We start from the raw sequence: 144,179 nt of genomic DNA on the forward strand, positions 1-144,179 counted from the left end.
CAAGTATAATTTGTTATGCAACTCTTACAAATCCTTTCCTGGAAATTTCAAAAAATTTCTGTCAATAATTATAAAAGGTTTACAAAAAATGCCGAGAAAATTTACATTGTTTACTTAATTTTTTTTAATTTTTAAGTAATTTCTAACATAAATCCTTCTTATAGTCTACTAAAATCTAACATAAATTTTTTCTGTTTATGCGGTTAAATCACACAAAATTAATTCTTAAACAATATTATTCAACTATATTATCATTTTTAAGGGTAAGAAAGTTCAATTTAAATTCTCAATAAATTATTTTATAGTTTTTATATTTCTTCCTTTTTTTTTTTACTTTTCCAACAAAACTATATTACCACTTTAACCAAATAATTTTGGTTTATTTTTTATTTATTTTTCATTACGATTATATTCTAATGGCACGAAATCTATATTGCATTTATATAATATTAAAATATAATTGTATATCCTTTAAAATATTATCCTTTTTATAGTTCAAGTTCTTTACATGGTATATAACATTTTTAAGAATAAGGTATACTGTATGTGTGCCGTGCATGTTCATTTTTATTTGATTTATTCAATATTATTTTATTTTAATAGTTTTTAAATAACTTTTGATGGTTGAATGAATAAGTTTTTTGATGATTTGTTGATTATATTTTCGTTCATTTTAAATGTAATTTAATATTGGTATTGCAGGGAATAGGAGAAAAGAATAGATATGAAGGATATAAGAGTGTTATTTTCAAAATTATTGTACGTACTTTGTTTAAGTGTATATTATATCATAGTTACAATTTCATTTTCATTATAAAAATTTAGTTCAGTTAAGATACGAGAAAAAAATACTTGAGTCGATTTTTGTTAAATTTGAAATTCTTCGTAATCTAAATTAGTTTCTAAGTTATATGTACAAAATGATGAAGAGTTACGAGTTATTACGAGTTATTTCAGTTGCAAGTCCTACTTTTCATATTTCGTTGGTTCGTTTAATCAAATTTAACTATAAATTGTTGTTAAAACACAATTGAAATTTTATTTTAAACTTTTTCTAATATAAGATCAGAACATTAATTTTTGGGATTCAAAATTAAATTTTAGGATTTGATTAAAAAAATAAAATAAACGAAATCTTTAACATTAAAAGATCATTAATTTAGAATACCCTCTAATCAAAAAATTTTTATTCATACACCTTCATTATGAAAATATTTAATGGAATTTTAAAATAAAAATTTCCTCCAATATTATTCGCGAATTTATTGAACACAAATATGAAAATCCTTGAATTTATTGTACAAAAATTTAATTATAAAGAGAAAGATGAAAATCAATCCTGTAAAATTAAATTTTTAACTAAAAAATCATATTCAGAAATTGGAATTAAGCTAAAACAAAAAAAAGAAACCAAAAATCTATTACAAAAAAAAAAAATTGAAAACCCCAAATGTAATCAATCCTTTCATTCATGATTTCCTTTTTATTAACAACTAAACCGAAAAATAGAATAAAAAAATTATCAACAAAACAAAAATGAATGACATTTTCCCAATTTGATCGTTTTTTATTAACTCATTCTGTCTCCGAAACTCTCCATTTGTTCTCCTTCCTCTCCATATATATGTACTATACTCTAAATCTCTTCCACATTTTGCTTTGTTATAAGAATTTGTCTAACATAAATTACTATATACCTTTTCCTACTACACATTTTTGTTTTTATTTTGTTGAAAAACCCTTCGTCCTCCGATATTTTGAGTCAATCATTAATAACCATGGGACTTAACCTCTATATTTTTTTTATCAACATTTTATTTTTTTTTCTACCTTTATATACCATTTATTTTTTAACTAAAATATTTGTTAACAATTTCCAGGGACAACAAAGAAATAAAAGTTTTAACAGAACACAAGAAAAAAAAAACGTAAAGGACATTTCCGATTTAAATGTTTGCAATTTTCTTTTCTTTTTTCTGTTTGATATTTTATTAATTCCCAATATTACAAGTAGACATGAAAATTGTTAAAAAAAAAATACAAAGAAAGAAATAAACTGCAGAGAAAAAAACGGAAAATTTCTTACAAAACTGTCAGGATATAAATTGAATATTTTGAAAATTTACACAACATGCAAGGAATCTATTGGCACAATACAATAAAAAAAAATGGTATAATGGTAACGAAAGTGAGAAGCACAGTAAAACAAAACAATTGATTTATAATATCAACTCTTTGGTTCTATCAACCTTCTATTACAATAGTTAAGCATTTTGAACTTTCTAATATTAAGTATATAGTAATGTGAATTTTAAGGATTGAAAGGATTTAAATTTTTAATATTTCCTGCAATTTCTCATTTCTTTTTCTGAAATTTTTAGATTAATATCTAACAATTGTTGATTAAAAATACTTTCTTCACGCAGTTATTGGCTAAGTCAATTTTTGAAATTTTTTTTAATATGACACTTGTACAAGTAATAATTCTTGAAACTGTGCTAGCATACACGATTGTTTGGAAATATCAATCAATTAAAGATTTGAAAGACCCGATACTGGTCAGGATTTTTTCTCGTTTCGCGTACTTTTACGGGAAATTTAAAAAATGATGAAGTGATTTTTTTTTAATGCTATCCCTACAGATAATAAGTTTATGTTTGTACAAATACATGAATTTAGCTTTGTCACAAATAATGTGATTTAAAGACCCTTAACGAATAAATACAAAAAAAAGACTTCTGAATTTTGACTCGTGTTACCAAACATTGCAAAAATATTGAGAAAATTTAATTCGTTCAAAATTCAAATTCATTTAGATTTGTCTAAAACAATTTAGACTTTATTGTGCGGTCCACTAAAGCTTTCAATTTGAAGGAGATTTTATGTTGCTGGATGGATTAAATTATTTATCAATGAATTAATAATTGTTGTTAAAATTAAAAATAGTAGAATTCTCTTGAATCAGAAAATTTTTAAAATCATTCAATAATTATAATCGTAGTTTCCATTGTTCAAACGCTCTATAGAGTCTACAGAAAAATTAAAACATACCTAGAATTAGTTTTATTCTATAGATATGTTTTCATCTTTCCGAATAAAACTAATTCTAGGTACGTTTTCATTTTTCTCTAAAAATTTATTTGAATTGAAGTCTGAAAACTATTTTCTATAATATTTCCTATTGGACTATGTTATTTAATTTTTCATACATTTTTTCCAGCTAAACTTTCTTTTGTCATTGATTCTTTCCACATATACATAAGTACAAAATAATATGTACTTACATACAAATAAGCAATGTCAGATTTTATTTGTCCTCAAGGCATAATATACCATTTACAGACTTCGTACACTGTATTTTTAAAGTCAAATGACTTATTTTCTACAGAACAATGCAAATTCAAAAGGGAAAAAAAAACAAATTGAAGTAGAAAACAATAAGGGTTTTTCCTGTTTCCACTCTTTTTGTTTTAAATTAAGGACAAAATAAAATTCTAAAATAAAAACTGCCAGTTGACCTTTACGCCATTCATTTATTACATACTATATGTTTTTGAACATATGTAAGTATTTGTTAAAGTTAAAAAAAAAATATGTACTTATGTAGAGAAAAATTCATCCTTTTTATGCAAAAATAATGTTAAAATGAATACAGGAATGTGTTAAGAATTTTAACTTTTCACCTCACTTTTGAATTATATATTTTAAAGAGAATACAAAAATTATGCAAAAACAAAACAAAAAGGATTTTTAAAAATTGAAAAGGGTTCCTTCCTTTCTCGTCAACAAAATACTATATTTTGTGCCTAGAGAATTATTAGTCGATTTACAAAAAACTAAAAGCAAAAGTGGAGAAAAATAAGAGAAAAAGGACAAAAAAAATGGAAAGAATATTAAAGGAATTAGGGATTAAAAATAATAAAAAAAATTAAACAAATTTTTTTGTTTTACATTTTTACAAACAACAAAATTCTGAATCCTTCACTTTTTTTTAATAAAAATCATAAATAATTTAAGAAATCAAAAGAGGAATTTGATAAAATTGAATAATTAGAATAAATGTAAAATATTGCATACTTTTAGGTGTTGAGATTTTTTTTTATTTTAGTACATTTACTTCTTATTCTGTTAAAATATGAATTAACAGAATTCTTTTTTGTATTCGGAACTTTAGCTTTTAGAAGCAATCTGAACTTTATTTTATAAAAAATAAAATTTTAATTTTTAATCTGATGATTTACTGCCGGAAAAATATTCTTGCCAAGCTTTTAACTTATTTTTTGTAAATAGAATTTTGAATTCTCTATGATTAAAATTTTAAGTATTCAAAAGATGATTAAAATCAACCAATTTTCTGGTAAGAGATTAATCAAAAAAAAAAGGTCACAACTATAAAATTTTTTCTTAAACATTCAGTATTACTGTAGAGTAATGTTGGCTTCTACTTATTTGTTCTATCTTGAATGAAATCTTTAATATCTTAATTGATTTTTTAAATAACTGAAATGAAATTTTTAATATCTTAATTGATTTTTTAAATAACTGGTAATAAATTTATTTTGTATTAAAATTTTTTTATAATTTTGTAAATTCTAATATTTTAGCACAAAATATTAGAATTTACAAAATTCTTCGCGCAAATTGCAACTCAAATAGTCCATAACTTTCAATTTATGGTTGGTTTTTCGTGAACTGTGACATACTTTTACGATACAATGAATGAATGAAATTAAAGATGTAATTAAGTTTGAACGAAATTAAAACAAAAATAATTAACACATAATTCACCAATCATTCCATTTTCAAATCATTGTAGCTTTGGGGACAGATTTCCTTTTGTTTGTTCATATACCATAGTAGCCCTTTTTCTCGAAAATTATATTTTGTCATATAGGACAAATAAGTACCAGATCGACAATTGGTAATTTGGCTAGATTTTTCAGAACATTTACAATCAAATAATAATTTTATACTGATTAATATTATTTATATTAAAATTATATTTTGAAATTAAATCTGTGGTTCTATAAAACAACTACCTAAGTGGTAAATAACGAAATGTAAATGAAAAAATTCAATTGAGAGAAATGATCATGCATAATGGCACGAGTTTTTTTGTATCGTCTTATTAAAGACAAGTTGATTTAGTTTGCAGTTGACTTTCCTAATTTGTCTTCTAATTTTGAACTTTTGATTTCACTGTTAAAAAAAAAGAGGCTGCGTTTCATCTTTTAATTTTGAAATTACGTGAAATAAGAATTTGTAATAATATTGTGGAATACAGTTTTCCTTTGTAACCACAGATACATAATATTAATTTAAATTTAAATCATTTTTTCCCAAGGTCCCCTGAATGTCATGAATTTTATGTCAATGGGAAACCCATAATATTTATCAGATATATTTTTTTTTTTTTCTTAATGAAACTGTGAAATTCATGACCCTACAACAGTAAATTAATAATTTAATCACTTTATTTTTTTTGAAAATTGATAATAAAATCTACATTTGATTAGGACAAGACTTTTATGTCTTAATACAGTAAAATTAAATTCATTTTGTCAAAATTAACGTGATTTAATATTACCGAATTCAAATAAATATTTTAGTTTCAATCAAAATTTTCAATTGAACAGATGAAATTGTGCTACAAAATGATTTTTAAAATCATATTATTAATGTTAATTGCTATTGTGATCGAAATAAACGCAAGAGTTCGATTTGAAGATTTAGAAAATAAAGAAGAAAGTAAGTTGATATATCGAAGTCGTGGGTCCAAGAAATATAAGTAAAGTGATTTGCACGTAAAGAATTTATGGTTTTAGTCTTAATTAGAAGCGCTGCAAAAAAATTGTAGAATTGTAAAAAAAAACAGTTTTTATTAATGAAGGGTAAAAATCAAATGTTCTCGATCCTTAACTTATACATAATAATTATATAACAATTCATATGCATGGAAAAAAAAAATATATTCATATTATTCTTTTATATTTATAGTAATTGTAAATCCAAAAAGAGATCAATTCAGATATGTACCTGCTATAAGGTATATACACAAGGATTGTTTTGAATTTTGGGTAAGAGCTCCAAGTGCTATACAAATTTCTCTTAGTAATGCTCCTCAATATATTGATCCTAAAATTAATATTGTACTTGGTGATCATTCGAATATGAAATCTGCAATATATATAAATGGAACGTAAGTATATACAAATATACAAATTTATAAAATTTTAATACATATTTTAATATTTATTAATATTTTTAGTAATTTTTGGCTAAGCTCTACACCAAATATTTTGGATACACGTGAATATCGTTCTTTTTGGATAAAATGGTCTATAAAAGGCAAGATTTGGGTTGGTAAAGGAGATGAAATTATGCCATTCATGGTATTTGAAAGTCCGGAGCAATTCTATCCAATAAATTTCATTGGAATTGCATCAATAGATTCTGAGGCATCCTTTGTTGTTAATGAGGGTAATTTTTGTAAAAATGTGAATAAATGTCTTGAAGGAGGTATTGTAACGAAATTACCTAAAGAATAACACAAGTAATAAGTTTTGTGTATATAAAAATAAAAAATGTTCACATTAAATTTGTATAAACATAGCTAGTTTTTGTATTGTTCAATCACGCGCTTTGCTGTTACAAGTAAATCATAAGATAACACCATCAAATATTATTATATAATGTTGCATACCTACAGGAGGAATTTAAAAGTAATACGTGGTTTTCAAAAAATTTATACAAGTTTCAATTTTTAATTGCGGTTTGCTATTTAATCTTCTTAAGATATGGTATACTTTTATGTAAAAAAAAGAGAATTAAAACATTCTGGCTGTTACAGAAAGATGATAAAACTTATAGCTTTAAGATAAAGAAGGGATGTAAAAAAAGAAGGTGAAAGATTGGGACGGGTGATATGATTCCTTTTTTTCCAGAAAAATAAATAATTTACCGATATCTATCAGCATATACTGTAAGAATTTGAGACTTGGCCCAGCTTTCATGTATAAGAGAAAAATTAATCAAAAATTTGTTAAAAACAGGTTTGCGATAAACGATTTAATTTGTAATATAAAATTTTAGAATTAAATTAGGTCGAATAAATAATTCTGTTATTCTTCATTTGTAGAATTTAAGAGTTGCTTTGATTAGGATTTGAAGAACTGGAGGAATACGTAAAAATTTTGTTCAACAGACAGAGAACAAACAGGGGCAAAATATGTTTGACTGAAGGCACATGTTTTCCTTAATTTTTTTTTTATGGAAAAGTGCCAAAAATTATTTTTTTTTTATGTACAATTAAACATCCAATTATATGAAATTTATTTAAATTCACTTTTAAGAACAAAAAAGTCCTTTAACAAAAATTACAAGAAAATTTTCTTTTTTTTTTTTGCTAATGAAAACCAATTAAATTTGCAAGAAGTTTTAAATTATTCATTAACATTTTTGATTTCATTCTTGTTTGTTTTCTTTAATATTATGAAAGAAATATTCTCATTCTTCTGAAGTCTTCTTCTATTCCCTGCGATCCTTGCTTATTTTTTATACAATGAATTTTCCTTTCTTTTTTGTTTTTATATGAATTTCATTTAATTTGGTTGCTCTAAAACAATTAAATTTTAAATACTATGGTAGCTGAAAACTGCAAATAATGTAGTCATGTTTAAATGGTAATTTGAAAAAACAAAAATAAAAACGAAGAGGAAAAGTAAAAAAGGATAATTAGAAAACATTTAGTAATACAAAAAAATTTTTTTTTTGTTTTCAAATTAAAAACTTAAAAACAATTGAAAATAAATGAGCAGCAGCAGCAGCATAGCAGCAAGGCAAGCAGTAAATTTTAGGCTATACAGAGTTTTCAGTTAGCGGAATAAAAGGAAAATAGAAACAAAATTAAAATAGCATCCGGACAATAACCTCAACAATAAGAAAAATAACAACATTAATGAAATAAAATAATTCTTGATTCGAATTAAGAGCATATTATAATTATAAGGAATGGACATAGAACGAGGAGAATCTCATTATAAAACCAGAAATTGCATTGAAAATTAAATAAGGAAATGAGGAAAGAGAAAAGAAAAAAACTATAAATGTTTAAGCTTCATTAACAATGTGTTCAACTGGTCGTATCTGGTATAATTAAAACAGAATTTTTATTTCAATCGGATGCTACGTATTCATTTTAAGAAATGGAGACATTTTTTTTTATTCTTTTTAATAGTTATAGGGACTAATCAAGGTTTCAGATTTATTAAAGGAATAAGTTTTTTTTAAATTTTGTTTTTTAGTCACAAAGTTTGTTTGAAAAATCGAGGCTGAAGCACGAATCCGGATATGTTATAATTTGGAACCTGAAACAACATGGATAGAGTTTTTTGAATTATTAGTATATTATGAAGCCAACATTGATGGCATGTTTCACAGTGAAACCATTATTATTATCCACCAGTACATTTACGCAACAAAGTTTTCCTCTTTGTAATTTATATAGTACAGACAAGAATACACCAAAACTTGACTGTTAAGCAAAGTGTGTTCAGAAGACAAATTATATAATCCGATAAATAAACTTGGAGTGAGGTGAATTTAAAAGGCAAATTATATAATTCGGAGTCATATCGAAAGGTAGCAAACATGAACATCTAACTTTTCTTTCCGATAGCCGATCTCTCATCTTGTATATAAATTTAAGTAATAAAGTTTTAGAATATTGGTATAATTCTATAAGGATTTATAGGTAATTTATAAGTTGATTGTACCTGAAATCGGTAACAGCTCCATAACATAGTCTTGTTTGACCTCACTAAATTTAAAAATTGATTTTATTTATAAACCACAATTCTTTAGAAAAATATCTGTTAATATAAAATATAGAAATACTAGGAAACATGCGAAAGGGAAATAGAGAAACACGTAGCTACTGTGACGAGAAGTAGGAGGAGACGATAACTCAACTCATTTACTCATGTTTAGTTTTGACATGAGAAAAGCGAAGTTTCCTTGACCTACTGACCCTAGGAAAGTAAATTCCAAGGGCCTTATCTAGTGGTTTATAAAGAACTTGGGTGGGTTTAATAAGGAGATTATGAAATACAACAGTATAGCAAAGGGTTTATCTAGTCTAACTGTATCCTACGATAAACGCATCAACTCAATTTAACCTAACTTAAGTGGAAATATTTAACAATTATTCTAATTCAAAAGCAAGTTTTTATATATTTGGTAAAAAATTATTTCGAAATTTTAAGAATTCGATTAAATTATTTGCAAGAAAAATGTTTAAATTTTTTAATAGGCGTGACCAAGAGATGTCAAAATAGGTCTGAAAATTAAAATAAAAATTTGACCTAATTTTTTTTATCAAAATACAATAAAATAGCTTTAAAATTAATTATTGTATTAAAATACATAATCTCATTTCTAATTTATTTTCATGGAAAATTTTATAATAAAAAGTCAAAAAAGGAAACAGCAGGATCTGTTTCCTTGCATCACATTATATAATACACCACATAATACCAATTTATTATTGTATTTCATTGTTTTTTTTTTAAAGTAATTTTTTTTGACGATTTTCTATAAGATTTTATTTTTCATTTTTCAACAACAATTATTATTGGAACTGGATAAAATAAATGAAAGGAAACCAATTTAATTGTATCCTGCTATCATTATCGCTTTCATATAAATTGGTTTATTTGATTACATTTTCGTTTTTGTTCTTATTTTTCATTTTTATCAATGTTTTTGGGTAGACTAATACAAAAATGTTCAATGTCCTTCTACATGATACATAAATGTAAAAATATAGATAATATTCTTAATAATAAAGTCGATAACAGTATCGAAAATATATAGTATAGTTAAAACATTAATAACATATCGAATTTATAGTAGAAAATGAAGAAAATAAGGAAATCGAAGGGGAAAAGCAATAAGAATGGAAGAGAACAACAAAAATTTATTTTCATTATCAGCACTTTGAAAAATTCTCTCTTTTTCTTTGTACAATTTGAAATCACAAATGGAAGATGTTAACATTCCTTTTTTTTTTTTTGTTGTGGTGGTGTTAATGGCTTGTGTTATTTTGATAATCATTAAACTTAAACTATATTATAAGGATAAAAATAAGGATAAGAAATACAAATATAATATGAATGTAGATAGAAGAGTCATTTTATATAATAGACAGACAAATGCAGATAGTAACGATAGTAATGATAATAATATAGATAGTAAAGAGCAGTTTATATAATATAATATAAGTATATTTTTTGGGGGCGCAAAAATTCTTGTATAATCTAATAGTGTGGGTTGAAACATTTCATTGAGTATTTTTTTTTCTCTTGAACAAGAAAGATGATTGTTACTGAGTGAATATAGCTGGGATACGTTTCCTAGATATTTCATATAGGTAGGTATATAATAAGTATTAAAATAATGATTCAACTTGCTATATTATTGTCCCCAGTTCTATTATAATTTCTTAATGTTTTATTATGTTGTTGATGTTCTTGTATAATATGAGTACAAGTATCCTTATATGTGCTCAATAATAATAAAATAACATTTGAATTTTTTTGGACTTTTTTTTTCAAGAAATGTTATCTTTAGAAAGAAGTGTTATTTGGGGTTATATGTTAGTGTTATATAGGGGGCAGTATTGTTATAATAATGTATAAAATATAATATTATAAATCTTTAAAGTATCTCGTTTTATTGGAGAATAGGAAAACATATATGATAAGATGATGCACCAGTTTACAATATTTTAAAGAACATCTGTTGATATTTTTAATGTTAATACATTTCTACTGAAGGCATTTGTGGAAATATTACCAAACAGTAAGTGTAAAAATTAAATTATTTTGGCATTTAAATTAATAATGTGGTACTGATTTTAAATTTAATGTGTTTGAAACATAGAGGAAAATATAGATAAAATTGTCTTTGAATTTTTTACATTTTTCCAAGAAATAGAATTGAAATTGTTAAACTTTGAATCAGTAAAATAATATAAATGTTGTTGCTTACGATATTACACCTCGGAAACATTATATTTTTCTTGTATCATGCTCTTTTCCATATAGTTTAACCGCATTCATACGAATCTTTATTGCTCTCATAGTTTTAATGGCTCTTTTTTATCTAGAATAGTTTATAATAAATAATTCTAAATCTTTTTCATAATCTGTTCGTCTTTGCTGCTTTCCGGTTGTTATTTAAGCATTTTTATTTTTGTTGTAGCATTTAACTATCGCTCATTTTCAGAATTTGTGACTATTTTGTGCATTCTAAGACTTTGATTTTTTAGTACTATATTCACAAATAATTCCTGATTTCCACTTTTGTTATTCTATGAAAATACTGCCTCTAAAGCCATTTCAAAGGTATCCATTCAAAATCACATTGTCGTACTTCTTTTTATACCTAAAATAAATAAAATTAAATTACATTATGTTAAATAATTTTACAGCAAAGTGTTAAAAGCGCAAAATTTCCTTTAAAATAATTTAATTTAATTAATTTTATTTGTGCTATATGAGTGTTATATCTAAATAAATGCTTATTAAAAATTATACTCCCCCCTTTGTGTTAAAAAAAAATATTTTTAAAAAATTTCAATTTATTTAATTATAAAGGAAATTTCAATCTCCATTAAATTTAAATAAATTGATTACCATAGGTATATAAAACAAAAGCAAATATAAAAGAAAAATCGTTAACTTAAATACCGGAAAGTATCGATATTTTCTTTTGTTCTTGTTGTTCTTATTTACAAATCCTCTAAAATTACGTGTAGAACACGTCACAGTTCTCCATTATAAAATATGTACACATATATACATAAAATGATAAAGATTAAGGATCAATAAAAGGATAAATATATAATTTGAAATAAAAGAGGAAAGTATATAAATGAAATAGAAAAAAAAAACATAAATTATTACGCAGCCATTTCAAAAAATTGTTGGATTTTTTCTTTTTTTAAATTTAATCTTGATAGACTCCTTGCTTGTCTTCTTTTTCCGGTATGAAACTCCTTATAAATTGCGTTTAGTAGAAGCTTCAACTAACAAAATTGTTTATTTTATTTAACCAATATGTGCAGAATTTTTTATGTTTTCTTAAATTTTTTTTGTTTTTGTTTCATTTTTATACTTCTTACTATTTCATCGTACTTATCATCCTTAATTCTACACTTTATTATATACAATAGACTATCATTTTCATCCTTAAATTTACAAAACGAAAAAAAAACAAAAATGACTGACTTCATTTTGCCTTTTTAGACCTTTTATTTTATTTTTAGTAACTGAAGAGAGATAAATCTTAAGATAGAAAATCTTTTGAATATAAAATTAAGAATGTAAAAAAAAAGGATAAAGCCAACTTGCAAAGTCATCTCAGTGTATTTGTGTACGTTTGACGAAAAAAAAAAACGTAAAATCATAAAAGTTTTTTCAATTGCAAACACCCAAATAAAAAATTTATAAACCATTTTTATATGATTTTTGTTTAAAAATATGTGGATTTTCTATTTTTTTTAAATATTCTCAATTCTGTTTAAATGTTATAATAAAATAGAATACTAAAATTTAAAACGATATGAGAACTAAATTTTATGTTAACCACATGGAAAGAGAGAAAGGAATTAAAAAAATAACAAGAAGAAAATTAAATTAAATTAAAGTTTTGAAATTTTCGAAAATTTTAAGAGAAAATTAATAAAAAAGAGAAAATTTTAACACATTTTCAAAACTTTTACGCATAACGCATATTAATAATTTTCTCCTTAAAAAAAGAAAAAAGCTTTTTGAGAGAATTCCTGAATACTCTTTCTATATTTTCTTACTATGTATTTTCAAAATTTCCAGTAAACATTAAAAAAAAAATTCTCTTAAATAAAAGTCTCCAAGAGTTCATTAAACTTTTTTAAGATATATAGAGAGAAAGGCAAAGAGAGATAAAAAATGTTAAAATTTCTTGCATTGCATGACTACATATAAGAACAATATTGAAAATTGGAATGGTGTAAAAAATTGTTGCTCTTTCTCACCTTTAAAATATTTTAACATTATTATAAATGTGGTTAAATTATGTATTATTCTTTTGTTTTGTTCGTCTTATTAAAAACAACGACATCGAAAATAGAATGTGCATGCATATACATACATATACATATTATTAATATAAACAAATTTTCAAAAAAAACATACATACATATATAAATATTTTCTTGTAAATTTTGAATGTAATTTACGTATATAAATTTAGAGTGTGTTGCGTTGATAGGATATTGTTCAGCATTGTTATTGATATTATATTTGAACAAGTATTTTAAGAAATACTTATTAATGTTTCTTGATTTAAAAACACGTATTGTTGTAGATTAATTTTCTAATTTTAATAGACAAAGGTTATTCGGTGGATGTAATGTACAATATTTTAAGTTAATTGTCTATTATTTTCTTGTGAATTGGAATAATTTGGACAGTAATAAAGTATTTGATGCGTTAACTCTCGACTGACTGTTAAACAAAAATGTATAAGAAGTAGATTATTTACTTATTTTTGCAGTACAGAATTAGTGCACATTCTATGGTTACACAGTTTAACAAGTTCATTAATATTTATTAAAATTACAAATAATGATTATTTTATTTAAAATTGAAACAAGTCCTTAATCTTAAATCTACTCCTTTCTTTAATGGAAATTATTTTAAAATAATACTTAATTTATATTATTTAATTTATTAACATCACGTTAAGTAAATAAATTTCTCCGAATCAAATTTAAATGGAACACTCTATTATTTTATACAAAAAAAAATTTTTTTTTGACTTTATGTTAATATTGTGTTCTTTCTTTATATTCATGAAATAAAATGGTTACCACGTGCAGTTAATGTACCACTTATACTCTATAATAGTACAACCGTACTTGTGTATATGCGTATATGTGTAAATTTACTTTTATTATCCTTTTACTATTTGTATTAAAACAAAAATTTCATGTAAATCATTTTTCTTTTTCGTATTTTTTTTTTTAATTTTTTTTATTATATTGTGATTCTTGTGCTTTTGTAAGATCTTATTAGTTGACTTTTATATTATGTTGAACAAGGATTACATGAAAACTATAATTTTTAATATTAGCTTAGGGAGTTACAATTTACAATATTACTATACACGTATTTGAATTTACTAAAAATTGAAATAGTATAAAAGTCACTGTAGTATATTTGTACATAGTATTAACTATAGTATAGAATAGGATAATCAAATATTGAAATGAAAATTGTTTTCTTTTTTTCTTTTACGATATTCTTAGTTTTTTGTTTGAAATTGGATGAAAAATTATTTTGCTCAATTAAGTTTTATTACTGCAATATTTGCATATAAAAAATTTTTTACAATTCATTTTGTTACTGACTTTGTTTTTTTTTTTTTTATTTTTATCTTTAGAACACTCAAAGTGAGAAACATTAATCTTAAGGAGGTGTCCTTGTAATATAAGAAAAGACAAAAAAAAAAATTAAGTAAATGTGTAAATACGGATTATTTTAATTGCAAATTATGTAAAATAATAAAATGAAAAGGACTGGTCATGTAAAAGTACTTTATAATTTTTAAGGATACTTTTAGTAGGTTTTAGTTTTTTGTAAATAAAATAAGATGAAGAAAATGAGTTGTTAAGATTTAAGTAATTCAAGAAGGGTCAAGTATTAAACATTGTTGAGGTTTCTTAGAATAAATTCGAGTGAATGATTTTAATTTAAATAATGCTCTAAAATAATTTAAAATTACCTAATTTTGAAGTCATTTGCAACATTCTTTAAATATTAAAATCTATATCCTTTGTATGCAAATACAGCTTTCATATAAGGTCATACTTCCATAATATAATTAATTTAATTTAACAAAATTTATCATTGCAGTTTGAATTATTTTGAAATACTATCAAAATTTAAAAATATTGCAATCGTATTTATCCGGTTACATCCGGTAAGCTTCAAACCGTTAAAGGATTCTTGTCTAAAATAGAAAAAAAAACATAGAATTAGTAATCAAATTTTTTTATTAATCTACTAAAAATATTCTATGAATGGTATAAAATTTGTTTTTCGAAAAAAAAAATTGTAGCAGTTTGAAATTTTTACAAACCAAAGACTCTTTATATTAAAAAAAATCCAAAAAAATATCTGATGAATAGCTTCGAAATTCGAATAAATTAAAAATATCCTGGAAAATTTTTATAGAGTTTTCTTTGAATTTGAAACAGAAAAATTCACAAAATTATTCCCAAATTTCTGAAATTTCTAAATTTATATAAAAATTAAAATTTTCTTACAAAATAAAAATTCCGAATTCCCGAACCTTTATTTATGAGAAATTTCTTAAAAGTAACTAGAAAAATATTCAGAAAGAATTTTGGGAAATTTTTTTTATAAACAAATAAAAATGTACCTATAAATAACTTAAAAATTTGTTCTAAAACAATTTGCACAAAATATAGTAAAAAAAATCCAAATTTTAAATATCCAAAATTTACTACCATTACGTCATAATTATGGGAAATTTTTGTTTATGCTAAGCTAGTAACAAAATCAAAACAACAAGAAATATAAATAAAGTTCATTGACAAGGGCGATTCTGTTTTTCTTTTCATGTTATTGCCACCATTAGTTTTGTCTCTTATGCAGAATATACTATTAATAACTATATATGAAATATATTTGTCAGTTATATATAAAAAAGAGAATATTTAATTTTAACCGATTCAAAGAAAAATATACAAATATCCCTTTTACCGTTACCGTTATACCTAAAGTAGATAAATGTGTGTGTACAACTAACTATATAATTATATGAGGTGAATTTTACCGGTGTAAGAAACATGAATGGTAAAAATTTCAAAATTTATTTCACTGTACTTTTGTATTTCTTCCTGTTAACATATTATAAGCAAAGAGGACAATTTAATTTTTTTACCGTTTTAAAAATAAATAACTGTAAATATACCAACTTTATTGTCACACACATATATTTGAGTAAATTACACCTGTTTCTTATTTTTTTTTTTAAGTAAATTATTTGTTTGCATATCAAGGCGGCAAGGACTGGATTATTACATTATTTTGAATTGACTCTAAAAAAAAAAATGTATAACAATAAAAACATAATGAAGAAAAAATTGAGAAAATAAAAATAATATTAACAGTTATTTCTGGCGTGAATAGCGTGTTTACTTAATATAAAATTATATAAAATCATTTTCACTGTTAAATAGTAGAAAAAAGTAAGAAAAAATAAAGGCAAAAATTCCTGATATTATGAGAAAAACAAATGATAAGGATATTATATAAAGTAATTTCTGTTTTACTGATTACGTTGGAAAAAAAAAACAAGATTTTAAAATTTCTTTTAAAAATACAGCCTTAAAAAAAATAAATAATTTTTTAATAGTCATGTTTAAAAATAATGAAAAAGGATTATAAAGGATTATATGTTACGTAATTATTTTTATTGTGAATGGGTTGAAAAATAAAGATTTCAAATTTGAAAAATTTATTTAAAAAAAAAAATATTTTATACATGTAATTAAATTGAGATTAGAATAAATTTTATGGCATTTATATCACAAAAAAAAAACTGATTAAACACTTTTCTTATTAATAAATAAAATTAAAATAAATTGTTTTTTACTATAAATTTTTACTTTTTTCTGATATAATTGAAAAATTATTCAAAAAATTCAAGGAATTAATTTAAATGTAAAAAAATAAATCTGTCTTATTGTAGTTAAAAGTGGGAATAGTGCAGGAAGAAAAGTTTTGGTTTTATTAAATTTATTTCTCTTGATGAAATTTCATTCGAAGAAGAGAATTTGTAGTTTTATGGTAGTTGTATGGTATTGGACAACAAGAATATAACGAATTGAAAATCGTACGATAGTTAAATTGCATAACAATCACGAGAATAAAGAGCTTTGCTTATTGTAGAAATTGCTATTATAGAGAATGCTATAGTGAGTACTTTAAGCAACATTACAAATTAATAATATTTCCTGGCACTTCCTGTCTACTGAAGTTAATAGTACTTTAATATCTTTGTTGTCATTAAACTTTAAGAAATGTTTCTGTTGTTCTGTTATTATGTCATACAGGAGTAGGATTTATTGAATTATTTTTAATAAAATTTTGTATTGAACATGGTTAGTTCACTGATAAATTGTTAAGTAGTATAGATAAATAATTCAAAATTCAAATTTTCTTTTCCTTGGAAGAAGACTCCTTGAAACGACAGCAAATTGTAATCTGGAAATAATTGAAAAAAAAAAACACATTATTTTTAATTTCATAAAGAGGCAATGCAATATTAAACTACAAAAATTGGTCAAAATTTAATTTGTGAATTATTTCAATATCGGTTTCTTTTTTTTTTACAGAATTTTACTTTAATATTAAAAGACAAATAAAAAAGAATTAAAAATGAAATTAAATTCTCTGTTTTTACTTTGTCATTTTTCATATATAAAGAATAATTTTTTGCAATTTTTTTTTGGACTTTTTAAATAAAAAAAATTTCAAATACAATAAATTTTTCATGTAAATGGAAATGAGATGATAATATAAAAAGCCAAGGTATATATTTTATTATATAAACAGTATAATGTACACTAACATTCTTAATACATTTCATATACTCTTCATTTATTTACATTGCAAGATAAATAAGTTTTGTTAAAATTAATTGTTAATAAGGAAGCACATTTTCAGTTAACGATTAAAATCTTTTAATGCTTTTGGTATATGAAATAAAGTGGAAAATTTCAATGTTATTCTGGTTTATTTTAATTACAGAAAGCAAAAGGTAATAACCATTATTTGTTATTTTTAACATCTGTTTTGTTTTAATGTTTTAATGTTTTGCTTATCTCTTTAGTCAATTTGCAATTAGGGCTTCTCTTTGCAATTTGAAATTGAATTCTAAAGAATTTGGTTAATGTAAAAATATTCAGTCGGATTTTTTATTTGGGCATCATTTTTAAAACAATTTCTAAAATTGCGAATTATTAATTAAAGTTCAACCTAGTTCAATGTATACAATTGCAAGATAATTTGTTTACTCAGCCAATTTGCATTCAAGTATATTTAAATATTCAAAATTGTGGGTAAATTTCTCTTTATCATCTTAAACGACTTATATAAGGTATAGTAGCACATTTTTTTTATTACTTAACAAATATATTGAAAATAAACTCAAAAAATAGGATTGTCAGGATTTTTATATTTGTATAAATAAAAAATGAATTAAATTTATTATTATTATTCTGCAGTTATTGTTATTTTTTATTTTATTTATACATAATATACATATACTTAAATTGAACGGAAGAGGAAATATTTACGGAAATCATTAACAGAAGTAAAAAAAAAATATATATATATATAAAAGTATCAAACAAATATAAAATAACAATAAATCCAATAAATAACATTAAAAATAAAGGAAAAAAAAAAACAATGAAAAAGGAAATAAGAAAAGGATATAAATTTTATTTAATTTGTTAAGATTATCTGAAAACATAATATCCTTTAACTAATTTTAAATATTTAATATTTTATAAATTACTATTTCTCTTTCTTATATATTATGTCCTTTTAATCGATATGGAATAAATCGAAATGAAAGATAAATTTCGAAATTATTTGGAAATCAATTTTGAATTTAATGAGATTTCTTTTTTCTGAAATGGACAATTATTAAGTTTAATATAATCAATATGGAAAAATAAAAATTTAATTAGAATATCTAAAGGTATTTTAGAGATTTGATAAAAATTCAGGGACGAAATGATAAAATTAGTAATTTTACTGTAATATTGTTGAGTTCTTTAGATTTCTCTAATAAGAATTTGGTTGTAAAGACAAAAAACCTAGAAATACAAATTGAGAAGTCCATAGCGAGGTTTTCTGATTTTCACAAGCTTTCAAAGCAGTAGAATCTTGCCTTTCTCATAACTCATAGTTTCTGTGCTCCTTCATATTACCAACTAAGCCAAGATTTCTGTTTAAATTTTGAAAATCTTCAATTGGGGAGTTTTATTATTTCATGAGCTACAACAGAACACCAAATTAGAAAATATTAAAAAATGAGTACATTAAAATATTAGTTGAAAATCTAAATTTATAAATTTTATAAGTTTTAAAAAAATTATCAAAATAATAAAATACATAGACAAATTTTATTGATTTGAAGTTCAAAGATGAAAGAATTTTTGATTTATAGCAAATAATCTGGCAAATTATGCATGATTTTTTTTTGTAAAATAAAAAAATGAAAAAAAAATTATTAAATTTCTTATTCAAATCAAAAGATCAAAATAGGAACAATTTCATATATAATTTCGTGAAAATAGAAAAATTTGAAGTGCCAAAATGTCTACAATATTGATAAGGTCTTTAAATTTTCTTAGAAAAATAAATTTTGTGTTCTTATGAAAAGTGAAAGTATCAAAAGAACAATTTTTATTTTTCTTTTGTGTGTGTTTGTCTCCGTTGTAAATGCTTTAAATGCCTTAAATTCTTTGATCTTAAAAAAAAATATATTTTTTTGGAATATATTTTATTGAAAAATAAAAATTTAATATTTATTGTTCTCGAAATAACCTAAGAATCTATTCGCATTTTTATTCTTAAAAAGTTAAAAAGAAAATATCAGAGGATTTTTGTTCCGCTTTAATTTTATGTTTTATGTTTTTTTTTGCTCTTTTGTAAGGATTTGTAAGGGTATTTGCTCTTTTTAATGTTCTTCTTTTTCAATTTTGGTTTAAATATTTATTAGCTTTTTAAGTATATTATACATATGAATATATAAGCAGCGTACATACATACATAAAAAAAAAACAATAATTTCCAATTCAAAATTTTTTTTACTAAATGTACAGATTGGTGTACGAACAAAGTTTTAAGGTTTTAAAAAATGATTAAAAATTTTGTGACTTGAGCTTCACAGACATAATTGTTTCAAACTAGCTAGCCGATCTCAGAAAGAAGCAGGTGGTATGTGTTTTACTTTAATTGTTCTAATGCTTTACGATACACGATAATTATTCGTTTTTTGGTTTCGTGCGTATACAAATACTTCAGAAGAATTCAGGACTCTTGAGCTACCTGCATTTGAAGCCAAATGTGAGAAGCATAAATTTTCCAAAAAACGCAAATTAAATTGTTGCATGAAACTGTTGTGGATATTGTAGCGACTGTCGTGCGCAATTGAATCGGTGGATAGAACTGTATTTAACACGTTTTCTTAGAAATTCTTTTCCGAAAGGTTTGATTTTCTAACATCTCAAGGAACAAAAGTCATAGATCTCGCCGAAACCTTTCCATAAATTCCCCGTATGACGATATTTGCTACTTTTCTATTTTGTTTGATATTTGCCGACTAACAGGGTTTGGGAGGGCTTGAAAAAATCGATTTTTTGCTATATCTTCCGAGTCTACAGGCTTTTCAATACAATTTTTCTAAAAACCATTGTGTCTTTATTGCAAAGCCGGAACTGTTTGTTTACTAACTTTACAAATTCAAACTTGAAGGATAACGCAAATAATTTACTAGTAAATCGGGCTAAATTCAGGCTTATGTTATTTTTAAATAAACTTCACTATCGCAATTCTATATCTTCCCTATATTTAATTAATTAATATGTCATTCATAAACTAACTTATATCCCTAAACATCCTGTTATATATACACATTTTTCTATATTGATTTTATTTGATAAATTTAATATACTTATTTAGAGTTTATTATAAAAGAAATATGATATAACATTAAATGAAAATAGGATTTTATATTATTGATTTGTTGTTGTTCTCTTTTTTTTTGTTTGTTTTTGTTTCTTTATAATATTATATATGCTTCTTTATATTCGATTCAATTTCTTTTTAAAAGGAACTTATATAAGAAGAATCTTATTATTATTATTGTTATTGCTATTATTTTGTGAGAACAAATCCTTATTAGGCTGAAACAATTTACTCTGTTCTATATTATATGAAAATACCCGTATATGTAAACAATATTATTAAAACTTATAATATTATTATTATGTTTTATATAACAAGTATATATTGTTAAATAAATATAGGTATTGGATATACATACATGTAAGAATCTCATTTATGTACATAATTATGTGTCTGACTCTATATATGTATATTGTGTGCATAATATTTTCCGAAAATAATTTATTTTTTCTTTTCAGTCACCGCCTCATATTTATACATCTTTTCTGAGTATTTTTCCCTACATATAAGAATAACAAACAAATTTTGATGATAAGAATATTTGTTCAGTCTTTTTGTGAATTTGGTTTTAAGGCAAAATTCAGTCAATATTATTATTAACCACTATAATATTCTTAAAAAATATTATTATTATAAATGTAAATTTATTTCGAGATTTTTTTTATGATATACACATGCATGTAGACAGAAATCTACTCCTACAAATTTTGATTAGATAAAATTTTTAAGACTATAATATAATGAAAGAGTATAATAAATTAAGAATTGATTTAAAAATATTTTTATAATAATTCAATTAACTTAATAAATGTTTTGAATTGATTTTAATTTATTTTTAATAATATTATTATTATGATATAAAATTTTAATATTTGCAATAAAATATTAATGAATCTGTATGGTTCACACTAGACGGACTAGAAAATATAAGTGTTGGTCCTAAAAGTATGCAATATTTTACAACGGAAAAAGAAATATAAAACATTTGTAAGTTTTTAAATAATTTTTTGGGCTGAATTATAAGAAATTAATTTTTAAGCGAATCTTTAATAACTTGAATGAAGAGAATGTAGTCAAACTACTAAAACTATACATATGCAAAATTTTGAAGCACATTTTCTGATTAAACCTATATAAGAGATACTATCGTTTTCGAGCAAATTTTTCAAAAGTTAAATAAGGCATGAGTAACATTCTATTCACAAAGAAAAAAAATTTATAATTTTCTGGCTTAACTATAATAGAAAAACCATTTTTAAGCGAATCTCGATTCATAAAATATTAAAAATCAAAATCTATTCTATCACAGAATAACTTCATTTCCACAGTAAAATTTCCAATGAATGCCACGAACACGCATTTGTAATTTTTCTTTTGTTTGAATAAGTTTAATCATAAAATAATAATAATAGCCTCCGTATTCTTTTAAAATTTAATCCTTTAATATCCTTTAAAGATTTTTTAAAATAAATTAATAGTTATAATTTTTTTTTTGCTATATTTTCTTCTTACGAAACATTTTTTTCATAAGAATCTAAATATACTTAAATATTCTTATTAAATCAATTAATTTAATTGAAAAATTCTGTTATATGTTGAGTTCAGTATAATATTCAATGAAGGATTAAAGGATAAACGTTAAAGAATAAATTGATAAAGGATTAAATTGAATTCAATTTAATAAGAAAATTTTCTGCTTTATTTCTACCTATATTATGTTCATATAATAAATTTAAGAAATTATTTTCATTCGATATAATTTTTCTGTATATATTGGATCCTTAACAAGTTTAATAATAATTTCTTATATTTTATAATATTAAGTTTGTGGAATATTTATTTTTTAATTTTGAAAATATACATAACAGTACCTGTTAAACTTTTTCATTTTAAAGGTAAGGCGATAGTTGAAAATGTAGTAAATTTATAAATAAAAGAAAATTTAATTGGAACATCTTGAGTACAGTGAAAGGAATTTTTATATTCAAAGTGGAATAAAATGAAAAAAATAAGGATAATGAGAATTATATCAAAGTAGAAAGCAAAATTTTTAAGAAATGCATTGAAGCAAGCTTAGAGGCAGTAAAATAATATTATATTTCCGATGTTGATTGAAAATAATATTAGTCCTATATAAATATTATATACAGACTTATTACTAAGGAAAAGTTTCTCAATTATAATATATCGTTACCTTAATTATTAATCTACGCTGAGTATCAACATTATAGCACGAACTAGTTCCCCCACATTATAATGCAAGTGTCGTCGAAAAAATTTTAATATTTTAAATAAATTTTATATTAATGTTGATTTTTCAAAAATTTTTAAAAATTTCTTTTCTTAAATATACTGAGCTGGAGGTAACTATATAGGCCTGAAGACAGATTCCATAGCTCTTTTGCTATTAATTTTTTAAGTCTATAAAGACTATGGTTGATTATTTCAATACCGTTTGAAAAAAAGTAATGTGGTCAATTCCTATGTTGGACTGGAAACTATCTTGAGAATTAACAATTTTCAATTAAATTTTTTATTATGTTGCGTTTCATATTGTCGTTGTGCTTAGCCGTCTCACTGACTGCTTAACAGTTGCATTAACCATTCTCCAAGAATTCCTACAAACATACAAATTTTGGATTTAGTTTACAAAATTTTCATTGTAAATTTTCTCAAATACATTCAAAAACTTTCAGTTCCGTTCAAAAACAAAAAAAAAAGAACTTTAGCAAAACTACAGAAACCGTTTTGATTTTTATTTAATGCTTTACTTTTTTTGTCCTGTTTTCAAATCACGTTTATATCGGGGATATGAAACGTGTTCTAAATACAAAATGATTTTTAAACAAGTTTTTTATTTTACTACATTTTTCCTTTTTTACATTTTTCGATTTCTAAACTTCACACTAAAAAATTAAATTACTATAAAATTTAATTGAATGATGGTTTTTTATTCGGTTGAAATTGCAATTCGCTTAAAGTGCATAATATTAAAAAAAAAAAAAATCGAAAATACGATGAAATTTAAGTTTTGAAAATATATTTTTCATATAAAAAGCGATGAAAATCTCAAACATATTATTATTGAGATTGCAAGGATACCATGTTTACTATTTATATAGTTAACTATATTATCCTTTTATATTAATTGAAAGAAGAAACAAAATAATAAAACTATTGGTTTCATTTTCCCCGGCTTCCAATTGAATATTGATCAAAAATTACAATTAAAAATCTCTAAAACTTTTTCATTTTTCAAAAGTTTATGGTATTCGCCACCATATATGCACAGGGACACATAAAAACCATATATGCACATAAAAAAAAATGTTTCAAAAAAGAATAAATTTTCATTTTCAAATAATAATTCTAAAATTGATTAAATATTTGGAAGAGTATCCTTTATTTTTGTTGCGTTTTATTTGAATTTGGTGCTCCTCTTTGAAAATAATGCTGATACAGTTGTTTACTTTTCTTTATATTTTCTAATAAATTTTTTAGTTTTTTAGAAGAGTTGCTATTCTGATGGTCCGAAGTTGTATATTCCTAGACTACATATATGTTTATATAGATCGGCAAGGAAAGTAAATAAAATATTTTCAATGCACTTTATTTGATTTGAAGGTGTTATTTTTTTTTTTTTTTTTGCTGTTGTTTGATGATCCTTTTTCTGCCTTCCTACAAATATTTTACTATGTATATTCATACAAATCTAATAAAAACTTTAATATTTACTCTATTTTTAGATATAGTTAGGCTCTGGTGAGAAATTCGCATCAATCAATCACATAAATTTAAATGAATGAAATCTATAATGTTTAAATTTTACATGGCTATTGAACAACTTTTTCAATAAACATTTTTTAAAAATAAAGTATAAGTAGTAAGAATTATTTTTATACATATATAAATGAATTTCATGATTAATTGAAAATGTCTGGATTTAATTTTGATATTGATGTTCTTGTATGTTATGTACATGTACATTTAATTTTGGAATTAATATAAATACACACTTGACATACACTTGAATATATAGAATATTTCGTTTCAGCAAGAACTATGTCCAATATTTCCAAAATAGGAAACAAGTTAATAATTCAGAAAGACTCAATATGTTTATAGAAGAAAAAAATTTAAAATTTTCCAGACTAAATCATTTATTATATTAGAGCATATGTGTATAGAAAAATATTCGATAGAAATGCTAATGCTGGACTAAATCACATTCAAAGAGTACAATTTTGTATTTTTGTATTGAATATTATAATAAGCTCATTTTTGTGTCACTTGCATATTGCATATTGTCTATCTACTAAACTTATTTTTGTAAGCGAAAAATGTTGTACTCTAAGATATAATTACTCTAAGATTAAAGAATATAACGTTTTAAATCCTTTACAATCCATTAATTTTCTAAAGATTATTTACTTATCTGCAAAAAAAATTGTCATCAACTTTAAAAGTACATTTAAGGAAATTATATATAATACATTATCTATATAATAATACATTATCTCTGAACTACCTATACAATTCACTCACATAATAAATACGAGTTCAAATAATACTACATATTTTCACGTGCACAAATATAGAGTATAAAATAGAAAATCAAATTTTCGATGTAATACTTATAAAATCTTTTTGATGCTGTAAAATTTGACATAACTGTTATCATTATTATTATTTTTAACTATTGTATTACTACAATAAACTAAAAGAAATGGCACATATACCACCATAATTTTTGTTTTATATGTATTATGCCATACCAATAAGTATATTATGTACATAATATACACACGTATGTGCATTTAAAATAATAACATGAAAATTTTGTTAATGAATTCCCATGTGGTAAGGATAAACAGAAAAAAAAAAAAAAGAAACGTTTGTTGATTTCAAGGGGCAGCAAAAAGAATTAAAGAAAAACAAAATTAATTCCTGCTTATACTGTTTATACATTTTGTATATTGGGTGGGCTATTTAAGAATTTATTATAAGGAACAAAATAACGGGTATATAATTCAGAAATTCTGTATAAGTAAGGCCCAGAAATCAATCAGTGGTGTAAGTCAGTAAATGTTAGTTTTGTGATAAATCCTGTTAACTAGATTACTGCAGCCGTTAGGCCTTACTGTAATACCTCGCCCAGAATCAGAGCCACCGTCAAGTACGTAAAAAAGCGGTAAATCTACCGTAGCAAGGTGTTCTGCAGGGTTGACAACTGTAGAACCTCTCCTATAAGTGAATCAATCACGAGAAAGAGACGACTAAGCACGTGCTATATAGCTGTGATGCGTTTTATAACGATAATTAGACGAAATCTGTACAGTCTGTCCACCAATAGTTGCAGCTGTCCGCTCTAATCTAAATGACGCGCGAAAAAGCCAACTGTCATCCGAACCTGCCTGCTATTGAAACCCAGGGTCCCTTTAGTTTCCAGAAAGCGCGGAATGAGCGATCTTGTTCTTGATAGACCACAGAAAGACTCGACAAAACGAAGTCAAATATCCGCTTTCTTGTTACCATGCAAACCCAAGTCTCTCCTTTTTTTTTTGTAAGTATAAGGCAACAAATTAATGTATTTTAACCTGCTTAAAACGGAATCAAGTACATTGATGCCTCCTTACAAAATACACCTGTTCAATAAGAAAACATAATATATGGATTATCCCACTCTTTACATATTTTAATAATATCATACATAATATACTCATATGACGTATTCAAAATTTGATATAGAAGAACATAAATTTTAGGCGACATTCAAACAACTTGATAGTACATGTATAAAATAAAAATTCAATGTAAAATTTTTAAGAATTATTCTGCTGTGCTTATTGTTAATGGGTTAGAAATTCCAGACTATAATGCTGGTATTATCAAAAAGATAAAAAAAAATAATAAAAAAACAAAAATAATAATTTCCTTTTCTATATTTTATTTTTATATACCTCATATGTATATATTAAGTGCCCCATGCATATAAGGGAAGAGATTGAGTAATGAGGTTTTGTTTATGACTAGACGACAAAATTAATGACCGAACTTAAATACAAAATATTTTTTATAAAATATATTTTTGATCTCTTCAATTTGGAGTATGTGGGTTTATCTACTTTTTGCTATTGTCCTTTTTTTTTATAGTTAAGTGTTTGCGTAACGGTAAGCAAACAAAAAAAAAACTTTTTATTTTTACGCAAAATAAAACTAATCCTTAATAAAGGATCATTAAATTAACTATTTTTCTAGGTACTCGTATATTATAACAGACTATATTACTATAACAATTACAGGCTTATTTTAGGGTAAAAAATTAAATTGTATTTATTTTAATTAGAAGAAATTTTTTTTCCTATAACTACATGCTTTTAAAATAGAATTTTTATGTAGACCATTAAAGGATATTCTAATGTCTGGATTCTATTTCATTAACAAATTTATTTAAATATATAATATGGATAAACTGAGATATGTATGTGAAAATTATTTTCGCCAATTTTACACCAGCTTTCCTTAAACTATTTTATTAGAATTTTTATGTTTGAATTTAATTTCTTAATGAATTTACAGTAGTTTATAATTACAGTAATATATTTACAGTAATATTAATTCTAATTTTCTATTTAGTTTGTTTTTTAGTTATAAAATTACAGTACAAAATTAAGCGGAAAATATGCGGATCAGAGAAGAAAACAATTTATCTCAAGTGTATTGGATTTGCGTTATTTATCAATAAATTTTAATGCTCCTTAAAGTAATTTATAAAAATAATTTCGGGTATAAATTCCTACATTTTTTTTTAAACTTAAATATCCTTTATCATTAAATTCTTAACAGAACTTAAATTATAATTACAGGATTTATAAAATTATCATTTTAGTGCCCGAAATCACATTTAATGAAGTTAATTAATGTTTTTCTTTTAATTCTTATTATTTTTATTTTCTAAATAATAAGTAAAAATGTAACTGCAGGTGTCTCTTGTTAACATTAAATTATTATTATATAATATGTTTTATACCACCTGTCATTTATAAAAAACAAGAAACTTTATATTAAATTTACTTTATTATCCAGAACGAAAAATAAGAAAAAAAAAAAAAAAAAACAAAAATTCATTAAATCTTCCATATAAACCTCTTCCGCCCTTCCTTCTCCTTCCAACCCAAAAATTAAACTAATTTCTAAGTAATGTTAAGAGATAAACCCCCCCCCCCCCCTCTTTTCAGTTTCTTTCTTAAAATATTATGTAAAAATGTTATAAACTTTTACATTGTCATGTAAATTAGTTTACATATGCATCGCATACCCCACTTATATATATTCAGGATATATTCAGGAATTCCTCCACCAATCCTACTTACTATACTATTCTAATATTATTCGTGTATACTCTATAAACAGATTAATGATATTTTTGTATCCCCATGCGGTATATAGTCTCAGTCATCACAAACAACACATATGTATGTAGTACTGAAAGAGAAACATAAAAAATTATAAATAATTGTAATCCTCAAACTCATATAACATTATTCTTAATCCTATGATATATGTTAATGTAAATGTGCTCATATATTTTTGTAAAAATTATTATATAGGAACACATTGGGAAACCAAAAAAACAAAAAAAAAACCAAAGCTATGGAAAAACTATTATACACTTGGGATAAAGTTCATTTTTTTTCCGTGTTTTTTTCCTCAACTTTTCATTTCATTCAATATTTTTACATTAAATATTTTTGGTATGTGAAAAATCTCATTGGGAGTGTTAAAAAACATAAAAAAAAAATTAAAGTAGAAAAAAACTGTTAAAATAGGAAAATCGCACTTAATTCAATGACTCATCATCAGAATAATGGGAAATAAACGGTTATGTTATACATTTAGAATCAAAATTTAATAGGCATTTCTTTGCTCTTGTACTCGTGTACAAATTTATTTGTACTGTGAGTATTCTAATATAGCGGGGGGTGAAATTTTAATTATATTTGACATGGTATTTGTTTAACACCTTACAATAATTTTATTTTTAGAATTTTGATTTAACAAAATACAAATTGCATTGCAAAAAATTATCATTAATTTCTTATTGTATTTTTCTTTAAAGTTGAAAAACAAAGCATATTGTTCTAATAAATATATGTACGTGCATATATTATGTGGGTGTTGAAAATTAATTTTTCCCAAAAGGATATTTTGTAAAAAAAAAAGAATTTCAGAGTATTGCTGATAAGCAATTTTATACTGGAATTTTTTTTAATTGAAAATTTTCGATTTAAATTATAGACATTTGAATGTATGCGATTTATGTAATATAAAGGAGAGATTCTACTGAGTTTTTAAATACGAAATTTTTAATGTGTATAAGATTTCAAGCTGTATTACGATAATGCACATTTGCTTCCCTTAACTTGCATAATTGCGACGATATTATTTTAAAAATTAATTCAAAATATGATATTTTTGTAAGCTCAAATCACGGAAGATCTACAAATATGAAAAATTTGGAAAATTTCAAAATAATTTGAAGCATACCTATTTTTATTTTTATATTTTTAATGAATGTTCCACATTTAAAAATCAACATAAAAAATAAAAACAAAATTTTTGAAATGGGTATTTTACGGTTTCTTACATTTCAAATCAATCTTTACTCTCTCATTCATATAATATATATATATAAACACATATCCTCCAGCCATAATAGTGATTTGATTTTAATGGAGAGAAGAAACATATGTTCGGTCCATTATAAAGGATCCTTTTTATGAGTTCATTTTCTACGTTAAAATAAGAAAAATAAACAAAAAAAAAATACAAAGTTCTCAATTTTTTCCTCTTTTCCTTCTTATTTTTTTTTAAGTTTTTGTCAAGGACTTCATGATTGTTGCTCTTTATTTTCAAATTTTAATAAATCCTCTTTTAAAAAAAATACCTACATTTTTACTTATATATTATGTAAAAGGTGCCTTAAAGCCTTAAAGCCTTGAGTTGTTTTTTTGTCTTATTAAAAAAAAAATAATTTTTATTAAATACTCTTAAACATTGTTTTTTATTTCTCTTTTAATTTTTTGCACAGTATTCAACTTTCAATTGAATTTTTATTTAAGTTTGAGCTTTAGAATGAAAAAAAAGGACATTTCTCTATTATCGTAATACATTTTCATGAAATTGTTTAATCTTTTGGAAATATCAAAAGTGAAATTTATTTTAGAAACAGTAAAGGAAAAAAAAGGTCTCCTAAGAAAAAGTTCTACAAAAAATAAAAAAACAAAAAACAAAGTCTCCTTAATTCACGGTTTAAGAATCTTTTTTTATCATTTTTTTTTCCTTAAATAAATGATTTGTAAACGTTTCAAATTTTCTTTTTTTGTATTTTTTTTGAACAAACCATCAGCATTTCTTCAGCATTCTCATCATCATCGCGTCACAAAATGTGTGCTTTTAATATTAAATTTATGTTGTGGAATGATATGTTTTTAATGTAAAAATAATTTTTTTTCGAGCTAACAAAAATGAAAAATTTATTTTTAAAAAATTTTAAATTTTTTTTGTTTATTTTGAATCAAAATTGGATGTCTTTCTATATAATATGAAATTGTATAATTATTTCAAGCAGATGCAATGATTGCATTTATAATATTATTGCAATTTTGTATTCAGACAGAATGCTGATGGATTATCTTTTTATTTATATTTTGCTATTTGAAATTTATATATTATTTCCAGAAGGTAAAAAGTCGTTGTAACTTCACTATTAATATCAAATGAATTTTCACTTGGATGCAACTTATTCATTTGATTTGAATTAGTTTAATATTTTAAGTGTCAGCAGTGAAATAATAAAAAAATTAGGATAATGTTTATAATTTATACTTTATTTTTCCAAAGTGAGAGCTTAAATTATCATATATTCTTTAAATAATTAAGTTATGAAGGAAACGATTACATTATTAGTGAACATTTTAACATAGTAAGACTGTGACAATGTAAATATTACAAAGAGTCTATTAGAGAGTCAAGGCTTTATGGGTCCAGTAAGCACATATTTTATGGGTTTATTTCTACCAATTGTAAATAATTCTTATGATTAGATAGCTTTAAGATATTTAAATTGAAATTAAATTAATATTAAAGAAATTTGAATGTCCAGTTGATGCGAAAACACTTAGCATGGTCAAGAAATTTTTAGTACTCGTGTAGTTGATAATCATGGTATTTTTATTACCCTTGCCAACGTGATGACCTAAAATTGAGCTCTCCCGAATCGAAAGAATAAAAAATTTTAAGATTATAATTAAAAAAATTAATATTAAAATTCCTATCACATTAAGATTAAATATTTAGATTTAAATTATACTAAAATACATTCCAGTGTTTAACGATGTTACCTATTTTAACTGGAAAACAATTACAAAAACAAAAAGCAATTAAAAATAACACATAAAATTCATTTAATCCATGTGGAGTCGTTTATTAGATACTCTACTCTTATTGTCTATAATACTCTTATTGCATCAATATACCTCAAATATTCTTTTTCCTCTTTTTAATTACAAAATTATATCTTAATTGTTTATCTTTAGAATAAAAAAAAGGGGACCTACTCTATATTATTTCTGAATTTTGCATAAAAATCCCTAAAGTTATCATGACAAAATATTTTGTATCTGAATTTATTCAATATTAATTTTAAATACTTTTCCTAATTTTATTTTTTTTAATATTCCATTGTTAGATTATTGATCCTATAATTCTATCTGTAATACTCGAACAATAGGGGACACTTTTAAACTGAACTTACATTAATAGAAACCACTTCATCCTTTTTGTTCGGTTTTGGGAAAATTTTCTGTTATGATTTTTACTTTAGAAAAAAAAATTTTTTAATTCAAAGTATAAATAATCCTTTCCTTTCTTTTGCTGCACGGAGAAATTACAAAAATATAAATACAAAAAAAAAAAACTAAAATCATGAAGAGTCCTTGAAATGAAGTCCTTTTTTTTTTATTTGTTGAAAAATTATTTTTATTTTTATTTGTGTCATGTCTTTTAACAATGTTTTCTATTTTTATTTTTCTATTTTAACAATACCAAAAAATATTGAAAAAAGGGACACCTATTGTTAAGATTGTTAAAGATTTTTAAGTTGTAGTATGTTTGTGTGCAGATTTGAACAACTTAACTTATCTATATTATATACATACATAATATACATATATTTTTTGGTTGATGGTCATTAAAGTGGAACGAAGGCACTTTAGATAAGAAATTATGGATGAAAATAAAAGAAAATATTTTTCAAAAGATTTTAATGTATAGAGAAGAGAAAAAAAAAGGATATAAAGTAGAGAAACTGAGGTGGATATTAAAAAAGTATTTTCAATGAAATTCAGAGATTTCTGATTATGTCATGCGATTATGAAAAAAAAAAAAAATTATACAATGCCGAGCCCTAAAATGATCTTTTCAATTTTTTGTTTTTTTAAAAATTTATATTCAAATAATTGCACACTTTAAGTAGCTTCAATTACTTAAGATAATTGAAAAAAAAAATAATATGTAAATAAAAATATAATAAAGTTGACATCAATTTACTTTTCTCGATCAGATCTTATTGCATTTATAATAGAACGGGTATCAAATTTAACTACTGCAATGTGATTTGTGTTTTATGATCATGATTCAAATGCACGATCTATGAAACAACAGATCATTAAAAAGTTTATTTGCAACAGACACAATCAAAGATTATATAGAATAGTCCCTTTAGAATAAAGATAATTTTTAAAATCAGAGAATTAAAATATTTTTTTATTAAACATTCTATATTACAACCTCACATTTTTAAGAAGAAACAAAAAGAAAAGCAAATTATCATAGTATTATTGTTTAAGAATAGGACCGCAAGCTACCCGTATTTTTGTTGCTGTTTCTGCACAGTGAGCTGCCAACGAATTAAATTTTCATTTTTTATTACAAAGAAGAAAAATTTTCACCAGGATTTCGTGTTTACTACTATCAATTTTAATCTTTAAAGTACATTCTTTTTTAAATATTGAAGAAAATGCTATAAAAAAAAATTCAAAAAACAGAATCCTTTTCTATATAATTTTTGTTACTATTATTTTATTGTGATGAATCCTTTTTTGGGCGACATTTTGTGTGGTAGGTTGATAATAACAATGAGAGATGGCAATGAAATTGTTTTTTTTTTTTTTTTTTTGATTGTTCTAAATTTAATGTAATAGCAATAGAAAGAAATTACAAGTTGAATAAATGTAGGGAACCTTTTTTTTTTCCTTTAGATTTTTATTCTATTCAAGATAAGATAAGATAAAAATGATGAGAAAAATTGTTTTTCTTCTTCTTTTCATTTTCTTTGTTTTGTCTCAGTGTGGATTATTGTTTCCTTTTTGTATTGAAAAATCTTTTTTATTTGTTTGTAAATTGACTTTTTTTTTGTTTTATTTTATCACTTTCGTTTCGTTTTTTTTTTAAGGATATTTATGTAGAAAATATTTTTATATAAATATCACACCAAGTTCTTCATGAATATTAGAAAAGAAAAATGTGCCTTTTTATCTGATGTCTGGTTATATAAAATGGATTATAAATTTCTTTTTTTTTTTGTGGGAGAGGCTAAAGAACTTTTTAAAGGATAAAATATACGAGTAAACAAGTAAAGTAGAAAAAAAAAAACAAATAGTCCAAAGAATTAACTGTGAAATTATTAATTGAAAAATTTTTTGGGGAAAAATATAAAGTTTTCTATTATATAAAGTAAAATTTTTATTAAATGTTTTTTGGAGATTTAAAATAAAGGTGCTAAGGGTTAGGAACCTATATTTTTGAAAGTAATTAAATTACAAAAGTTATAATAGAAGAAGGTAGGGAAGGTAAGGCACCAATGTAAAAATATTAATATAATATCAATAAATTTAAAGAAAAAGTTGTTTTACGAATACCTTTTGCACTTTCAGGATATTAATTTCCAACTTTTAATTACAATTTATTGTGTTGCAAGCACGGGTTGGTGAAATATGGGTTGAATTCAGACAAATCTAGTTAAATATTTTTTACAATCTTCTTTTTGTACACATTTAAATTCTCTATGATTTTAGGATCAATCTTTAAATATATACATTCCTAATCCTAAATTTTCTTTTTATATTTTCTATATAATTCTTCAAGAATCTTTGAAATTCTTTTAACTTAATTCAATAAATTCTTGAGTTCCAATACTGTAATACTTGAGTTCTAGAAAGCATAAAATTATTAATAACTAAATTATGCAAAATTCAAGAATAAATTCAAGAGAACATTAATATATTACCTTCACTTTTAGTTGCTATGAATTTCCTAACAGCATTAGCAATATTCTCTTTTTGCAACAACTTGAATATACAAAAGAATATTATTCATATTTACTAATTTTAATTTATTATAAAAATCAAAGACTAAACTGCTTTTAAGGAGTAACCATAAATTTCATTTGATTCAAAGATTGATAATTTATTGAACTTGTCAATAAATCTTAATGATATCAAATATTTCGTTCAAGTACCAAAACATATAAGAGCTTTAAATTATCTATAATGTACCAAGTCTATATTACACTTCATAATACTATCACCAATAAAATTTTCTTTTAATAATAATTCATTATGCTCTTCTATATAAAGAAAGATCCTTTTTTCAAAGTGATTATGAGCATGTACACCATAACATAGCTACATTATACCAACATGCTTATATATTGCTTGACAATTTATTGAATAATTCTCAATTACACTCTCGCAAAGAATCCTCAATTTCTTTTTAATACTATTTTATATTTTATGATGCCAACAAGCGAAAATTTATTCAAAAATCATTCATTCAATAAATATGCCTATATATTTATTTTGTCTACTTAAAGATATATGAGAAAATATTCAAGCAAAAGAGATTGATGAACTTTTCATTAAATGTGATGAGATATGTGTAAGTATGTATAATCTAGATCAGATAAAGAAAAAGATGAACATTAAGATGAATTCAACTACATTAAAATAGGGAGTAGAAAAAAAATATATTCATAATAATATATAAATATATTGGATCCCCTTAAAAATCACTTTTAAAAAATTATAATTGGAAGGATAAATGGTCTATATAGAATTATAATAAACTACGATTTATCCTAGAAAATTTAAATTGTGGAAAAAGGCAGAGTATTGGAGGACATAATGGGTTTTGGGATCTGTGTGTTGATTTCTTTTTGTGTTCATTATCATACGTATATTTTAGTATCCTTGATCTAATATCATACACAATATTATATAAAAATTTATATTGAAGGTATATAACTTTGTCGCAAAATATTATGTTTATCTCATTAATCATCATAATGTTGGGAGTAAAAAACTAACCAAACTATTGTATGTAATTTCTCTGCATATTCTCAAAAACAAAAAAAAAGATAAATTTGATGTCAAATTTATTTCAAATTCTATGAATTAGCTTAGCAGGAGTTCGTAATTTTTGTTTTCATTTTTAGAAATCATTACATTAATCATTTACTATGCATTCTCATAGGGGTGAATTTATTAAATTAATAAAAGAATCTAAGGTAAAACAACACTTATGCTCATAATGTATAAACCATTTTAATTTTTTCGGAATAGAAAATGGTTGGGTTTTACCTGTTATAAATAGTAACTCTAATTAATTTTTTGAGGGAGACTATAAATGTAAATCTGCAATAATATGTTAGATAATATATAGAGAACATTACTGTAAATGTATAATATAGAAAAAAGAATATATAAGAGAAATAGAAAAAAGGAAATATTTTAAAGTAAAACAAGTCTGCTTTTGTGAAAAAATTGTTTATTGACACTAAAGGTTAATTGAGTAGTATGAGAAACTATAAAAATATTTCCCAAATTTAATAAAAACCAGATGTTTGTGTACAGATAAAATTTACGGTACTAATGATTAATATAAGGTGCAAGATTTTGCCTATTTTCATTTGATATTACTTGAGAATTCTAATTTTAGAATACCTTACAGGAAAAATATAATTTTTGGTGGAAACTTAAAGAATTTACGACTTAAATTTATAAACATTATAAATTGCAAGAATCATCAAGAAATTACACAAATTAACGATTATATAAAATTATAATAAATTAAATTTTTAATATCGCTTATTTAAAACTATCGCATTTTTTTTAATAATCTTTAAAATGTGTTACAGCTTATATGCATTTTCGAATAAAAAGGACAATTTAAATAATTAAAAACATTATAATTACTCTTTAGAAATCAATAATCGACACTGTAACAGGACAAAAAAAGAAATTCTTTACCGATTATAAAAACTTTTTACAAACTTTTTCTATTTAACAAATTCACAACTTTATAATTGAGTTAATAAATTTCTGTTAAAAAACAAAATAGTAAAGCAAACAAAAAATATCATCAATAACTTTTCTCAATAGTTTTGTAATTTACACTTAACAAGTTTTACTTATTATTTATATTAGATTTGTTGAGATTTTTCAAGTTCAATAATTATTACAATATCAAAGTAAGGAAAACTATAAGGACAAAAGTTAATTGCAATTTTATAAATTTTATTTTAAAAATTCTATAGTGAAAAATATGATTTCGACTTGAAAAGTTATCCAGCAAAAGGAATTTCAAAGCAAAACTTTTTAATAAAATCCTTAAAAATCCTTCAAATCCTTCAAAGTATAAAGATTTTTTCTTTCTCTTTAAATATGCATTGTTTAATAATTTATAATAGTGTAACAGTTAAGGATATAAAAAAAAAATATAATAAATATTCTTAAAAAGGTGAAATAAAAATTTCACTTGAAAACTTTACAAAAATAACTTTTCTTTTTATTTGTTTTGGCCTCTTTGAATATTTTATATGTACATGCTACTTGAATCTATTATAATTGAATATATATTTTTAGGGGCTTGAATTCTCAAGAGAGAATTGAATAACAAGTGATATTATTTTATGAGAAGTTTTCTTTCCACACTGTTTTTTTCTATGTTTTTTTTTCCTTAAGAAAAATTCAATTCAAATGTATAGTAAAAAATTAATAATATTTGAGATGAAGAATGTAGAATAGTTTTATATTATAGAAATCGATTTATAATTGACAGCTTCTGAAAACATTATTAAAGAATTCATGTTAGACAACTAGACACGACTAGTGTGTACCTTTTTTTTTGTTTTCATTCTTGCAAAATTCTTATGAATTATTAGAATGGACAAAGATGCTAAGAAATGAATGAACGAGAAAAAGAAAACCTAGGAAATTATAATTTTGCCCTTATCAATGTCATCGATGATATTTCTCTAGAGGAAAACTCTAAAGTGAAAAATATGTTAAGGAAAAAGAAGTGATTAGAAGTGTAAAGTGTTTTAAAAAGGAAAAATTTTCAAGTTTCTGTTCCATATCCCAGGGTTTCCTATTAAAATTAACTTCATAAAATCGATAGTTAATAAAAATGTCATCGACAATATATGATGGAAAGTTTTTCTCTTCTTTTTTTTGTTTTTTCCTCTAATATCTAAAGGATATTTACTTTAATGTTAGGTTTTTGATTTTACAAATCTTATTAAACGTATGTACGTGAGTTGGTTCATAAATTTTTAAGAGAATTGAATATCGAACAATTAAAATAGAACTGAATGATAATTTTTCTTGCGGAAAATTTACGAAATTTAATATGTTTTCATACCTGTAATTTACAATGGCTTATATCCTTGGATTGAACATTTTATACAAAATGAAATCTTGTTTTACTTCCATTATATCTTTCTGTTTTTTTCAGCTATGTAATTAATCTGTTTCTTCGCACTTCATTTTACATCTATTTCGTTCCAAACTATTTTGATTTTGATCTTCAGTTTGACCTATAGCTGTAGTTCGTACAATTTTTTGTTTGTTATTGGTTTCTTTATGTAAAATCATTATTTTCTCTTGTACGCCAAGTTGAATACAAATAAAGTTGAAATATCATTACTTCGGTTTTAATGCATATTGTATTGGGATTCTGAATATTTGGAATACATAATTGTATTTAATTGTATCTATATTGAGGAGTATGGTCATTCAATCTTCTTTTTCTTTTCAATATTATTAAAATATTAAAAACTAATAAACTTTTTCACCATCTAATGTAAATAATGCTCATGATTTCTTAAAATAATTTCCTCCACCTCCATCATTGACTTCTGTATAGTCTACTCTCACAGATATTTAGACATTCTACAATAAAAAAAAAAAAATATTAAAAAATAAGTAAGTTAGGACTAAAAGTTAATGTTTCCATAAGTAAGGAAAAAAAAAATCCCATCCTTATTTCCTCATATTTTTTTAGTTTTTGGTTTTTTTGAATACCACAACATAAGTTGATAAAATTGATTTGAAATTACGGTATCAAATTTTGGGGCCAAAAGAATATTGTTTTATTTTTTCTGTCTCAAATATCATTCGAAAATTCTCCGTAGTCAGACATTAAAATTCTTTATTTTAGGTTCTGCTATACATCCTGAAATTAAAAAAAAATATATATGTATATCAAAACAAAAAAAAAAAAGGAAGAGAAAATTTGTTTTCTTCTGTGATGACAGATCACCTCACCTGGTATAAAGTTAAAAAGAATAAACGTCACAAATTTAGGTAACCAAGAAAAGATTTATGTTCATAAATTACAGGTGATTTAAAAATTCCTTTTTTTTTTGAATTGTTGGTTTTAAATTTTTTTTTTCTTTTTATATGTCTCTGTAGGCCTTTCTGAAAAAAAGAAAAAAAAAGTATGATTTTTAGTATGAAATATCCTTTTTAAAGTTAAAACATTGAATGTAAGGATAATAAAGAAGGTTAACTTTCTCCAGCCAGAAAAATAATTTAAGAGTGTTTTGTGACTTTTTATGATTTTCATGAACATTTTTGGGCTATAAATTGTTTGTTTTTTCATTATAGGAATGTGGGCAAGAACTGGAAATATTAATATGTAGGATACTTTATTCTTTCTTCATTTTTCCAAGGATTTAAATTAAAACTTTGTCCTTCAATATGAAAAAAAAAAGCAGAGGGAATTTTTTAATGAAATTTTTATTGATTTTGATGTTTTTTTTTTTTGTTTTTAATACGAAGGTGAGTGACATTTTTTGGATTTGATTTATGACTTAAATTAAGTTTTTAAACTCTCAATATAAGTTTAAAAGTGCAATTTATACACATATTGAATAAAATTTATACATGTGCATCGGTATTGTTTGTTTTATCCGTAAAAAATTTGAAAAGTTTAATTTTTTGAATGTGGACGAATATAAGATTTATTTGAGTTTAGAAACTTTGGTAAGGACTAATGATTTTTGGTTTTAGACAAATTTAATTGGTTGTCTCTCTTTCGCATTTAAAGTAGGAACTGGTATTTGTTAAAACAGTAAAGAGCGAATAGTAGTAATTTACAAGTGCATCAGTACTAGAGTTGATTGCGTTATAGTATTAACATAATTTGTAATTTAATTTAGATTTTAATGGTTTAAGTAAATTAAACAAAATTTATGAAATATAATCAGATTTTTTCATTTTCTTAGTAAAATGATGAATTTTTCTAACCATTAATACTAATCTAGGTTAATTAGTCCGGAATAATTTGCTTACTTATGAAATCCAAATTAGAATTTTTAGGTTCTAAATAACTTTACTAAAATTCTATTTCATTTAATATTTAAGAGGTTCTCTGAAACTATTGAGACCCTTAATTTTTCTACATAAAAACTTTCAATATTTTAGATTTCATACTCTTTTGAGTTGCCAGACAAAAATGCCATTCAAATTCAAGTGTAGAAAAAGATGAAAATAGTCCTTTTTATAAACTTTCAGTAAAAATATAAGTTGGTTGAAATTACCATATTTAAAGTGAATGCACTAAAAAATATTCTTTAACTATGCAACAACTTAAATTTTGAATTGGAAATTAGTAATACAAATTCAAATTTAAAAAAAAATTGCACAAAAATCTTTTAATCCAATTTCCTTTTTTTATCTAAAATATGCAACAAATTTTTTACTAGTTTAAAAAGTTACATTACAATAATACCTTTAAGGAATAAGCTAACCAACATAATTGTAGCATATTTGCACTCTAATAACTCTTGACACATATGACAATTTTTTTTAATGTTTTTGAATCCGTTTTTCCCATTTTTTTTATAAGGTAAAAATAAACTATAGATTTTTGTTACCTTATAGGTATAAAACCTCGACACTCTTCAACATCAAAGTTTAACTAGAAAAAAAAAATGGTAAAAAACAAAACGAAGAAAAGCTTAAAGTGTAAATTTATTCAAGAGAAACCAGAAAAAACTGAAAGAGAAAAAATTGAAGTGGACTTCAAAAAATGAAAAAAAAAGTGCAGCATATAAACTGACACCTGTTGAAATTTTTTTAAATTCCTATAGATAAAAATTTTATTATAAGGATAAAATATAATTTTATTACAATTTTTCGTTTATTTTTTTTTCAGAGTCAGAATAAATTTGGTAAGGTATGAGAATCGTTTTAAAATGTCATATTATTTTCGATACTTGTGTATATGCGAATCCTATAGAAAGTGCTTTATATGAAAAAGTTAAGAATGTCCTTAAACAATAAATTTAAATATTAGATATATATATATGAGGGTACGAATGCTTATAATTCTAAAAAAATAAAATGTAGTGTCAGCTAATGAGTCGAAGTCATAAAATTTGTGTAGTAATTTTAAAATATTTAAAAAGGAAAATTTGTTGAAAGGTAAGAGAATTGCTAAGAGAAGGCTTCTAATCCGAAGTTTACTTTAAAATGCTTCCTCTAGATTTTAAAATAATCAATTTCAATATAATAATTTTAAAATTTGAACCATTTAGTAGTATGAACCACCATTGAACTAGTTTGAACGAATAGCGTTGTAAGCATGTAAAATAGCAAGGTTGTTTTCTGAATTTTGATTCCTAAAATAAATAAATATATTCTAATTACTAATTTACATGAAAGAAAATACACATTTAATGAATTAGCATTTGCAAAAAAAAAGAAGCCCAAATACCTTATGGTAGAAAATGTTCTGTTCTCCTTTAGATTTGGCCAATGTTCTCACATAAACAACAGGTTTGCATTTGTTTAATTTCAATACTATTCGGCCCACTCCACTGATTATTCTTAGCAAGCCTTTTTTAACAAAGTGTATCCAAATGTGAGTTATGTGTGCTGACTGATTCTTTGTAAATGACATCCTGAAATAATTAATGATAATTATAGTTTTGGTATAAATAAATGAATAGAAATTTTATATTGATGCTATTAAAATTACATTTACGATATTCAAAACTGTTTCTCAAAATTTTCATTTATTTTTTATTCCCTCAAAAAAATTCTTATTTTAGCTTTAAGGTTGACGTTCACAATTTTTTTTCGCAAATATATTCATTGAAAAAAATTTTATTACCTATCATAATTTATTTAAGAATCCTTTTTTTTGCTGTTTTTCCATTTTGTAAATTGAGAATGAAATGACTTTGATGGTATGGTGTAGCCATTGGGGTTTTAATTTAAATTTTTAAACAATTTCAAAGATGATTTTTTTTTTAACCAAACAAAACCAAACCAAAATCAAATCTCAGAAATGAAACAAATTTATCATTCCAATTCACTTATTTTAGTCCTTTTATTTGATATCTGATCAGATACGGTTTAATTGTGTTGTGGTTGCCAACAACACAAAGTAATTATCAAAAAAAAAAAACGAATCACTAAAAAAAACAGATGAGAAAAATAATAAAAATTAAAATCAGTAAAAGTAAAGAAAAAATCAGGCGAAGAGCAGCGAAACATGAATAACATGAAAAACAGAAACGGAAATGTGGTTTCCTTGTTCTCTTTAGGGCTAATATAAAACCAGAAGTTTGAGACAAATTTTTCCATTTCATGTTTAATTAGATAGGCTCTTTTACATATGAATATTCACACATTATATACAGTAAAGAGTCCAGTATAAAAAGGATATGACAAAATGATATCATTGTCCTATTATATGTTTTTTCTCTTACCAAGAGAATTAAAATTCTATATATAATACTTTGTTTGTTTTTCTTCTTAAATTTTTATATTTTCGACATTATCTTGCTCTGTCAAAGATGAAAGGATATTTTTTTATATCATTTAACAGTATTTACAAACAGAAGAGAAATGACACAAAATCGAAATTGATCCAAAAGAGATGGAGGAATTGATAATATTAATAGAAATAATTTTATGTTCCTTTAATTACTACAAAACTAATGGCACAAAAACAAATGTATGTCTATTGGAAGTCATGTATATACGTACATATGTATGTGCTTTGAAATTAGTTAGAAATAAAATATAAAAAAAAATTTTAAAAATTCTTTCTTAATAAAAGTTAGGAAAAAGTAAAGAAACTTAGAAGAAATGACAAATCAGTGCCAATTTTTGAAATACAAATTTTTAATTTTTTCATTGCATTGCATAAATAATAAAGCAATCATGACACTAAAATAATTTCTAGATGTTGGACCTTATTAACCGATTTGAGAGAAGAGTTTTTGTTTTTCTACTTTTTAATTTTAATTTTTTTTCTAATCGTAGAATCTTAATCCTTTGATATTTGCCAAGTCTCTACAGAGGTTATTGACAAATTGCAAAATTCATTTACAAATTGGAAAATCGTTTTGTAAAATAAGAAGGAAGACAATAAATCCTTAAATTCGACAACATTATAAGATGATAATATATGCTATTATGTATAGTACCATTTACATACAATCATATATAAAGTTTAGTTTAATTTTGTTCGAAAACTAATGAAATTTATATTTCATAGCATTTGAGTGATTTTAAGCTAAAATGAAGCAGAAAATTTTCTATATATGTATATGCATTTCCACTTTATTGAAAATATTCTAAAAAAATAATACTTAATATTGCAAAAAAGCATTATTTTTTTAATTAATATTTAAATTAAACTCAAAAATTATATTAAATTGAATTAAATTGAATTGTCGCTTATAACTTCTATAGATGTATTGCGTGTATGCCGAAATTTAAGTATGGTAAAAGAATAATGCTATCACAATTTGTAGTTTCTTCTTAAATAAAAATTCAACAATTATTTAATAAATAATAAATTTTACATAAAATATCAAGAAAATCAAGTTTTTAGATTTTTAATTACATATGAACATTTTATTTAATAATTCGGAATTGTATAGAATGATGTAAAATTTTATAGTTAGATTGATAGGTTGATGAATGGTATTGTTATTTACATACACGAGTTGAGTTGCGCCATCTTATAGCTAGTAGGAAATATTATAATATTATTGAACTAAAATTGTTGAATAAAACAAAAAAGGTAAAACAGGATATAAAAATTTGAACTGCACTTCTGATAATGTATGCAGGTAATTTGTATTTATAAATTGAATTATGGACTTTAAATAAGAATTAATTTTTTTTTTCAAATTTCACATTACAAGCTCTTTGAAAAGAGATGGCGTAGTTTGGTTATTACAATAAATTTATAGAGAAATCCTGCAGGAATGTAAAAATTCAACAATAAATTCTTTGTACTATTCAGTTCTTTCTTTTCCTTCAACATTTCACTTCCACAGATTTTAATTTTTGTTGAATTTTGATTTCACCAACATTGAAATAATTAATGTGGTTTGAAACTCTGATTTAACAACAAAAAATATTAAATGAAAATTGTTTATAAACATTTAGGATGTTGTATAAATTTTAAATATTGTAAAATGTAAAATTAGTACAAATAAATATTACAAAAATTAAATTATAAAATTAATTTAAATATTATACATGTATGAAAAATATTATTTTATTTTTAAACTATTTCTCCATGATAGATTCAATGATATTAAATTGTAATAATACAAATTATGCTTTTGAACTAACACAAATTTAACAAACACATTGTTCGTATAAAAATTGTATTTGAAATAGAAAGCTGGGTGAAGAATATTTCCTCAAAAAATCGAACAGTTATTGATAAAGCAGCTATTACCAATTAAATTTCACTGATTTAGCTTCACAGTAGTATCTAGAAAAGTTTCACTTATTTAAAGACTAATTAAGTATTATGCAAACTTCATCATTTCAAGTTTTTTAAAATTTTTTCACTTCATTATAAAAAGTATGAAAAATAATTGTTATAACTTCCCACTACAACAAGATAATATTCTTTTCCGGGAAAAATTTTTAAATTTATATCATAAAAGATTATTTAAATATCAATTAAAGCAAGGAAAGAGTAAAAAATATTTAAAACATGATGATGGGTGTTATGATGTATATAAGTAAGACTTATAAATATGTAATAATTATTATTATTTAATGTTAATGAAATGCTATATATAATTCAAATATCGTAACATATTTTTGATAAAATGTCATAACTTGCATTAAATACTTCCTTTATCAATGCTTATTTCTGTCTATAATGTAATATTTTTTTAAAATCCTTGAAAAATTAAATTAATATTTAGTTGTATGTATAGTTATTATTGAAAAATTTTATCCTTTTGTGTTTGTGATATCATGCTAAATTGTTATTTTTTTTTGCTACAATTTAAACGATATTATGCGCATTTCGATTGTACACAATATTCTTAATAGTTCATTGAATCCCGCATGAAAAATAAAATTATTTTTTTTTTTTTTTGTGTTTTTCCACCAGATTTCCGTAAAGGAGAAATTTTTATATTAATGTAAATGTATATTTGTAATGTACGCACCTATAAAGGATATTTTTCCATTTGTTTATAATTTTACCATATTGTAAAAACCACAATTATTTACACGTCTCTCTCGTTTCTCTTCTTTTTTTTTTTGCTTTTTGTTGCCATTTTATTTTTTTTTGTTATTCTTTTATTTAATTTACCCGTTCTTAAAAGAACTTTCACTTCTGTTGTGTGCGAAAACATGCAGTGTTTGCAAGTATGAGTTTGTATATTTTAAAACCAATTTCAAATTGTTTTATACTTTTTCTGCAATTCCAATTTATAATTACCATTTCGTAAGGAAAACAGCAACAAAATAAAAAAAACGATTCAGAATTTTCCTAAAATGAAAAAAAAAGATTAAAAAAATTTTTATTTTGAATTTGTTTTTTTTTATTCTTTATATTTAAGAATTGAAATGAAAAGTTTTTTCATTCTCTCATAAATTCGATATTAAACTGAACCAGACTGCAAATACACCTACCCGCTTTTTATGAAAAGAAAGAAACAAGGGATTTAATAAGAATACCAGAACGCATTTTCTGCATTCGACCGGTCTATTAAACTTTTAACTTCCGATCAACAAAATGAATTCATACAAAATATTGCTTTTTTTTTTTTGAACAGAATAACTGAGAAGAACATTTACAATGATTATAAAATGTAGAAAAGAGAGTGTATCCGGAGCAATAATGCTATGTAGAAGAAATAAAAATGAATGTACCAAAATGTATGTAAACGTATTAGCACTATATATATATACATATGTATAAATTTTACTATGGTTTGATTGTGTGAATGTGTCCTTTAAAGACTTAACGTATATAGAAAGGGTTCTTTATTTTGTATTTTAAGGGGGATTCAAATACGATCAAATCTTATGGGTAATGTACCACCACTAAGGTATGTACAAAAGTATGATGTATTATTTTCATATTCAAAAAGAAGAAAAATATGAGAGCATATTGGGGTGGGAAAAGAATATTGTATGGAAAATGTTTTAAAATAAAATTGAAAAATGAAAATAAAAAAAAAATAACAAATCTCATACTCGTAAGAATTTCTCACACTTTTCTTTTTCTTTTTATTTTATTACATAAGAGGACTATAACAAAATATTGTAACAAATTTTTACTTCATGTTGTGAACTAAAATTTATTTTATTTAATACAATAGTTAAAGAGTAAAACTATGGTGGTACATATAGTAAAATAAATATGTTATATTTTTATGTAATTGTATAACCTTAAAAATTGTTATTGTAATGCTACATTTAAAATAGTATTTTTGCTCCTTATATGTGCACACTCAGAAAAAAAAATATTTATATTGAATATTTTAAAATGATTTAAGAAAATAATATAAGAGAAAAAAAGAGTGGAAATTATACAAATGTATTTATAGAATTCCTGTTATAGTCATGTCACAGGTTATACGTACAGATTCGCATCGACATTGTAAGGAAAATATTGAGAATTTACACTCAATGAAGCATAAAAATTAAACGTACACTGTACAAAGTTCTATAACAGCCCTATTATGTCAGAACGAGCAAAGATGGAACAGTAATTCAAAAGGGTTAGTTATTTAAAATTTTCAGTTCTCTAAGGTCATCTCACACTGTAAAGCACCTATATTTTGAAGATTACATAAGGCTAATTAGGTATCGAGAGTTTTAATAAATATTTTAAATACCAGTTTATTTAATCTGGAAATCTTTAAAATTATTCACAAAAATTCTTACATAAAAAATTTCATTTAAAATCAAATAAATTTTTTCTTTCTATGTTTTTTTAAGTGAATTTTAAACTTTAACATTTTTATTGAATATTTCCTATACAGGATAATATTTTTTCCTCCTACAATATTTTCGCTATAGTAACATTAAAACATTTAAAATAAAACTCTCATACTACTTTAATTATTTCAGTTAAAATAATTACAAAAAAAAAAAAAAAAACTTTATTATTGTCAATTCGTATTGGAATGGAACGTTTCAAATTCAATGAAAATATTCGTAAAAATGTACGTATATCGGATCCCGATTATTTTAAAATAAATATATAGAGTATATGTATACAAAAAATAGAGTTCAAAAAATATAGTTACTGTACGTAGTTTTATTGTGATCACGAAAAACGTATAGTATTTATGCCTCAATAGATTTCATTAAATGACAACTTCCGATATTTTATACGAGATGCAAACCATTTCGAAAAGGGATAAAATAGAATTTTTCTTATTTTATTATTCTTGTTTTATTATTATTTCGGTAATTTTTGCTTTTAAATGGTTTTTTCTTTTATTTTTCATTTATATAGACCCACGTCGATGAATATTGTGTTTGTAAATTTGTATATATACAGTAATTCAGGACTCTTCAGGATATGTGCATTATGTTATATTACAAACAAAAAAATAGGACCACAAATATGTCTGAATGAAATGTTATAAACATAGTTTAGGAGTGGTATAAAATGTCACAAACAGAAAAATATGTTTTAGTTAAAAAAGTTGAGTATAAATAGAGAAAATTTTTTTAAAGAGAATTGGAAAAATAAACTCTTTTAATATAAAAAAAGTAACTTATATTTGTTTTAAATTGTGTGTGACTACTGTATGTGGTATAGAAATATATTATTGTATTATTATAGTCAAAACTGAGTACTAATGTACTCATACCTTTGATAAATTTTACGTATTTTTGTGAGTGTTGCTGTATAGAGTTATAGTACAAAAAAAAGGGATTCCTTTTAGACTCGTAAATCATGGTTATTATGATGGCAGGAGTGCGTTTAATAGGAAAAAATTTTTCAATGACAATAACAACGATAATTTACAAAAACTAAATAAAGAAAAATGTGAATAAAAATTGGAAAATAAAAACAGAAAAATAGGAATAGTTAACAGTTATTGTAGTGTAAAATAAATGTTAAAAAAAAGCTGAAAAGAAATTTAAAATTGAATGAGTAAAAGTGTTGTCCACTTAGAAAATTATTTCTTGAAAAACGCACATTGAAATAATTTGAATGAATTTAAACTTTTCCAGGAATTTCGATAAATTTATTAAAAACAAAACAGTAATTTTCAAGAAAATTATGATGGGGTGAAATATTTTCGAACTTGTTCTAGAGGAAAAACAAAATTATTAAAACTAGTTTCAAAGAAATTTTGAATTCAAAACGATTCTTTGAAAATTGTCGCAGTATATTGCCTATATTAAAATAATTTCTATAAATTAACCACTTATAGTTAGTAAAAAATTGCGATCAGACAGCCTTAATTATACTAAAAAGTGAAAATATTTGAATAAAAGTTAATTAATATAGAATTTGTTTCAAAACATTTCTTGCACTGTAATTACCATTTAAATTGATAATTCTTATTCTGGAAAATTTTGTTATCCAATAAATATTAGGTTCGACTTCCAAATCTTAATTGTATATTTTTAAATTTATTACAAAATGAACTGCTTGTGAATCCTCGTAAGTCGAAATATTCTTCTAGCCACCCCTAAAAGTATAAAAAATATTTAATTTTAATTGTAATTTAAATTCAATTCAAATAATTAAAAATAATAATTTAATTAATTTTAATATAAGAATTATATTTAAAACCAAAAATGTTAAAAAATATTTTAATTGAAGATGTCGATGAAAAACATTTTATTTAAACTAATGTTATAGATTGGAAAATATAAGATTTTCCGGATGTACATATGTAAAATATTTCGAAGAATTTTTAGCATTCCGGTTAAAATTTTCCCACAAAAAATTTTCTCTTCCTATTAGACTAAATTCATTTAATTAGTTCGTATTGAGCATAGCCAAAATTTAAGGGATTAAAATATTCAATTTTTGACTTTCGCATATAGATATAATGAAAATATTTGCTTATAATGAATATAGAAAATAATTTTGTCAAAAATGTGATAATAATTAAGTATGTTGTGTGTTTACGCAATATTACGATGTAAAATTGTGATTTTTTCATCACTAATTTACTACATTTTCCCCTTTATTGTACTAAGTATGAATTCTATAAATTTTATATTCATTTTATAACTCATTTTATTGAATATATATAGTACGTAGTAATAAAAATTTTGCCCTTTTATATAAAAATTCAATTTCATATGAACATTTTTTTTTTACCATCAGATTATTTAATTTAATGAAGATAAGTTGAAAGTGCGAATCTAAACATTATATGTAATATTTAGGGTGAATTAAAATTATCATTTATGTGAAAATGTCCAAAATAAAATATCAGTTGCTAAAATATTAATAACCGTAAAGCGTATCAAATTTAATTTACTTTGTTAAATACGCATAACTTTAATGTGTTCAGTGAGAATGTGTGCGCGTATATTTATGTTTGTTTAATTATGTTGCATGTTTATCGAATGCATTAAAAAGAACAAATCAAAATAAGATTTGCTTAGTTCCTTGTTTTTTTTTCTTTCTTAAACTGAGATTTTCTATAATAATTTGAATTTTATATTCATTACTCTATTAAAGTAACATTTCTACACGTTATTATATAATTAATAAGGATGGATTTGTTACCAAATTTTTTCAAAGTCTTTTTTTAAAAATAAAGACACTTTCTGTTTCTCAATGTTCAGTAAATATTACATATTTACCGAAATTTTGATATAATTAATTTGTTAACATCTCTTCTAAGAATCATTATTTTAATTCAATGAGAATGCATTTGCGATGTATATTTGAACTGTTTCTTATCCTTGCTAGTCATAGGCATTGTGTTATTCGAAATAATTTTCAAAAGGAAAAAAGCAATGTGTTACGCAGATGAATTTATCAACATTATATTGCAATATTTACATCAACATTGTATATAGAAACTATAAAGGAAACATCAACATAATATAGCAGAACAACAACAAATTTATCAACATTATTTATAAACATAAAAAGTATTACAACTTTATTTGAAATCTCTCTGTCGCTTTGATAATAGCAACAAAAACAAATACATTACTTTCTATCAATAAATGGATTATGTAGATATTAATATTACTGTCATGACAGCGAAATACACAATATTATGTATTCAACTTCAATTTTCTCTCAATTTATATTCAATTTTTATCTCATATCTTTTGTAATGTATGTAGAATGTAGATACATATTAGATAATGTAATACTTTAAGCAACATAAATACAATACAACAGTTTATTGTGTTTGTGGCTGTCTCTTCGATTTTATCTTGTGGTAACTGGTTATTTTATACGGGTTTTAACAAAATAAATTCACTTTGGCTTATTTATTTATTACTGATCATTTTGAATTAGTTTAGTAATGTTTGCTATTTCAGAGATACAGGATGTTAGATTAAGATTAGATTTGTCTTAATTTATTGCACGTTATTTTTATTATTATTTTATTATTATTTCCTATTTTTATTGTATATACTCGTATTATTTGTAAATTATGAATAAAAATTAGTAGTATTTTGTAGTTCGAAGGATTTCTTGTATGCGTGTTTATTAATTTTATAACAGAACAATCTGCGGGTGCATTTCAAATACTTCAAAAAATTACATTATGAAAAAGAGGTTAAAAATTATTATAATTTCTATACCCAGCTGGTATAATTAATAAATTATTCAATTTATTCATCGTGGGTAGTAGAGTAGCGGTAAATTTGTGAATTCGAATTGGTTGCGTTTCAAAGCCGTAAGGTTGAAATGTAAATATAAAATTTAGGTTTGTATAGAACCGAACCGAAAATTCCATAATCCGCGATTGTTATTTATTTTTGTTTACTTTCTGTTTTTTGTTTTGAATAATATTATTTCGTGACTTTTTTTTTCTTTTTTAATAGATTTTTTACAATCTTATGTAAATAAACATTACTGTTATATGCATATACATACAGACATACTCTTGTATATACACACATTTTTTCAAAACCTAAATTATATTATAAAGTCTGTGAGTAATAATTTTTTTTTTAAGAATAATTTCATTTTAATCATAAATAAGGGAAATTTTTGAACCCTTTTTAATAATTTAAGAAAAAAAAAACAACAACAAACAAAAAAAAAATGAATAAAAACAAAGTTATAAATAAAGTTATAAAATATTATAAATTAAAAGAAAAACAACAAAAAACAAAATAATAATTTTTCAGTTATTCAGAATTTTAAGAAAATTTTTAATGATTTTTCTTCTTTATGAATAAAAAAAAAAATCGTTAAAAACAAAAACAAATCGATGGTAAAGTGCAAAAATATGCTAAGTAACAAATTTTTGGTAATGCGTTTTTTTACACTAATGCTAATTTCGAGCTGGCCCCCTCCTATGTGTGGTATATATTTCAGCGCCGTACGTGTATTAGTGTAGAGGTCACGTTCACTAGGTTTGATTGAAAATTTGAAATGAATTATTTACAAGGTCAAAGTAATAAAAAAAAAGGCTAGAACGTTTATATTACAAAAACTGATATAGGGATGAAACACAAATATGCTAAGTGTACCTCAGTTGGTATTAACAATTTTAACACTACATTAGCAATTTTATGATAATAAGTGCCCGACCATTTGTACAAAAACTAAATTTTTATTTGAAAAAAACTTATTCGAAGTCAAAAACTAATTTAAGTTTTTTATTTAGGAAAAAAAAAACAAAAATAAAAATTCAATTACCGTTATTATATGGAGAATTCATACCTGGGGATGAGTTTGATACCAGGCGGGTCTGCAAATCCTCCATTGCAGAATAACATTACAAGTTGATAATGTAGTTAGCGTATAGAATTGCACCCCAAATCAACTCAAAGTTACATTATTTTGCTAAGATATTTATGCCATTATGTTGTGACACAATAAAAAACGTATTTTTATCATAGAATTTCTAAACTTTCAAAATGCTCCCCTGTAATATTTTAAATTTTGCTACTTAAAATATCTTTGCGCCTCACCATCGAAATTTTAATTTTTCTTTTGTTTTTTTTTTCTGCTTCAAGTTTTCAGCTAATTAGATTCTTCAAATTGAAAAATTATGGATCATTAATAGGTACTTGAAAAATTTTAAGACGTTTCTGCTTCTTTTTTTCTTTAGTATAGCTGTTTTGCTTTATGAAAAGAAGTCATAAATTTGCTTTTAGAATCGTTAAATAATTTATAAGCGATGAAAATGAATAAATTAACTTTTTTTTTTGAAATTTATTGAAATATATATCAAAATTATTTTAAAATTTATGATTAAAGTTAATGAAATTATTAAAAAAAAAAAAAGAAAACTATGGGGTCCTTTTCTTGTGTTTTATACTTTTCTAATGAATCTTTCAACGTCACCATTTTTGATATGAATTTTTCAAGAAAAAAAGCAAAACTTTGTTGTTTGAGTAGATTTTCATTGAGAAATTTTTAATGAAAATGTAAATTTGAATTAAATTCAAATATATATCTATACGTGTACAAAAATCAATTATAAATCTAAGACAACGTCAGAAGCAAAATTTTTAAATAAAAATCAATTTTAAAAATGAATTTTATATGATAACCTTTCATAATTTTTGGCGATCTATTAAAAACATTCATTCAATTTTAATTACCTATATTATTTTGGTTTTAGATTTATGATTATAACACTAAATGAAGTGATGATTTTGATTATATCCAATTGATAAAAAATTTTCATTAAGAATAAGAAATTTTTTTTTAAATAATTAATTCTTTTGTAGGTACTCACAATTCAAGTGAACCTTTGAAAATTGTAGCAAAAATGAAAACTATGAATAAAGAAAAAAATGAAGAGGAATGAAAATTAATGTTTTCTTTTGATAATTACTCAATTGCAATTAGTGAGAACTTTCATTCTAAATTTGGAAGAAAGAATTTATTTTGAATATGCAACTACCACATGGATTTAACAATTGCCTGGTTACCAATATTTTAACAACTTAAAATTTTAAGGAAATTGTTTATCTTCCTCAAAGATTATATCATAAAATTTGTATATAATAAATTAAGTATAATTTTCATATTATTTAAGCTTAAGATTTAACGGAACTAGGGTTAAACTATTATGATGTCCTACCCAGCCAGATAACAATAATTTCAAAATTAAAAAATAATTTCGTTAATATTACTTGATGTTTACATTTACGATAAAATCCACGATTTACTCGTAATTTAAACTTGAGTCCAATGGAAGTCGTATATGTGTGTGTATGGAAACCCTATTTGACATTCAGATTTTGTCTAACGGTAAATAATGAAATGACTCCGTTTTCACTACATTTACTGTTAGATTTTTTAAAAGTAAAATGGCAGCAATTAATTTTTTACGAAAGTAAGAAGCGATCAGCAGATTTTTATTTTGGTAATAACTTTTGTGGCAAATTGTTAAATTCTCATGTAAAGTCTGAGATAAATTTTAGTCTGATATGTAAACAGTCATCAGACTTTGTTGTAGACTTAATCTCAGATATATGTACAATGTTTTAGATTATCATTATCATTGTATCCTCTTCAATTTCGAAATTTTTCAACATCGAAAGTAAAAAATTCAAAATAATTTTCAATTTAAAACTTTTACAATAATAATTGATTCTAGACCATAACTTATATGATATTGAAGTAGAAGTATACCATACTCGATTACGACATGATACAAAAGATATCTGTTTTCTGATAACAATAATTTTAACTTCCTCAAATCGACAGAAAACAAAAACACTTGGTATAACAAAATCAATTTTGAAAAAATCTTTTATTTTTATCAAAAATAAGATTTTTTTTTCTTGGCACCATAACAATATAGACTTTAAGATATCAATCTTTTGATTTGTTGCCAAAAAGTATATGCACACTTTTACTTATGTTGCATATTTATCTTCCCACCACACCCCCCTCCTTGTCGTTTCAGAAAAATAATGTAATTTTTACACTATTCATGTACTTATATGTATAATAGTGTAGCACATCTAATGCTAATGTCCTTTTAAAATTTTTTTTTTTATGTTTTATAATTTTTCATTTTCCTTTAATTTTCTGTTAATATTTTTTCTTTCTTTTTATTTATATAGAGGCTAATAATTAACAAATTATAAGTTAGTGTGACTGACTACCGTTTTTAGAATGTAAAAGGGGGAATGAACAGGAGCATATAAATGGGGAGATGAGAGGTGAATAAATGATAAATATTGTCTGTGTTTGTATACATGATACAGCATGTTTTTCATTACTTAATAATTTACATTGGGGTATTTGTACATGTACTTGGTACATATCTAGTCTACTAAATATATAAGTATTTTAGCTAGACTTGTGGTATGTTTGCTTTAAACACTATTGGATGTAGACGTACATATATACGATTGTGTTGTAATAATTGTTAAAAGAGAAAAAAAATATATAATCTCTATATAGCAATATCTCTCTAATTTCCATAATTTTAGGTGGAACTTGTAATTTTTTTGTATTATATTTTAGTTTTTTGTTTTTTTATGATGCTAATGGAAATTTTACTTATATCTAATGGTAAAATAAAGAATTAAAGAGAAATATTTTTTTTCTTTTAATATATAACCGTAGATATACTAATTATAATTGAGGATTATATTCTAAATTTATAATTTCGTTTGTAATTTTGAATTAGAAAACCAGACATTTTATATTACACTATAAATTTGATGGATTTTTTTCATTTACGCAAAATTTTAAGTGAACAATTTTTTCGCTCAGCAAACTTTCAAAATCCTTCCAACGTATATATAACTGCTATGCAACGTATATATAACTGTTATACAACGTATATATAACTGTTGTACAACGTATATAACATATAACTCCTTTTGGAAAAGGATTATTTGGTATACCTACACAAAAGATTTTTGTAACCAAAGTTTTTTTGGTCAGCACGAACAACTTACTACAATTATATGGCCGCACTACCACAAATATAGAAAGAATTTCCTTTTTTCAACGGTAAGACCATTTAAATAGAAAATAATTAACAATCGCATAGATAAGCATATATGTCGGGGTGCATTTGAATAATTTTTGGTTTGTAATCCTCTCTTATAAATAACTAAACTCTTTCAATATTTATTCGTGGGGTCGTACTATGTAATTCGATTTTCGTATTCGGAAAAAATATAAGGTAGTACAAGTCAATTTGTACAGTACTAACTTTTCATTTCTGAAAATTCGAAAATCGTTTCACAAAAATCAAATTGCATAGTAAGACCCCTGAACAGTTTTATAATACCTGATGACCCCTGAATAATACAAACTAATTCTAATCAATATTTTACAGTATATTCTCATAGTATGCAACAGTATTATTCTATTATTGTAAATACACAAAATACCGTATTGATATTAAAATTATCCTATAGTTGCTGTTTAAATATTACACCTTTTTTTTTTCTTATTATTAATTTTGTGAATAGACATTAAGTAATGGATCAAAAATCGTTGAAAATTATTATATATTTTCTATAAATAATAACATATACTTATAAATATGTATACATACAATCCAAATATAACTATATGTCTCTTTTTTGAAAATTTGTGTACATCATAGTCATAATAAAATATAATGTAACTTAGTGTAGCATGTGTAGACTCATCATCTATTTACACCGAAAAAAAAAATAAAATAATAAAAAGCACTTGATTATAATATGTTACATGTATATATAATTATTTTCAAAGTATGTACCTATATACCTAAGCATATTTAGTCTTTAATGGAATAGAGTAACAATGGTATATGAAAAGTGGTTTGATGTCAGTGGAAACGACGAGATAAGTGATTGTACAATATTATAAAGTTAAAAACGGTGTGTACCTATACAATATTGTAATAGAAGTTCAAGATATTAATATTCAAGATATTAATAAATATTGTACTCCGTGCAGTATGATTTTTTTTAGAGAACCGCTATTCTTTTTTTTTTTTCTTTCTACAGCTTCTCTGATGACGATGATATTTTGTTTTTGTATTTGATATTTAAGATAATGGAAATTATGCAATGTCAGATCAATTGTTTAGTGATTTTTCATCATAATATTATGTTTGTATTTCTTTTTTGATTTTAAGGATATTTAAGAGATTTTCAATAAATAATATAAAAGAAAATGCAAATATCCACAGAAAAGAAGAATGGAGGATTTTAAAATTTTCTTTTTTTGCTACTCTTTGTAAAAACGTTTTTCCGTATAACACTTACGCTACAAAAAAAACGATTGTATGAACTTTAAAGTGGATTAAGCAAGAGATATAAATAATTGATTTAATTATTAATTTACTCGATTAATAGTACAGTTTTTATTTCCAATTCGAAAAAATAAGCACGTATTTTCAAATTAAATTATGGTTTGTTACCCATATTTGGAAAATTTGTATTATGTAATTTATTATTGTCTATTGTGGTTATTTATTATAGTCTATTACAATTTATTCTTATATTTTTCGATGAAGCCTTTTCGAAACCTTAGTTTGAATATAAATCCTAAATGATTTTATCGCTAAAAAATTCAAAATCATACAAGAAAGTGTTACACAAGAAAATACTATTATACAAGAAAATACTGTTATTAAAGAAAAAACTGTTATACAAGAAAATACTGTTATACAAAAAATACTGTTATACAAAAAATACTGTTATACAAGAAAATAATTTTTTAAATTTTTGTGCTTAAAAAACACACCTTAAAAATACCTTAACGTACAGCTCATATGCTTTTGCTTGCCTTAATTGTTAGAATTTATGTATGTACATAGGTAATGTACATGATAATGTGGGCAAGTCAGATTTTTTATTTACACTAAATTAAAATTATGACTTCATTAAGAAAATTTTAAAATTTTATTATTTTAATTATATGTCTAATAAATATGTGTGCATGTAAATTATACGTTAGATGAATTTTATTCTTATTCAAAAATTAAAAATTTCAATATTTCAATAATAAGATTTCATATATACATTTAAATAGCTAGGCGTAGTGGTGAGATAAGATATATAAATCTTTAATTTTAAGACAACACATCTGCATTCTATAATAACATAAGCCTACACAATAATTAATATACCTAATAGCGATAATAATTCTTTAACCGTATCGATTTTTTTAAACGAACCATTATAATTAATTACAAAAAATTTATATTTTATGCTCTAATGAAATTAATTTTCTTCATTTCTTTTCCTATATGTAGATGCAAGAAAGTATCTTGTAGAATCGATGATACCTTAAAAAAAATCTTTAAGCATATGGTTGTGAGATTTTTCATATTAAATTTTGTGTTAAAATTGTATTTAAAATTTATAATAATGTGTGCGCTAAATTTAAGATATTGAAAACACGCAAGAATACTATTTTGAATGGGTTAAATTAATTATTGTTGACATAATTGAAAATATTAGAAGCTTGAGAAACTTAAAGTTCTGATCATCACGTGCTTTCGTATTCAAAATTTATTAAAATTTGGAGATAAAATATATTACATAAATGTTATATTCCTCTGATTTATTCAATCATATTAATAATGCTACAACCTCATAAACACACTCTGATATGCATTTAAATTAAGTTTGTGTACATACGCTCTCAAGTCTCAAAATATATACTTAAACAACATATTTGGGAGACAGTTTATCTTCATATACATAAGTATATAAATATTCAAAAATTAATTATGGGTCACGACAGATTGCGCTACCATCTGATGATTATTTTATTTTATAATTTATTTATTTGTTGCGTTTTAATTTATTTAATATTAACACTTCCGTCTAATGCAAGCGCTCTTTACATCACGCTAGTTTCTTCTTATTTTGTTGTTTGTAATAATATTATGATACCCGCACATAATACACCACACATAAATATAAATATGAAAATATTTTTTGAATAAGAACATCTATTTATGTAGAAAGATTTTTTTTACCAAAGTTAGTCGGTATATAGAGAACTGCGTTATTACGTGAAAAAAATGAAGAAAAAAAAAAATAGAAAAAATTTTTAAATATTCAAATTTATAGTTTTGAAGAGTATACGAGTAGAAGTGGGCGCATTTACATGTATGATCGGCACACGACCATTTTTAAATTATTAACAGAAATTTGGGTTCTAAAAATACGTGAGAATATTTTCAGTTTTTTTTTTTAAATTAACAGAACATAAGCAAAACTCGTATAGAACGCATAATAATAAAACTGAGATAAAGTTTATAAGTTCTTGAAAAATTTCATATAAAATTTTTTATGAAATTTTCTAATTATGATTTTAATTGAATACCATGAATAAAATATTGTGGAAAAAGATTTTTACAATTATAATTTTAGAAAATATTTTGTATTAAAAATACACGATGTTTCTTTCTTTCTGATGATCATTGCAAAAGGGTTGCTTATCGGCAAAATATTAATTATTATTTGCCTCGTGATATTTATGTAATTGAAAAATATTTAAATGAAATAGCAAAATTTGAAAGTAATTTTTGATTATTTTAGGGGAATAATCTATAATTAAATTGGGTGGTCTATATGATTTAATGAACATAAGCGCTGTACTCTTGGATATATTATTTTGTTTTATAAATATAGTAAAGGGTTTATCCTAAAAATTAATTTTGATTTCTAGTTTTGATTGTTATATAAATAAACATGTTCATATTATTATAATGCTATAAATCATAATTAAGTTTTGATCATATAAGGCGGTACAATTATTTCAAGTACCTTATATAACCAGAATTCAAGTACCTAGAGTTTAGGGAAAAATTCAAGTACCTACTATAAACCAGAAAAAATGAAAAATTTTGTTGACAAAATCCATTAGAATCCATTAATTTTTTACATCAAATAAATGATTGAGTTCAAAACTTGATTGGGTTTGCTTAAAATATTTGTTTTCATCGTTGCTTATGTTATAAATTTTATAAAATCTATTTCTTATTTGGGTATTTATACGATTAGAATGACCGCTAAGACACACATTATGTAACGTTAATATGTATGTTAATCTTAGACATAACTATACTCAATTATTGGTGGTCTTACTGTAAAAACCTTTAAAGAAATGTAGTAGCCCTAATTGATCTTGTATATACCGAGTAATAAGTTTCGTTGTTTCTCTATATAAATTCAAATATGATTTTTAATTTTTAAAACATTATACAAAATATAGTGAAATTTTATTAATTTTAAAAATACATTAATATAATACAAGGAAATTTTGTGCAAAATCCTACAAAATTGGGTAAAACTCTGTAATAAAAGCTTTATTAATTTAATTTAAAAAAATATTTTTCTAATAATTATTATTCATTTTTGGATTTCCTATTAGAGATCCCATCTTCTTCTCTAATATTCCGATTTTTACCAAAATCTGAATACGATCTTAAATCTGTTTTGGAGAAAAAACCCCTAATCACTACTCACATTTAAACAATTAAATATTTGTTTTAAGTTTTAAATGTTTTTAAATTCGTAGGAAGTAATTTTTGCTTTTGTTTTCCTTTAAAATAATAAAATATATTTAGTAATTTTTGTTATTAATAAATTATTTTATTTTATCATTATATCCAAAAAAAAAAATAGCAAAAAATTGTTTTTTTCTCTTAATTCAATTACAACTGAATCCATCACGTTTCTCTTAACAATTTTTCCTTTTTTTTTTACATTTTTATCCAAACTTTTTTTTTTTTAGAATAAACAATATAATTTATTCCGAAAAATTTTTCTCTCCATAATCTACCGGAATATTTTATATTAAAAAAAAAAACCATTCACAATATACTTTTATATTTTGAATTCTCTTTTACCATTAAAAATAATTTTTACGAAAAAAAAAAACTAAATATAAATAATGTTATTTCTGAAAATAAGATCAGAGAACAAAAAAAAACTATACAAATAAAATTACCTAAAATTAAGGATTTTCTAAGGATTTACAGATGATTATGAAAAAAAACAGACAAAATAAATTCAAAAATGGGAAGTTTATTTATTATTTTTTTTTACTATCATTTTTATTGCAACAATAATATACCAAAGAAAAAAAATATCAACTGCATTTTCATTCCTAAAACTTTTAATAAAATAATAAGATTTTGGGTACAATAACTGTAAACTAAATAATTGCAAAAATTAATTATTGTTCTAGAGAATATTTTCTATTTAATTATTTTGTTACACAAACTGAAATTATAATCACTTCCGTCAATATAATTCAAGATTTTGCTTACAAAGAAATTGCGTTAATATAAGCTATGAACATATATAATTATAAATAATATAGCGATTGCCTTCAGTTTGCATACGAAGAATTAAAAAGGAAATATTTACAAACAGTTTCTTAATAAACACGATATAAGCCTATGTAGTTCAAAAAATAATCAATAAACTTTAAAAATCATAATTTAGGCCGGTATATCGGTGCAAAAGTGCAACTCACCATGAATTAATCCTCTCTTTAAACTAGTTTAATTGAGAGTTGATGAGACTGCTATAAATACTCTTAAAACTCTTAGTAATAAAATATACTCTAAATACTCTTAGTAACAAAAATATGCAATAAATTTCTATTAGTAAAATTTGTTGAATCTATAAATGGCGCCCTTGAATAATAGATGCTAAGACTTAAATTATAAATGATAATCATTTTCAAAGAGTTATATATATAGATTCACATTCTTCACAAATTGTTATTCGCAATTTTTTTATATCAATTTTTATAAAACTATCAAAAATTAAATTTGATCCTATTACTTAACCCATTTGCTATTAAACAATCATATTTTAAAGATTAAATTATAAATTACATGAATTTCTACACACTCACTATATAACTTTAAGTTAATGGATGAGAAAAACATATGTTTTACTTAAGACACAAAATTTCTTTTTGCAATTATTTAATTGCCAACTCAATACATTTTAAGTTTTAGATACGCGTATATATACAAATATAATATAGAACGCATATAACACAAATAATGAAAATTTTTTTGGGTGACAAACTTCCTATGTTCATAATACATAAAATATTGTACCTATATATAAATGAGTAAAACTTTGTCAAAGAATAAAACTTTATCAAACTCCTATATGCATATATATATTTTGTACTACTTATACACTATTAAGGTTGATAAATTTTACAAAGTTAATATAGCCACAATATGTATAATAGTTTTTAATACCATATTTCATAGCTTTATTATTATCCTTTCTAATATGTGCACACACAATATAAGTAACAATTCATAACAATTGAATGGAATATCCTTAATGTTTTTTAATAAAAGCAAAATAAAAATATGAAAATATACTATATACGTGACAGGATCTAAAAATAGTAAAAAAATTTTTACGGAAGAATTCATTCTCTTATATAGTGGGAGATGAGAAGGAACATGGAAGGTGTATATATAATATAAGTACATATATAGATGAATACTTCTTCTAATGTAATTAAACTGACAATGGAAGATTAAAAGTAAATGAAGAAGAAATAATTTTTTTCTTATGATTTTATTATTTTTCTTCTTCTTATCTTTTTTATTATGTTATTTTCTTCTAAATGCAGAAGCATATACTACTTCTATCTTCCTAAATAAAAAATTAATATACCATATACATATACATAATATATACTTATATACTAAACATAATACAATGATAATTACCAAGAATTGTTATCCTTATATATCATCATCTTAGCAATTTTAACTATAATGAAAGTTAATTAAGTTGTTGTATTTATTTCTGGGGTTTTAGTATCTCTATTATAATAATATATTCGCAGTTAGAGAAAGGATCAAGAATGATGAAAATTTTCAAAGAAATTGAAAAAACTTACATATATACGTACATATTCATGTATATATATACATACATATATTAGATAGAATATTTTATTTATGATTTTGTTTTTTATTTTTGGTTTATGGATGATTAACATCGATTAAAAGGAAAGCCAAAGGCTAAATATTATACGTTTATTAAAAGTTTTATAATTTTTAAAAAAATTAATTAAATTTTTCGTTCTTTAGGCAATAGTATAATATTTGAATAATATATACAATGAAAGTTTTTATGAAAATGAAGGTTTGCCTATGTCATATATAGGAGAGAAGATGAAAATTTGTAATCTTGATCTTGTAATTTTAAAAATTTTAATTGTGTTATTCCAAGAAATTCAAATTTTTATGAAGTTAAAATGACTATTATACTCGTATAGTTACGTTATGCGTATATGTCTCGATATTTGAACTTTATAAATTTTTTAATTGAATAAATGGACTCGAACAAACAAAAAATTAATTTCAATAATTTGAAATTGATATTGGATATGTTAGAAAGCATTCTGAACAAAGTTATTTAATTTCTAATAAAAATTTTCAATACAAAAGAAAAATAAAAATGTTTTTGTCATATTCTCAGAATACATTTGATCAATGTTGTCAGTAGTAAGTGATCATCATTGGCCCAAAACAATGGCATTAAAATTTAAAGTATATAGCTCTTAATTCTAAAAATGTTTGGAAAATTTATATTTTGTTTGAAGAGCTTATATATAAGCCTTTCAAAAAAAAGAATTCCGAATTCATACTTGAACTTTATAAATTTCTGTACGGATTTGTTGAATTTAAAATTTACATTTCTAAGGCTTATTTTAATTCATTTGCACTTGTACTATTGATTTGTTACGAGTATTAAGTAACCATTTGGATCCATACAGATCAAATTAATTTTTGCATATCCTAGTTTATTTTAGTACAAATATGAAAAAGTACCTAAAATAGAAAAAAACTTTTAAATGTTAATTTGAATTTTAATATAGGAATAAATAAATCGAATTTAATCTAAACCATTTAATCGAGACAAAATTTTTAAATTTATTAAAGAATTAATTTCACATTAAAATGTTAATTATGTACAAATATATTTTTTTTATATTACAATTTTATTTTTAATCTCGGAAAATCGTTATACTTTTGTTTTTTCTCCCGATATTATAGAAAATAGAAACAATGACTAGAGAAAAATTTACATAATTTTCAAATAGAATTTTCATTTCGATAAAAATCTTATCAATAATAGAACAAAGAAAAAAAAAAAAACACAAAATGTCAACAATAAAAAATTCATTTATTATCCTTTAATTTTTCTTTTTTAGATACGATCATATATTGCAATACCATGAAAGGATATTAAATATAAAGTAAAACAAAAAAAATCAAGGCGATTCGAAAAGCAAAAAAAAAAATATAAACGAATTTTTAACTTCATAGACTAATAAATCACGTGACTTATCATGTGTAAAACGTACCTTACGGTTTATGGTTATTTTTTTACAAAAAAAAACTCATTTTTTTTGCTACCCTTCAATATGGTAACTATTAAGGATTCGATTTACTATTAGGTATATAAATGAATAAAAAAAAATTGAATTTTGCTAGTAATTTTTCTTTTTTTTACTTTTTTAATTATATAAAATCTCCATTTAGAGATTTTTTTTTTGCACAAAATATGGGGAGAAAGTTAGAGTAAAATATCCCTTGAAGCTATTTGTTAAATTACCAATTTGCAATAATTCAATTTTTTTAAACCTTTTTGATATTCTCCACTTTGATTTCTCATTTTGTTTTATTTTTTGTGAATTTTTCAAAAAAAAAGTATTTTTGGGGGAGAATTTCTGAAACGAACAAAATTCTATTTGGGCTAAAATGAAATTTTGCAATGTAATGGCAAAAAAAAAACCAAAAAACAAAAAAAAATAGTAAAAATCTTCTTTTATTTTTGTGCTTGGTAGCATTTCCATTTGGTCATGTTTATTTGTTTATTACCTATACATTTTTGGTGAAATATTTGATTCGTAACGTGCGGTTTTAGAATTCGATTCAAAAGATTTACACTTAATACAAATAAAAAGAATTTTGTTACAACGGGTGTTGTTTGGTATAGGTATTTTAAAATGAAATGTTATTGTTTTTGAATGTCCTAAAGGAATTAACAATATGAATTTTATTGATAAATTAACTCATAATAAATATATACGAAAAGAAAATTAAATTAAAATCAAATAAATTATTAAGAATTATTGTAAGGTAGGTAGTTGTATTCAATTTTATCGGAATATAGTTGTAAAGAATTGAAATTTAATTATAATTAATGAAATAAAATGAGTTTGTATATACAAGGAAATTTTATAAAATAACTTTTAAATTTCTTATTACTTTTTGCAAATAGTTGAGTTTTAAAATGTATGCTGTATATGATATGTCTAGTGTATACACTCGAACTAAAGATTATTTTATTTAGGCTTCTACATTTAATATTTTCAATACTCTTCTTCAAATAATTTGTAATATAACATTTAACACGAAAGAAGCCATTAATGGCTTTGTAAATGCCGGAAGATAAATTAAAATTTTATTCTATTATTTACAATGTTCCTAATAATGAAACTCTCGCCAAAATTCACATGAATATTTGAACTCTATCTTAGAAATTACGATATATATTCCTATTATACATATTTAGCAACTCGAATTCAATCACACTAATACTTTAGTTTTAATAATCAGCAAGAGCATATTCGAGTATTTTCAACATTCATTCACATTATTTAGAGCTAATTTAAGAAGATTTAAAAAATAAATTCCCTTTAATAAGAAAACTCTTCAAGGATATTTTATTGCATATTTACTAACAGATACATAGTTAGAATTTATGTTTGAAGAAAAGAGATCTTTTGTAAATTTACTTTAAAAATGATAGATTATTATTACTATAAGACATAGTCACGTGTTACATGAATTTATTTATCCTTTTATATCCTTCAAGAACGAAAAAAAAAACAAAAAAAAAAGACGAAACAATTTCTTTTTTTTTTCTTTCTTTTGCAATTTAAGTTTTGTCTTGCTTTTCCTGTTGATTTCCTTTTGGTTAAATATTAAGTTGCAATAAACAAAAAAGGAAAATTTCTTCTTTTGTTTCTCTATTATTTGAGATTGGGGTTTCTTTATTTTTTGATTGAATGCCAAAAGCGGAAAGTAAATTTCATTTCTTTCGTTTTTCTGTTCTTTTACTCACATCATAACTTATAAGAAATCGATAAAATTTGAAGGTGAATATATGGAAAGTACAAAGAGCAAGGAGTAGGAAGCTTGGTATAAAATTTTTGTTTCGTTTTTTTTTACTGTATTGGACATAAAAGAATATACAATCCATATAAGACAATCGTTATCCTGCGAGAAAAATAAAAAAACAGAAAAAAGGGAAAATATATGTTTGTTTATTCCTCAATCTTTCGTATTTCGATTGTAGAAAAAGCCCCAGTATGTTTAATATGAATTATTTACTGTCTTCAATTTTCACTTTTTGTTTAAATATCCTTGAAGATGTTTCATGTTTCAATTTCCTTCTTTGATGAATGAAATTTATAATAAGAGAATAGGATAGATGGATGGATGAAAGAAATTTTTATCTTATACTTTTTAAATTTATTTAGAATGAATAAATGATAACGATTGGTTATATAGAAATAGGCTTTTTTTAATATTTGCTTTGGTTTAATGGAAAAATTTTCTTGTTGGTTGTGTTCTTCCTCCGAGTGTCATGTTTAACATGATTTTCATTTATTTATTTATCTTTTGCTCGTTTGTTTCTTCTCTTGTTTTATTCTTTTATCTACAATCTAATATCCTTATAGTGCAATGTTTAATCAATTTGTCAATTTTTCTCTGGAATCTTTTGATTATTTAGTTTTATTTTTTGTTTTTCAAACATAATAAAAAAAAAGTCTCCAAGGTTTATATTATATGAGACTATAGAGGAAAATTTGGGGCGTTCGCCTTATTTTTTTTGTTGTAGAAAAAGAAAATTAATCATTCTTTTCTTTTTTTTTTAATTTTATTTTAACCATGATCTAGTTTTTGTATTGTATAATAAAATAGAAGCTTTAGAGAATAATATAGGAAGCAATTAATTGAAGTAAACAAGTAAAATTAGAAAAGATAAAAATAAAAATTGCTAAACTAGTCTTTTTTTTGTATGTGTGAATTGAAATTAATTTAATGGCTTTTCACTATACACTGTTAAGGTCTAAATATGTATACATATACAAATATGTAAATATGCATATGTAAAATATTTTCTAAAACATGCATGTACCTATGTATATACACACATGAAACATGATTTTAATCGCCTAGCGCATCACTGACGTTGTAATTTAAGTGATTAACATTAATTATCAACATTTAAATCAATTGGAATGTTGTGCTTTTATTTCCGCATTAAACCAGATTACTTTTATAAAATTTACGTCAAATATTTTGCGTATAAATCCAAAGTATCAATAACTAATAATTAACCTATCAAGTTGTGACACTAAAAATATATGTAAGTATGTATATTTGAAAAATAAGAACATACATAGGTACATGTACATAGCTACAGATACCTAATGCATGGCATAATTTATCACTTAGTACTTACATTAATTGATCCGTTAGAAATCTTCCTGGGGAAACTTGACCGCAATTCTAAAAAAAAAAATTTTAAACGTTACATAACTTCACCTCAAAAAAAATACATGTTTTCCTTGTAAATCATACTTACATATAACACAACTTATTTAAGGTTTAAAGATCTTAGTTGAATTGTACATTTTGTTTTACCAAGCTTCTCTGAAACTCCAGTTATTTTAACATTTCCTTATTTTTTATTTCAATTATTCACGCTTTTAATTTCTATTGTTCCAATTTAAATGCAGCAACCAGTTAATTTGGAACCACGCTTCTAAATTTTTTTTCTAACGGTACAATATTCTACATGTATGTACGTATTTGCTTGTTCCTCAAAATTTTTGAATTTTAAACTTTTTATTGTATAATCAAAAATATTTAAAATTTAATCACAATTTTTACTATTGGAACACTTATGAAAAATTTTAATAAATTCAATAAAATTCGATTTTTAATTTATTCAGTTGTCGATTTGATTTAAAAAAGCCAACTTTTCTATCCTATCCCTTTTAGTTCTTTTCTACTTCGAGTTCGGATTTGAACAAAATAGAGCGTTTGGCGCATAAAAACAATATGACATATGCAGGAACAGTTACTCCCAAACTTTTCATGCAACAAAAATTTAGTAAGCTGTGTTTACACGAAAAACTTTAAAATAATTGTTGACATCAACCATTGATGCAAAATTCGTCGTGTAAACACAAATAATAATAACATTTACCTTATAAACAAGTATCTTTACAAATTTTTTTAAAAAATGTTAATTCTCTTTAAGACATTTTTCTTTTTGGCAGTTTTTTAAATGCACTCTTTATTTCAATTTGTATTTAGATAATTCCATACTGAAAGATTAAAGAAAGAAGTTTTTCTTGTTTGAAAATTAAATTTAAATGTTGACTATCTGTATTATCCAATCGTGATATGATCAATTAATTATGTATATTGGTTTTATAAATATTTCAACTATATACACATATAATATGTGCATGGAAAACAAAATATTCTTAAATAATCGAATTTAATCAACTTAAACATAACACATAAGAATCATCTTTTAATAGCCTGACAGTGTTAAAGTATGTTTGAAATATAAACTAGCTAATAACCTTTAACATTCCAATAGAAAATAGCTATGTATTATGTTTATGTGTTATTATTGAATACTATGCAGATATTGTTTGTGACAAAATGTTCTTATTCTTGATTTCAAGTTATTTCCAGTTTCAATAAAGTTTTCAAAATATCCATGTAAATGCATACTGTATTCTATTCATATGTAGTGTATGAATATAACATAAGATCCAGTTTATATTCCGGAGATTAAAAATGCCAATCTCTGTCTACATTCAACATAATAATTTTTGTTTTATCTTAATTTTTAATTTTGTTTTCTTTTTTGTCGCAGCAAATAAAATGGGTGCGAATGAAGTAATTATACATTGCTATTCCATTTCGAATGTAAGCTTTAAGGTATTTATGTATAAAAAATTATTTAATTTACTTTATTTAGATAATATTCCTGTCAAATTTGACATAATGTATAAAGTGAATCTAGTGACAGATGGGTAAATGCACAAATCTAATCTTATCTTATCACACAGTTCGAAAAATTGTGTTAAAAAAATGTGTCAAATTTGTTTTGCAAAAATTAACAATGATATTATGATTTTTTTCTAATTGTAAATTTTATTTTGCAAATTTCCAATAATGAAAAAAAAGTAATCAGCGCTGCCATCGGCATCTTATTTAAATCTACCTTAGTAATATATGGATCAACTACACATTATTTTCAATGCTCGCTCTTATTCAAGTTATTTCGTTAAAGAGAAGTAACTGGCTCAAGAAAAAGAAAAACATATCTAAAAAGCATTTTATTACGTCCAATAAGGTGGAAATTAACCTAATAAAGAAAACTTATTTCATTGTGGTGCGATATTTTACTGACAATGATGATAATCTTTATTGATAATATTGTTGATAATGATTGTATATTGAAGACGATTATAATGATAATAAGACATAATTTTCTTTCATTGAAGCCAGAATATGAAAAAGAGAATTTTTTTATATTTATTTCTTACTTTTTTTTGGTAGTCTCTTTTATGATCACGGCAGCTTCTTGCCATCATTATTTCTACATAAGTATCCGTATTATTATTCCAGAGATTAAACGAATATTTGAAAAGAGAAACGAAAGTTTTTCTTAAAATAATTTTCCTTTTTTTTTTGTTATTTATGAATATAAGAACTTTATTTCAAATAATAAATATGTATATGTAACTTAAGTGCATTATATAATTTTATTTTGTAGAAATTAAATCTGAAAATGAAATAAGGTCAACCTACATTGGGTCTTTAAATAACTTTTATAGTAATATGAAAAAATTTAGGTATAAATAAAAGTAAATGACTAACTGATGGTAGTTGATTTACAAAAATAACTGATTATTGCAAAGAAAACTAATGTGGGATAAGCAACAAAAAAATAGAAAAACTCAGAATCAAATTAACGTGGGCCTTTTAATTTTTTAATGTTCACATGAAAATTGAAGATTGTGAATTGTTTATCGCCTGAAGTCAAGCATTTATATAGACATGCATAATGTAAACTTAGCTTTATGATTCAAATGTACTTTTGATTAAACAATTTTAATTATTAAATTGAGCGGAAGACATTAGAAAAATGAAATTGAAATTGGGAGCATTAAGAAAAATTAAAAAAGTCGATTTTTATAAGTTAAGAATTTTATTTTATACCTTACCATAAAAATATTACAGAAAGCAAAATGGGAAATATATTTTAATTAATATTAAAATGGAATGGTCAATAATTCGAAATTTGTTTTATAATTCATTGTAACAAATAAGATATTTTGGCGCAAAAGCAACCTTTTAAAGTTGCTGAACAGTTTTAAAATGCTAAACAGTACTGTTATACTTGTATTAAGGCACATAACTTGGAAAGCACTATTAGATGAATTTACGTTGTTTTAAAATTTAAATTTGTCGATTGGAATAATTTGCAGTACAAATTGCTTTTGTTAAATGGAATAATCTTGGCTGACTCTACATACATATACATACATATATGTATATATGTATAATATTTAACATGAAGTGTTATGGAATATTTAGAGCTCAAGTTAATCGAATTTTTTTAAGGAATAAGATTAATTATTACACAAGGAGTAAAATATTTTATATACAAATAGAGACTAGCTGATGTACATATGTACATATTATATGGAACTTACCTGTTTATGTATCTGTGAAAGTGTGGAGCGGCTGGAATCCAGAATCCAGATGGCTGTTTGAACTTATTTATATATAAATGCACGTTTGTACAGATACCATTTGACGTGCTGAGAATTATCAAAATTTTGTGAAATAATAATTTGGAAACTAGTGCTGGTAAGTTTGAGAAAATAACTTTTTATATTGAAATTAATTTCCATTATATTTTAAGTTTTTTGTTTAAATTAGCTAACTATTTGAAACTTCAAAAATACAAGCAACCCAATAAATATGCTTACTGAATTTGCAGGGCCGTTACTATTCTTATAAATTACATAAGATAGATAAGTAAATGTGTCCATATATATTATGTAACTTATATACAATTTTACCTACATAGGTAGGTAGATGCCTTTCAATTTTACCTACATAGGTAGGGTATGATATCTTTGAACACTTGTATCAAGTTTCACTTAATATATTTTATCTTATATCTACGAGTATAATAAATTATAACATGTGTAGGGTATAAAAAATAAATAATATATTGATGGTACAAAAATGTAGGAAATATAGAAATATGATAATTTCAACATAAAATTCTTTATCAGGCTTTCATTAGTTAAGTAATTGCAAAGAAGTTGGATAAAATTCATTTGATTTAATCTTATATTCTAACATTAGCATAAAATAACGTTTATAAATTTATTTATGTTCTCCGTATCTAAAAATGTTAATCTAGAATTCTATGACCATTATTATTTACATATAAGCAAATTGTAGTAAAAATCTAAAACTAATTAATATTGATTGGAGGACATTTTATTCTTTCATAAAATGATACAAGTACATAATAGTAGTGAATTAAGTTCTGTTTTTAATTTGAAAATTTAATTAATAAATTAAAATTTGCTAATTTTTTTTTTTGTAAATTTTCAATTCACAAACATCTAATTTGCATATACTTTGTTTATTTTTTTTATAAAAAATACAAGGTAAAAATAAATCCTAATCAAATATTTTTATTTTTAAAAAGATTTATTTACCTTGTTTGTTGATGCTACACTTGAATCGTAGAATCAACAACACAACGTTTTTCAAATTCGTTAAAAATTGGTATAGGCCTTTGTAATACGGTTAACAAAATGACATAATCAAGTAGTTTACACATATCATGCACTATAAAATTGTAAATTATGTACACACATATATGATTTAAATGGTCAAGATGATATCGCTTGAATTTTATGTTTATACAAGATGCATACAATGTGTCAAATTTAATAAAGTGTTCATCTATGTAAGAGTATAATTTATAAATTCAAAAAATAAAAAACAAGTTAATAACACTTCCTTCTTAGGATTTTCGCAATCATAACTTTTTTTTTCCATAAAATAATCCCTATAAATATTTTCACTTGACTAGTTGTATATGATAGGAATGTGCATGGATTAACTATATTATCATTAATTGCTTGATTACAGTCTATTATTAATTTGTAACTCTTGTTATTTTAATGAAGAGTTAAAAAAATATAAAAAGAAAAAAAAACTTGTTCACATAATTGATTTGACATGAATATTCATTATCAGTTTTAATGGCTTACTAACGTTAAGATCTGACAAACTGCGTTTATTTTATATTGATTGTTAACTTGCATTTTCTTAAAAGAAAATATTAATTCATAATGTATAGCATTTGATGTAATATAAGATACACATCTATATAAATAATTGTAATGTATGTAATATTGCATATTTTTAATAATATATAATTGTAGTTTTAAGAGTTGTTCAGACAACTTAATAAATTAATTATAGTGATCATGAAATCAAGTAATTTTAGAATTATTAAAGTGCCATCCTATGTTGTTAAAATGTACATAAAAGTTGTTGATAAAGCTTGTAAATTATAATTTGCAAAACGCGAAAAAGAAAATTGAAAATAAAAATTCAAATAGATAGTGGTGGTAACGAAATATATGCATGAACATATTATAATAGTTTTTATTATTAAAATATGTATATTATCAAATTCAAATAGAATATATAAATTTATTTTATTATCTCTCATAATTTTAAAGAGTTTCATAGCCTAAAATGATACAATGACTTCGTTGTGCATAAGAAATTTGAAATTTCAGATTCATAAACTTCATATGAACCGCGGTCAACTGATCGAAATCATTAAAGTTATGTATATTGAAAATAGTTTTTTTTTATTGGTCGTATGATGAAGAAATTCTGATAAATAAGATTTGTAATTTAGATTTCTTTAAAATGTTTTTTAAAAACTGTTTTAAACCAACACCATTTTAATTACCAGCTCCAATACAATTATTTCAGTAGCATAACAATATTTCAGGACGGGAGGTTCAATTTCCATATGAATCTTTTGTAAATTATGAAGGCGTAATGACAGAAGAATCATTATACCCATAATAAAATATTCCAGTAGGTACATATTTTTCATATTTTCAAATATCTCCATTCCATTCCTATAAGTGTATTTCTCGATTCTTTTATAAATGTAAAATTTGTGTTCGATTACTGTATCAAAAAACATCTGCATCTCCAAAATTGTAAATATTTCCCTTCTTAATTAATAAAATCAAAAAATGATTTCAACTTTTTATTGCTGCAATATGAATCAATTAAAATAATTTTAAGTGCCTTAAGAAAATCTAAGGGTAATTACTTCAACGCCTTTCACAAAATAGGTCATTTCAGATTCATTAGCAATATTTATTATGGTATTGTCAATATGCAAGTCTACAAAATTGAATTAAAAAACAAAATATATAAAAGTTTAAGAAGCTGGAAATTCTTTAAATTCTAAATAATAAGTTAAACAGATGCAAAATATTTTATGTTAAATTTTATTTTAGGCGCCGTGATAAAGGGTTTTTTTTATACTCGTACATATAGCGATCATGAAAATTTTCTCTTCTGTTTTCTTTGTAATTTATCCAATCGCAAAATATTAAGTTATTGTTATATTGTGGTTTTTGAAGCTCATAAAATTTTTTCTTAAATTTATATTGAGAAAAAAAATGCGCTAAATTATGATCTCTTTAAATGAAATGTTTTATTTGAGTAAAGATTGTAAAAAAATTTTATTTCATTTTTCCAAAAAAAAATTTTCATTTAAAAATCCATTTTTAGTTTTTGTTCGGTTTTTTTTTAATATCCCGATTGTTGCAATATTATGTTCTGTTGCTGTATTTTATATTTATGATTATACATAATTATATTGAGTTCCAACATGTTGTATGCTCGTGCATGGTTACAGTCTGATTAAAATTGTGATTTATGACAATCTGTTCGGCAATAATATTGCAACAAAATTTTCTGTTGATTTACGATTGTTACTTATTGCACTATAATAAAAAAACAAATAAATGCAACCAAAATTTTTCGAACATAAAACAATAACGATAATGTAATGGTAAAAAATGTTTTTGCAACAAAAATATTACTAATTATAAAATTTGTTATCCAATTATGCTATTATTTTATTGAGGGATCGTTGAAAACGAAAACGGGGATATTTGAATAGTTGAACGTTTCCGCAAATGTAATTATAGTACATAGTTATTATATACGAAATCTTATATTTTTTCCGATTCTGAGTTTTCAAATTACATGTGTGTTCTCGGACTCTGTTCTAATCTCGGTTTGAGACTCTCAACAGTACGCTTCTATTTAACGATTGTATAATGCTTTTTCTTAAACTCTCGTAAAATGTACAACTTTTTCAGTTGTGTTAAAAATTTCGATATAAATTTAAAAGGCATTTCGTTCTTTTCTTTAATTTTATTTTCCACGATTGTACTTTTGCATAAGGTAAACATAAATACTCACAAGCGCATGTATAAACATATTGCAAACTCTTATATTGTATATTAAGAACATTTATTATAATGCAATAATTGAATTTTGCGATTTAAAACGACCAAATAAATTAAACGAAATGGTTAACCTTTCTGTAAAAAATTTTTTCTTTTTGTTTTTTTTTTTAGGAAGAGGAAAACTATGTAAAAATATTATTGTTTTGGGGCAACATTTTCATTATTGTATAACGATCAATTCATTATCTACTAAAAATGTTCAACAAAAAATCAAATCTAAGAATTATAAAATTAAATTTGAACATTGAGTAAAATTTTTGTTAAAGCTTCTTTCCTATATGCTTATATATGCATGTACATATATGTACGTAATTTAATATAATATAAATATAAATATTTTATTAAGTGCTATAAATGGTATTGCATTTCAAAAGACAATAATTTTCATTTTGAGTTTTTTTTTTTGTAATATTCTCTTAACGATAATTGAGAATTGTCATGTGATTTTATATTGTTTTGCTCTTTGTCGAATTTTATGTTAAAAACAGAATTAGCAGATGAGATTTAAAACATACTGCATTATTGTAATAGGTAGACATTCTTCTTTTTGTATGAAATTCATTTAGAATAGAATTTATAAAATCTTAGCTAAGTAAGAACAGAGAGTTGAGGGGAATAAGAAAATGAATTAAATGAGGAAGGTAAAGAAAAGAAAAGAAAAATAAAGAGAAGGCGATTTTCGTAAGAAAAAAGAATAATTTCCGTATTTAAAGTAGTGCTTAAAAAAGAATTTTGTGTGGGTATATATAGAAGAGCCTGCGATGAAAATCACCTACATGATTACCGAAAGTGAAGAATTAAGTTTTGGAATTTTATTGTAGGATGATAAGAAGTTCTTATATTTGAAATAAGAAGATTCTCAATAAATTGCGAAAAGAAACAGAAAATTTTACATTTTTGAAATCAAGAAATGCAATTTTATTCGTATTTGTTCTAATTTACACTGTACATCTAGACGTTTTAAGATAGTAAGATCCTATATTTAACGATAAAACAATCTTAATTATAATTTTTGCAACTTTTATTAGTTATTTAGAATCAATTATAATAAAATACTGCTACCTTGCTTAGAACATACTCAAGAATTCAATTGGAAAATATCAAATGTATTATGTTTTATTTTCGAATGCGTGACAATTTCCAATTAGAATCAAAATTTTAACTTCCATAATTTTAATATTATTGTGTGTTGTAGATGTATGTATATTAAGCATGCACCTTACATAATTTATAATTTAAAATTATTCCAAAAAATATTTAATTAAATTTTTTAATTTTTACATTGAACTTTTAACACGTGTATACATATATACCTTTATGAGTACTCGTACTTTTCATTTAAAAAATAAAAAAGAAGAAGAAAAATAAAATTAATTTAATTTAATAAAATTGTCTAATGAATGCAAGAAATTTTTACACCGGTAAATCATAATTAAAGAATTGGAATGAAAATGGTAACCGCATAACTATCACATAAAGATCATAAATAAAATTAACCATTCTCAAAATTTCCATTCTAATTTCTTTTCCCTTTTTTTAGTTTTCTTTATTTTTTTTTTTCTTTGCAATGAAGATGAATCTTCATATTTTCGCTTCATGGAATTCTCCATGAAATTTACTTATATATAGAGACTGAACATATTGTTAAAATGCACGTAATTCAATTTTTAGAAAATGTTCTGTTAAAATAATTCCTTTTAGAAGATGATTTCCATAGTAATGCATATGTTCGAAAAGAATTCAGGAAAAAAAAAATTAAAGCAAAAAAAGAAAACATTGTGAATCTTGCATTATATCACCATTGTGACGACGATTTTCTCTTTGAAGCCACAAGCTAAAAATGAATTTTAGTTATACTCGAAAAAATTATTTTCACTTATATATTAAGGTTACAATATTTTGTATAAGGTTAATGTAAAATCAACTGTAGGTGGAAAATATTCTTATATAAAATTACATTAAGGATGGGTTAAAAAAAAAGGATGTTTTTTGTTTTTTTTTGGTTTTTGTTAAAAGTAAAGATGCGTCTAGATTCAATGTTATTTTAGATATGGAAATTCCTTTGGAATTCACATTATAATATTATTTTACTTAATGGTATTTTATATTGAATATACACTGGAGGGTATTTAGAATACAAAAAGGAAAGGTTATTGCATTAGTAATAATAAGAATATTTTTATTTTTTTTTTGTTTTAAGAACATTATTATTTAAGAAAATTTTTAAAGAAAATTAATTTATTGATTGTCCTGTTCATCTGTTATCTTTTTATTTTTAGATTTTCATTTAAAATTTGAGAATATTTTTTTTTAGGGTTTTCATGAATTTTACAAATTTCCGACGAAGTGTGGCAATGAAATTTCCATTTTATAATTAGTGTGCTGATAATCATTGAGCTATTAAATAAGACAGGATTGTAAAAATTTTAAATCAGTTACTGGATTTCTAAGCTTTGAAGCCTAAAATGATACCGGTGTTATTCAAGAATAAACTATATAATCTTAATTAAACGAGAATTGAATTAATGAACCAATTAAAATAAGTTGGAAAAGATAAGAATATCTTGTTATTAATGATCGGTATGCAGAAAGCTATACATATGAGTATGTTATAATGAAAAATTTGAAAATAGTATGAATATTACAACTGAAAATTTAATTTAATTTATTTTGAAAAATTTTGCTCTGCTTTAAGAACAATTAATAAATTAAAATCTGTGGATTACATAATTCAGCAATTGGTAATTAAAATTTAATATTCTGTTAAAAAAGAGAAGAAATTTTTGATTTTTTAGTCAACTATCAAAACACTAAATTATACATATGAATAACAAAAAAATTTTTAAGGAAAACAACTTTTATAATTACTTGTTTAAAATTTAAATTTTGTTCTGTAATTAATTTTAATACACTTAGCAAAATCTAACTATACCTTTTTTTATTAATATTGAATTTAATTATAAAATTACTTAAAAGTTGAAGTATAAAATAAATACCGTATGTAATTTGTTAAAGCAATATTAATAGAAAAAGGTTAAATTTTAGAATTTTAGATCATAGAGAAATTTCAAAAGAGATTTTTAAATTAAAATTTTAATAGCTTAGAATAATAAAACTCATCTGTTATGTCCAAGAAAAAGAAACAATAAGAATGTAAAATTTTACATACATATATAAAATTTTAACAATTTTAGAAATTCATAGTAGAAAATATTTATTTTAATAATTTGAAAATGCTTAGTAATATTATGTGATTTTTTTTTTCCTAAATTTTTTTATGTTTTTATGAAACATTGAACTTTTTAACCAATTATTACAATCCTCTTAGACAATATTCAAAATATTTTTCAATATTTCAAGTGTGTATGCATACCAAAATTTTATTATTTATTTAAATTATTTTCATGACAAAAGCTAAAAAAAAATTGTTCTTCTCCTTATTCTTGTTTTTTTTTTAAAGAAAAGGTATGTTGTCATACCTTTATCCAATATTTAAAATGCATTTTTAGAATTTTTGAATATTCTTAAGAAAATACAAAATAAAAAGCAAAATGCAATTTTCTCGATAAGAATGCAATGTTTTATATATCTAGATTCTAGAGGTTATCATTTATCAAAAAGTTTGTGTACTCTTTAAAAAAATGTTATATAAATTTTGTAAAGAATAACAACATTCCATAGAATGAATAGGATTTTTGAAACCATAAAATTATATAAAAATATTAGGAAAGGACTTTTCTCAGTATTTTAAGGAAAAACAGGAAAGTAATGAATTTAGATGTAGATATAAGTAACCTGTTTTTCTTCCATTTTGAATTTTATAAAAAAATCAAAGTGAAACATATCCGAACAGTGAAAGATGATTTAAAAGAGCAAGTGATTTGGATGCAATTATACTAGTCTGACATTATTTTAAGCAAATCTCAGTTCTTAAAATCAATTTAACATAATGAGACTAATAATGAAATTTGTGTTTTCGATATGAAAAGATGTCGATTTTGATTTAACAAGAATTTGCAGATTAATTCTTTAATTTTGTGTGAATTCGCATAAGATATATTAATTAGGATACAAAAAAATTTCTATTTTAGACAGCTTCAAATTAGAAATCCGCAATGTATTCTAATAATTAGCGAGCTTTTGAATTAAGCCATTTTCTCATACAATAATTTTTACCCATGTCGGGAAAATGTACAAGAAAATGTTTTCAAACTTGAACTTGAACATTGCTACTACGAGTATATGGTATGTTTTCGTTAAAATGACAAAATTAATAAAATAATACCACCAATTTTTTTATTCTGTTGGCGCTTTTTTTTCCTTTATTTTCAAATTATAACAAAACAATAAAATTATACTATACACAAGATCCTTTTTTTTTACTTTTTTTTTTAAATTGGTATACCATCTAAAAATAAATAACATACACCATATTTTGTTGAGTTAGTTTATATACCTGATGAAAACTCTTATGAATTACGTGATATAATGGTGGAAATAAAATATAAATGTATAATAATTCTTATGAACATTATTATACAATATACAATTTTTTAACATGCATATAAAATTGTATGTGCAAAGAAATGAAACATTTGTTCCATGTTTTTTTTTTTTTTAATGCTCGTTATTTCTTAATACCGTTCTTATCATTGTTGACGTTGTCGCCGCGCTGTTTGCCACCATCACCGTCATCTTTATTATATATACTATTATTTTATTGTTATCATGATTCTTATACCGTTAATGCAGCTACTACTATCCTATGTTATATTGTTCTGTGTATATAACGATATAGGAGCTAAATTTTACAAGTGTGGAACAGTATATGTAGTGTGTTTTTAATATTGTTTTTTTGTTGCTCAATTTTATTGTTAACCTAACAACATACCTTCATCATGTGCAACGTAAGGACATGTTTTGTTTTTTCCTCATTTTTTTTTTTTTTTTTTTTACTTTTTTACTAAAATATTATCTTGAATACAGACATACAACAAAAGAATTTTCCATTATTTTTTGTAATAATTTCTGTTGTTGCTTCTTTTTTCTTTCTTTTCACGTTTTATTTTTAAACGTTTTGTTTTATTGAAATCTCATTGAATTGAAAATTGTTATAGTATTTTTTATTTAACTTTTAGTTTATAATACGAGTACTAGCTTAAGTTGATGAATTTCTGGATTATTCAATTTGAGTACGCATTTCTAACTTAGAGTTCTTATAACTTGAACGGCAATTTATCTTACATAAAGAAGTGAAACTAAACCTGCATAAATTTTTAAAGAAGCTGAAATGATTTTAAACATTTTTTTTTTTACAATTTTTGCCTTATTTAATTATCAAGATTTCAAATTATTAAAATAAAGATAAATTTGATTTTTTAATTTGTAGAATCTTAATCACCTTAAAAAAATCTTTGGTTTTTTCCAATTTTAGCTAGTTAATTGGAAAAGCAAATGTAAAATTAAAATGTCTAATAATTAAATTGGAAAGAACAATTTTGTTAAAATAAATTTGATTAAGTAAAAAGATGAAAAAATAATATTAATAATTCGGTTACTAAATTTGAGGCTATAAAATACCCACTTGAAACTTGTGGCTTGCACTAATCGAACTGAATTAATTAAATTTTAACTACGAATGAAATTACAAGACCTCAAGTTACCCGATATTAATACTTGAACGTGTTTACAAACTGATATTATTAAAAGAATCTGTGCTATTAAATAAATCTAAAAGTACAATTACTTAAACCATAGTTTTTCAATAACTTAATTACTTGATAAAAGAAAAATTTTTTTCATTTCTTTTTACGAAGCAATAAAGTAATTGAAACTCTTAACTGGTAATTAAAAATGTTTTATGTATTTTCAAATTTAAAAATTTTTAAATTAAAAAAATAAAATTAAAAATTAAAATTATTTAATTAGAAAATTTTAAGTTTGTTCAATGATGAGGTTGATTCTAACAAAAAAAAAAAATTATTCGTAAATTTCTCAAGTTTTTAAACTTTTTTTTTTGTATCTTGGTAATTGAATAACATTACGTTGTAGGCATATTAATTTAATTGGAAAAATAGATCATTTAATGAAAATTTTAAAAGAATTTTCTTTTAAATAATTCAGTAAACGTGGCCAACTTCCAACAGGTATCTTTAGAATGGATGTATAAAAAAAAATTTTTTTTAAAAGTTTTCCACATTTTCTTTATTTTTTCTTTTTAATTTCTTAAAAATGTTTAGAAAATGAGACTAAGTTGAAAATTTAAAGTTAAAGAGTTTTTTTTTTTTTTTTTTTTGAAAAAGTCAACTTGAACGTTCGTACGTTAAAAAAATATGTTTTCTTACTTCTCCTTCTTATATATAAATTTCTGTCCCAACAAAAGAGGATGCTTTCTTTTTTACATTTTTCTTATTTCATTCTCGTTTCTATAGAAAATTATAAGAAAAAACCAACTAAATATATAAGAAAAAATTAAGAAAATCCTTTTCCAGACGGCTTGATTAAATTAGAAAGTCTACCATATTGAAGTGAATAGTATAACTTTTCACAATGTGTAAAGATATATATGTAATAGTCGTATGTTTAAGTGTAATATAAGTTTAAGGAGGTATATAAAGAGCCAATGAATAAGAACAGAGAATGTCCTTAAATTAAAATGTGATAAAGGAAAAAAAAAAACAAATTTTTAAGAAATTTCATTGTAAAAAATTACATTTTTGTGCGGTTAAGAATGTGAACGTGAACAAAAAATTTTAAAAATTATATTAAATAAGAATAAAATTTGATGAAAAATTGTTCAGAACTCACCAAAAATAAAAAACCAAAACAGAAGCAGAAACCAACTACAATAAAAATATTTTTAATTTACCTTGAAAATTGTCCTTGTATTCAAATATTTTTTTATAAATCATTTATTAAATTGAATAATATTATAAAATAACATAAAAGTAAGATGAAATTTTTTAAAATGTTCAACAGTATAAAATTCATAAAATTAAGAAAAAATGTGTTCATATAAAATGTTAAAAAATGAAATTTCTAAAATAAGAGAAATATATTTGTATTTTATTATTAAAGATATAAAAAAAGGAAGACTGACGATTTGTTTCAAGGATAAACATTAAAATATTTCTGAAGAAGAATAAATTATGATCTGCTTAATATAAATGTCATCATTATCATCACAATATTGTGAGCCATGATAAAGAATTTGCTGAAATTTTTTAAATTTCAAAATTTGTTTTACGTTAACGCGAGAGAATGATAAAATCGCAGACTAGAAGTTGTAGTTCCATATACGGTAGAGTTTGCAATTTCAATTTGGTAATATTATGCGTCGATTAATTGTTCTTATTAACATGGATTTTATTTTAGTAAATTGTAATTCTTAACATTCACTAAATTAGATTGTTTTTGTTCCATTTATTTGTTTTGTATTGTTTTAATTTGTATTTCAATTGATTGTGTCGTTTATACATTTATTTAATACACAATTCGTTTTAGGTTGTAAGGTCATTATTCTAACAAATCAAGAGGATGACGTACAAACGGAAGTTTTTTCTTAAGGGTGTACAAGCGAATTACAAAATATTGTTAATTCAATGGATGTTAATTTACCATATCGAAACGATTCTATGAAATTTACAGTAGAAATGAAGTGATTTCTTTTAGGTGAATAAGAAATTGAGAGGCTATTACAATTCACTTAGTTTTATTTAGAAAGGGCAAAAGGTATAAAGTCTTGAAATACTACTTTCATATGAGCTACTTACTTCATACAGCCCTTAAGGGAGTTGTGGAGATAAAAAAATTCAATTGATATAAGAATTTAAACCTAAAAGTAATTTGTCTTTCTATAAGTAAAAATTTAAAAGATTAATTTCCAAATATTTTAAAAATTTCACTTAATTTTCAAACCATTGTTTTATATTTTTTCTCTAGATTCTAAATGTAATAAATATTTTAGTAACATTGTAATGTATAACAATTAAGTTGCTAGTGTACTGATAATATAACTGAATATTATATAACACTTTTTTAGATAAATATAGAGATCTATATATTATATTTTCACATGAAAAACTTTTGTATCTAGAATTGCAATATATTTAAACTTTAGTAATCCACATTTTATTATTCATATAAATTTTACAAACATAGTTTAGTAATTGAAAAAAAAAAACTTTGAAAACAACAAAATTACAAAGTTGCAAAATTAAAATAAAAATTTGAATACAAAATTAAAAAGATATAAAAAATTAAAAATATGAAGAGACTTTGTCATGTGACAAGTTATACAGACTGTAGAAATAAGGTACAAAATAATTAAAATGTTTGAATTTTATAATATTAAAGATATTTTAATATTAAGGATATTTTTTTAATATTCAGGATAAGATATACAATTTTGAAAATGTATTAACTATTTTTAGTTTATAGTTCGTATTTGATAATCCTCTATGTTTTTGAGTAACACTTTCAACTCGTTTAATGAATCTATATAAGTAAATTTAATTAAGTGTTTGGTTTTAAATTTTGACAATAGAATATTATGTTTGTAGGAGTAAAATTATCAATTGTTTAAGATTTTTAATACAATATTACAGCATGTGAGTCATGTGACCCCTAAATGATAGCCATACTGTATTTACTCAAAATATTTGCCAATAAATTTTGTATATTTATTAAATTTTGATATCAAGGACACTTGTTCAATAATTTTAAATCGATTCAGTCAAGTTTTATATGTAATATTAAGGAAATTCACAGAATGATTATAATTTAGCTGTACTATTACTCTAGTGCTTATATTTCATGGCTCAAATTATAAATCATAAAAGCCAAATGAGGAGTTTAGTGCTGCTTTAATTGAAACTTTTGTTTAATTAGTTATAATTGCGAAATTTTCAATATCACACAAACTTTTATATTTTTGATAAATTTTGTTAATTAGTTCTTTATTTTTTCCTTTATAAGTTATTTAAACTTTTAGCTTCTTTAATTAAAATATAAATTCTTGGAACTTATTAATATTTTGATGTTCAATTATTATGTATTATCAATTTAATTTAATTAAAATATTGTAATATTGTAATTTTCAATTAATTTGAATGTTGAATATATTAAAAAAATTCATATTAAATTCTACTATTATCTACATAGGTATGAATGACTGTATATCTTACACATATTCAAATATTACACGTTATATATTTGTACACGTGCATAAATGTGTAAAGTAAAAATTTAATAAAAAAGAAAGAAATTTTTAAAAAGAAAATAAGGTAACAAAGCAAAAACGTTCAAAATCATAAAACGAAAAAGAATAATCACCTTAAGGCTGAATAATTTTATATTTTGGAAACATGCCTTTGCCCTTCATATTGTCCTTACTCAATTATTAGGCAAGTCTATTTATAAAATGTATGAGTAAATTGTATAGAATTTAACAAAAAAGGAAAAAAAAATAATTTTTTTACCGTTAAAATGAAGATGTTGCCACGTCATAAACTTGAAACAGTTTTGTGCTTTATTTTTGGTTCTGATTCTATTTTTTTGTTTTCTTTTCTCTGGCAAAATGAACAATTTATTTAACCGCCCACGGTTCCAGGTTCTTTTTCAGTTGTTGTCTGTTTTTCTCGTTTTATGGTTGTTGAATTTTCTCATTACCTTTATTTCTAGGATCCAGGCACAAATTGTTTTGACTTTTTTTTTTTTTTACTTTGTTATTTGGTTTTTCTGCTTTTTATTTCTGTTTCTTGTAATTTAGTTTTTATTTTTGATATTATGTTTTGTTTTTCTTTTGTTTTGTATACCTATTTCATTTATTTGGTCATGTTATTTTGTAAAATTGGTCCAGAAAATTGTGGAATGGTGGTTTTTATATTTTGTTTTATTTGTTAGAACATAAATTACATTTTCTAGAGAAAAATTTTTGTACAATTATTAAAAGAATTTATTCGCTCAATAAAAAAATTATTTTATTAAATTTCCTATTGAGTTGCAACTACTGTTAAAATTGGTTTAAATATTTTTCAATAGCTTTCTCGAATTTTTTTCTTATTTCAGTTTGTTTTCGGACATTTTTGTCCAGGACGTAAAGCAATACAAAATTGGTTTACGTTGCGGACAATTTCCCGAATTGTCATGTTGCCGGTTCTAAAGTTGGAAAGAATTGCTTATGTCGGAGATTCTAGTCTCAGTTTGAATTTAATAGTAATCAACTGTCTTACTTACAATGTACTTAGATTTGTAATTATTTAGGCTTAATTGATACATGCATTTTGAATTTTTAATTGAATTCCATATGAACACGCTAAATATTCAAACTTCCTAATATTCTAACTTGAAAGTCACCATTTTTCTTATATTAAATATATTTTAGAACAACTTTAAAACTTCATTTTAAATACAAGGACAAAATTTTCAGTAACAGAAAAATATTTTCTAACTAGCAAAAAAATTAATGCAAATATTTACAAAACCTACAAAACAAGAATTTGACTTGTTTTTAAATCCCCTAAAATGAACCAAAACAAAATAAAAAAGAAACAAATGCAAGAGAAAACAAAACAAATATGAAATTTGCAAAACTAAAAACCGAATTTCCAACAACAAGAAATAAAAAAAACAGAACACCCATCTAAGTATCCATTAATGTCTCAACTCAACATGGTATGGAAAAGGACGAAAAAATAGAATTTGATTGTTTTATTTCAAATTGTCTGAAGCGTTTTCAGAAAATAATATTGTATAATAATCAGAAATATTAGAAAACGATTTTATATTTGTTCTTGTTAAGTAAAGGGATAAACATTGTTTGTAATATTTTTAGGATACGAACATTGCAGATACTTATGGAATATTAGAATTTCGGCAGTATCTTGGGATTATTCCTTATAATATTGTAAGGCATGCAAATTATATGCAAAATTTAATAGTTTCTTATTCAAACACATTCGTTATAGCAAGGACACATCATCAATCATCACAGTTGAATGAAGTTCTAACGTTCAAGTTTATTCTTATTTGGAGTGCGAAATCTTGACTTAAATGTTCTCAAATATCAATAAGACAATCTAGTTTCCTTGATTTTTTGCACTCATAATAGTTGAATACTTTCTGTTAAAAAAATCTTATGCTGGTGTTTTTGCAGCCGATGCATTACGAAATGAGAAACAAATTTGGCACGCTTTTTCAAATTCTGTTATAATAAAGAATATCAGTGCTAAATGTATAAAACCTAGTTTATGTTTTTCATATTTTCATTTTATCTCTTTTTTTTTTTGTTTTATTATATTTTTGTTGATTCCTTTTGTTGGAAAATTATTGTCTGGGCATTTATGATAAAATCCTGTAAAAATGAACAAAAAAAATTATATTATGTACATACATATATATATACATAATATATATGCATATTGAGTGTATTAAAGTTTTCGCTTTTATTTTATGAGTTTTCAATATGAATATAAAATAATATTTTTTTAAAAAGTAGGTATGATATTTAAACGAGAATAAGAGAGATTTTAAGTAAAGTTAGAAAATTAAATAAAAAAAAAAAATTTTTTCTGCAAAAGTTAAAATGAAATTTGTATGCATTGATTCAAAGATTTAAGGAATTATTAAGTAGATTTGTTTTAAATACTGAAAGGATAATTGAGAAAAGTAAGAATATAAGAGATAAATAACACTGGTGCCTAACTTTAAGAATTTAAAAAAAAAATTGATATTTATTTTATTTAGAAATTTTAAAAATTTAATGTAAGCATTAAGGGAAGAAAAGATTTTCAAATCTGAAGAAGTATTGGAAAAGTAAAAATGTTTCGAGAAATTCGTATTATGGAGAAGCCATGACTATTTGCATGTTAAATAAAAAGTAATTTAGATATTAGATTTTAATTCCTTGCTAAAGGATCTAAAAAAGTTTTAAACCAATTAAGTATTTCAATCATATTTTTAGATTTTGTTGAAAAATTACACATTTCAAGAAGTTTTTTCATTTGATAGAAAGAAAATACTCAAATAAGCCCATCAAAAAAAGAAAAAACAATTTAAATCAGTCCCTTAATTAGTCCTAGGGAATTTGGTTAAAATTTGCAATTGCTTAACATACTAAGTAATGATTTAAATTGTGTTGTGAAGGCACCTGATTATTCCGCTGGATTGTTTCATAGAACGAGCTGAAATTTATTGATATTTGAAAATAAAACTTTGTTAGTTTAATTGTTTCTGCTTTTATATAATAATTGGAAAGCAAGATCTAAGCAATAATTGTTCATCTCAATTATTTTTCAAATCAACAGATTTATTCAATCTTCTTTCTTTGATTTCATTCTTGTGTATTTCTATTTTTTATTCATTAGTTGAAATTTTCTATAAAAGTGGTGGAAAATATTTAAAAATTACTATAATTTCGTGTTAAAAGTTGACACATTTAATCAATGTTTGAACTATTAGTTAAGTACATACATACTCTAAATGATAAAATGTAGTTAACAAAATTAGAATTTTATAAATTAAACATTCTCATTCGATGATAAAAAGGTAAGGGAATGTATTAAGATTTTTTATTCAATCACCTGTAATGTTTATAACTATTATTTATGCTATTATTAATTCTACTCTTCTATTGTAATTGATTTTAATCCCTAATTTTCGATTTCGTTACTTGAGGAACGTTTACATTCTTTTTCCGCTCTGATTGTTACATGATTATTAAAAATAAATTTATTTATAAATATAAATTTTTATAAAAAAATATTGGAACATTATGTACAAAATTCATGTTTTATAATTCAATAAATCAGAAATTAATCTTGTAAATCCTTTAATACTCGTATAATCATGAATACAAGGTGCATTGAATCTTAAATTTCAATCAAAAGTATGTATGTATAAGAAAATCAAAAAAAAAAATTAAAAAAATTATTTAGCTATTTGATATTTTCTTCCTTGATTGAACACTAAGATTGAGATGATGGTTGAATGGTGAAAATATTAAAAATTTTGAAATATTTGAACTTTAGAGAACAAATTTTAAAGGAGCTCAAAGTTTCTTATAACAATCTTGTAGGGGTATGTTTGTTATACATTCATAATATACGTATGTATATACATACATATTTACAGATTTTAAACATATTTCCTTTAAATAATAGGATTTTAATCCATTTTCATAAACTACGCATCAAAATACTATCAAGTTTTTTTTTTTTACTTGCTATTATGGGAAAACAATCCTTTTTTTAAAAGCTTCTTTTACGTACTTAAGTGTAAATTTTTTTTTGAAGAAGTCCTTATATGGTTCTCAAAGCAAAAAGCATTTTTTTCTTGCTTGTTTCATTCTCAAGTTAAATTCTTTTTAAAGATGATTTGCTTCTATAACCTCGTACACCTTTTCTCAATATAATATGGTATCGTCGCTTAAGAGACTGTAAAATGATTATATAGGCAGTCTTTACTTTCCATTTCCTTTTAACCTTTTAATGAGTCTTGTATATTACATATTATATAATAATATGTCAGTATATATGTATGTAGATATTAGATAGGTAAATACGATAATGTGTTGTATACACGTACATAGATTTAGAATATATTAATATGCTGTTAATAATATATTAAAATGGTGTATGAAACAAATTCCTAAACCATAACATAACTTATTAATTTGTTGAAATTTGGGTGTTGAAGTAATAGCTATACGTATGTACATGTTAAATGGAGGGTATGGAAACTGTTTAATTTTTGAGGATTAGTAGCTTATTTTGAAACATGCAGACTAATTTTTGAAAATGTTATAAAGTTAAGTAGCGTGTTTACTATAGATTTAACTATGTACAATGTATTTCCAGATTTAAATCTCCATTTTATCTAAATTGATACACATACTTACATATGTATGTATCTACATAACTTGCGATAATTCGGTAGAGGTGGCTCGAGATTTAATTAAAATTAAGAACATTTTTTCTTATTTTTTTATATTAATACCATTTTTGAGTTCTTAATAGCTCTTAAATTAATATGTTATCCTTTGCTTCGATTAAATTGGAAAAAAATTTATACATATGTATGTAAGTAAATACAAAGATATAAATTTATTTGTTATTGACATTAATTCACAATATTTTCAATAATGAGAAAGGTTATTGTGAATTAAGTTAAAATATTTCCTATTCCATTTTATTTTATTTGCCTTTTGATTTTGAATTACTTTATGTGTCACTGTCACTGCAAATATGACATATACATATGTATGTAAAAAATTATAATTTAAAAAAAAAAAATCGGTTCTTGAAAAGTTCAAAAATTGTTCATATTAAGATTTACTAGAAAAAAAAGGAATAAATCAGCATTTAGCCAAATGCGTTGAAATATTTAAGTAAATATTAAAGCAATATGAAGTTAGTATTTTACACGATTGCAGAAATCTAAATAAAATATTAAGAATGAGAAAGCAGAAATAATGCTATCCGGTTCCATACATATGTAGAACGGAAAATTTTTCAGTTTTAAAATTTGCAATTTGTTGTATCACCTACCAAGCAATCATTTAATTTTCAACAAATAGATTTTGAATGCATTAACAAGGTGGAGTAATTTCATTCATCCGAGGTAGTATACATGCATCTTTATATAGGTACGTACATATATTATGTTCATATGTATATAGTTACTTTGTTAAAATATTTTTTCTGTTTTTCTTAAAAGTTTTTTTTCATATTTTTTTGTGTTCTTGTAAAGTATAGAAATATTGAGTTACCATTATTATTATCCTTATTATCCTTAAATACCGGAATAGATTTTCATGTTGTTAGCATTTTATTATGTTTTAAATATATAATAATGGGTAGACGACTTTACATCAATAAGCAATTTTTACATGTGAACATATAAATACCATAGCAATAAAAAAAATTGAAGAAAGAGAGTGAAGTATTTGAAAGGTTAGTACGAAATACGTCAACGGAACCATAGGAATTTTAGTTGTCACAAATATTGTAAAACACGATTCACGAGATCTAAAAGAATTTTCATACCAAATTTCTGTACATAGGGTATAAGAAATTAAAGGACTCCCTCTTTTTCAAAAATGTTGAATAGCTACATAAACTTATAATTTGTAAACACAATAATAAAATCTGTGGGTTTAACGGGAAACTGTTGAACTCAGGACCCTTGTTTGGAAATAATTCAGTATGAAATTGTCAGTTAGAGTAATTGAAATTTAGATTCAATTTTAGGTTTTGTATTTTTGCCTATGGTTTTGGAACTAATTGAGATACATTGATTTAAATTTTAACTCAATGTAGATTAAAACACGAAGCATTCGCGTTTCCAATGAAATAATGAATTACCACATTTGATTTAGGCAGTTGTTGCTAAATTTGCTAGATTTAATCACGAAAAATTCAAGTTTCCATGAAGTTAAGAACTACCACAGTTGATTTTAGGCAGTTGTTGCTCATAACAACAGAAATATTTTTTGTGTTATTAAAAAGGATTCATTTAAAAGTTTCTTGTAAAAAATTTTTTTTCATTATTTTTGTAGTTATTTTTAGTATAAAGTATTTTTACTAAAAATATAGAAAAACTTTTTTAGATTTTCTTCTTTTTTGAACATATTTTTACCGTGGTTTATAAATTATAATTTTAACAATAAGGAAGAGTTTAGAAAATTCTATTATAATATGATTACATAAAGAAAAAGGCATAAACAAGAGAAGGTACAAAAAAAAAGGTAGAAAGTACACCATATTATAAGAAGGAAAGGATAAAATTATGTTATGAATCGTGACAATATTTTGTCTGGTCTTTTAAACGTGTAAATATGCTTTTTTTTTTTCTTAATATTATTATTATGATTATTCTTGTTTTGTTTTTTTTTTTTAGAAAGGATCAAATAAATTTAATAAAATTTTATGAAAATCCTTTTTAATTTTGGTGTAAAGGATAAGAAAATTCGACAGGTAAATAATTTCCAATGGTTTTTCTTTATTTTTTTAAATTATTATTCATGAAGTGTTGTAAATTGAATACCTTTTAATTATTATTTAAGCGGATAAAGAGAACTAAAATAAGTACATCAGGAAGAATTAATTTTTGAATGTTTAAGTGATTATATAGAAACTTTTTTCCGGATTATAAATAGGTGGAAAATTTTGTAGTTCATATTGTTTTTTGAAATATTTTTATATGCCTTGAATGAGTCTTGTGAGGAAATTTAAGTAAAAATCTAGAATAGCTCGGTTTAAGAAAATTAAAGCAATTTTCTATGTAATTTTCGTGATAAATTTTTGAAAATTTAAAAGATTTGTTAGAATTTAGGAGACCAATAATTTTGAATACCTGATTGTTCAAGAAAAGATAGGTGAAAGAGCGAGTGTTCATTAGGTGATAGAGCAAGTTCAGTGTATCGGAGTAAATTATCTCATGTATTTAAACTTATATTTTCTATTAAATTTGTGTTGTTCAATGTATAGTGTTAAGATTAATCATAACTTTATATTCTATTAATTTTTATTTTAAATTTTGGTATAATTAAATTTGCCCAAAAATAATATTTTTTTTTTAAAGTATGGATATTGAAAAACCATTTTCAGTTTAAATTGAGTAGAGGTATTTATTCGAACGTTCAGTTTAGTGAAATTCTTGATATTTCTTGAAAATAAATTTTAGGATTTAATCCGGGAATATTTAGAATATTAAAACTGTGTCAAAATATTATAAATGTGAAGAAAAACTTGTTAAATTTGAATTAATTTAATTTAACTTATATTTTACAATATTTTCTGTATAGAATAACATCAATTGTAATATATAACATACTTATTCTAGCCCTCTTGCGATAATATTTAGAATTACATTATTCTTTGTATAATAAAATTTCAACATGATATTATTATTTTAGTCAACACTCAAATTTAAAAAACAAATCAACTTTATTCTTGTTGGTTAAATTTTATTTGAATTCAAAATTCAAGATGTTGAAAAATTTTAACCATTTTCACCTTTAATGTTACTATTAAGTTGATTTTTTCAAATCGCATACAGAAAACTCGAGTGAGTTAAAATGTTTGTTGTGTTGAAATCAAATTGAGGTTAATAAATTTTTACGCAACATTTATTTTAAGCTACAAGTTGCAAAATGTTGATATTTTATTGTATACTTTTTCTTATACACGTTTTTGATTGGAAAGAAAATTAACATTAACATAACATTGAATTTTAACATTACATGAACAGAAAACAACGTAACGTGTAATATGTATATTATTCAGGAATGCTTTTAAAACTCTTTATTACAGTTGAAAATTTTAAAATAAAAATAATTCATAACAGAGTATAGTTTAACAAAACCGTAAATATAGAAGAATTCTGTACATATACATATTTATTTTTAAGGAAAATTTTTAACAGATTTTTATTCTCCTATCTAGGTTCCCCAATTTTCTTAGTACATGTGCATATAATTGCGTGTAAAAATTTAATATAACATTATACATATATTGCGGAGTACTCATATTGCGTACACGTGCAATTATCTCTTATTCGTATGTATGCTTAAATATAAAATTCCTATACATATTCGCATTTTGCCTATAGCATACTTTAGTTGAAATGATTTTCTGTTGCATTTCCGGTTATGATTTAAGTTATAAGTACCAACTTATTCTTACTATTATGTTTATTGAAAAATTTGTCTAATCAAATATTAGTATAATTGAAATGCGGTCTTTTTTTGTGTACATAATAAATTTTAAATTTGTATTTTTGATTCAAAAATTTTAATTATGAAAGCATCTTTTTTTTTCAGAAAAAATTCTATTATAAACAATGACTTAATAATTTGATGGTTAATAAAGAAAATAAAGTAGTATTGATTAAGAATTTAATGAGTTTTTTTAATATAAATTTAGAAATTAATGAGAATTTATTGTACGATATTATAATTCAAAATTTTTATTGTATTTTTACAGGTCAGATTTTAGTCTTTAGGAAATTGCAGCCACAGAATTTTTACTTATAATTGGCGTTATGTATTTTAGGTTTTTTCTGGATTGGAGGTCGATTTTTGGAACACACTATTCTGTGGAGCGTTTAATTTATGAAAGATTAGAGATTAGCTAGTGTAAAGTTTCAGAATGAAATTTTATTATGGAACTGCTTTCAAAATAAGAAAACTGCTTTCAAAAGGATGTTCATGTCCACATTATCCATACTATTTATTCGACATCTTAGCGACATTTAAATAATTCATCGGGAATCAATAATACAAATAATTTATTAATTAATTTATAATTTCAATTCAAATTTGCACAGTTATTCGATTGGATGTTAAAACTATTCTAGGTTTAATTATCAACCTATAAATTTTCAATTAGTGATTTAATGATAAGGGAATTACTTTAATTTCTATTACATTTTGAACATAATTTCCATAATAAAAAATATTTCAAGGTATTAAGGATCAAGGTAATAAAAAAATTCGTACATAAGGAAAAATAAGTACACTTTTTTTTAAATTCCAAATTAAACTTCAAATATAATAGAAAATCATCTATACAATATTGTAGTTAATCTGGTTTAACCTACATATTCTCCTGTTTTCATTTAATTTTTTTTTGTACAATATTCCAATCAATGATTTTAAAATGGGGTGAATTACCTATGTTATTGATTTTCGATTTAAATTCCAATGAACTTTTTTTTTTTTTTAAAAAAGAATACAGTGAAAGAATTCAAAAATATAAGGAGAACGAACAATTTGCCTTGTCTATTTTCCACAATGAAATTTAGAATTTAAAATGTGAAAGTGCAAAAATGTATACAAGATATAGGGAGTAAACGTTTCGTACTTGTAAAAGTAGGTACAATATCCTGAAAATGTAAGAAAAAAAAAATCTATTTTTTATTTTATACTTTAATCGTGACATTTCCGTTCCAGTTTTTTTCTTTTTTTTTTATACAAATTGGGGAAAAATATCGCGATATTTACATAATTTTTCTTTGATATTTTCATGTTTTCTTTTATTTTAATTTTATTTTACTTTCTCTAATATCTAGAATAACAAATGAAATGTTGCGGAAATAAATTGTAAAGTGAAACAATAACGAAAATTCTATTTTTATTTTTTTTTCATTTTATTAAATTTTCCTTTTATTTTTCTCTTGTTTTTGTTTTTAGAATATTTTATTTAGAATTTTATTTGTGTATATAGTATGTATTTATATGTAATACATTTACGACATTTCCTTTTCCTTAAATCTTTAAATTCCTGTTTAAATATCCTGAAAAAGGATTAAGTGTAAATATGCATTTTGTAGTTCAATTGTCTTGTTCATACTTTTTTTTTTCAAATAAAAAATCGTTTATAAATTTTATTATTAAAAATAAATTTTGAAAGAAAAAATTTAAGCAAAATAGTTTTTAAAAGAAGGGTATGTTGTATAAAGTTTAATACCTATTTGGAATTAGTTGTATTTAAAATTTATGGATTTATGGAAAAAATAATATTATGAGAAAGGATTTTGAAATTAATTGCCGCGGGATATTTACAGGACCCTTGCATAAAACAATTGGATTTTTGAATTATTTTTTTTGCTTAATATAATTTTGCAACAATTATTATAAAATGCCCAATTGTTTTTTTGTTTAATATGTTTTTAAAAGCTTATGCTAAAAATTTGACACCGGAAAGAGATGGGTTAACGTTTCGGTTAATTGAATTAGTAACATTTTTAAAAAAGTTTGTGTAATATAAGAAGAATTGTTCAGAACGTGGTTCTTGAAATGTGAGAAAAATTATAGGTCAACGTACTGCAGTTTCAGAGGGCATTAACTCCAAATAAAGATATTTTATACTAAAAAATTTTGTACTATATGAAATTTTTATTTTGTATTCTAATAAAATAAAATTATTTTCATTTTATTCAATAAGAGTTAAGAAAAACGCAACAAATTCTTCATTATACAAAACATTGTTTTGTTCAAAAGCTAAAATTTTATATTCTAAATTATTTTGAAAATTTATATTACTAGTTATATTGAATTAAATCTTTGTAATAATCATTTAACTAAGCATTAAAGAATTTTGGATAACATATTTGTTGCTATAGCTTAGTAAATTTCTTACTATACGTTTTTTTTTTTATTGAGATCCGATTCTAATCATAATTTCCCATTCTTAATTGGTTCATTACAATCATATCAACATTTTTACATATTAAATGTTAATAGAACATATCCAAAGAGTAACCAATGAGTGTATCATATCATATTTTTTGTATATAGTCGTGTAAAATAATATTGAAGAAAAACCAACCATTTGCAAGTTCTTCTAGATAATATTTTCGTTTTTTTTGTTTTTCAAATTTTAAAACCATTCTAAATTACTTACATACATGTTACGATTACCATTATTAAGTCATACATAATATGAGAGCTAGAGAAAAAGAAAAGAAAAAGCAATACCCATACAAATTCTTTGGTACGTGACATGCTCTTAGATTAATTTTTAAGCTACTTTAAAATTCTAGTAGTGTGGTGAAAGAATACACGTTTATTTTTTTTTTTTTATTTTTTTGGTTCTGAGACAAAAAAAAAATAACTTGAAAATATTTTTTGGAATTTTTAAATTTTAGGACAGTCAACCTATTGATTTTTTTTTTTTGTGTTTTATCTTATTTTTAAATTTTATGTTATTGATTGCAATTCAAACTGTTTTAGACCTGAATAATAGTCTGAAAATTTGGTTGATTTTGTTTTCTAGGGTTTTTCTTTTTAAAAAAAGTGCAAAAATAATTTAAAATTAATATAAAATTAGCGATTTTTTTTTGGATCTCCATTCTTAAATTTTACAATAAATTGAGAATGACTATACCACGGTATCTTCAATTTACATTTATTTAGGCACAACACACCTGTTTTAACTATTTATGGCTAAAAATTCAATAATTTTAAAAAGTAAAGATAGTTAAGGAAAAAAAATTGATCATTATTATTCTGTAAACGCACTATTAAAACTTATATATTTCGATATCCTTTTTCAAATACATGGCATATCCTTAAGAAAATGTTTCTAAAACAAAAAAGTAAAAAAAAATGAAGTCCCGGAAGAGTTGAATAGAATTTTTTGTTTTTCTTTTTTTTAAATTTTTATTTTACAAAATCATTTGAATTGTAGAAAAGTCCTTTAATTTTACAAAAAAAAAGTTTTAGTGAAACAAAAAGAAAATCTTTATATTATTTAATATTAGAGTTGAGTTTGAATTGTAAAATAACCAAAACAAAATTAAAATATTTTTTATAAGTGAACATCAATTTGTTTCGATTTGTACACTATTTAAAAGCTTTTGAAAACCGACAAAGATTTTGTGTTTAGAATAAATTTAGAAAATTCCTTATAAAGGAGTTGTTAAATTAACAATATATAGGATGGTTTTTTTTTTTGGTTTTCAAGATATTTATTTTAAGAAGGGATTACTATTCTCACATCATATGGTTGTAATTTGCGAGCGCAAATAGAAGACTCAATAATAAAGGAGATTACAATAGGTTTTAAGTTTCTAGTTGTAAAATTTTATTGGTTTGGATTTGGAAAACAAATTAAGGTGGCGGTTTTAACAAAAACTCAGAAATATATTTGAAAATTTTTGTAATTGTAAAGGCAAAAATAATCAGAAGGTCAGGCTGTAGAATTGAACATCATTTTAATTCACACAAGAACCATAAGCTTTTGAGAAATTACATCAAAAATTGTAATAGGTGACACGATGAATTGCGAAAGACAAGCTGTACTTCAATTTTCATAAAACTTTTTATAAAGCTTCTTCCTTTATTAATGTCAGCATTTGAAGTTCTCTAACTAATAGATAAATTATATTTTATTGGTTCACTCTAATATTCTAATTTTTTTTCAATGAAAATATTACCCATAACTGTTATATTCTTACGATGATGCTCTTACTTAATTTTTCAAACATCTTTATTTCAATCTTTTACTGTAAAGAAATTTTATTAATATACTCACCAAGAAAATTTTATTCATATAGAAAGTAATGATGCACTGCGACCCTGAGAAATTTATTTTGTATACACCAAGTGCCAAGAAAGTTACACTTACAGTCAAAATTCTTTTGTAATAAAACTTACTAGCAAAAATATACATACTTCAATAGATTTATGACATCATAATAAAATTTTCAATATATATTTGACTTTAGAGACCTTCAACACTTTTATTTACATAATGCACATAAGTCATGACCATGAACTTATACAATGCTATTCTTTTATCATTCCCAATTTCTTACAATTTGTTTATACATAATATAATAAAAATGATATAAAGCATTATGTACCTACATATTTCTAACTTAAATGTTATACAAAACAATTGAATTCAAGTTGAGAAAATACCCAAAAGGCAATTTTAAACACACTTAGAAATTTTTTTATTTTCATATTTTTTTTTGTTTCGAAAAACTTGTAAACAATAAAAGAAGTTAAATTTATGAACACAATGGTTAAAACAAAAATGAAAAATAATATCCTTGTAAGTTCAGATGCTCTTATATAGGCAGCATGTAACTACATACTCGTATTATATGAACTTGTAAATTACTTCATAGGACTGTAACACTGAATATAACTCGTACGTTTGAATTTTTGACTCTTTAATTAGATCCCGTACAAAATAAAATTTTTGTATTGTATTTTAATAATTATTTCATATTTTTTTATTTTCAGATAGGGAATATCGTATATTTAATTCATATATCTAAATTGGACACCATAAACTGATAACGGGCCAATATTTTAATTAATTAAACACATAAGCATACGATGGTGCCAAAATGACATCAGTTTTACTAAAGTATATGGAATATTGTTGAATAATAAATGGTAAGAATAATAAATAAAATTAAATCCTTTATATTACTTTATAAGTATTAAACTTTTACAATTTTTAGGTGAAATCACAATTTATGAAGAGTTGTTTGTATATTCCATTATGGAGAAGACATCCATCAGATCCTTCGGGGAGCGCTTTATACTTACTTCATTTTTTGTTGAAAGACTGCTTTATTTGATATTGCAAGACCATCTATGTAACTTTAAAATTAGTTTTAGAGACAAAATAGACGTAGACTCTCAGGAGTATAAAGTAAGCATTTCGCTATTAAAATTTTAAAGTAATTCAACTTTTTATGTTTAAGTTTAGCTATTTGAGTAGTTTTTGAGTGTTATGAAAAATTAGTTATATCTATTTTAGTTTGATAGCAATATTTCTTTTTTAATAGGAACAAAATTTTAAATTGTAGACTTCAAATTTTGTTTTTAATTTAACCAATTAAAAATTTCGATTGCAGACAGGTAGGAAGAAGAATTTTATATAGAAAGCAGACAGTGTAGAAATTTAATCTTGATTTTCTAGAATATCCCAGAGAAATAGAATCTTTGTTGAATGTAGATAAATTGTCAGTTTATAGAGCATATTTTTTCCGCTTTGGAGTATTTTCTTTTTTTGGGATTTAAAATGTGGTAAATACAATTATCATAAAAATTCTCGAGCAAAACCTTTCAAAACCATTTTATGGGCACCTTTAATATACAATATTTGAAGACGTTCGATTGTCCCCAAACAGTATTGGCAAAAGTTTTTCTAGTATTGAACTATGCTAGTATAATAACATTCTTGAGTCCTTTCTATCGTTTTCTCCAAGTCTCTAAATCAATTAAATATGCCGATCTTTCAATATTGATTCCAAAAAGCGAAACAAGAAATGAGTAAAATAGAAACAATAAATTTATATTTCGTCAAAAAATCACGTTTCATATTTTATTCGAATATCCTTTCTATTTCTTAAAATGGGTTCAAGGATAAGTTTAAAAGAAAAAAAAAGGTTGTAAAATCAAATCAATTGAAAAAATGATTTCTGTTTTTAACAAATTGACTTTATATTTTCTTTCAATTTAACTTAAATTTAGAAATAAAAAGAAAAACCATTTGCGTCTGATCTATGTATACACGTACATTTTTCAAATTCATTGCGTAGAACAATAGAGGACGAAAAAAAATGACTAAATACAAATAATAATAAAGAAAAACAATTATTAGATTTTTTAAATGGAAAACTTACCTAATTTCTTTGAATTCTAAATTCGAAAATGCAATAAGATTCTATTACCGTTTTAAAATGAAAATTCACAAAAATTTTCCATTTTAATAGAAAAATAAAAAAGAAAAAGGTAATAAATTTAAGTATGAAAAAAACTAAAACAATTCCAAAAATAGCATAGAATTCCAAAAATTATTTTCAAAAAGCCTTTATTACTTCCGGATTATTGAACATTGAATGATTTGGACATGAGAAAATAATTTAAAGAACCTTAATTTTAGAGAACATTTATTTTTTATAACACACATTAGAAACAAAAAAAAAAACCGAAAGAATTAGAGCAAGGGAGCAACTAGCAATTTTAGGTACTTTTTGGTAAAAGTGTTTTGATGATTTTCATAAATCCACTATTAGAGAACAAATTTGATAAGAACGAGTTAATTTGACTTATTTTGCAAGCCAGTAAAATTTTAATATAAGCTGATCGGAGTAAACTTTTTAAAATAAATTTTATATTTTTAAATTTAATTCGAGCTCTTTAGTTATTTATATAAAGCCGGTTTAACCATATTTTAAGAAAGAAACTAAATTGACAGAAAATGCAGTTTTCATTATTTTTTTGGGTTATAATCTCTCCAAAAAATCTAATTTGGCTACAGTCGTTCGATGGTAGTTTCTGCTAATTTTAAAATTTTTGAACTGTTATTGTAGTACAATGGATTTGAAAACCCGAACAATTTTCTGAACTACGTGTAAGAGACGCTAAATACAAAATAAAACCTGTCATTTCCAATGATAAATTTCAATAAAAATCAATTATTGTCAAATTCAGTGCATATGAAAAATATGGTTAGCGTTTTTACTCTTCACTTTCTAAAAATTGTTTAAATACTTGTTCCCTATAAAACATCCAATTCCTCTTGGATCTGTTTTTTCTCAAAATTAGACAATTTCAAATATATTAGCCTTTTTCTCCTTTCTGACTGTAAAAACAAAGGACTCTAAATGTTCGATTATGATTTAAACTAAGTTTTTTTTTTTTCCTAAATTCTTTACGCGATAAATTCAAGACTTTTGTTTTTATGACTGAAGGCTTATGTACGTACTTAAAACTTAAGAAAAATTCTTTTAGGTCATCTGAAATCTTATATTTTTTCTTTTGTTTTATTACCGTAAAGAACAGTTTGTATCGTTAAAAAAATTAATTTTATGTTTTCTTTTTTCGATTTTCCTTCAGCACTTTGTGCATGTTAAGCTTCAAGGAAAATCAAAAGTCAAACGAATTATTTTTCATTTTCTATATATAATATGGAAAAAGGAATTTAAAATAATAAGTTGAAAGTTTCTAAAAAATTCAATTCAGCATGTAGGACAAAGAAAAAAGTTTTGAGAATATTTAAAATATGAAATGGAAATTTCAGTTCGTTTTTTATTATTTTGGGGATTTTATTTTTTTTACGGGAATCTAATGGAAAAGTTGTACTCCATTTTTGTATATATTAATATATATAGCTAGTTTATAAATTTCTATTAGGTTTTAAAATAAAATTAAAACTTAAGGAAGCATTTAAGTGTCTTTTTTATTGGATGTAGAATAATATTATAAAGGAGTAGGATAAAATGCGTTTTTTAATGCCATAGTAATTGATTTAAATTAAAATTTTAAATTGTAAAGGAGTATAAAATTGTAGGATGTCATTTAATGTTTAAAATTCTTATGTTTTAATTTTAATCATCACAAATAGAATATTATAAACAGAGTAGTGTTGAATATTTATTTGATTTGGTGATGTTATAGAGAATTTATACCTTGTGCAAATCTTTGCTATGATATTAGTATTTATGCTTTTGATATTTTCATTCTTATTAAATAAAATACAAGGATAAAAATCTAAATTTATTAACTCTTACAAGAACATTAAAATTTGATTATAAAATTTGTTATAGGCACAATTTGAGTAATCATCAATTCCCGGTAATGGTATTAAAACGTCTTTGTATAAAAATAATTTATTGTAATTTTATTCAAAATTACTTATTTTACTGAAAACTCAATACATTGCTAATGCAAAATGCAATTAAAGCTAAACAAAAGCCTATAAGTAGATAATAATTTATGAATTTTATATTTTCAACAATTAAACATGATTTGCTTTAGAATCTTATGAATTATTTTTAATATTATTAACCTGAAATTTTAGAATCACGTTAAAACTATAATATACTTTTGCAATTTGATAATATTGCTTTGAAGTATTTATGAAAATACCAGTCAGAATCCTTTTTATTTAGAAAGGTTGAATTTTTTTTATAGATGTGATAATATCTATAAAAGAAGTTTCAAAGGTAGTCATATAAATGTTACCCTGAAGTTATAATTATAATAATTATCATTATTTTTTTTTCTAACATTAAAAATATGTATTGTAGTTTCCTTAAAATACAAAAATACAATTATATTAAAATGAATTAATAAAAATTTACGATACATAGATGAGGCCCAAAAATAAAATTTAATATAAAAATATTTTGTTTTTATTTGATTTTATCAAATTACACATATAGGAATTCATAAATATTTCCTATACAATTTAAATTATATTCAAAATTTTAGGTTAAATCGATTAAAATATTTTTCTAAAAAGTTTTAATTTAAAACGTAGATTAGGCAATTATAAGATATACAATCAAACTTGGTGTGATATCCCAAAATTAGGAAATATTATTCAAGTTAATGTTATTTAATTTAAAAAGTAGTTCAAAAAATACTTTTATATTGTATTTAAATACTTACTGAGGTGAAATTTTGTAATAGAGTTTACTGCTACAAGTTGATTCGACTTTATACATAACCTTAAATAGAAAGCCCTACTATCTTTTGCTATACTATTTCGTACCTGTATTGCAGACAACATTCTTAAGTAAAGTAAACTTATTTTCTTATTTTTGTAATGATTGCAATACAAACATTATAAATGAAAATACAAATTAAGTACCTTAAATTTTATTCGTTCAATGAAAAACAAAAAGTCAAGGAGATTAAATAGGGTAAATTCACAAATCGGTAATAATTATTGTTGAGTACATAAAATAAAGGAAAATCAAGATAGGTGCGAAAATATTTAGAAATATTTAGATATACAAAATAACTTTTAAGATTTTTTTAATGATTTCCAGTTTAATTACTTTTATTAAATGTTTTTGGGTACCTATAAAATTTACTGGTATATTTTAATAATATAAGATAATATTATGATTTTAGGGAACCAGTATGTAAACAAAAACTATAGACAATAAAACTTAAACATATAATTAATTTTTGAGTTTAATATTAAATTCTATAACATGATGAATCTTTGCATTATTATGTAAGTTTTAGTTCAATAACAAAATTAGATTTTTTAAAAATACAATTGGAAATAGGTCTTTTATGAAAGTAAATAATATCTAGAAAAGAATCCATTTAAATTTTTTTTTAAAGTTATTTTAAGAAAAATGCTAGAAATTATCGTGTTTTAATAATGTTCCTGTAATCATGTAGAAATAATTTTATTCGTTTTAAAAACATAGTTTATTGCTCAGAAATTTTCAATAAAAGAATTATCTAAATTCTATGCTAAAATTAATTTGAATCAGTTGATTTTTTTCATTCAGTACTATTCATTATTAAGGATTAGCTGATCATGATCGTAACGGTGCTTGATTCGTATAATATTTTTATAATTTTAATCTTAAAGTATAGTATTTTTAGATTTAAAGACATTGTTGGGTTTAACGCTTCAATGATGTAAATTTTCATTTTTGTTGAATTTATCCAGAAAGTAAAAGATGAATTTTGGGTAATTTGTAAATAGGAATAATGTTTCTACTGAGGTACATGTTCATAATAGTTAGGCTGCTATTGTTTTATGACTTTTATTGGGTCTAGTTTAGTTGGAAATAGAAAATTTATTATACATATTATATATACATATTTAATGTAGGTACTTACCTTACCTTGCATTATTTTCAAGTTTGTTTTTTAAAAGGATATTTTTAAGATAAGTAGCTGTTATATTTTTAAATGTTGAGCTTTTCCTTTAAGCTTTAAAATATGAATTTCCTTATTTTTGAAAAGCACTTTTCACACATATTCTCGTAAGTTTTTAAAATTGACTGCTAGAGACATATTCTTCAGTAGTGGTAATTAATTTAACCAATTTGTTAAAAATTTTTATTTATACTTAACAAACTTAGCGTCACCTATTGAATTTTTGATGAAGCTTAAATGTTTCATTCCATATCCTTGGAAATTTAAATTTTGTACTTATTTTCATTTTCATTAGAAAAATTATTTTTGTTAACAAAATTTTCGTACTAAAATTTAACTTTTAAAGTTTTTAAATTTGCAATTTAAAACTTTCTATTTGTATATTTAAACTTCTGTTGTTTATTTTTAGGTACAACTTGATGCAATTTTTTTGACAAAGATAATGTGAAAAATATGGTGCATTTTAATATTATGTATTAAAAACTACTGACATACATTGTAAATTGTAGATTGCAGAATGGGGTGATGATGCACCTAAAAGATCTATTGTGCCCCCAACCACGACCGCCCAATGTCCTGCTTAGAGCACCCGCTCGAGCTCCACACTTTTGATAAACATACAGATGTATCACCTGTTATTTAACTCTCGGGCAATATAAATGCCCAACAATATAAATGTAGTTAAATTTGTTTTCACAAATATCTGAGAATTCTTAAAATTTAATTTCTTTTAATGCTATCTAAGAAATGCGAATATACCTAAGAAACATTAAAATTTTTCGGGACGTTATTGTTATATTCGATCAAGAATAATAAAATTTAAGGAATTCGCAATAAAATTGTTGAAAAGTTTAAATTCAAAATACAAAATTAAAGACTATGTGAATTTTAAAAATTTATTTAAAATACTTTTTTTTATTTTCCGGACTCAAAGACAAAAAAAAATATATTTTTTTTTTAAATTCATATCAGAGGAAAATATCCGCTTATATCTATATCAAGTTCAATTTCTGATAATGAAATTTTAGTTATTGAATTCATATTGGCGTAAAAATAATTTACTACTTTTATTTTGTCCCATTTTTATCCATTTACTTGATTTTTTTTATAAGTCCTTGTTTATAATACCACATACAGAGAAATGTTTGGTATTAGGTACAGGGGTAGAGATTTAAATTTCGTATTTGTTTTGCTTTACGCCTGTTTTATTCATTATTTCCACAAATTTTCATTACTATTCAATATTTTGTATTGATGAACTCAATAGTTTCATATTGATTATAAATTTTGTATTTAAAAACTATTTTATCATTATATGAGGACAATAAAGGTGAAGTTCTCAATTCTAATCGAATTATATTTCATTTTGAACACATTAAATTGATTTTTTATTGATGATATTCATTATTCTGTTATCTGTTATTATTTTTGCTATTGATTAAAAAAAAAAAATTGTATTTTTAAATGATAAGTTAATAATGTGAACAAAAACTAATTTGAATTCTATTAGATTTTTTGTATTATGAATTAACTATAATTACTTAAAATACTTTCTGTATAACATAATCAATAAGAACGTGTGTACAATTATTAATACTCAAAAAATAATCTATTGTTAAAGGATTATATAATTATAGAATCAATCAATTTTTTGGAAAAAATAAAAACCAAATAAAAGTACTTAAATTTAGAGACCATATAAAACCCTTTAATAAAGTTTTTATTCCATTCATGAATATTTTCTAATTTATTTTGATTGAAATTTTTGAATACCGAATTTATTTAGTGTTCTTTATTAAATCCTTTTTCAAAAAGTTTTACTCTTCTTTTTCTAAATTTTCATATTTATGACAAGTGATTCAAAAATATATGTATTTTATATGGCGTATGTAGATTCAACCTTGATTCCAAAATATTTTAAAAATATAGGAACAGAATTGTTGAGTGGAATTGGGGGAAACGAAAGCTAAACTATTGAGGATAGTGTATGAATGTATAGGGAGAACGGTGTAGGAGAATAGGATGAGATAAAGTAAATAAAATATGTACCAACGAATATACTATAACTAAAATAATATCCTTTACAATTTTTGATCAAAAATTTCTATTTATTCATACGAGAATATACAATAAAATAATGTTACGATGATGATAAAGTTGTAAAATACAAATACTGAACAGTATATGACACATAGTATATTCACCTATGAAATATTGCAAAGGTATTTTAGATATGTATTCACTTTTGTATGCGATATATGACTATAGGTTCATATTGTAAATGTATGTGCGATTGTAAATATTATGAATCACATTTGATTTAAGTGTTTATTTTAAAGCTATTACAGTTACTCTCTTCTTGTAACTGTTTATTTACAATATTTGTTTAATATTTTTTTTTCTATTATTTTTAGGTTTTTATTGACTGAGACGATATTAACATTTGAATGAAGCCGCAGGACACCACCTGATGATGGAAAACCAATCAATATAATCATACCTACATGTACGGAAAATTTATAAAATATTTATGTTTGGGGGTTTTCCAAAAATTTACATACTATCATTGATTATTATTTTATATTTGTTATCCTATTTGTGTACAAGGATCGCTTTTTCTATACATGATTTTTTGTAATTTTTTTTACTGTAGTTTTGTTTATTATATATTTTTGGCATGTAGAGTTATTAACGTTTTGTTACTGTTTAATACCCTAAGGGAAAATTTTTATTTCCTATGGTAAATGACGTGTTTTGTTTTTAATTTTTATTTTCTGATTTATTTTTTCATGATTGTTTCGGTTTTTTTTTCTATATATATATATATATATTATGGTGTACTTTATTAGCGGCCTATTGAGAGTGTAATGTGGTCAGCACATCAGGCATTCTCATTTTCCTTCAAAAAAATTATAATTGTATTTTATTTTCTATCTTGTTTTTGTTGTTATTTTTTTTTTACATATGTAATAATAATTTCATGTACATAATAATGTTTGGTATATAAATATCATATTTTATGTAAATGTATGTAAATATTAATGTATACTTGTATATGTTCACATATGTAGTATAAATGATGGTTTATAAATAGTGATTGTATTTTGATTGAAAGGATTTTTAAGGACATGTTTATTTTATATTGATTTTTATTCTTTATTTTATAATACCTTTTGTTTTTATTTTTATTGGGTTATTGTTTTTTTTTTGATAGATATTATGTTGTATACGATTATTAATCGACATGTAAATCGATTTCTTTTTATATTGTTAATGGACTTTAAATTATTACAAGTTATTATCATGATGCACATATACATTTTATGTGTATATATATTTTTAAATTAAGTGTATAAATAAATTAATGCATATAGAGTATTTTTAAAAGAAGTTGGGGTATCATTTGATAAAAAATGAAAATTTTTGTATTATAGTAAAAAAAAATCATAAATATAAAATATGTATGTATATTTTAAGGATACTTATCGTTGATATAATTTAAAGGATATAATAAATGTATATTATGTGTATTTAAATTTGTATAGTAAAATATTTTAATTTTTCTTTATTTCTTTTTTCGGGATAATTAAGTAAATTGTTTCAAAAATTCATATACACATTTGCTACATAATATTTTAATAAAATATTTTAATATTATTATTATTGTTATTACTTTTATTAAAATAAAAGTTGTTATTATATTTTTAATATTTATTGAAAAAGCTTTAAATTGAGATTGTTTTGCATTTTTTCTTTTTTTTTATTCTTTTGTTTTTATAAAAGGATCTGTTGAGATAAAATTATTAATATTTTGGCTTATGATGGTTTTTAATATTAAAAATATGTTAATTTTTCGTTTTTGTTTTCATTTTTCTTTTTTGGAAATTGGAGTGGAAATTAAGATTAAAATAGTATTAAATGTGGTATTTTAACGCATTAATAATTATAATGAAAGTCATGAAAAAAAAATTGTGATAATTTTATAATGTAATTATTTCCGATTATGTTGTAGTATAAGAATTTGTTGTGTATTATTATGTAAGCTGATTGCAATTTAAATTTCGGGGGAAATATATGAATGATTTTACTTTTATAAATAGTATATAAAATATCATTGATTGGCAGGAAAACTGAATGAAAAATTTAAACGATTTTTCTTGTTATGTAAGATAAATCACAAGTTATTGTAGTGTTCAATTATGATTGTAACTATTTATAATATTAGTTATTAATAGTAGCCAAAAATATTGTTAGGTTCCGTATTGTTCAATTTATAATTGTAATTTAACTATTCAGTTTATTACTATTATTATGTTTGATTATTAAATTTTACTATATAATTTAATTTATCAGAATAATTATAATTTTTAATTTTATTGTAATAATTTATTGCATTTTAAATGTAATTTTTATAAAATGTATAAGACATTTACATTATTTAATAATTTTTTAATGGAGTAAGACTTATGGATTTCTTATTTTTCCAATTGGATATTTAATTGAAATGAATTTACGTCTACAAATAAATATGACTGGGTTTCTTTAAGGTCAATAAAAAATAATTATCTTATCAATTGAATTGAAATCAATGAAATGCGTTAAAAAACCATATTAAAAATACTTTCAAGAATGTTAGTTCATACGCTTATTTTTATTTAAATTTCTAATAATAACGTTAAATATCCAATCATATTAATGTATAATTTGAAGTCAAATATGTTAGGTTTTAAAAATTAATTTAATTTGTTAAAAATAGTAATTTTGAAAATATTCAAATATTTTCAATGATCATAATTGAAAATTGTTTGACATTCAGTTATACTTTCAAATAGTGCGTTAGTACAATATTATAACTTAATTCTAATATAAAATTTAATGTTTTGGTAAAATTCATTATCCGTACTAAAATTTAACCCCGTCATAATTATTATGATATTTAATATTTATTTTATACGTATATTTTATTTATAATCGTAATAATGTTAATATCTATTATGAATGCATAAAAAAGTAACATATTTTTATTTTAATATCTAATATAATATCCAATAAAAGGTCTCTATAATTCCATTTTGAATAGATTTTCAATATTTAAATAGACACGCATTATATAATTTTACCAGATATTCTCTATAAATAACTATATGTATAATATAATTTGCGGTTTTTGAATAGACTAGCGTAAAATTTTATCAATAAAATAATTAATTTTCTTTTTTTTTTTTAAACAAAATCCTCATTCAATGTTAGTTTAATACAATGTTAAATTAGAATAAGTTCATCGCCATTGTATTTTAGCACGGATTTTTTATAATTTTATATTTTATAATTTTCAAATGAAATTTAATATTATAATGTACTTATACACATATGGTATATTATCGTGTCTTGTATTTTTATATTAAACAAGGTATTTAAATTATAATTTTTTTAAATTTAATGAGCAATTTTAAAATAATTAACTAAAAGAAAAGTGCTTACAGTTGCTGTAAATGTTATTAAAGAATTTCGTTAACCGAATTGTTTTTTAGATCATTATTTCAAAAATTGTAGAACTTAATAGATTCGTATAAAAGTTCAAAAATATAGGATGTATTCTTATAACTGATACATTTACCTGCTAAATATTTATTGTTTTTTTTTTATATGTAAGACTTTGTAAAAAATTGCCGAATTTTTAGGCCTACTTTTTCTAACATACAATAAAATGCTAAACTTTCACAACCTTGAGAGGGAATAATTAAAAAAAATTTAGGTGAAACAAATTTTTGTTGTTTATTTAAATAAAATTGTAAATTTCAATATGATATTCAAAATATTTTAAATATTTTAAAAGTTTATTATTAAAAAAATTAAAAACCTTAAAATATCAACATAAAATCTTAAACAAACAATTAAATAAATAATATTTTCCTAAATTAAATATTTAAAATATCAGGCAAATCTTTAAAAAAACAAACAAAATTTACTAAAAATATATTTTTGTGATATTCTTATTTTAATTTCTAATTAAAAATTCAATTTTAAATATATAAATGGTATGGTAAAAAACGGATATGTAGAGTAACAGCAGGTGAATTTCAAATATGAAATGAAAATTTTAAATAGAAACTTTATTGCTATTAGCCTGTTATGTTTTAATAGGTAACAGACAATAAACACATTAAAAACTCCAAGGTAGCAATAAGCTCTATCTCTTACTGGTACTTATCCGAATAAATCATATTTGTAAATGTTTTGCATAATATATTTTCTATATACATATAAGGTTAACTTTTAAATGCATACTTTGATATTAACATTGTACCATTTCGTATATCCTTTTTTATTGGGATAAAATATTCAAATCTCTTCTGAAGGAGGGAACTACAAGGATACTAACCTATTAATTTTTTTTATAAAATGATGATGGACTTTAGAGTGTTTTATTTGTAAATTTTGTTTTTTATATGAGATTTAGTTGGAAAAATGGGTAAAGAAGATAAAAACTCTTTGTTGATTTACTCAACTAATTTTTTTTTCTCAGTACATTTTCACAATTTTTTTCGAGGCTCATCCTTTTCTCTGCTTTCTCCTGTTTTTTTTTTATTTTTAATAATATTCATATGAGAATATCATAATTAACTGTAATTTGCAGTTACATACTATATTTGAATACATAATTATTATGTAACAAAAAAAAAAACCATAATTTTCCAAACCTTGAGAAAAAATAAAAATAAAATAAACAAAATTTTTTTTCACGTCCTTTCTTTTTTGCCTGTTTAATGTTAACCGTAAACTTGGTCTCGTGCTCTTGGTATGGTTATACATATTGTAGATGCATATTTTACCATAAAAGTACAAGTATAATATTAGTTTATTGATATTAAAATAGCATGTATGTATGTAAATGTGAAACACAAAAATATGAATATACGAAGGACGATTAATATATAAATTTAATTATGTTATTTTTACGATTTTACAGAAAGATGAAATTCAAATATAATAAATTTGGGGTTTGAATGTTTTTGGTGTTGAGTACAGTCTTAATGTATACGTCTTGTTGAGAGTTTTCTTTTGCATCAATTGTTTGGAGGAGCAAATGCCAGTGAAGAATTGGTGAGTGGATGGGACCTGCACATACATGTAAGAATTTTTAACAAGATGTATAATATTTTTCATATATTTCTTCAGATAAAATTGATTACTAAAATTTTTTTTATATTTTTAGGGATGAGCTTTTTTGATGCACATTAAGAGCTAAATTGATTTTGTATACATTTGTGAAACAGATCTTAAAAACTAATATTATGCGTTTGATTTGTCTATTTGGAAAACACCTGTTAAATAAAGTGATCAGTTTTAAAAAATTTTTAAAATCAATTGTGCAGTGCGCAGTTCAAACATTAGGGCATTAGGGATGTTAATATTTAACTTTCAGCGAGTATTTATACTAGTTTTAAGGTAATTTTATAAGCTAATATTACAATAAGTGAATTTAATATGAAGATTTTTTTAAATTTAGTTTTAAATTGAATTATTTTTTAATTTAAATCAAAGAAAACTTTTGGTAAATTATAGTTTAGTATAAGACATACAAAAATTTTTTAAACCGCGTTGATAAATTCATAACGATTTAGAACATATAAAAATATGGTAGAATATAATTCGTTCTAAAATAAGCATAATTTTGTAATAAACATGGCACTCAATATTCAACACAATATTCCATAATTTTTCATACAACCATTGTATTAATAATGAAAATAAAAATACATATTTGCTTTAGGAAGCGTAAAATCCTGTTAAGGTTTTTACTTTTATAATCAACTGAGACTAATAAATTTCAACACCCAAACATATCGTATATCCTTTAATTTTTTTCTTTTTTTTTTTGTTATTATTAATTCTATTTGTTGTGTTGTTATTTTTATTATTTGCATATTTTATTATGATAATTTTATACTTTAGTGTAAAAAAAGCACAAGTTCAGTTATCCGTTTTTTTTCTTGTTTCCATTCATTCTCTTGTTATCCTTTTTTTTCCCCAAAATGTTTGTAGTTATATAAAAAAAAATATTAAATTTTGTTTTTTTGGAAACGAAGAAATATGAATGTACAACAATATTCTGTTATGTTCAACTAAATATTTTTAAATATTAAAAAAAGAAAACTTAAACAGGTTGATTATACATACAAGGGAAAGTAAAAAAAGGCCTAAAAATACTACAAAAGTATACATAATATAAAGGATCTCTTTAATTTTGTTTAAACTACAAAAAGCATAATGGAAAAAAGTATATATTTTGAAACATATAATTTCACTTTTGCAAATTAATAAATAAAAAAAAAAGAAAAAGCAAAAAGAAAAAACTTTAAATTTTATATAAAATTGTTTGGTTTTTCAAAAGAAAAATATGAAATAAAAAAATTATGAGAGAAGAGAAGAATATTGGTGGTTGAATTCTAATATTTTTATTTGAAATAAATATAATAAATTGATTGAATTACGCAGGAGACACAGAATATGAATGACGCACAAAAAAATTTTTGTTTTATTATAAATATAATATGGTAATGCAAAAGGATATTTTAAATTAAATCAAAATAAATATGCTTATAAATATATGGAAATTATTGTATACATGAAAATTTTGGGCTTCACTTCATTTTATTTTTCGTTTTTTTTTAATATTTTTTCAGATTGTGTTGTAATTTTTTAAATTTGAATTAACCATTTTCTTTAAAAATTTTTTTATGGTAAACCTTTTTATTCCTCAGATTTTTTTTATTATTAAAAAAAATATCCTTGAAAATTTTGTAATTTTGTGTTAGTATATTACATTAGTATATTATATACTAACACAAAAGTACATATGTAAAGAAATTTGTATTTAGGTTTTATTAACTTTAAAAATATTGGAGCTATAGAAATATTTATAGGATGTAGTTAAAACTGAATTAAATTATGTATTTTGAAATTAATGAATTTATAAAATATTTTTAGATTGTTATGTAGCACATCATATATAACATCCTATTCATTTTATTTCAGTAAATATGTAAATTATATAATAATTTCTAAATATTTATAAAATTAATTAATTTAGTTATCAATAAAATAAAATAAGATAGTAAAAAATTTTCAATTGTTATTTAAGCGGATCAAAAACTTATTATAAAATTAATAGATATTGTTTTATACAACAAAAAGATGAAATTAAGAAAAGTAGTACTATGTTAAAAAAATTATTGTTAAGTAAATGGTTTAAATTATTTGTTACCTATATTACAAAGTATCTTTATGGAATTTGTGACCTTATGTAACCCCATTTTTATTCAATTTTAGTTAATAGTGAAAATTTACCAATAAGTTATCAAACCTAAGTTTGATAACTTCTGTTTATGAAAACTGCTTATTACAAAAAGAAAAAAATTAAGAAAGTGCTTTATGTATTTAATACTATTTCAAAATTTCAAATTTTTGGGGTACTTTAAAGTAAACATAATTTAAATTTGCAATAATAGCAATTAAATGCCATATTTCAAGGATAATTTTCAATGATAGAATATGATAAATTAGATTTACACGATAATAAAATATAATATTTGACTAGAGGCACTTCTTTAATATTTAAAGAGAGGCTCATTTGAACGTTAAATTTTTCGGCTAAGGAAATTAATATTGAAATTTTTTACTAGGAGAATCACTTTCTGTTAAGAACCTCGAGATTATACATATTAGGCATATAGTAAAAAATCAATATTATTGTTATAGTAATTATTATATTTTATTTATTCCTATATGTAAAAGTTTGAGATTATCTGACTCTGATTTTTAGCTTCGCTCAGCTTTCAATAACACTATAACCCTTTATGCATTCTTAATTATTACTCATAAAATTTCTCATATAATTTTTTGTTACAAATAGTTTTTCGTTTTTCTTTATAAAATTTTATGTCTTTATGCTTTTATTAATAAGAAATCAATTTTTTAATGAATACATACATGTGTACACATAAAATTTTTTGTTGCTTTTGAATAAAGTTCCTTTTTCATTATTTTATTGTTTTTGTGGCACAATTAAATTGTAATTATTATCCTTTTTTATTACTATATCACTCCTTTTTATGAGCATACTTTTAATTTTTCTTTTCTTTTTTCATTTTTGTTTGCTATCCTTCTTACTATATTTAATAATTTATTACTTTTTATTTAAGTAATTGTGTGTCTTCTTCTTTTAGTAAATATAAAAGTCATCAGAACGTTATTTTAATATATAGAAAAAAACAAGAATGAACACCCCATTATGAAAACTTGTAACTTATATATTATATTTAAAAAACTATTAAAACCAAAGTTGAGTAAATATTAAAATTTTGTATACACATATGTACATTATTATAAAATTTATAGGTATTTGAATGGTTGTGCTAACAAGTAATGTATAACTTTAAGTACATTTGGTAAAAAAGAGGGCCTTAAAATAAATTTTGAAGTGTTTGTAAACAAAAAAAAAAAAATTCAATTTTAAATATTGTAATAAAACAAGAAATATACTAAAAAATATAAAATACAAAATTTTGTTGGCTTTTGGTAGTTGTTTTTGAATACATACATAGGTTTTGTATTTGGTTATACAACTATAAAGTATAAGGTATCAAGAGTGTAAAGCGTATAATGTACGAGTATATATAGGCAATAATATTATAAAACTTGAAACTAAAAATGGGGAAAAGAAAAGTTTTAACAATAAAAAATTTTTATATAAAAGCGAAATAAATCACAAAAAATGCCATTTCTTATAATATTTTTTATTAAATATTGAAATATAGGGGAGGTGGTTAGGAATATACACATAATTATGTTAAAATTTGTAATTTATGATGGAATTTTTTTTTTTTGGTATTCATAAATATTACTTTATTTTGTTTATAAATTTAAAAAGAAATTTATTAAAATTTATTTTGAAATCTTTATATTAATCGTTTAAAATTCAAATTCTAGGATGAATTTGAATTAAAATTGAAAATTTGTATTACATATTGGAGAAGATCTGATCTAGTAATTTGAGCTTAATTGAGCAATTGAATAAAAGAGTAATTTTTTTAATTCACGATCAAATCAGAATAGCATAAGAAATAAAAGAAATGGTAAGAATAATTTTATATATTATTGTATATTTATTAAAAATATTAAATTTAAATTATGTGAATAATTGGAATAATTTAAATTTTATAGAAAGTTTACAAAATATTTGAAGGACTTTTATAATTTTTAAACTATAAAATTTTTATTACTAATAATGGTCTATTGATATTGGACATTTATACATGAGTTAGTAAATTTTAATGAATTTAATACTAATTACAGGCTTAATAGCCTGGCAAAAGTTCAATGTTTAGAATTAAATTCATTTAAAACTAAATAAATCGCAAAAATGTTTGTAATTTGTTTTCCATAGTCCACAAGATTTTATGATTTCTTTTTTTAATCTGTAATAAAAAAAACCAAAATCTTCAAAATTTTTGTTAAACTTTCCCATATTTTCTAAATTAAATTCATTTAGAAAATTATAATCAAACTTTGAATTAATGTAATATAAAAGTAATATATTTTTGTTGTCATTTTAGTGAACAAATAGATAGATTCATAATGACATTAATATTTTGATTCACACCCTTCTTAAACTCTTTACTTAACCTTTACTTAACCCTCCTTATTTTGTATATATATATGAAAAGTATATTTAATCCGCTTTTCCATTTAATATTAATAATGATTTTATTTTCATCTTTTTTTTTTTGGTTTAATTTTTTTGTTCAAAAGTTTTTCATTCTTACACAACAAAAATAAAAATGGAAAAAATTATGAAAATTTCATAGAAAAAGTGAAATTTTCTTTTGTAATGATAATGGAATCATTGTTATTTATAAAATGATTTTTGTGACATTTTACGTTTACCCAACCACAATAAAATCAAAAAAAAAAAGAACAAAAAAATAGTGAAAATTTCTTTTAGCATTTTCTAAAGCATACATTTTTGATTTTTCATTTATGCAAAAAGAGAGTATATATTTGTGTTATATATGAGCACATTTTATATGAGCCCAAGACGATACAACAAATTTTATAAAATCTATACACACCTAAACCACAATTCAAATAGCTTAAGTCTTACTCCCAAATCCCACAGTTTGTATAATATGAGTAAAATTAATAGAGATTATGGTTATATATGAAGACAGTATAAGTAGTAGAGTAAAAGTGTATACATTCTTGTGGTAAATGAAAATTTTTCTTTGAAATGAGAAAACTTTGAATATTAATTTTGTTGTTGTTGAACTTCAGTAATTAATATGAGAAAATAATTTCAAAGTTTACATAATTTATATATATTCTTTTTTCATGTTTCTTGTTTTGCTTAGTATTTTTAAGGTTATATTTAATTTAATGTACATATATTTATTTATCAATACATTTGTTTATAATGACAATAAACTAGTTGGTAAAAAGATATAAGTAAAGAAATTATATAATATTTTTTTTAGTTTATTATTTTTATTCTTTGTAATGTTAACAAAGTAAGGTTAAAAACTCAAATAGAAATTAAAGTATATAAAGGATATGAAAGTTCATACAATGTAGATACAAACATGTACATATGTATGTACGTATAATTATACGTTAAATATTTTATGAGAAAACCATTATTGTTAAATTTTACTCTATTTAAAAATCCATTATATAGCCTTTCAAAGGTTAAAGAAATAAAATAATAATAGAAAAAAATTAAATACTGTTTAAGGTAAAAAAAAAATTTTTCCAAATGAAATTAAAGGTATAAAAATACGTACTACATATAAGTGAAAATACATGTGTACCTGCTTATTATAATTATAATATCGATGTTTACTTAAAATATTCTACAAAATACAGGATTGAGTATAAGTACATATTAAGCTAGTAAAAAAATCCAAAAAAATTAACATCATTTAGATGCAGTTAAGCGAATATCAGTTATTTAGCTAATACCTCCTAATTTCGTGGGAAGTGATGAGTAAAGAAATTGAGTAGTAGAAGTATGGCGTATAACCAAACAGTGAGACTTGGTACAATTAGTAGGTATACTATATAACTACATTAAGGCACAATTCGTCTCTAAATTAGTGAAAATACAATTGTAGTTCGCTCAATTAGTGAACTACAATTTATACTCTTAAGAATAACTTCACTAATATAATGTTATTGAAGTATTGAGAATATTAGTATTATGCCACATCTTTGCTATAGACTGTCTGGTACTCCCATAATTTGTAGTGTTGTAACGCACTGCAAAGAATTCTCCCGTTATATTTAAAATTAATTTTGTTTTTTTTTAATTTAAATTTAAATTTATTTAATTCTTACAATTTTTCATTTAACCACAAAATCTAAAATTTATTATGTCAATTAAGATTAATTCCCCCAAAAATTTGCTTCCTTTAAATTACACTGTTGTACTTAACTTGTTTTGCCATTCCCAAAAAATTTTCTTTTTAATCTGAATTAATTTTTGACGAACACAAAATTTCATTAACACAAAAAAGAAAAAAGAGAGAATACTCATCAAACTCATTTCACTTAATTACATTCCACAAACACTATTGTCAAAACACACCGAAAAAAAGTGAAAAAAATGAAACAAAAGCGACAAAAAATATTGAAACCCTTCTCTCACTTTTTTTTGTTTTTTCGCAAAATTTATATAGCAATTAATTGGTCTCAATTTGCAATTAATTTACACGGATTTTTTTTGTGTTTCTCTGGTGTGTTATTTAAAAAAAAATGAATTTAACCCTTCTTATATTTGGGGTTTTTTTGTTCCAACTCGAACCCTTTGAAATTACATTTTGAAATTAACCCTCGCATATATAAGTTAAAAAAAAACATAAAGAGTATAATTTGAAATTTATTATACAAACCATTTAATGACATTTTCAAAAAAGAAAATAATTTTGTAAAAAGATGTACAAAATAAAGTTTTTGAGAAAAAATGTTTAAATTTTTTTTTGGGGTTATAAAAGGATTAAAAGTTGTACGCTTACATAATATTTTTTTTTTCCTTGAATTTCCCAAAAAAATTTTTTATAACAAATAAATGAATCAATCTCCATCCATTGCACTCCGATTTTCTAATTTTTTTTCAGAAAAAAAAAAGAGATTGGCAGCAAAGCGCAAATTAGAATTTTTTTCAAAATTAATTTTGTTGAGCATGAGAGTTAATTGAATATTAGCTTTATCGCTTTCAAAAATCTAAATTAAAATATTAAATGGATCATGGTGTTCGCTCATACTTTTATGATCAGACACACATTATAGTTTAAAATTTATAATAATTCAATCAATTATAAAATCGAGCCTGAGGAGTTTGGCAAGTGCTAAAGTTATACTTTTGTGTCATTTGTATAGTAATTAGCATTTCATTAGTGAATAATGGGCATTATAGAAGAATAAATAAGTTTATTAATTTTGTTCAGTCCTTCCATTTTTCCCACATGTTTGCACATTCCTCCTTCGCGCAGGAATTTTAAATTGTTAATTGTGTTAAATAAATGGTTGATTTAATTAAAACAAAATTTCATTATAAATGTCCTTAGACAATTTTGGTTATGGTATGAATTTGAAAAGGATTAAAATTCAAAACAGTATAGCTCAATGAATAGCCCTAAACTATGGATTTTTAATTTGTAAATAAAATCCGGTTAACAAAAATTAGATATCATAGTTGTACATTAAATGTTATTTATTGCTATTTTGCATTGTTAATAAAAAATCTGATTACATTTTCGAATTTAGAAATCCAATTTCAAAATATACAAACTTGTAAGATTCTACATGAGAAAAAGTACATTGTATAATATCCTTAATATCCTTGAAAAACAAAAAACATTAAATCTTTTATTCAAATATCTGAAAATGACAATACTAAAAAATAGTAACTTAGCAAGTCTAAAATAGAGAAAAATGGTTTTAATTGAATAACAGTTAAAATATTTGTTTATTTACTCCTTCATGTGCACACTAAATACTCTTAATATATGGTTTTATAAGAATATATACTGTTTTCATAATTTTTCTTTTATTCTCTTTATTTTTAATACTTATTGAGCATGTTGTATTCATTGTATTGTGCATATACCGTATAAGAGCTCGGGCATGAAAACTTTAAGTAAATATCAACAATTTTGTATAAAAAATTTTCTTTGTGCTTTTCATTGATTTGAATTTGTCATTCAAGTAGCAATTCTGTATTGTAGTATGGAGCAAAAGCTTAAAGGACATATGAATGAATATGGATTTATACGATGTGGAAATGTTGTATGTTCAAGGAGTTGAAGTGAAAAAACAATGCTATTTTATTTTGGATAAGATATTGTTTGGACAGCCGATATTATCCTACATATAAAATACCAAAAAAAAAACAAGAAAATATATAGAAGAAATCAATTCAATGACTGTAGAGAATGGATAGTTTTAGTAAAAATTATATAGGATCTGAACTCTATGTTTTAGAATAACGAAAATACATTAAGTGACAAGAAAATATTAAAAATTCAAGTATAGGTTTTTGGTTGTTAGGCTCTTCATTTTAATAATATGAGTTCGCCAACGTGTTTGAAAAAATATATATACAGTTTTATAAATATATAAAGTTTATATTGTTTCTATATTTTGAAAAGAAATCCTGCAATTATTCAGTCTTTTCTAAATACTGTCATTGAACTTGTTTAAGAATTTCTGAAATTAAAATATTAGTACGGTATAGATTGGTTCTTAATACAGAATATAGATAAGTACACATTGGATGATCTTCTCGAATAGAAGCCTTGATATGCAAGCCTTAACTCAGGGAACGTTAAAACGAGTTGGTATACAATAGTGAGTGTAGTTAATAGTAATAATAAAATAGTTATGTTGACACAAATTTCTAAAGTCTTCAAAATATAAGAGTTTTCCCAATTAAATTGTAACTTAATAAATTAAAATTTATTCAAATGTTAAATCCATTTCCATATTATTATTATTCAAAATTATTCTTAGAATTAAAATATTATTATTATTTCGGATTAAGCAATTATATATATATATATATTTAAAGCACACACATATACACAATTATTTTAAACTGCTTGTATTCTCTTTTTTCCTTAACTGTATTTTACTCCAAATCTACTTTAATTCATTTTGAATAGAAAATCTTTTGTATATTGAATTAAAACAAATTGAAAAATTACATTACAATTTATGTTTAATTTTCTGATTTTGAATTGTTGATTTTTCTTTGTATATGTATATAATCCTTAACAAAAGCTGCAAATATATATACATATATATGAAGTATTTTTATGTTATTTTACAAATTTACAAATTACAATTCATTTTTTATATTCGTATATATCGATATTTTACTTAATAGTCTGTTGCTTCATTTTAATGCTTCCACAATATATAAGTATTATGGAGTACAATCAGGAATACAATTTACCATCGATTATCGATACCTTCATCCCAAAAATTTTGTTTATCTTTATATAGAGACTACGATATGGTTATAATATATAAAAGTAGTATGTATAGACGGAACAATAATAGAACAATATGAAGCAATATTAATATATTGTATGTAATACCACAATAGTTGTGTAGTCTAGCTAGAGAATCCTTAAAATAGGATTTTAATGATGTTAAAATATCCGTAAAAAAAAAATAACAAACATTTTTTTTCCCTGCATTCAAAAAATTAAAAACATAAACCATTCAATATTGAAATTTCTCAATATCATACATATGTACATACACGTTATCCTTATACAGGATTCTATTATATTTACCTATTATATCTATTGTATATAATGAGTGTATATGGTTGTGTTGTGTACAAAAATATAGTAAGTAAATTTAAGTATATGGAGGCATGGTAGTACGTATAGTAGAATTACAAATTAATCAATAAAGTAAAATCAATATAACCAATAAATGTTAGGTAAGGTAACAAAAGCTATAATAATTACTAAACACACATATTACTTATATGCGAAAAAATCGAAAGGATGAATGAGCAAAAAAAAATTTTTTTTCTCATCATCATTTTCATATTATTAATGCCATGTGTATTTTTCTTTTGTATATTGTGTGTATAATTTTATGTGTGTAATAATAGAAGTGATACAGCTACCGCAGGAATTTATTTTAAGTAAGATAAACCTGATGCACTTAATACTTTAACCAGATACATATTATATAATGTATATATACACAATATTGGTACATATAGCTATGAGATTATTATTTTTAAAGTGCGGATTCCTTCCATATATGCACACAAAACAATACGTTTAAAATGGTATGTACTATGAATAATATATATATAGAGAGAGAGAGAGTTTATGAAAAGTGAAATAAGGCTTGAATATTATAAATATTTTGCTTCATTCCTTTATACAAATGATTTTGAGAAAGTCGGGGAGGAGAATCTAAAAAAAAAAAACAAAGTTTTTATGATTGCGTAGGCTGTTGTAAGTTTTATTTTTTGTTGGTTTTTATATAATGTATATTTTGTCTTTGTTGTTTTGCTTCAGCACTTTAATATTATAGAAAAGTCAATTATAATAGTAAACAAAAGGATATGATATATAAAAAAAAATATACGCATATAGTATGAGATAGGAAATGCAGAATAAAATAAATTTAAAAGAGAAAATAGGGTAAATATAAAAGTTCAGTTTTATATATAAGATAATTGTATGTTTGAGTTTTCAACTATAAGGTTATTGCATTAGTATAATGTTTAGCTTTTCTGTGTATCTACCTAGATTAGGAACAAGATAATGCGCTTTCTAATCTAGGTTTCTAATAAAATTGATGCGGTTTTTCGGGAGGATTACTCAATCAAACCAATCTCAAATAAAATTCTGGCACCACTTTTCAATATTCATTCAAAGGAAACTTAGTTTAAAATCAGAACATTTTTAAAATTCGAATGAAAAATTGTTTTGTCACTTGAATGTCAGGATAGCACTATAGTTATATTGAAAAGAAGTATTTAGGACGATTTCTTGCATTGCTATTCGCAACACCTTGCTATATACAATAATTGAAATTGTTTAACTGTTCACAATATTGCCAAATCGAGAAATATACTATTAGAGATAGATATGTATACTAATAGAGATTCCACATTTTTCTATTATACTCAAATATAATTTTTGAATTAAAACTTCTATATTAACATTTCCTGTAAAATCTAATATTAATTTGAATAAAATTTCTGGCGATATTCAAACGCTAATATTAAAATAACATTGCAAACGAATCCATGAATTTGTTCAATTTACTATATAAAATTAGAAACAAAATTATTAAAAGAAGGGGTACAGGGAATAAACAAATTTCATTCCGTTTTGTACCGTTATTCATAAATATATATATATATATATATATATATATACATGCTTATACACTTAATAATGAAGAATATTTGAAAAGAAAAACAATTTTCATCTTCAATTACCCGTTTCATTTTCATTTAAATTAATTTTTTCTATTTTTTTTTCGGTACACTTAATGTCTGCTATTGAATTTAATTGAAAATTTAAATAATTTTTTGTAAATATGACTTTGGGGTTCTAATAATAATTATTGAGGGTTTTTCTTTTACTGGTTTTACTTTTAATGATGATTAATCTGCGTTTTTTTTTTGGAAAAGTTAGACATTTTGGAAATTTAAAGCAAATATTTTTGTAATTATTTAGAAATCATTAAGAATTTATTGATGAATCTTATATTAATTTTGATAATTTCAATATAACAGGATAAAATTGTACATTATTATTTATTAAATTAAATTTATATTTATTAAATTTTTAATTAATGTTAATAGTTTAATTGAATTATTAATTGGGATTATTAACGAAATTAAAATGGTAATTGATAAATTTCATATTTTTAATACCAGAGTTACAAGTAAAACTTTAAATGAAAAAATTTCGGAAGCATTCTGAATCAAATAAAAATTTTCTGTCAAATTAATTTAATTTTAGCCCTCAACTAAGCATATCATTTTTTTGTAACAAATTTAATAAATTATCAATTTTTTTACTCAAATAACTTGATAAACCAAGTTCAGTTAAGAATTAAAATTCCATTCCAAGAATATTTTAATTCCAAACTAAAATACCACATTCCATCATACATCATTTTGAGAGAAAACCATTTTATTTAATTATTTCTACACCTGTTAGAGGGAGACAATTGGGGGGGAGGAATAAAAAAATAACAATTGCCGAAAAATGTTAATAAATTTTCAATGTTCTTTTGTAACAATACAAAATTTTTTGTAATTCCATAAATTTTATTATTCCAAGAGAATTTGTGGTAAAATATATGTCCATGGTTAGTTTTACATAAAGTATAAATGAACATGAAAAAAATTCCGGTAAATATATGTATATGGGAAATATTATCGGAATAGAAGGGCGGACAAAATGTTTAAAGGCTCCACAATTCTTTTTTTTTTTTGTGAAAATCATTGTCCGCACATAATTTTTTTTTTGGTATTGTACTCGTAGTTTTAATATAATAGTTGTGTAGCATATATTATGTTAGGTAGGGTATATTAAATTTGTTCTTTCATTTGTAATATTCGAATAGGAATGTTACAAATTTAGGAAGAGGGAACAGTGTATTGTCTTAAAATACAATATAATTTCTGTTATTCGAATCATTTGTGATTGTCATTTCTTCCTAAAATTGACTTATCTTAAAACTTATTACGATTTTTTTATATTTGGGCTTTCAAATGTATGAATAATTTGTACAAAACATTTTCTTTGCTTCATACAAGTTTGATTCATGTAATCATACAATCCAACTTGTATGAAATAAGGAAGCAATATTATATTATAATGATTTAAAATAAAAGTTTCTAATTGAATTTTTAAGCGTTTTTCCCATGATACAAATTTTTTTGCTACATACGGCAATATTTTAAACTACAGTAATAGGAATTAATAAATTATCTGCTAATAAAGGCATATCCTATGATTACGTTACTCAACTATTACGTTTTTTCCCTGCATTTGTTCTGAAAAAAACTACATATAAAGGTAGCTAATTCTAAAATAATTTGAAGTGTAATCTGAAGGTAAGTAGCTATATATGGAAACGGACACATGGTATCATTAATCAAGAATAAAAACAAAAAAAAAATAAAAATTTATTTTTCTTTATTTTTAGACAAAATACTGCATTTTCCTCACATTTCCCATTTATTTTGAAAAAAAAAAAAACAATTTTTTTCTTCCTTCTCTATATTTGGTCTATTTAGTTTTCAATTATAAATTATAATACATTTTGTAACCTGAAGGATTTTCTATATTATATGTATATAATTAATATATACATAAGTACAAACTTGTATACATAATATTTTTATACAGTATAGTCGAAAGGAATTTATAAATTATTTAGTGGAGAAGGAATGTTATAGAGAATATTAAAAATTTGCCTTAAGGCATCTTACTACTGCATACATATACACAAGTATCTATATAATTCATGTGTATATACGAACAATAATTTATAGGTGAATGAATTTAGTCAATTGTAATATTAGTTTATTAAAATATTATGAGAAATAAGCTCTGTATATAAGAGTATATAATTTGCGAACCCAAGGATTTATTAACATAAAAGGATTTAAAGGAGATATAATATATTTTTAATTTTAATTTTAAACTTTAATATAATTTGTTAAGAAAAATTATTTAATAGGAATGTATATGAAAGCTAATATAACTTAAGTTTCTTGGTGCAGTAATTTAGTTTTTGAATATAATTCATTTATTAAATAATCCCTCAGATCAGAAATTTAATAATACTGTATTCATGCAGAATTTAGATTATAAATGCCGATTGTTGAATTATATATTGGTATATTCCAATGTTGAATTATATATCGGTATTATTCTAATTCCATAATGTTAGGAAATGTCGCCGTAATCACTTAAAACAGTAATTTTTGAAATATGTCATTGTTGCATGGAATTAAGCTGATAATTTTGTTTAATTATTTAAATTATATTGATGGTAGCAAAAAAAATTCAACCTAATATTCTGACTCATAAAAACTCTTAGCATTTTCTAATTTTAAGACAGTCGCTTTAACAAATAATTAAAAATCCCCTGATTCTGATTCTCATGGTTGTCAGCTAATTTTTTATTTCTCGATTTTATACTACTATCCAGGTATGTTAGTTAAAATTCAGCCTCCAATCGGTTTTGATAAATTTTTAATAATCCTAAAAAATATTTATCAAGTTATGTTATTTTTTTGAATTATTCACGGTTTTTCTTAAAGAAATTATTCTATAATTTTATTCTGATATTTTTCTATAAAAAAAAAACTAGGTGAGTGTAATACAGCAAATATTATACCAACTCATACTTGTTCATCATACATACAATTATTTTATAATAATAATTTAAAATACCTAATTATCTTTGGTAAACTAATTTTAATGATAATTTATGAGCCATATTTATTACATGAAGTGTTATATAATTGGCTTATTATTTTAAAATTTCTAATTATAGACTTCCTTATATATAAAATAATTAGTTTACTTATATAAATTGAAAATATATATATGTATATGAAAATACCAGTCAGTATACATATATTATTACTACGATGTATACACGAATGTTATAAATAAAATATAATTGAACTATAAAATGGGTCAATTTATGTTATCCCCATTATATATGTGTGTTTATGTGTGTGAAATGCCCATATTACCGGAAACTATTTGTATACGTATATAATTAGGTTGCTTGTAAGTAGTTTTATAAAAAATAAATGCCAAGAGATCATAAAATAGATACTCATATATTGCGGTAGGGTAATAATAATGTTATGTTAAAGATAAGTTTTATTCTCCCGAATGAACAAAAACGCCGAAAGATTCTTAGAAAATACTTACGTCTACATTTAACTAAAATATCAATTTTAATTTTAATATTTTAAAATTTTGTTTGAAACTTTAAAGAACGTTGCATATTAATTTTAAAATTATGGGAATTTAAAAGGACCTTGTATAACATGTATGTTAGTATGAGAGTATGATGAATAAATATTTTAAATACCTGCGTATAGCTGTTTAATATATGATCTATTCCAACGTTAATATTTCATGGCCCTTTCTTAAAATACAAATTTCAAAAAAAAAAGGATAAGAATTTACAAATTTTAAGCTCACGTCAAAAAATGGAGGAAAATCCAGAAACACTGCAAATGAAAGAGAGCATGAGTGTTAAAATTATATGTACATACTTCAAATTTTTCTCCTTTGTTCAAAGAGAACAAAGACATTGCCTTCGTGTAATATTTAAGTACCCTCAATAATCAATGGTAATATTTTAACACTCAACTTTAAAATAAGTTAGGCATATTAAATTTCGTTTTTATTCATAATAAGCGTGAAAACGTTTTTATTGACAATGTAAACAATAATTTAGAAAAAGAAGTAGAAGACGAAAAGAAAAAAATACAGGAAATTTAATTAAACAACAAAAAAAAAATTACCATTTTTTTAAAAAATGTCTAGCCATTTCATATATACACCATCTTCGTCCTTGAACTTCACCTGTAATAAAAAATATTGAATTAAAGTCCTTTTTTTTTTTAAAAAATAAAAGGAATATTTTTTTCCTTTCCAAAAAAAAAAAATGTAAAATTATATTTCATCACTTTTAATCACGAAAGTGCTCCGCGTATACAACCTTTCAGCAATAAGAATAACAAAGACAACCAGAATAACAACAATATGTAAACGTCATTAAAGTACGAATGACAAAAAAAAAGATATGATTAAATTTTTTAAACGTTATACGTTTTATTCACGCGATATACTTATAATTTTACTCGAAAACCAACCGTAATTTTTACTCAAATTACTGTAAAAACCACAAATAACACAAAACCAAAAAAAAAATTATTTTTCATTTATTACGGCCCGTATTGCATACAATAAGGGAGGTTATATGATGTTAGCAAATTTCCGATGCTGACTTTTCGGTAGAAACAAACTTCTCCATAGTAGTAAAGCGGTACATAAACTATTTTTAGATATCTGGGTCTGTTTGTTTGTTTGCCGGTGTATCTGTTTATACATGTATCTCAATTTCGTCTGAAGCGGTTATGATGAAATTTTACATTTGAGTTTATTTTGACTATATGTCACAGATTGATTAATTTTTGGAATTTGTCATGACTCGTGAATTGGATTTTTTTTCGCGATCCGTTTTTAGATATAAAAAGAACCAACATTACATTTTTTACCATATCTTCGGAGCTACTGGCGGATTTAATGGAATTTTGATATTTGAGTATTGGTTGTTACCGAAACTAATTGCCGAACTATTCTCGAAATTCGGGTGGTACAAAGCGAAATTCTACTAGGAGCCAAATTTACATTTTTCGAGGAATGTTAACTAAAAGCTGACTAGTGACTCCTTAAAATTGTAAAGAAGCGTTTAAAACGCATTTTCATAATCTTTTGTAACACATGTATTAAAGTAAACAATATACATTGCGGTCGATTATGTGCTGATCACATCAGATTTTTTTATTATGTGTTTTGTCCCTTTTGTTTTTGTTATTTTTTGTTTTGTTTTAACTTAAAATCCTGTTTTTATTCATTTACGTTTATGACACTTGATCCTATCATAAAAATGAATTAAAAGCAACACAGAAAAAAGAGAAACAAAGATCAGTGTTAAAAATCTTTTTGAATAACGGTGTTTATTTTTACTTTTCCTTTTTTTTTGTTTGTTTGTATTATAACGGTATTATTATTTTTTTTTTGTCATATTCCTTATTTTTTTGCGCATTTTAATTTAACATTTCCTATACTTACTTTTTATTTTTCTCTATATTTATACAAGATTTTTAACATAAGATTAAAAAGTATATTTGTATTTTTAATGCATTATAATACTTACCGTAAAACGCAGGTACTAAACCAAGTATTTATGTTTGTGTATGCTTTTAAAAAGGTAAAAGGAATAAACTGTGTAAAGACTATTAAAATAATATTATGAAGACCATATAAAGTAAGTAATATATTTGTTTTTTTTCTGTTTTTTTTGTATAGTTCATTGCTTTTTACTTTGTTTTAATACAGTAAATTTTCTGTATAACATTAATAATACTATGATTTAAGTAATGCTATATGGTATATTATTAAAAGTAACTGAATTGAAATCTTGTAAGGATTATAATGAATTTGATTTAAAGTTTATTGTAGAAATTGTTACTCTTTTATACTTACTTAGTTCAGATTTGCTAGGCGAGATTAAAAAGTGTTCTACACTATGTGTGTTGTTAGGAAATTTGTTTTAAAATATTTCAAAAATTTTTGTTTAATACCAATGTTTTTCCAAACAAAAAATACTGTTTTTTCCAAAAAATTACTTAAAGGTACTCTGAAATTTCTTATTTTTAAAATTGTTGTTAGCCGTATATTCTCCGGATGTTTCTTAAAATAGCAAAATAGCTTATTCTTTAAGAAAATTTTGAATTTTCAAATACCTATTACAACTGAAAGTTTACTTAATATTGGGCTGATATTTTATTGAACAGAATTTTTTGTTTTCTTATGTTGAAAACAGAGCAAGAGCGATTTTCCGCGGCGAAATGTTAGAATTCATATAAAATACACATATTTAAATAGGGCACACATGTGTTTGTGCCACTATATGCAAAATACTGTTTATTATATCTTGCCATTGCGCTCTTGTTTTGGGTTAAAAATTGAAATCACCCACTGTTGCCGCTTGCTGCTTTGGTTCTATCTTCCCATTTAAATTGCATTACGATATTATTATGCTAATAAATAGGGATAAGTTACGTTAAGCAGAGTGACGACGTTATTTCGACAACCGCAGTATGAGATATCGGCCAATATCTTAAATATATAGTCTACGAAGGTAGCAGTACATTTTTGGTAAAGTTTTTATCTAATCTTAACAAGCATAAACGCACTATGCGTGTCAGCATTTTTGCGTTCTAAAAATCATATATGGTTTTTGTAGCTTACCAGAGTGACAATTAATATGTACAGTTTTTCTCCAATGTAAATTTGATTGAAATTTTCTCTAAAGAGCTTGTAGTGGTTCGTAACACTTTAACATTTATATTATAATAAATTTATTATTTCATTTCTTTCTTTCTTTCTTTCTTTCTTTATATTTGTCTTTTTATACCGTACATGTTTTCGTATTAACGGTATACATGTATATACTTTAATACTTCTAAAGTCTATTCATATCTGATGAATGGCACGTGCTTACCTATTTATATCCTGATTCTTCTTTTATGTATTATAATTTTTTTTTTGTTGTTTTAAAGATGACAACATAAGATAACTGCGATATGGAGAATTGGTTCACCAGTCAAAACAAACCGCTTTAATTTTACCGCATAGATTCTATTTTATATATTATTATATAGTAAAAAGTCATCGAGTAAAAACCAGAAAAAAAAAATTTAACTATATACAAGAAAATCTGAAATAAGGTCAGAAATTTAAAAAAAAAAATAGAGAAACAAAAAGAGTAAATATAGGAAAATCTTAAAAATCTAACAAGGAAAAAAACAGGGGCGGGGAGGGGGAAGAGAAAAATCATTATTGAAGATGATAAGATAATATAGGACAAAAACCAACAATGAGAGAATTTTGTAAAGGAAAGGAAGGTGTAAATGTGAATGAAAGAAGGAAAAGGCAAAAAAAAATTCAAAAATAAGAAGATAAGAAGGTGTTAGAATGATGATTATATTCTATATTATATAATATATAATATATGTATAACATCAAACCATATACGATATCTTGATCTTTTTCTTATATACAACACTTTGTTGTTTAAATTAGGGTTACATGTTGATTAGGAAAAATTACTGATTTATATTAATAATAAGTAAGAGGAAGTGTATATATTGCAAAAAATTATAAAATTCTATGGTATATTATATATAGTACAATTATATAAACACATATTCTTATAATAATATAAAATTAAGATAATCAAAATCCTCGTATATATAACAGAATAACTACATATTACACAATATATAGTTACAAATATAAAAGAGTAAAAGAATACGAAATAATTTGTGAATTTAATGAAATAGAAAGAGAAATTAAAGGGAAAATTGCTTATAATTTTTCATTTGAATGGTTTTCTTTTCCTATTTATTTTTCTTATTATTATTATTACTTTTACTACATTGTATGTATATTGTTATATTCGTGTTCTTATATATACATATATAAAAATTACAAAGTAATGTTAATGATTTAAGGTTTAGTCTACAATTTAATTGGATTCGTTGGGTATTAGGTGAGGGGAGCAGCATTTTTTTTTTTTTTGGCAAGAGAAATTATTATGGCGGTAAATTAAGATTAGAAGTGTGTTGATATTATTAAGCAATATACTTAAGTTATATACCGGACGTAAATAATATTTTATAATATTCCGTTTGTTTTTTGTTACTCTAATTTATATTTGTTTTTCGTAATTTTTCTATTTTGTTATATGGTTTTTGATTAAACAATATGATATACTTATAAATTAAAAATGTAAAAATAAATAAAATATATAAAAAATAAATAAATAAAAGGGTCATACCAGAGTATATGTATCTATTATTCGTTATTGTTTAATTTGAATTAGATGCCGGTTAATAATGAAAAGAAAAGAGAGGGGATGATGAAAATGAAAACAAAATGTTTACGAATCTTACATATGCAGTTTAAAAAATTTTTGGTATAAATATCTGTATGGTGGTTATAAAGTTAGATTATTTTATTTTTTTTTTTTTCCTTCTTCACTCCTAGGAGGAGTACAGGGCTAGTGCATGATATCTATCATGCCCTAGTTTCTATAGTCATAGAGAGTTAGCTAGGTAGGTGACTAGCCTACCGTAATATTTACTGTTTATTTTTCTTAGCCTTTAGTATCGAATATTATGAATATTTGAAAATTACTTGTATAATATTTATTAGTATTGCATATTAAGTTATATAATATTGAATATAATTTTTATGGTGACCTGACCGGGGTTGTTCAAACCTCGGGTTCACCGAGACCCTTCGATTAAAGGGCCGGTGCCATAACCACTGCACCAATGGTCAGATATAAAGTTAGATTATACCACTGTTATTAGAATTCAATTATTATTGCAAAAATTAATTATTGTCTATATTATACTATATTATATTATACGAGTACCTAGTAGCTTTTTACAGTACATTACTTGACTGTCGCACTAATAATAATGATTGTATGATTGTAAAGAATGAGCAAAAAGAAACATATTGCTTTATTTGTAGGAATGCTACAAGAATAGAATTTTACGATAACATTTTTGTTTTACGTTAAGTACCGCTACATTTTTACTCAACAATTTGATGCGATATGTTTAATGTGATTAGAAGCTGGTTATTTCTTAAATTTGGTATATACGATCCTGTCTTATCGTGTTTGTTTTTAACATTAAATAACTTTTCGACCCATCTCTCAGCACATATTTCAATGAAAACATTTTTTGTCTTGCTTATATTTGGCAACCCCAATTAGACTATTTTTAACTCTAATTCAACAGCACTTATTGAAAGTTAGTATATATTCTTAATTAACTTCTATTTAGTTTAAAATTCGTTGCTTTATTACTACAGTCGAAATATTCGATAGCACACCATGAAGTGATATGAATTATGTAATAAGAGAAGAAATTTTCTTCAAGAAGCTTGGAACCTTTGTAAAATGAAAAGTAAATTTTCGACAGTAATTAAAATTCTAAGAGTATAAGAATCACAGTGAATAAGAAATCTTAATGTGTTAAAACAGAAATTTAAATTTTGCGTTGAAAGAACAGCTGAAAAGGCAAAATAAAATCTACTTTAAAATCAAATCGAAAACTTTTCAACTTGCCTTTGTTATTTTTTTTTTATTTTTGTTTTTTCCTGGTAAAATGAGAGAAAAATTATCATATTTTGCTGTCATTTTTTTTGACATTTAATATTATTTACAGAATCAACCATACTATTTTTCGTTTCCTCTCACTGATATGGATTCCAAAAAATAGCTATTAGTAATATTTTTCATTTACTTTCCGTTGTCATACTTCTATACTTGCATATATTATATTTTGTATAACAAAATGTATATTGTAATAAAAAGAGTAAAAAAATGAGATAAAATGGTAGATTTTACTGCGATGACAGCAACAGTTTTGTCAGTTCTATTACATATCTAAATGGTTTTCATATACCTCATAATACATACATATTTTTTTATGAATAAAAGTCTCAAAAAATAAAAGAATTTAAATTTAAGAAGAAAAACAAACAAAACACGAGAAGAAAAAAAAAAACAAACAGAAAATAATAAAATATCCAAAACAAGTGAATCCTTTTCTTCCTTGATGATTATTATTATTTAAGATATTCAAGTGGCAATTTATATTCTTTTGTTATGTTAATTCATTTTCAGTATTGAGTACAAAAAAAAAAATTTGAAAAGAAAATATTTTGAATTCAGGATGTGAAACTCTTTTTTTTTTCCTATTTTAATGAATGGGAGAAATTTTCCATTCTATTTTCTTTTAGATCATATTGAAAAAATTAAAACAGGTGATGGTTGTTTTGATTTGTTAGATCTCATTTTGCTTATATCTTAAAATCTTAAAGGAAATTTTAACAAAATAGGTGGGTAAAATAATTTGTATGAATATTGAATGTTAATTTTAGCAATTATATTGTAAAATAAGTACTTTTTGTATAGTTTGAGATAATATTTCTTTAATAGCAATTAAATTGAATTACATTGATTGAAGTGTCGGACATTTTATTCAATTATGAAAATCAGATTTATGAAGATTGAGGAAGAGGTTTTTTGAAAAATTTGATATTGAAATTAAATTTTAAATATGATGAATTTTTCTCATTTTGTGCAAATAATAAAAAATTGGATATTTCAGTTGGAAAGCAATTATTATATTTTCAGTCATCTCGGTATTTACTTGATGGCTTTAAGGAATACGAGTGTGAATTGTGAATATACAGTAATACTATACAAATATGTGGGTGGAAATAGTCATTTTTGATGTTCTTCACTGGTACAACGATAAGATTGGAGTTTGTTAATTTTAACTTTTATCTATAGGAAAGACCATACTAGTCATAATGACTAATTACTAATAAGCTTTCTTGGGTATATTCAATTAAGCTACACATATCCTAAAGTTTGTTTAGACAGATTTAATTTCCTATAATCGAAAACCAAAATTATATGATTTTTTAATTCTTCTCAATTGAATTTAACATTGTTTTTAAATCAAATCAAGATTTCCAATCGAATTTGTTTTGCGTTAATTTTCCGCAAGAAGAATTTACAAATTCAATAAAAAATACTATCAACTATTTCATGCTTATATCAACTTATCCTAACCCCATATAATATAGTGTTAAAATTGATATTAATCACAAAAAAGTGAAGTTAAAAACAAATTCAAAGAAGTCGAAGTTAAAAAAAAAATAAAGTTTTATTTTTTGAAAAAAAAAAATTTAATCAAAATTTAAAAAAAAATGAGCTTAAGTTGTAGTGATCCTAATCAAAAATTGTTTAAGATTTATTGTAATAAATAAAATTTTTCGACTAACAATAAAAAATGGGAAAAAAAAAGAAGAAAAAAAATCACTCACAATTTCCGTAAAAAATGAAAGAAAACATCCTGAAGCCAAAAGAGATTTATTTCCTGATAAAATGACAACAACAACAGCAACAACGGGATAGAAAGGATATTTTTACCCTAAAGTTAAACTACAAACTGAATAAGTTTTTCTTGTTTTTTCGTGATTTTTCTTTTTTTTTTTTTTCAAAAATAATAACTTTAATTAAGTCTCTCTCATATCTATTTGAAATAGATGATGATCCAAATAGACATTTTTCTAGGATTATTCATTTATTCCCGAATAAAAAGGAAAGGAAAAACTAAAGCAACACTATCACTATAACTACCTTAAAAAATATAGTTCAACTCATGATGAGGTACGTATTTTATATATGCATGAAAATATAAGCAAAATCCTTTTTCCCATTTCATTATAATTCTGTTCTGTTTTTTCTTTTCTTATTTAAAATATTATAAAATTTGAAAGGATTTTTAATGTAAAATGTCTTTTTAGGTTGTTTATACAAAAATTGAGGAGAAAGGACTTAAATAATGAGAAAAAGAAAAAATATAGGAATTTTGTTTTTGAAAAAAAAAAACAAATTTTATGGAATCATGTTTAATTACAAGTTGTAACGGTCTTGAGATTTCTTAAATATATTCATCAGGACTAGTGAAGATTTAGTTATGGGAAATTAAATGAATACCTAATCTTTTAGATAATGGTGCTAAGATGAACGGCAGGCTAGTCATCTACCTGATTAACTCTATGACGCTATGAAACTAAGGCATGATATCATGTACTAGCCCTATACTCCTCCTAGGAGTGAAGAAGGAAAAAACAAAAAAAAGTTTATATATCTTAGCGCCATTAATAGGGGACCGAGGCTCTTGAGACTTTCTCACCTCGACTCATAGGATCTTTTGTGTTTCTCATTCTCATCTACATTAACACTATATCTAGACCCCTGATGAATTGTAGTATAGCAGCCTCCTTAAGCCGTGAGATATGCTATTATTTGTTAAGGTATTAAAATTTTAACTTTCGAAAGAGTAAAGATTATGTCAATGATTTTTAAAATTATAGTAATGAAATAGTGAAAAATATGTACTTAATTAAAATTCTTAACAAAATTATTACAATATTTCAAGGAACTTAAGACATCCTCCAAGAACACATAAAATATTCACAAATTGTTTGTCGAAAACTATAAGATTATAATATTTAGGAAGTTTGGTTTTCGTATTTTGATAAACATTATTTCTGAAACTAGCAACTGTTAACAGGACACTCTACATTATGACTAAACAAAATCATATACAAGCATAACGTTTAATACACACTTAGGAGCTTGTACATATACGTTAGTCTTCTCTTTAAAAGTTTATACTTTTTAAAAAGGTAAATATACAAAAAAAAACTAACCACTAAACGAATGCCTTTTAACTTTTACACTTTTAAACTTGTCACAATCTATGTATATAAAATGAATGAAACTTGTATGCACAAAACAACAAAATGTACAAAAAAAAAATCACAAAAAAAAAAAAAGGATATTTGACCAGCTAATATAAGTGGTTTACAAATAGAGTGAAACGGGAAATTAACTTTTAAAGTTTTTCCTTAAATAAAGGTTTTTTTTTCTCTCTTGTTTTTGGACATAAAGGCCTGTAAAGAAAAATAATATTAACGGATGAATTTATTTTTCTTCTTTAAATGCTTTTTGTTTTTTTCAAAATTTTGTTGAGACAAATTGTATATAAAAAATAGTGGAGGATTTTGATGATAAAATGAAAATTAATTGAAAGTTTTTATAAAGTGAGAGAGGGTACTAAGATTACAGAAAGATAGTGGAGGAGTGACGTAAAATTTGTGGATAAAAACAGCGCTTATTGAATATTTTCTTGTTTCAAAAGAAGAGTTAAGCAAAATAGAAAGAGAGTACAATACAGCTAATAAACTCTTAATCAATTCAATTGATAGGCTCTCACCATAAATTATTGGTATTGGTACGACAATATTAAACTCGCCTTAATTTGATTTTCGTATTATAATTCTTTATGAAAACGGTGTGTGTGAACGTACCTTATAGTTATGGACTTATAATGATTTTTCGAATAAATTTTATGATTTCTTATGAGAATTATTTTATGTATGAATTGGCTTGTATTAAGGAAATATGCGAACGCTATTTAAACTTCATTTAATTAAAATTACAATTATTCAAGACCAAATTAATTAGTGCTAAAACAATTTCTAATTAAAATGCAACATGATGATGGTATGGAATAAATATTTTTCAACTTTCAAGAACAATTGAAATTATTTTATTTACTAAAAACATTCAATGTCCACAACTATTCACTTGACATTACAAAAATTCTTCTATATATATATAGAGAATTTTAAACAATGACAATTTTATTCTTTAAAATTTTAACACAAATACATACAACACAAGGATTTTAATTGTTTCTTATGTTTAAAGTTTTTATTTTTTATTTATTTTTTAGAATTTTAACATTTAATTTTAATCCTGCTTATAGTATATTAAAATCATGTCTGGTACAGAGTTGTAAATAAGAAAGGATAATAACTATATACATATTATATAAAATGTTTTCAACGAAGAAGAATTTTTATAGCATCAGACAAAGGATATTAAAATAAATTTGTATATATGTAGTATTTTAACTAATAAACACAAAATGAAAGTTGTATAGGTATGCGTTTTAGTTTTTTTTCTTATAACAATTGGTTAAAAGGTGATTAACTTTATATGTTGAAAAAAAAAGCGAATGTTATCACTTTAAAAAAATTTTCGAATAAATAAACATATTTAAAAATTATGCATAATTTTAAATTAAATACATATTTAATGGATGTTAGGAGTGGATATATAGCTTAGCATATTGTATACAAGACAGGATTAAGGCTGGCAACAGATGCTATTTTGCTAATAAAAAACTAATACAATCTAGATTACTATTGCGACAAGTTAAAATTCAAATTTATAAAACCCATTATTCGTTCAGTAATAACATATAGCTGCGAAGCATGGACTCTGAATTTAACAGAAGAAAATAATTTGAGAATATTCGAACGAAAAATATTAAGGAAAAATCTTTGTTCCTGTAAATTTAGAGGGATCATATGGGAGAAGAACAAATGAAGAGTTCAATGACTTAATTAAAGGCGAAGATATAATAAGATTCAGTAAGTTGCAGCATATAAGATAGGCAGGACATATAATTGGAATGGACGCGAATAGATCACAAAATAAAATCATGTAAACAAAACCAATGTTAAATAAAAACAAAGGAAGACTCTGAAGACGATGGTAAGAAAATATTGAAAGTGATGTTGCAAAATTAGGAGTAATAAACTGGAAAACTGCCGCAAAGGATCGTGGTACTTGGAGACAGATTATGAAGAAGTTCATCCTGAACTGTAGGGCCATTGGAAGAAGAAGAGGAAAAAAAAGAACGGAGGTCAGGATCTTTGTTAAGCTTTTACAGAAAATGAATAATTTTTATTTATACACAAAAAAGTGGAGTCTACATTTAGCATTTGAATTTCAGTTTAGTAACAATAATTTAAGTTTTGAATAAAACTCAGGGTCTGATGGTAGTTTTCGAGATTAACAGTTAAATTTAAATATTCAATAATCTTGAATAGTGTGTTCGAATTTGCCAATAGAATGAATTCAGATTAACAAAAAATCCTAAATTTTTAAATAATTTTTTGTAAATTCAAATAAATTCTAAATTATGTGAAGGCAAAAATTTTAAGAACTATTCAAGGAATAAATAAAATAAACCTTAAAAATTATTCATCTCAAATAAAAAGTGAGAATTTCTTAAATTAAATTCTATAATTATGAAAACCACATTACATTTTGAAATATAAAACGCTCTATTTGGTTAGGACTTTTCATTAAACCTCTACATATAATTTTTGAACTTTCAAGTACGTACTTTAAATAATATAGTATACATGGTTTTGATTGCATTTTATATAAGGACTAACAGTAATATTATATGAACGTGTATATATAATAGAACAATTATATACATTGTTGTGGTCTCCAATATTATAATGACATTTAAGAATTCATATTGTCTTCTTATTACAATGAATATTATATTACTTAGATATTATTGTGATGATGATTCGTGTCATATAATTATTATAAATTTTTTATAATAGAAATTCCACAAGAATATATGTATATACTTATAAAAATATAATATAGTCAATATTAAGAAAGGACTGAGGTGACAATTCATTTTTCATATTTTTCCTGTCTATTCATTCCCTTTGGAATTATATTCCTTATAATGAATATTTTGTATGTGTTATAATGTTATATTTTTGTGGATGTACATAATTATATATTCATCTTTCTTATATTACTGCGTTATAAGTGTATGATTGTACAAGATGTTATTGATTGTATAATATTTTGGTGAATTATTGAAAAGTATACATGAAGGTGATCTTATGGTGTCCAAATTTAGGAGTGTTTGAATTTTGAATGGAAATACTAGTATAATAGTTGATTTTATAATGATGATATTTTGTTGAATACATGAATGTGTATAATACAATTTCGATTTTTATGTAATTAAAATATTTGTTGTATAATAATGTGGTAATTATGATGTCAGGATTTATGTGAATAATGTAAATTACTTAGAGTATTGAAATTGTATTGTGGTAAATAATATTTGTGTGAAACAATTTTTATGTCAAGTAATTTTGATATATTCCTAAATGAAGAATTCAGCAAAAACGGAATTCAAAAAGTTTAATTAAAGTTCTAATTAGATTTCGTGGAAAAGATTCAATGTTGTTTATCTGAACAAAAAATAAACCGTGATATGGTCTTCTTATTACTAATTTTCTAGTAATGTCATTGTGAAGACAATCACTTAATTCTAGAATTCTTCGCTTTATGAGAGAATACTTGCATATGTCATCTTAATAACAACATAAAAATTTGAGAACATAGGAACGTGATACGATAATCTATAGCAAAGAAGCATTTTTGGAGAAGTTAATTGGGTATATCACCTATTAGAAAGTAATTTAATTATCAAAATCTAAAACTATATTTTGCGAAATATGTATGCATTTTCTAAGAAATTCATCAAAAATTTCAGAGGAAAATTAATTGGAACACATTGAATGAGTATATGCAGAATTCCACACCAAGTCTAATTTAGATGTAATTTCAATTTTTGGCATATTATTTTAATGAATTCCCTAATATTTGCAAATTCGGATAAAAATCGAATTTAAATTGACGAATTGATTTCATTAACTTTTAACAAATAATTTTTGAAGGCACTTACTATAAATTTCTTTTTCAATTAAATTAGGAATAATTTTAAATTTATATGGATGAAAATGCAAGGTTAAAGAGAAATATAAAGTAGTACTTTGCCCCACAAAAATTTCTCTTTACTTTTGTATTCTTTTGTTAAAATCTAACCAATGTTAAAAAAACCCTTTATTTCTTTAATGTTCAAGTATTTACAAAAAAAAAAATTGAATTTTTATTGAATTCTTAAAATTATTTTTATATAATAAAACAAAAAAATCTCATTTTTATTGTAACTCGCTTCTTTCTACAATGTACACAAGCAATGAACTTGCAAAAGACGAAATTATATTTTTTAAGTTAAAAATGCCTGAATATTCTATAATATTAAAGAGCTACAAATTTTAACATATACATACATATGCATATATTTATAACAGTTCCATCACAATAAAAAAAAAAACAAATACTCGTATAATATACGAAAGGAAGTAAAAGAGTTTCACTTTAATGTTTAAAACTGAAAACAAAAAGGGTAGCAAACCATCAAAATGTTTAGGAATGTTTTGTAATTGCAATTTTTCCATTCACTCTTCACACTACATACATGACATATGTATATGTATATGAAATTACTATATATGTACACATATGAGATGAACAAAAATTTATGCTTATATCGTAGCCCATATATACATATTTGCATTATAACCTTTTCTTTTATAATATACAAATAGGAAACAAATTGCAACCATTTTATAGGGGCATAAAAGAATTTGTGAACACCACATCAAAAAAAAAAAACAAACAAAATAATACACACAGCAGTTAACAAAAGAAAGAATAGTATAAACTCAATGTTTAAAACTACCATGTACATTAGAGCTTGGAATATTGTAATATTGGTATGTATATATACGTATACAGGGTGATATTCGGAATTGAAAATTTTATGTAATATTTTGTTTTTTTACAATTTTGCTAGTAAATCAGATTGAATTTCCATTAAGAAATGCTTTAATTTCTTAAATTGAAATGTTAATCAGTAAATCTGTTCGAATTTTTTGATTTTGCACATAAAAAAGAAATTAATTACATCCATTTGACGCGCCCAAATATATGCAATTTTTTATATTTTTATCTTTTTACAACTATTAAAATTTTTCAAATTTCCTCTTAAATATTGATTAAGTAAATATAATTTATATTCACTTTCGTGTAATTACAAGCAGTAATATTTAATATATTTCTTAAATTGTGCGAAATTCTCCATATAGTTTAAGTTTTCTTAAGACAGATCCTTTCTAAGCACTTCATATTTTTTATTGGTATGCATATATTAGTACTTACTATTAGAAAATTTTACGATTTCCTTAAACTAGGACCCTGTTTTTATTATAAGTACATTATTGTATAAATAAAATTTTTTTGCAAAATAACATCAAGAACTTTTATTTTATTCTTATGCTCTTTTACTTGAACATAATATCCTCTTCCTGCTTATTTAACTTGAAACAATAGAATTTGTTATTGTTGCAAAATTGAAATAAAAATAAAAGGAGAAAAAATTGTGAATCAGTTAGGAAAAATAAAAATAAAATAATAAATGAAAAAGGATATAGTTTTTTGCAAAATTACACATATTGAATAAGAAAATTCAAAAGGAATTCAAAATAAAGAATAATAATAACAAAAAAACTATATACACCTATAGAATATTTTCTGCAAGAAATTTTCAAAAAAAAAAGACATTTTTTGTTTTTTCATTATAAAAACGAGTTGAAAGTAAAAAAAGAAAAGAACAGAAATTGTTTTTCTTTTAAATTAAGTGAGAACGATACCAGCTGCCTTGGCTTGTCTTATATTGACTGTTTTTTCTTATAAATTTGTACATGTTTGTGTATAATATATAAGTTAAAGTAAATGAAGTATTTGAGGAGTTATGCAGGTGACATTTACCTTTAAAATTCTCTTAATAGTTGATATGTTTTTTTTATAACGTATGTAAGTATAGAAAATAATAGACATTTTAGATAAAAACTTTCAACTTTTTTAATTTTTTGTTTTAGTTTTTCCATTCCTTTTGTTTGTTTTATTTTGAAAAGTTAATTTTTGCATTCATTTTATATTTTTAATTGTTCTTTTCATTTTATTTTTTTTTTGTATATAAGTGGTTTTTGTTTGCGATATGTTTATTTGTAATAATGTTATTTATGATTATGATGTAGAAAAACCACAAGAAAATATTTTTTTTTTTTTGAAAAGTAGAAAAAAGAATTAGGGGGCTAAATATATACAGGGTAATTCAGCATTAAATTAGGACCCATATATCATCGATATAGGCGATGGAAAATGAGTAAAATTTTTGTTCCTATAAAATAGTTTCAAATCGAAACGGTTTCGGAGTTCCAGTGATATTTAATTTTTTTTTTTTATAACTTATTTTCCAAAAAAAATATAAGCTTCAAAGAAAAAGTTTTTGGGAGAATTCATAGAATTAAAAGGCCTTAAAAACAAAATACGAGTAGCACTTTCTTTGGGCTCTTATGTCTTTGCGGAAATGCAAACATTCGAACTATAGGAAAAATTCACATTTTTTATATTTTTAATTTTTTTTTTGTCCCAATAATTTTCCTCTCTTGAAATTTGTTGAAAATTGCCAAAATACTCTTTACGGAAATGTGTCCAGTAGTTTACGCTTTAATTCAAGTAATTAAACGTTAAAATTTCTGTAATTCCGAAGCGGTTCCGATTTGAAACTATACTCCGAATAGATATTTTACTCATTTTCAAATGTCTTCCAGATGGTACATGGCTTCCTACTTATTACTGAATTCCCCTGTAGAAAGAAACAATGAATTCTGCTTTGACCTTAAAAAATGTTAACATTTATGACAATAAGAAAGCAAATCAAACAAAGCAATTTATATTACAAAATTTACTGTAAATTTAAAATTTTATTAAAATTAATATTAGCCTTAATCTAATAATATTAGCCTTAATTAACTATTTATTAACACTATTGTATTGCTTTGGAAATAAGAGAATTTTGTAATTGCAAATGAACTCAGATCACTTTCAAAATAAACCACCCAAATAATAAATTTATTTTAAGTGACAAAACATTTCACAAAAATTTCAAATATACTTTTGAATATTTATAAAAAAAATGTACAAAAAAAATGTGCCTTCTTTAACGATTTTAAAAAATTTCCATAATTCAAATTGATTTTCGATGGCATCATCTATTTAATTTAAATTTAAGCATGTCACTCCAATGCATATAATATGCTTATAAAACTCTTCAAAAAAATTTAAATTTATAAAGTGACAAAACAATTAGACTACCATACCACCATCACTTTAATAACATCCATTTCATACTTAACATACATACAATGCTATATTCCTTTTTCATATCTTTCTTTACTATATACATATACATACCTATATACAACTTCCGGTAAGCATGATAATTTTTTGTTTTCTGCTGAAGTTAATTTACCACCCTCACTGATAATATTAATAATATAATTTTGACATATGAGATGTCAAACGAGTACACAAAAAAGAAAAATAATTTTTTTTTTTTTTTGAAATAAACCCAAAAGCAAATACAAAAAACTTTTCAGACATTTTTAACATTCAACTGATTCAACCCCAGTTGACTTTTTCAAATATAACACAAAAAAAAAAAGAAAAAAATAAAATTTTTTGTCCTCAGGTGGTATTCGATTTCTCACTTCAATATGAAAAAAAAATCTACATTAAAGATTTTTTTGCTATTCTAACATAAAAAATTTTTCATAATTTCGAAAACTCTTAAATTTTTTCGTTTAGAAAATACGAAGAATTTTTTAAGGGTAATTTTCAATCTATACAAATTTTATGAAAGAAATTTTTTCATTCATTTAATTAATAATCAACCTGAAGTCTTCTATAGTAAAAGGATATTATAAACACATTCATATAAAAAAAAAAAAACAAAAAATAGCTATAGTAGAAATTTCATTTATAATGAACTGCCGCGGAATGATTGTAAGCTTATTTTTGAAAATTTTTCGTAATGATTAAAGAGAAATTTTGCTTTCTCTCATTTAAAAATACTAGTAAAAATAAACTACTTGCTTTCACTCATCAAAAATTTGATTCCATTCTCATCTCATATACTCTTATCAAAAATATTTTACAATTTATTTTATACTCATATACTCTTTTCTCTTTTGTAGTGCTCTTTGAATTTTTGTAAATAAATCTCTTGATTTTTTAAAACTTTCTTTTTTTAGTTTTCTATACTCATTTCCTTTTAATGAAAAACATTTTTTTTCCCTTTCATACTTTCTCTTATTCTCCTCTTATTATTTTATGAATTTTTTTTCTATTTCTCTTACATTCTCTGTTCATATATCGAATACTTTATCTGTATAACTTTATACTATCGCAATTTCATTGAACTCACAGAATAAAAAGCTTTCTTTTTTTTTTGAACATCCTGTTTTCATGTCGTAATATATTTTTTTCTTATTTTATTATTGCTTTCCTGTCTTCCATGTACTCTTATCAATATTACTGGTTTTTTTCATTTTGAAACCAGCTGGTAGTTTTCAATCAAATCTCGTCGCGTACGGTGTATATTTTCTCCTCTATTTTATTCATAAGAAAAAAAAAAATAAAAACAAGAAAAAAAAAATGGATTTTTCTCATCTCCATTGAACATAAAAAAAAGGATATTCTATATAATATTATAGTTATACGTATATATGAATACATTTTTGAAATTCGGATCATATTATCTTATACGAAGTAAGAAATGAGAAAAGTAAAAAAAAATGTTAACGTAATGTATAACAGTTAAATTATTTCTTAGAGTGAAAAATAACGGTACAACATTGATGTTGTCTTGTTTTCTTATTTTTGTTCTTTTGGTTTTCATGTTTTTTTTTCTTTATTTATAGAATTTAAAATAATAAATATAATTTTTTTTTTCTTACTTTATAAATAATATAATTGTATGAAAAGGATATTAAAAGTGAGAGAGAAAGAGATAGGAAAAAAGTAAACCATAAGAAAATATTATTTTATTCTGGGTAAATTATTTTTTTTTAAGAAGGACTTTGGGTCTAAAATAAGGTAGACCAAACAAAAATAATAAGAAAAAAAAAAATAAAACGTGTAATAGAATAACAATAAAATAAATTTACACAAACACACACAAATATGTAAATAATTTCGATTTTTTCATCCTTTTAAAATTTTATCCTATTTCTTTTTTTTATTTTTTATTTTAGATTAAATTTTATACTTGAGAAAATTGTACACATTACAATATATATAATCTAATATCCTTCGAATTTTAAATTGTTTTCCAAAAAAAAAAAAAAAGGAAGAGAAAATAAAGAAAATTTTAAATAATAAAATTTTTGTTATACCGGTGAATATCATACATATGGGGATTCAAGGATTCTAAATAAATAATTTAAAAAAAAAAATTCATCTAAAATTTATACATGTACTTTTATATTCTTCTTACATATAAATCATAAATGAGTACTACATATAATATATCGTATATGTATATATCTATTCTATGTCAAGTATATATATATATTTAAATGGTGTTAAGATAACATTTTTATATTCAGGATTATTAGATTCATGTACTTATACTTGTTAGGAATACTATCTTGCTATATAACTTAAAATATACCTAATATATAACATCTTTATATATCACATGCATAAATAAATTATAATTGTGTAGTTTTATTCCAATTTCATTTGATATATATATATATATATATATATATATATATATATATATATATATATAAGTATATATATATATATATATATATATATATATATATCATATATATATATATATCACATATATATATCATACTTAATATATATTTATATATTAAATTATATATATTTTATATAATAAATTATATATATATAGATATATATAAATATATATAAATCTATATATATATTTCACTTTGGTATATACATATATATTTATATATATCACTTTGATATATACATATATATATATACGTGATATATGGACGAGTACCATAGTGCGTTAAATTGATAATTTTATAAAAATTTAATATGAATATTGCAAAAATATATACTCATATGTATATACACTTAAAAAAGAAATAGAACACAAAAGAAAAATTAAGATAAACTTTTAAGATACAAAAAAAAAATAAAAATAAATGTATAATGAAATTTTTATATAAATATTTAATATGCGTATAATAAAATGTAGGTGTAATTGAATATATATATGTTTATATATATATAATTTACTTGTATATATATCAAAATATCTAAGTTAGAGAAAATTATAAACAAAAAAAAAAGAAAAGAAAAGCTGAAGGTCAAGTGCATTTTTTTATTCTTTTTATATTTTCATAATATATTTTATTACACATGGGTGTACATATTATACATATACATTATTAATATTTTCCTTTCCGTTATATTCTGCTCTAAACATTAAGGATATTATGTAGGTACTATTCTTTTATTTAAACATTAAATGCAAAAAAGGTTTTATCATAAAATATTTTGCAAAAAATAAAGAGTACCTATGTACATAAATTTTATGTATTATAAATAAAATATTAAATGTGTATAAATGTACATAAATAGATGAGTATAATATAAAATTATATTTATGATTTAATATAACAGGATATTATAAAAAGAAAATGAAATATTATTTAATAAAGTAGACAAAAAAAATTTTTCTTTTTTATATTATTAAGGAAAAATATAAAGAGAAAAATGTAGTACAGAAAAAAATTAAATAATTTTTCTTTTTCAGGGTTCAATTCAAAAATTTTCCAAGATAACGATGAAAAATTTTTATTAATATAGAGAATATAAGAAATTAATTCAGTGAAATTATAAATCAATTAAAAAAAAATTAGAAATTTAAAAAAAATATAAAAAATTTTTTTGTGAATAACATATTAATTACGTATGACAAAATGAACATTTTGAAGGGGCAATATTTTAATTAATTATTATAAAAATTGAAAATATAATTAAACAATTTAAATTTGATGTATAAGAATTGTAACTACTCCACTGCTTGGAAAATCAAAAAATTCCGTAAATAACATTAATAAATTGATACTAAAATAATGTGAATTTAATTAATCTAACATAATCTAATTTGTTATACAATATATAACTTATATGGTTTAAGATATTGGATGCAATAATATAACAGCTCCATTCATTAAGTGAGAAAAACTCCCATTTATATTTTTAGAAAAATTGTAAAATTTTCTTGTGAAATGATAAAAATAAATTATTAATTTTAATTGTATAAAAATAGGTGTGTAAATAATGTAAGCATGTGTAATTGCAAAAAAATATTTAAAATTAATTTATTGTGTGTATTTTTAATATGGAAAATTTTTATCTAATATTAAAAATCAACATGTTCATATTATTATATAATTTATATAGCTGTGTGCAATACGTGTAATTTAATTGGTGAATTCAATATCTTATTTAAATTAATAATTGGAATAAATTTGAAAATAAAAATGTCATTGCCATAA

The 144,179-nt window shown here is 23.2% G+C and overlaps 1 protein-coding gene and 2 long non-coding RNA genes across 4 annotated transcripts; 1 reads left to right on the forward strand and 2 right to left on the reverse strand.

Moving 5' to 3' along the window:
• The first annotated feature begins 5,643 nt into the window (after positions 1-5,643).
• Positions 5,644-6,548, forward strand: LOC129618557 (uncharacterized). Its single transcript, XM_055533366.1, has 3 exons — positions 5,644-5,748; positions 5,998-6,199; positions 6,269-6,548. Exons 1-3 carry the CDS (start codon positions 5,655-5,657, stop codon positions 6,546-6,548), a joined length of 576 nt encoding a protein of 191 aa, XP_055389341.1. The 5' UTR covers positions 5,644-5,654.
• Positions 6,549-17,002: 10,454 nt separating this feature from the next.
• LOC129618617 (uncharacterized) lies at positions 17,003-44,772 on the reverse strand. 2 transcript variants are annotated; one of them, XR_008697811.1, is made up of 5 exons: positions 44,680-44,772; positions 40,956-41,142; positions 38,501-38,653; positions 37,596-38,408; positions 17,003-17,336 (listed from the first exon to the last, which is right to left on the reverse strand). It is a non-coding gene; the product is annotated as an uncharacterized LOC129618617 (long non-coding RNA). The 2 variants fall into 2 exon arrangements; XR_008697812.1 differs by lacking the exon at positions 17,003-17,336 and adding an exon at positions 23,061-23,452.
• A 19-nt stretch (positions 44,773-44,791) lies between these two features.
• LOC129618618 (uncharacterized) lies at positions 44,792-66,709 on the reverse strand. Its single transcript, XR_008697813.1, has 4 exons — positions 66,286-66,709; positions 66,167-66,213; positions 48,029-48,177; positions 44,792-45,005 (listed from the first exon to the last, which is right to left on the reverse strand). It is a non-coding gene; the product is annotated as an uncharacterized LOC129618618 (long non-coding RNA).
• Between the last annotated feature and the right edge of the window lie 77,470 nt (positions 66,710-144,179).

The sequence above is a fragment of the Condylostylus longicornis genome, unplaced genomic scaffold, assembly GCF_029603195.1.
Source record: "Condylostylus longicornis isolate FDR11 unplaced genomic scaffold, ASM2960319v2 ptg000009l, whole genome shotgun sequence".
Taxonomy (NCBI): Eukaryota; Metazoa; Arthropoda; class Insecta; order Diptera; family Dolichopodidae; genus Condylostylus; species Condylostylus longicornis.

What these genes read in the sequence shown, in the direction of transcription:
- LOC129618557 (XM_055533366.1), top strand. Translation starts at nt 5,655, where the DNA reads ATGATTTTTAAAATCATATTATTAATGTTAATTGCTATTGTGATCGAA. An exon ending in TTTAGAAAATAAAGAAGAAA is followed by an intron (nt 5,749 to 5,997) that starts GTAAGTTGATAT and finishes TTATATTTATAG; the next exon opens with TAATTGTAAATCCAAAAAGA. An exon ending in GCAATATATATAAATGGAAC is followed by an intron (nt 6,200 to 6,268) that starts GTAAGTATATAC and finishes TAATATTTTTAG; the next exon opens with TAATTTTTGGCTAAGCTCTA.